Genomic DNA, 114,576 nt, shown 5'->3' on the forward strand with positions numbered 1-114,576 from the left:
TCGAAAAAAGTGACGAGAAAGACTGACAGAAAGGTAACTTTTTGCTTCATCTATTTGTAATCATCTTTACTGTAACATAGGTCTTGAAAGTAATTGCACCATTCAGGATTTGAACACTCCTCTCTGTCTTCCAGTCATTCTCTTATCACCCTAAACTACCTGACCTGACACCCAGGTTTATGTTTTCGTCATTTGCTACTTTCACTTAGTATATTGGACCTCAAAACTTCCTCAAACATATAAGATTTGCTCATTTAACCTTCTGTCTTCCGATCATAATTTTATCACTCTAAGCTATCTGACCTGACAAAAAGTTTGTTTTCATTAAAAGAGTCATAGTATAGTATGTCGAAAACAATCACAGTATAGTATGTCCCAGAAAGTGATAAAAAAAAAGTCATAGTACAGTATGTTGAAAAAAGTGATAAATAAGTCATAATATAGTATGTTGAAAATATTATAGTATGTCGAAAAAAGTGATAGTTTAGCATGTCGAAAAAAGTGATGAGAGAGACTGACAGAGGGGACACTTTTCGCTACATCTATTTGTAATCTTCATTACTGTAATGTAGGTCTTGAAAGTCATTACTCCATTCAGAATTAGAAAAGTCTTCCAAGCATTCTCTTATCACCCTAAGCTGTTGATGTTTTCATCATTTGCCTCTTTCACTTAGCATATTGGCCCTCAAAACTTAATGAAACATATAATATTCAAACACTCAACCTTCTGTCTTCCAATCTCTCTTATGACTCTAAGCGATCAGACCTGACAGAAGAGTTCATGATTTTGGCATATTCGTGTCTTTCACTTAGTATATCAGACCTCAAAACTTCCTCAAACATATAAGATTTGAACATTCAATTTTGTGGCTTCTAATCATGCTCTTATCACCTAAGCTATCTGACCTGAAAGAAAGTTTACATTTTTGTAAAAAAAGTCATAGTATAGTATGTGGAAAAAGTCATGGTATAGTATGTCAAAAAACCTGATAAATAAGTCATAACATAGTATGTCCAAAAAAGTCACAGTATAGTATGTCCCAGAAAGTGATAAAAAAGTCCAAGTATAGTTAGTCAAAAAAAGTCATAGTATAGCATGTCAAAAAAAGTGATAAAAAAAATCATAGTTTAGTATGTGGAAAAAAGTGATCAAAAGGTCATAGTATAATATGTCGAAAAAAGTAATAAAAAGTCATAACATAGAATGTCAAAGAAAGTCTGGAAGAACATGCAAACTCCACACAAAAAGGACAAGCCTTGACTGGGTAACAATCCAAAGGTCACTGTCTGCACTGTCTATTTGTTGGTGTAGTGGAAACATTTGCTAACCACTGAGCAACCATTCTTTGTCAACCAACAAAGAATGTTCAAAAAAAAAATGAAACTATCAACACTTTGATACTTTTGAATGCAGGACTTGTAGTTTTTGTACTCTGCAACTCAAGTACTACACACTCCTATCCAACTTGCCATCCCAGTCCGTCTAGTTATTCGGCTACGTCACAGCTCGGTTCACTTCAGCACGCACATACACAGACGTGCAGCCAACCAACAGGAAGCTCCTTATATGGTTGTCAGGACGTCCTGTAGCGGCAGGAAACACCTTATTTGGGCTGAAGCTGTGTTGTTCTTCCTGTAGAGAGCTGGGCGGTGACAAAGTCTGATCCCATTTGCTGTTTAACACACACACACACACACACACACACACACACAGAGGATTAACTGCTGACACAAATGACAAAGTAGTACAGAGGGAGTGTGTGTCTGCAGAATGCATCTTTAAACCTCTGACTTTGACATCCATTTTTTTTTACCAGAAAACTAAATTGTTGTTTCATTTTCCACAGCAGCATGGTTTTAAAATGAATGTTTAGCCCTCCGTTTTTTTTGTACTTTTTATGTCTGGTCTGATTCATTATTATTTGATCTGATAGTTCCTGATTTAAATCTGTATTTTATTTAGACAAAGTTTCTGTTCAGCTGCTTGTATTAAACATTTCATGGTGTATCAGTATTAAACTTGAACTGGCACTGGTAAATCAAGCCAACAGCTTTCAACTGTATCATACGGTCTTCATCAGATGGAGATGGAGTTAGCGCACATAAATGAAATAATATTGAAAGTTCTCTAAAATACCACGGCAAACAAATGAACTACATCTGCTGATGAAAACCATGTGTTACAATCGTAAACTCCACAACTCAACACTAATCAGTCTGAAATAAAAGCACCAACAGTATTTTGACATTTTATTCTTGTCACTCTTTGCTTTAAAGAGGAAACACGTTCAGTATAAAATCAAACAATGATCTGCATGTAAACATACAAACGTCCCAGAACCTACTCAGTAGGTAAATACTAGATGTAAACATTATGCACACTACAAAAGAACTCATATTTACAGTCATACATCAATAACAGTTTCTATACATTCAGGGAATTTGAAGTCTCTTAAACTCATCAGTTTTCCCTATGAAGTTTGGTCCTCAGAGTTTTTTGTAAACTCAGTTTGTATTCTCTGCTGAAGGTTTAAGTTCATGTCCAACACATAATTTTTAACTCAACATCTCACAGACACATGATGACCTTTGACCTCGTAACCACTGGACGAACGCAAAAATGAAATGCACAGTTTGATGTCTGTGGATGGCCAGATATGTCAGTTTTTCGTTAAAGGCAGAGTTTAAGTCTGAGGTCAAAGGTCACGATGGGGCAGGTGGACTCCCTGTCTGTCAGCAGATGTTGGAGCCATGGGGGGAGGGGAGCTCCGACTGAGGACTTCCCATCGGAGAGGAGCAAGAGGAGGAATAGAGGTGCGGGGACATTGAGGAGGCGCAGGCGTGTGACAGTGATGATGAGGAGGTGAAGCAGGAGGAGAAGGAGGAGGTGGAGAAGATTGAGGCAGCGGGGGAGGGGGAACTGTGAGCGGGGGAGGAGTAAGAGAAGCAGGGGGAGGAGGTGGGAGGAGGCGTGGTGATGGGGATGGGAGCAGAGGAAGAGGAATTCCTGTCAATCTTGCGTTCCCGCTGCCTCTGGTGGATCTTGGCGTGCCTCTTGCGCTCGTCGCTGCGGGCGAACTTGCGCCCGCACTCGGTGCAGGCGAAGGGCTTCTCGCCAGTGTGCGTGCGGATGTGCGTCGTCAAGTGGTCGCTGCGGCTGAAGCTGCGCATGCAGATGCGGCACTGGAACGGCCTCTGGCCCGTGTGCACACGCACGTGACGCGTCAGCTCGTCGGAGCGGGAGAAGCGGCGGTCGCAGCCGTCGGCGGGGCAGACGTACGGGCGTTCGTGTGGCGGCGTCTTGCACGGCCGGCTTGTGGGGGACTTCCTGATCCGGCTGGGTTTATTGGGCTGGGCCTGGAAGGCTGGGCATTGAGATTGTGTATGGATCTGCGAGGAGAAGGCTTTGATGGTGGAGAAGGCTTTGATGGTGGAGAGCGGCGTGAGCGGGTTCACGCTCTGCGACAGCAACGGCTTCTGGTCCTGGATCAGGTTGAGCTCGCCGTCCTGCTGCTGCGATAGGAGGTAGTCTGGGAGCATCGGCACCACGAGGGAGGACGGCTGGAAGCCAAGCCTGGAGGTAGGGTAGGCAGGAGGGGGGCCTTGCGGCTGGAAGGCAAGGGGCTGGGAGTCAGTTGGGGGGAGGAGGAGGTCAGAGCTGAGTTCAGAAGTGTACGTCGGCGTCGCAGAGAAGACTGACGTGACGTCACCGGAGCCACAGCTGATCTGGACGGAACTTAAGCTCGGCTGGGACAGCGATGACGATGACGACGATGATGATGATGATGATGATGATGATGATGATGATGATGATGAAGAGGAAGGGATGCTGCAGGCCGGGGGAGGGGCCCCAACGCTGACCAACCCCGTGAACAGACTGAGGAGAGGCTCCGCCCACAGGCTGCTACTGCTGGAGGAGGGCTCGAAGGTGAAGCGACCACTGTAGGCCAGAGGGGGGAGGCGGGGGGTGAGAGGGGGCAGACTCTGCAGGTCCAGGTCCTTCAGAGAGTCTGAGACAGAAACAGAGAAGAAAAACTGCAGGTCAGGGACAAATCACTGCAACAGGAAACAACTAATTAGCTGCTGGACAACACCTGAGAGAGGTTTGCTCTGCTCTGATTCTTACTGACACAAATATTTGAACTTGACATCTAATTAAGTCTCAACTTCAGATTTTTTTTTTTGCTCTTATAAAAGTAGGCTATGTTTATTTCCACCCCCCCACATCTGTTAGATGAAATTTACGCCCACGGTTTTAGCCTACTTTGCAGTCATTGAGGGGAGAAACTTAAATCAACCTCATTATCTTACTTAATCATGACTTCACCAGCACAATAATAGACAGTCAAGACTTCACTTTTACACTGCTCAATTCATGATTAAAAGTGATATTTTAATCATTAAAGTGACTTATTTTGGTATATTTTACTTGCACATACTTGTTTAAGGGGGTGTAGCCTACTTAAGGAGTTGTATTCCCCTTTGACGAAACTTCTCTCCTCCTCTAAACATCCTACTAAACAGCCCACCACCACCTGCACCTCCACTAGCCTACTGCCCGCTCCTCACCTCCGTACTCCCCGAGCTCCCCGCTCAGCAGCTCGGCTCCCTCCGCTGCCGAAGCGGCCAGCAGCGAGCCTCCGGCCGCGGCGTTCCGCAGCAGCATCTGCAGCTCCTCCAGATTCGAGTAGTAACCGTCCAGCGGAGAGAGGGGCGGCAGGAGGCCGGCCAGAGGGTCGGACATCTGCATAGCAGACAGGAGCAGCTCTGCTTTGGTCGCTGCCATCTCTCTGGACGAGGAAGAGTGAGAAGCAGCGTGCTGTTCCTGCGTGGGGGAGACCGAGCTTGTCTCCGCTCCTGAATCCAGCGGAGAGGCGCTCTGACCAGGCTGACGCTGCACTGCTGAGGGCGTTGGAAGCCAACGCCGGGTCGTCAGCTCCGGGGTCCCGCGTAGAAAAGATATTTTAAAAGATTATTTTCGGATCTATGTGATGAGTCATCAGGAAGCGTAAATAGCATAAGCCTAAATGTTTGTTTCGATTGGTGTTTTAATGTGCTGCTGGTGACAACTTGAACTTGAGTCTATCAGTTTCTTCAATGAGGATTCCCGGCTTTATAAAGACTCCTGCGTGACGTACATCCCTAAATATGGCACGGAGGAAGCCCATATTTGGTCAGAGCGGTGAACGTGCAGACCGGGGTGCACACGGACGCTCCGGTGAGTCTGAGCTCGTTGTGCGACGGGTTTTGGAGCGTGAAAGAGCCGGTAGAGTCCAGACTTCAATCTGGGTCGGTGGGTGTTGTCTTTAGTCGGATTGCAGCCTGTAGACGGCGCATATGGAGCACAGCCAGCCGCCATGGCCGGAAACCCGGAGACATGTTGCAGCTCGGATCAGTTTTTTAAGGCTCTACGTCACATGGAGCTCGTCCAGCGGCGTCATCATTTCCTCGAGCCTTATTTGGGTGTCTTCCTGTCCGCCTGCTTATCTGAGAGCGGTTGGAGGCCCCATGGTGGAGGCTCGTTCCGTCCTGCAGTTCAACTCCTGCAAAACACATTTAATAACATGCAGCTGCACTGCACATTTAACACACAAAAAAAAACATTTTAAGTAGGCTTAGGCTATCAAAAGTACCCTACTACAAGTAGGAAAGCAATAAAAGTATTAATACTTAGTAAGAATTTATGATATAAAAGTATAACAGTCACAGGGGACATTTGTTTGCTTTGTGTACTTTTACTTTTGATACTTTAAGTAGCCTACAATTTCCTGATTATAGCCTACTTACATCATTTTACGTATGTAAAATTTCCAATGCTTTTGTAACAAAAGTATTTTTTTTACAGCGTAGTACTTCTTTCTTTTACTTGCAACAGAGTAGGCTATAATTGACATGCAGTGAACGTGGGGCTTAAACATTACGTCCTGTCTTATTTATAGTTTTTCATTTCATTATCAAACATCTCGTCTGCAGGTTTGAACTTCTGATTTGATACCGTGTTGAAAAATACAGCAGCTTGTTGTTGCACTATTTTCTTTTTAGACACCAGTATGTGAAGGGGTATGAGAACAGGAAACAGTTTTAATCTGTGTTACATATTTTTTCTAACAACTTTGTTTCTAACAATGTATAAAAACAGGTAAGATTGCATTTAGTGCAGTAAAATTGAGCAATTTTTTTGCTTTGATTAGTGACTAGCTACACTACATTATTTCTGTTTACATTACAATTTGTTCACTTTGCATTTAGTCTACAGTACATGTCTACCACAAATTTATATGATTCTAATTTATATATGAATATGTTAATTTTATATAGGCCTATATATTAAATAGCATATGTTGTATTTTTTTCTATATTTTAACTTCTGCACTATGTTTTAGATTCTCATTTTTACTTGCATGATTTTCTTTTTATAGTCTACATATTTATGAGCATGCTTCTCTGTAATTGTTTTGCACATTTTTCTCTGCTCAAGAATGTGTCCCAGATTGTTTTCTCGTTAATGAATGAATGCCAAGTGGTATAAATGTTGATACGTTCACTGACATCCTACACTCACTCAGTCAAACTATCTGAGTCATCAGTTAAACTCACATAAAAACGTCGGGCTCAACAATGACGAGCGCTGTAATCACGGTGGTTAAAATCATTTAAAAAAATGTTTGAACAACTGCATAAAAACGGTATTTTCCAGACAAATACGGTGGTATTTCGATAAAAAGAAAACCTGGAGGATGCGGGCATCGATCCCGCTACCTCTCGCATGCTAAGCGAGCGCTCTACCATCTGAGCTAATCCCCCGATCTGGGCAGACAGGGGCATGTTTTATAATTAACGTCAATCGAAGTTATGTGACAAACTAAAGATATAAGTATTAACTAACTATTCCACTGGGAACCACGACCTGTCGCTCCGTCCTCGTAACATCTGTTTGCTGACAGTGGCAGTGGCTGAAATCCAGGGAGGGTGGGGGATGGTTGTTTTACTGGAAAAAATGGAAGTAAAAAATAGAAACGATGTCGGTGAGTCGACTTCACCGAAACAGCTCACTCACTGAGATCACTGGCACACCGAAAGGCTGACACACTACTGACGTTGTTTGTCAGGAATACTTGAAGATGATCATTTGTAGGCTATAGCTAGCAGGGGGCAGGGGCAGGTGAATGAATGAACCGCACACAGCAACATGCTCCACGCAAGTAGCGCATTGGAACCGACTGCCAAGATAACTTATGCCACAGCCGGCCAAATTGAGAAAAGGAAAGCCACTGACCTACCTTACAGGTTCCAGACAAGGCGAGTGGAGGGTCCGAGTTTTAAACTGAGTGATTAGGTGTAATGTTTTCATAACCCAATGTGTACTTCAAGCTTTGGTTGCTCAAGGCAGTAGGCCTAGGCTACACACAGCTACGGATTCGACCAAAACAAACAACCTAAGTCCTGCCTTCCACCTGTTACGTCTTTTTTATTGTGGAATTTTGAATAGAGTACCGAAACGGCAGTTTCACAGGATCTAAACAAACTTTCGAAGTGGTAGACATGTGGCATCATTTCTAGCTACATTGTGTTTTAATAACGTGTTTTACATGCTAGGTAGCAGCTTAGCCACATATATAAAAATATAGGCAAACGTCATAGAACACTTGCAAAATTATTTTAAATAGATTTTAGCTGTAGTATCTTTACTCGTTGATGCCCGGAACATGTCCGTTATTTTGGAGCATTTCGCTGAGCTCCTCCTCCATATTTTTTTTTCCTTTTGAGTCTGACTTTCTCAGCGCCACCTTTCCCTTTTCTTTTTTGGCTTTCCATCATTAGACTCACACACGTCTGTTAACGTTACCGATAGACTTCCAAACGTGAAGAGGAAAAAAAAGAGGTGTTCGATGGCTTTACCTCATAGGCCGACCAGGGCTATTGCTGCGTTCATAGAAATATATATATTTTTTATTTATTTGCAAAACTTTACAAACATGTAGTATAGTGTTGCGTTCATATACATGAAAACGTCATCATTCACGTCACTTCCTGTGGGAATTAGAGGTGGGAAACTCGGGCTAGATTTTGCTAACCGAGTTTCCCAGTTGGTGACGTGTTGTTGACAACTGACGTTTGATGTAGGCGACTTTGGTTCACAGAACATATTTCAATGACAATAAACTGTTTATTGCGGATGAAGATGGATGGATGGATGGATGGAATAAACTGTTTATTGTGGACAAACGCCTCTGCCAAGAAACATACACAGACATAACATGTTTCAAATTATTCATAAATAGGCCCTTGTATAAAAACAACAACACCTTATCCGTGTCCTTTCCCGTCCGTTGTCCTGCACACAAACAAACACCTGTCCATGTGCTGTTTGTATGCTCGCATAAGAAAACAGCAACAAATCTTTTATTATTGTGGCCTCCCATGTTTTCACACACCTGATGCTCTAGGCCATGGCCAACAGTTGGTGGCAGTCATGCAACAAGTTGTTATGCTAAACGCCAATATAACAGAAGAAGAAGAACAAGCATCCCGACCATGTGAACGCTGGCAGTCGGAAAAACAACGTAATCACGGGGGCGGTCCCTGTTATTCCCAGGTGGCATGAATGCAGCATATGCCATGTGGGGAGGGGCCGCTCACTTATCCCCCTATATTTCTGAAAATCCTAGACATGGTTGTGACTTGCACTTGCTTTCTGATTACCCTTGTCTGCTGCGGCCCGCCATACAGGTTGAGCAGAGGCTGCACAGTTTGACCAGCGGGCAGCAGCTGCACACCAGGCCGCCGGATGGTGTTGCTAAGAACTTGCAATGTATAACTATTATCAGACCGGCCCTCGCGGCCTCGAAACACTACCGGCCCACCGGGAAAAGTCCTGACTCTCCCGATTGCCACTCCGCTACTGGGATGAAGCAATTGGGGGGCCGTGTTTAAACAACAGCAAAAAATATAGCCTATATCTTGGTGATGTAGGCTACTAGTTTTATACAGTCTATGGCTACCAGCTGCCTCCTAGCCAGGCATTTAATCCCAAGCAGTCCAAGAGCGCTCAAGAGCAACTGCCCTGCGAAGCCACTGCAGCCAACTTCAACTGGCAGGTTGCAGGCCTTCCATCCATTCTGTTGTCTCTCGAAGATATGGGCCTGACATCTCTGTAGCTTACGTTCATGTGTCTTTTTCATCCTCTCTTCCCAGGGTAGGCCTACTGTAAGCTTGATAAGAACCACCTGCCTAGTCTAGAACCAGAGGACAATATGGGGTCTGAAGGTAGTGGTCAGGGCCGAGTGGGACTCATTTTCAGCCCTGGAGTTTCATGCCTCACAACTGACTATATTAAAATAATGTAATTAAAACCTTAGTAGCCTATATAAGTCTGCAATAGCGCACTCTTCTCTACAGCCTTGTACTACAGTGTATTTTTGTAAAATATCATTTACAATTCGGTGCAAATACAGTAAGTGTTGCTTCACAATGTGTTTTTGTCTTACAACTTTTATTTTTTATTGTTTATGCTGTTGTTATGTGTATTTATTATTGCATTGTCACATTTTCAAGTGAGTTGTAAGGACCTCAGGAAGAATAGCACCTGCAATGCAGAAGCTAATGAGGATCCTAAATAAACAAACAAACAAACTGCATTAAAAACCGACATCATTATGTAAAGGATATTACCACTTGGGCTCAGGAACACTTCGGAAAACTATTGTCAGTTAACACAGTTCGTAGCTGCATCTACAAATGCAAGTTAAAACTCTACCATGCAAAGCAAAAGCCTAATATTAACAACACCCAAGAGGATTGCCAAAGAGGAAAAGGACCATCCAGATTGTTATCAGCTCAAAGTTCATTCGACCCGATGCAATTTGCTTATCAACCTTTTAGAGGAGCGGAGGATGCTACAACTACTGAACTTTTCTTACAAGCATACGAGGATACGAAAACCCATGCTAGACTATTATTTGCTGACTTCACCTCAGCTTTTAATACAATCCAGCCTCCCATTTTATCCAGTAAATTATTTTCAAATTTTGATTTTGATGTTCGCATTGTGAAGTGGCTTATGGACTTTTTTAACATGCAGGCCCCAGTCAGTTAGGGCAAAAGGTGTTCATCTCAAAAGAAGCTAGCATCCACAGAATCACCACAAGGGTGTGTGTCCCCGTTATTGTATATTTTGTATACAAACGACTGTATGAGTCACCACACAAACAGGCATCTCTTGAAATTTGCAGACGACATGGTTATAGTAAGTCTGTAAGTCTGCTCCAGGATGTCGATCAACGGCCAGTAGTGACAGATTTCGTAGAGTGGTGTGACAGCCATTTCCTCAAGTTAAATGTTCAAAAACCTAAGGACATGGTTATTGACTTTAGAAAAACCCCACATCCACCTTTCCCTACCACTATCAAGGGCACAGTGGGGGAGATGGTTGAGTCCTATAGATACTTGGGAACAGTGATTGATAAAAACTTGACCCATGACCTCAATGTATCCAAAATCTGCAAAAAAGGCCTGCAGAGATTGTATTTCTTGCACAGACTAAACTCTTTTAATGTGGACAAGACTCTGATGAAGGTCATTTTAACTTTTTGTTTGATTTCATTCTATGGGAACTTTACAGTACAAAACAAAAGTCGTCTGTCCAAAATTGTTACAAAGGCCAGCAAGATAATCGGCATACAGCAGCTCTCTCTAACAAAGATCTTTGACAGACAAGTTTTGCAGAAGGCACAGCCAATCTTGTCAAGCTCTGACCACCCACTGTTGGAGGAATTCATTCCTCTTCCCTCTGGTCAGAGATATAGACTCCCTAGAGCAAAAACAAACCGGTACACATTTTATTTTGTTCCTTGTGTGATTAAAGCTGTTAACTTGCACAACTGTGCACAAAGTGATGGAATTGTTCTCAATCAATTTGTTGGTTGTGTGCTGCTAGGATGTTTGATGTTTTGTGCCGTGTTTATTGTGTTGTTGTTTTTATTGTTTGTTGTACCTCCAGCTGCAAATCAAATTTCCCCTCGAGGGACAACAAAGAACTCTGAACTCTGAACTTGCACATCTGTGAAGGCACCATTAATGCTAAAAGGTACATACAGGTTTTGGAGTAACATAGAACATCCAAGCAACATCTTTTTTTCAGGGACGTTATTTCAGCAAGACAATGCCAAGCCACATTCTGCACGTGTTACAACAGTGTGGCTTCGTAGTAAAAGAGTGCAGGTACTAGACTGGCCTGCCTGCAGTCCAGACCTGTCTCCCATTGAAAATGTGTGGCACATTATGAAGCGCAAAATACGACAACAGAGACCCCGGACTGTTGAGCAACAAGTCGTACATCAAGCAAGAATGGGAAATAATTCCACCTACAAAGCTTCAACAATTAGTGTTCTCAGGTCCCAAAACGCTTATTGTGTGTTGTTAAAAGGAAAGGTGATGTAACACAGTGGTAAACATGCCCCTGTCCCAGCTTTTTTGGAACGTGTTGCAGGCATCAAATTCAAAATGAGTGAATATTTGCAAAAAAACAATAAAAAGTTTGAACATTAAATATTTTTTAATTTGCAAATAATTGTATTCTGTTTTTATTTATGTTTTACACAATGTCCCAACTTCATTGGAATTGGGGTTTGTATATTTACTATCCTAATTTTGGTGATAAAAGGCGTAATGGGTAGTACTAGTAACATTATGGGCATAGAAAGTGATTATATTGTAACTAATCTGATTATGTTTGTGTATTCACACACTGTGGTATAACAGCTTAGATGTGCCTTCCACACACACTAAATCAAATGTTAAAAATTGTCATAATTCTCAGCACAAATCTACATTTTTTACAAAGCTTTCTGATAAAGTCAAGTCAGCTTGATTCAGTAGGGCCAAATCATCTGGTATCATTGAATATCTCAGGGCATTTTCTTATATAGAGCAGGTCTACACCATACTATTAATTACTATTAATTCTAGTTCAATTATAATATTCACTCAATGAGCAATTCATACCTGCCCACTCTGGAGTCATGAGCTCATGGCTGGTGCTTGGTAGGCTACTGACTCTTCATTGTTCATTCTTCACTGTTAGCAGCAAACTGGACTAGTGGCTGCTGCTGAGGAGCTACAAGAAAACATTTGATCCAGTGCTTGAAGTGGGAAAAAAAAGGTGCTGGTACTCTCTTACAAATCATTATGACATTTGAGATTTCTACAGTGAAAAACAAAACTTGGAGATATTGCTGGTGTGTGTGTGTGATTCTCACAGCTTTAGTCCTTTAGCTTTAGGGACTCAAGTCACATGACTTGACTCGAGTTAGACTTGAGTCGCAAATTTTAGGACTTGAGACTTGCTTGATAAACATTCATAAAAGACTCGACTTGACTTTGACTTGATATTCATGACTTGAGACTTGACTTAGACTTGAGTCAAATGACTTGAAATGACTTGACTTTCTGTTTAATAAATATATATTTTTTTCCCCTCTGATATTGAGGAGTTAACTTTACGATATTAGTGCTATTGCATGCGCGGGAACCCGTTGATATGATGACGCGGGACGCAGCGGCAGACCTGCAGTAAACGAGACTGGCTACGGCTAGTAACTTAACGTCATGGATCCCTCTGCACCGAAAATAATAAAGTTTGGCTATAAGGATTACACATCTGACCAGGCAAAGAAGAAACGAACTGTCTGCAGTACAACAATGTACAACATGTTTGAAGAATATTATTTGACTAGAAACCATTATACTTGAATTGTTTGAATGAATTTCATGATTTGATGTCATGTTTGAGGCATATTGAACAAATGTGTATGTTGATTTATTGTTGGCCTAATATCAGTTTTAGGCTGTGCTTTTATCTGTATAAATGTAAACTGTTCAGCTGTATGTGGCTTGGACGCAATGCCTTTTGAATACTGAGTAGGAAAAAATGCAAATAAAACTCCATCAGTTCATAACCACTGTCTTTAGCTTGTTTAAAAATGGAATTTTGTATGACTTGACTTGACTTGCTTGACCAAAGCTATGACTTGACTTGACTTGCTTGAGACTTGAAGGTTGCCCATGTGTGACTTACTCCCATCTCTGTTAGTCTCCTCTCTGTCTGGCTTTTGCAGCCCAGTTTATCTTTAAAAACAAGCCAGCTGTTCGTGGAGCAAAAATACCTCATTTGGTCCCTTGACCAACAGTCAGGCCATCCATGTGTTTTGTTACTCACACTATTGTTGACGTCAGCGTCATTGACTAAGGTAACGTTAAGGTTGGTAGCTGCAGACTCCTCATTAACGCTAGCTGTTCTGCTCACATCAACGTTAACGTTAGTTTGAAGCTCATGAATCGTACCTGATGTGTCTGGACTTGGACCTCAGTTGACGTGTCTGGCTCTGGCACACGCGCTCTTTTAGTACCTTTCTGAAGCCAGGCTAACATAACGACTTACAAACTCGACACACTTCTTCGTTTCTAGGTTTTCAGCAGTGAAAAATCCGTTACGGTCAGGCTGCAGGCTTTTCTGAACTGAGGTAAGTCACGTAGTGCCCTCTGGGTAGTGTAGTTTATGTAACGTTAGGGTCAATCTCTCTGACACTGACGCTTTCTCTGTCAGTGGTAGAGTACCGGCTACATGCGAGAAGTAGCGGTATGCAAGAAAAAGTGCAGGTACGCTTAAGAGTAAAATGTAGAAGTGCCGGTACTGCGTACCGGTGAGTACCGGCCCACTTCGAGCACTGGTTTGATCAAAAACATCAATGGTGGTTTGCAGGCCACGTTGTATTATGTTTTGCACAACCGCTAGCATCCTGCACTGCTCCTAACTAGCTTAGCTTACCCGTCTCATCGTCCTCTTTATTTAGCGTTTCACTCTCACTGGTTTTAATGAAAAAGTGACTCAGTTTAGCACATCTGGCCGCATCACTTTCTGGAGCTTTCCTTTTTTAATTGTCACGTTTTCAGTGCCATTTTTGCACTTTCAATAATCTGTTTTCATAGCTTATTTTTGCTCACGGTGGCATCCTCCAACAAGCACCACTGACTGGGACAAGGACGGTTTGTGTGCAGAGCCAAGAGGCAAAGTGCAGTGCAGGAACATTCTGGAATTGGTTGCGCCTTGTAAGGTCAGTGGCAATGAGGTCAAAGTTCAAATAATTTGTACTTTGAGCTCAGCGCTCTGTGGCAATACCGACCGGTGCACAACACCAAGAGTAGAGCTAGAACTAGTTGGGTGGCACCGCTCTCCCCATAGGAAAACAATGGAACGGCAAGCACAGAACAGTTTTACCGCGGATCATGTGTAGATGGCTTTCAGGTCCACCCGCATCACCCCTTTGCTCCTTACCTATGCTGCTGCTCTACTCTCCCCTGACCTGAGAAAGTGGATAAAACGAGGGCAATTACAAAATTGTTTTGTCTTCTTTCTTGACTGCTCCACACCAGCAGCCAACTATGTCAGAATCTGGTCCTGTTGCGGTTTAATGGAGTAGGCAGGACATCTTACACAGAACACAACAGAAACTTGATCCGGTGTCCTTCCATGCTCCAAATGTGCTGCCAGGTCAGTGCCCTCTCTTTCACGCTCTTCCACTTAGTCCAGCTGCCCTACTTGTTCATGGCTATATTGACATGTCTGCTTTCCACCTCTGCCTTGCAGACATCCCCCTGCACCATGCATGATGCAGGCGATCTACTGGCTGACCACTTGCAACCTGTTCTGACCTCAATATCTGCCTGGCGCACTCTTGCATCTTTGCTTTCTCTCAGCATCTTGGCCTGGCATGTTTTAGTTGCTTTGCACTCCTTGACCACCGATGTTACTGACAGTTCCAGCTTGCTGCCTTTGCTGTACAGGCCAATGGAGCAGAACCTTCTCAGGAAACCCAGCCATCTCCTCAGGTAGGTGTTCATCTTCCTCTCCAGACCCTCAACAGTGGAGACGGGTACCTCATAAATGAGCAGCGCCCAAAGCAGTCTGGTAAGCAATCCATGTTTGTATCCACAGGCCTTATTACTTTCCAGGTAGGCCACTCTTCTCCAGAGCTGTCATCCAGATTTCAGCTTGAATGAGCATCTTCTTCACACTCCTTTTGTTGTTGAGTACCACTTCCCCAAGCTCTTCACGTTTCTCTTGGTCTGTTGGGATGATATCCTCCCCTGATCTTAAAGCGAAAGCGATCCTGGACTCGCTCCCTCTTCAGTACTAGGCTTTTGGATTTCGCAGGTTTGCCCAATCAGTGAGCTCGAGCAAGTCCTCCAAAATGCATCTCCCTTCAGGTACTGCTGATACTGATCATGATGTTGTCCATGAATGCCCTGATGGGCACCTGTTGGATGCCACGTACTGCACCCTGACATAACTTCTCTGCTGACTTGACGAGAAGGTTCATCGCTGTGGAAAATATAATCACTGAGAACTTGTCAAAGTAGTACTGGAATTGCCCTGGGACATGGTAGGTCTTCAATGTTAATTCCACTAGCTTGTGGGCTATTGTTCCATAGGCATTGGTTAGATTAAGCCACTGTACTGTCAGGTCACCATGGTTCCTCTTCCCGTTCTCAATGATGTTAGAGATTACGCTCAAGAGAGCCAGGTACCCCCCCGAAATCCACCTTTCTGAACTAAAGTGTCCATGTACTCGTCCAAAATTAAAGTGTTCAGCCTTCTTGCCAGAATCCCAAAGAAGTTTTTGCCTTTCACATTAAGGAGCGAGATGGTTCACAATTGTTTGATTTTCTGTGGAGTTTTCCTCTCCTACACCAAACAACTAACCATTAGCAAGGAAGTCCTTCCTCCATGCCACCCTTAGTAACTTTCAGAGTCTTCTCCTCGCAATACCTGTACACCTTGTACTGAATGTCATTTGACTCTGGGGCTGATTTCCCTCTAGCCTTTGTAAAAAAGTTGTTGACTTCCTGCCAGCTTGGTTCTGTTTACAGCATGTAAACGTAGTCATTGATACGTTTCTAACAATCAACTAAAGTTTTAAGCTGACAATAATTAGAGAGCTACTGTGATGAAGATCTGGTAAAGTCTATAAAGATCTGGGTAAACTCAAAGAACACCATCCTGACAATAACAAATGTATTAATACAACAATTCCAAAATAACTCTTTTCTATTGAAAATATAATTTGGATTAATCAGTTTGTTACACAATCGCCTAATAATGGAAAATTGAAAAGTGTGTGTGTGTGTGTGTGTGAGTGTGTGTGTGTGTGTGTGTGTGTGTGTGTTTGTGAGTGTTCACCTGCTGTATAAAGACCATGACAGAGTCCTGCAGCAGAAATAGAACAAAGCTGAGATGTCTCGGCATTTGGCAGCAGGCTGCAAGAATACCAGCCGGGCTGCATTTAGACTGTGAGCACAAACACACGCATACACACACACACACACACACACACACACACACACACACACACACACACACACACACACACACACACACACACACACACACAGGAATGCTGCTGGAACTTTCCGGTGGGGGGTTTGTGCATATATAAACAGCAAGGGCAGCAGGACATCAGACAGACAGTCAGACAGACTCCAGCCTGAAGCTACTGATCTGAAACTTTCACCTCGTCAGGATGTTGTGTCCCAGCGTCTTCCAGCCGTCCACAGTCAACATGAGACCTTTCATGGACCTGCACTGGCCTGTCCGCAGCCTGTGGCCCGAGACCCGGCCGCTCTTCTACCACATCGAACAGGAGATGATCCGCCACATGCAGGAGATGAGGCAGAGCATGGAGTACATGGAGAGGCTGCACCAGAAGATCTTTGAGGAGATCGACCAGACCTCATCCTTGACAGGGGTCTTCCAGCCCATCGCCTTCCAGGAACTAGGGAGGGACGGCAGCAGCTTCGCCCTCAGCCTGGACACAAAGGAGTTCGCCCCGGAGGAGCTGTCAGTCAAACAGGTGGGCAGGAAGCTGAGGGTGAGCGGCAGGACGGAGAAGAAGCAGGAGGACGAGAAGGGCTCCTACTCTTACAGGTGTCAGGAGTTCAGGCAGGAGTTCGACCTGCCGGATGGCGTCGAACCTGAGACCGTCACCTGTTCTCTGGTGGGGGGGCAGCTGCAGATCCAGGCCCCCCGGGAGAAAGCAATGCATGATGGGAAGGAGAGGGTCGTCCCCATCAGCGTCACCTCTGTCCCAGCCATCACATCCTCCAGCAGCAGTGACTCCTCCTCAGAAAGCAACCCTGCTGAGAAAAAATGAACTGAAAACACACAGTGAACCATCTCATCTATCTTTGTAGTTTCAGTGTGGTTTTATTGTGTATAATATTAGAGGGAACATGGATCTGATATTCTTTACCTGCACTTTGATTTTTAGAAATTAACTGTTTATAATAAACTTGTTTCATGTTTTATTTATCTTCGTCACACTTTTTGGTTTCCTGTCCGACTCTTTTTTCTCTTAATGATGGCAAAATATGAAAAACATTCTATTTGTCTTTAATTATTGACAATGTAGTATATTTTTTCAAACATTACTATCCTCTATTATTGCTCTGAATGCTTATTTCAATAACTTAATTTTAAAAAAGTAGGGTAACATCTGTTCAGCACTACACCAATGTTTATTATATATGCACTGTCCCTGTTCAATGAAACAATAAATGTTTATCACTGATCTCATAAATATGACAAAGAAAAGTAAATTGTGACTTTTGTCATTTTGACAAACAATAATAATTAACTTTATCTTCACTTTTGTTTTTTTCTTCTTATAAAATTGCAAATGTATTCTTTTTCTACTAAGAAATTTGTCCTCATAAAAATGTCACTTCATTCTCATATTACTTATATTCTAATAAAAATAAGATTTATTTGGATTTTATTATAACCTTTTCAGATTAAATTGACACTTATAGTCTTACACTCATAGTATCATGACTTTTATTGTGAACTTTGGCTTCATAATACCTTTTTCTCATACTATAAATGTATTCTTTAAGTATCTTTTTTTATTCCAATAGCACAACTGTTCTCACTTTTAAACAGCCACAGTAAATATAAGATAACTAAAAATATACTGAGGTTGACCTGCTGTATTTACCCATTAAACAAACCTTTAACAGCTTCAGAAAAATAATAACTAATTCAGCTGTCTACTGTCACTCAATCCAGACTGACAGCAGCAGCCAATCCTGTGGTTTGAATGTTGATGGTGGGCGGGGGTCATACTGTAGCTAAACCTGTAGTTCTTGGACTAAAACATACAAAGCAGCAGTATACCCCTTTAATCTTGACCATCAGGGATGTGCCGAGATTTTTCTAACATTTTAAAAGAACTAGTTTCTGACAGACTTGATGGGGGTGATGAAAATAAACACAGGACACCATTTTTTTTTCCTTTCTTTGTAAAATAATTCTCAATAAACTTAATTTATTCACAAACTGCTTTTCAAATTTCCATGTTGTCATTGTTCTTTTTTTTTAATCACATACAATAAAAAACATTTCTAAAAGACAAGAGATGTCCGAGTCTCTCCGCTAACTTTGTACACGAGTGCTCCTCCATTTACAGCTCCTCCTCCGTCCCGAAGCTTCTTTTATTTTTTCAAAACACGGATGCATTCATCGCTGACACATTGTCACGCTCAGACATCAGATTAGAAATATTAAGAAAAAACAGCAGAAAATAATGAACAGAGGGACTAAAAATTTAACAGCTACAGTACACATTTCCTTTTCTTCTCCGTTAGTCTTTTCCTTTTTTTTCTTTTTAACGTTTTTTGATTTACAGAATAATAGAATATGTTCAGTTAAGGCTTATGTTGGGTGTTATGGAGTGATCAACAAAAAACAAAGCAGGCGGGAGTGCGGAGAGGGGTGTTATTTTGTGTCTTACGGGGACACTGTGTATATGATACAGGGACATTGTGTTTGTATATGTGTGCTAGAGGGACATTGTTTCTGGACAAATTTCAGTTTTTAAAATGTAATCTTTCATTCTCAATTGTTTTGTAAATTTTTTCTCAAGAAGTTAGTTCTAGTAGACAGCACGTGGAACTAACATGTTAGCTTATAGCAAACTTCAACCTTACCTTAAAAGAGTAGTTCAACATTTGGTAAATAGTCTTATTCTCTCCCTCGGTGAGAGATGTTCAGATGAGAATATTGATCTCATGTCTGTGTGCTCAGTACAGAACTAGAGTCAGGATGTGGTTAGCCAAGCTTATTAAGACTGGAAGCAAGAGGAAACCAAAGATACCAAAAATACACCCAGCCCTGTTTTAAGTTTACACAGGGCGAACTGAAGCCGCTATCTATGCTCTCATCAATCAAACCAGATTCCATTGACAAAAACATTGATTTTACCTCGCAAAACACAGGAGTTGCTGGTCTACTTTGTTAGTTTTGTTAGTTCCTAACCCTTCAAAACACCAAAGTCACACAATAACACAAACAAACAAACAAACTAACCTATCGAGGCAGCGGTAGACCAGCAACTTCCTTGTTCTGAGGTAAAATTGCTGTTTTTGTCAATGGAGTCTGGTGGCTTTGACAAGAGCATAGAATGTTTAGCACATAAACAGTTGACTGATATCCACCTGAACATTACACTATCAAGAAAATGTGAAAGTATTTCTCAAAATGTTGAACAGTTCCTTTAAGAGTGCAAGAGTTTGAAAATGTTTTTCAGTTCAAAAATTATTTTTTTTACCCCCTCAACAATGTGACAGATGAAATCTGACATTAGACAGAGAAACGATCACAAAACTGAAACCCTCTGAATAAAAAAAACAACTCGCTAACACAAAAACAATCTTTTACAAAGTGAATTTGCTGCTGTTGAGTTTAAACAAACTCTAAAAAAAATTTAACAGTTGCCACAATTATAAATGATGATAATCCATCACAGTCAACATACAAATACCTTTACGTTTTAGTCACTTTAAACGTAACGCTGTCCTATTTTTGGTGCATTCAGGGACATTTCAACATGATCCGAGTCGTCTGCTGCACTGAAATGACCCGACACACATTTTCTTTTTCAAACATGATGGTCTTGTTAACTTGTTGATTGTCTTCTGGGTCTGAGTCTCTAATATCGTCGCTCTTAGATGCTTTTTCTGCAGCTGCCCATCAACTCTTGGACGTGAGAGTGTCTTTGAATGCATCACCAAAGAGATTTCCAACTGTATTACCACAAAGTCAAATAAAAACACTGGCTGTGATGGATTATCTCACTACAGGTCGATCAATCTGAAACCTAACGGAGGATTTGAAGTGACCAGCAGGAATGTGAAGTATGATTCTCGGTAGAAAAGCTAAAAACATGTGAAACAGGCCGTGTGGTCCTTTATGCAGCGGTGCAGCTTAACGCTCAGTGAAACGATGTAAAAGGTTCGGAGACTTTAAACGTAGAGCTTTTGTTCTTGGTTTCAAGCAAAAGTTGGAGAAAATAGAAAACATAACCTGCAAGCATTTTTCAGATGACTTTCCTGACATTACATCCACACCTGGTGGTTCTGTGCATCTTAAGCATCAAGATTAAATCCAGATAGAGAATAAAAGCAACCGGAATTTGATTTCTGTAAATGAATTATATGGAGTATTGAAAACTGTCAAGTACTGAAGGTTAGCATTGAATGTTTGCCCAGATTCATAATCCTGTTGATTTATTATAAATGTACTTGTGTTTAGACAAAATGTAACATCTTTGACAGTTTCTGTTCAATGAAAGAAGTTGTTATTTTGTAGAAAAACATGTTTATCTATTTCTACAAGTAAATCATATCATTTATGTAAAGGGACGCTGATACAATAACTGAAGCTGAGGTATCAGCACTAAACATTCCAAACAATCCTCATGCAGAAACTGAACCGATGCAGTCCGCATTTTAACCCTGAATTGGTCATTCTATTATGGTCAACACCGAAACGCTGGAAATTCTAAATAAAGGCTGAATAATCGCAATAAAGTTTCCCTTTCTGTCTGAGTTGTAAAAGTAGTTGTGTGGCTAACAGCAGAAACAGAGATAATGAGTGAATACATTATGACTTACGTACATGAAGCATGAAGAGCTGACCACATGAGACCTGTGCGGAGCAATGGGGAGACTGTAACCTCCCTCACCATAATACATAAAAAAAAACAGAAACGTCATATTTCCATAATGATTTCCAACGTTTAAGCTTTGACTGGAGCTCTTGTAATCACCTCTTCTTCTTCTGCAGTAGTTTAATGGCACCAACTGGAGAATTAGCTCAGCCAGCTGTTTATTGTCTACATTACACGTGTTCTTTTGACCGTTTTCTGGAAATTTTGTTTAAAACGTTTGGAAACGTGAGCACAGAAGTCGTACGTGTTGGCCGCTCAGAGAGGACGATTTAAATAAAACATCTTCAGACGGCCGGGTGTCTATGCGGGAAAATTATATCAGGACATAATCTGGACACAAGTCACATAACCACCAGTGCGCACGCACGCACGCACGCGCACACACACACACACACACACACACACACACACACACACTTGAGTGAATGAGCAGGAGTGTGTAGTGACAGGTGTATGACAGGAATGTGGGAACACTCAGGTGAACAACAGCATCAGTGGCTACCTGCCCTCAGTGAAGCCTGATGAAACGACACCACGAAACAGCAGCGAATCTGAACGCATCACCACGCTGAGGTCACATAGTGTGTGTGTGTGTGTGTGTGTGTGTGTGTGTGTGTGTGTGTGTGGTTTATTTGCAGTAGTGGTTTTGATACGACACCAGCGTCTGAACTATTTACTGTTATGAAGTTGTGCCAATAAAAGATGATTGACTCTTATCATTCTTAATATCATGATGAATATAACAACGCCTCGATATTAACATGTATTCGTAATGACATTGTCACAAACTAAAATGCTTTACTCAGATAAAAATATAAATCTCTATCTGAGACGTCTATTGAGGGCTGCGATAGATTTAAACTAAGATTTGTTTTGTTACTTAGGAAATTATTTCTTGAGTTGAACTTAATTACTGCTGAAAGGGACGATGGGAAATATGTCTTTTGATTTAGGTAAACTGACCTTTTAAATCCTGACTGAAGATTAAAGCAGCTCTTTGAGGTAAGAGGTCTGGTGTTTGTGTTGGACGTGGTGATGGCGTGTCAGGTTTGGCGCTGCAGTGCGGCGACGGCCTCATCAGACTGTGGTGTGTTACGGAGACTCAGCAGCTGTGTGTTGGAAGACACCAGGATGCCGCGACGCACCTGGACAGACGGAGTCCAGTCACAGAGGTGGGAAAACATCTGCATCTGGGCTTCAGGTACCTGAACAATGGCTTGTTGGTGTGTTAGCATGACGATGCATTGTTGATCATGTTGGTAACTGAAGGACAGATGCAGGAGGGGTTTCCCTGTTGAATACTTTCCTCTCGTCACAGGCGACCAGAGTTACTCTCACTTTAAAAACCAACTTTCTAACAGCACAAATGTTAAAAAGCAGCCAGGAGGATTCCACAGCGTCGAGTCTTTACAGGTGGTAGTCACATCATTACTGTCGTCGTCAATCAGCTTTGTTTACCCCAGCTCATCCAATGAGAGAAGGTGTTGTTCCTGAGAGCCTTGCTGATTGGTGGCAAGGAGGCGCGGAGTGTTGAGACAATGGTGGTCCAGGAAGAAGGGAGGGGGTTCAGATCAATTCAAAACTAAATTAAAAAAACTGAAACAGAGAACAGCCTTCCATTTACAAATAAGTCAGTTTTCTTCTATTAAGTTCAAGTCGAGTTCTGTACAATCCCTCTCAAACACTGCCTGCTGAGCGGCCTCACGCTCCTCGGCCTCCTCCTCGCCGTCGTCATCGTCCTCGGGGCACTCCTCGTCGCTCTCGCTCAGCGGCCCGATGCTGGTCCTACCCAGGCACTCGGCCGGCGAGCAGGAGCCCCGGAAGTCACCCATGAAGGACTCCATGCCCATGCAGACATCACCACCGCAGGCCAGCCTGCCGCCGCCGCGCTCCAGACACTGTGGGTCGATGCTGCGAGTCTGCAGGAGCGACAGGAGGGAGGTCAAGAAGGGGAACACAGAAACTGATTAGACATTAAGATAAGTTGGAAATAACTCTGAAAACTAGAGCTCTATATTACCAATAAATCAGCCGAGATTTTTTTTTTACTGTTGCTATGGTTACGGTACATGCAGTTTAATATAGCTAACCATTAATTAAGGGCAGCGGTTAAACTGTTAACTGAACTGTGAAGTGTGTGTGAAATGTCCACAATATGACTTGAACAAAAACCTGACAGTCAATCAGAAACTAATGAAATGACATTAGATCATATTTCCAAGTTTTATAATATCAACAGCTGAACAGTTCCTTTAGTTAGTCAGTGGTTTAGTGTTTATCATGAGTGCAAGAAACGGGGGGGTTTTCAGAAGTCTACAGCTGCAACTAACAGAGTTAATCTGATCGATTCATCACAATCTCCCAGAATCAAAAGGTGACATCTTTTTGTTTTGTCCCAAAACCCAAAGATATAAAGTTTGTATAAACATTTGAGGAACGGCAACCAGACAAAATGTGGCATTTTTGCTTCAAACATTACTTTAAATAGAAAACAGCTTATAAAAGTTGTAGATTAATGTCCTGCAGAACCTGAGTCATCTTGGTGAAGTCGAGGACGGGTCGAGCGCAGGGTCTGTCGGGGTCGCGGCGTCTCTTCAGACCTGGTTTGAGCAGCAGCAGGTCGCAGGGCTGCGAGTGGCAGCGTGGCAGCTGCGGCGGTAGACTGCGTCGCAGAGACGAGGGTGTGCTGCAGGCTGAGGAGGGTGAGGCGGGCACGGGGCCCCCCACGGTCACTCCGGCTACGGCTGAGCAGCTCGGCGGACGTGCCGCCGCGTGACTCAGCACGGGAGGCGGAGGCAGGAAGGTGGAGGCCGTCGAGTCTCTGATGAGCACAGGGGAGAGGGAGAAACGCCTCTGAGGAGGAGGAGGCGGGTGGAGGGGGGAGGGCGAGGAGGAGCAGGAGGAGGGGGATGGGAAGAAGCAGCAGCAGGCTCCTCCCCCCGCCGCCGCCTCGCTGGGGTCCCAGGGGAAGCTCCAGGGCAGCGGGGAGTCCGGAGACAGCGCCAGGCTGAAGAAGGTGGGGCTGGATGAGGAGTGCAGTGACGAGTTCAGAGAGGAGCTGGGAGCGCGGAGAGGACAGGCTCCTCCCCCTGCTGCACCTGCCCCTATAACCCCTCCTCCTGCCCCCAAGCCTCCACCTGTGACCCCTCCCCCTGCTCCCCCATGGCACTGCTGGCGACTGACAGGGGTCCAGACCCGCGAGGCGCTGGGCCGCCAGGTGTAGCGGCAGCGTGACAGGTCTTCGGGCACCGACAGCGAACGGCAGTGCCGTTTTGGGGGCGGTGGAGGAGGTGGAGGGGGCCCGGGGCCGGGAGGGGCTGCTGGCGCTCCGGGGAGGCACAGCTCGGACGCTGAGGTGCTGGGCGCCAGGGGCCGGTGCTGCTGAGGCTGAGAGGGGGTGCCGTCCAGGGGGTCGCCACCCTCCTGCAGGTGAGCATCTGGGGGCACCAGGGGCACGGGGCCGGGGGGGAAACTAGAGCTCAGTAACCCCCCCTGCAGGCCGGACTTGGAGGGAGGGCAGAGCTGCCAGTAGCTGCTCTCTGAGAGGACACAGACACACAGAGGTCATGATGAGATTATTGATATGCATGCATCGTTCCGGTTTATTTCTTTTCCTCAGTATTGAGCTGCATCATGGGAAATGTAGGATCCCCCCCCAGTTTTTTTGGGGGGGTTTACCCAATTTCCAAGTTCCCCAATTTTCTAGAAGTGTATATACTTACTATTACTGGAGTTCTTTTTTTAAATGACTATTCATTTAGAGCAAATCACAGGTAATCCTTGAATCTGAAACACTCACCAGGCATCAAGCCATCTGGGGGCCAGCACTCTGCGAGGGTTTTCGGGTCCAGCAGGGACTGAAAGAAAAAGAGACAAAGAGTTTAAACAGACTAACAATCTTATTTTACTACTAATGATTAGTGATTAATGATAAAAATGTTAATTTATAAAATGAGACTTCAGACTGAATGCAGGTGAGACTCACCAGCGAAAAGTCCCCTGGCTGAGCAGGGTCGCCTTCCAGAGTATGGTTCCTCAGGCTCTCCACAAGCAGCGTGACCACAGCATTGTGGCAGGGGACGGGGCCGAGGGGGGAGACGGGGGCGGGCTGCGGAGAGGAGAGGGGGAGAGAACGGGGAGAGAACGGGGAGGAGAGGGGAGGAGGAAGAGGAAGAGGGAGCCACACCCGTTTGTGTGTCCGTCCGTTCGGTCGGTTTGTCGCAGGAGGAGAGGGGTGAGGGGCTGAAGTCTGAGACTCCTCCTCCTTACCACCTCAGGGCCAGGTAGCCCCGCCCACTCTCACAAGGACATTGTCAGTCAGCTGTTGCCCCTGGCAACGCACCTGGTGAGGAAGGAGAGACGCACATGAGTGTTGTAGAGTCACACATGTTAATTTAAAGAGTACAAGAGGGTGCAGACCTGAGAGCCTTTGGGAAGGGAATAAAGACTCCATACATACAAATGAAAAACAACACTAGGTATAAACTAGGGGTGAATGATATATCGACTCAAACAAATCGTTATCACAATATCACGTTGCACAATATTATATCAAAAGGGGTTGCAATATTTGGTTTATATTGTGGAGCGCTGCGTCCCGTCCACTGTGTGGCATAGTTGGGTTTGATTTAGAACCCACTTGAAACGCTATAATCATCATGTTCCATTGGCCAGTTACTGTGCCACTTGCACGTTAGTGCACGTCAGTGCACGGGTCCACTGCGTAATGAACCCTATGGAGCGTACCACGTGTGTGCATATTTCGACAGAGTGACAGTGTAAGTGAAGAAATAGATAAAGACAACAAAACGGAACGAATCAGAGTAGCGAAAGAAAAGTAGTGTCCTGTTCTCTTCATTTATATATTTTACACTGTCCAACCAGTAAAACATGTCATGTTCTGTAGACATGGTCGTTATTTATTTATTCATGTTGTACCAGTCCAATATGACTGTCAGTTGAAATGAACCTTGTGTTGTAAGAAAACTTCTTTTATTTGTTATGAATCTATTTTGATGTGTTTTCCCATAACTTTTGTAATTTTACATATGTTTAAAAATATTGAAATTAATATCTACATCGCAATATTCATAATCGATATCGCAATATCACATTTTGTAAATATCGTGCAACCCTAGTATAAACCTGTGTATGGCTGGACCTGGACCATGTATATAAATTGTTACACAGATAGTCAGCAGAAGTGGCTATAATGAGAATTCCTGCATATTAAATGTTCATCTGCAATTTGTTGCAGTGGTCCCAGTAATATTTGTTCTTAAAGTGTGCTGAAGTAGCATCACAGGACATGGTTAAGCTACAATTAAGTCAAATAATTGAGGACTGCTTTAATTTAATTAATTCAACAATATAATCAGTCTATGATTTTCAACACTGTTGTTCTGAATATTTTGGGGCTTTGGACGAAACAAGACTTGAAAAAGATTTCCCTTTGGGCTTGAGGAAACTATGGACATTACCGTCTGTATTAATTAAATTAATCCTTCGGTCTATAAAATGTCAGAATATAGTGGAAAATCCCCAAAATGACATCTTCAGATGTTTTATTTTTCTGGACCAACAGTCCACTTGTGTGAGGCATCCTTGAACTCAGCAGAGAGTTTTTCATTGGTGATGGTTTGCCCCGACCCCTATACTTTAGCCCGCCCCTTTTATAACTTATGAACCGTTTGACACAGACAATTGTGGACACAGGACAACATTTTCAATACACCATTTCCAATGCCGCACACTGCAAGGGGTCTGTCCATCGTCCATCCTATAGCGTCACTTCAAATATTGTTTGCGTTTTAAATTTTTTATGTTTATCTTTAAGGTGTCCTCGGAGCTAAATGTCAGAATTTTTATGATTCTTTGTATGTGTATTCTGAGCTTTACGAATTGCTTATCTTTTGTGTTTTACAGTAATCAAATTCTTAAAAAAATAAGTGACCCGAATGAACAAATTTAAAAAAACAATATCTCCACAAGTTTTCACTTTCTTGTAACCAAACTGACCTGAACATGACCTGAACTGAAATAGAGCTGAACACAGCAATATTTCACAGAGCCTTCCCTCTCTGCATAACAGCCTCATGCATGTGAAAAGTACGACGCTAAAACACTGAACTGAAACACTGAAAAAAGAAGCCTATGATTGTTAAAAATTGAAGAAAAAAAAATACATAATTGAGAATTGTATTAAAAGTTCCTAAAAAATAAGGAGGGGAAATAATTTCTCTGATGCAACATTCACAGGAAATAATCTGCTCTAAATTCATCTAAAATCGCTCTTTAACACAAACGTCCTGCAGTTAAAGCGTTCACTATTTGGGTTAATTGTACAGTTTATCAGATGTCCTGTGCTGTTATTATGCTTTGAATATAATATGAAATATTCATAGCATATGTCATTTAATAAGTCAGCTTACTCAATGATAGACAAGGGGTCCCTTAAAGACCTAATCGATTCATAGAGAACTGAAAAAAAATTATATATATCGTCGTTTATATTTCTGACTGAACCCCTCTTTGAAATATGATACAACATTATGTCAACACATGAACTGATGGAGTTTTGGCTCCTGGTCCAAATGAGGTCAGGGGCCACAAACAGCTAAGATCCTGATTGTACTTTCAGGGACTTGAAACTCTCCTGATGTTGGTTCCAGTGTCTGGAGTTACTAGTGTTACTGGGTTGTGATTAAATAAAGGCACAGTGTTTGGTGATGACAGGCTGTCCCTGGCAGTGGAGGCCATTGTGCAGCCTGAGCAGAGCCGCCTCTCTGATGCCGGACTGGCTGAGGCCGCTGGGCATCTCCGGCTGCTGCTAGCTTGTGGCTAACATATCCCATTGTTTTCAATGAGGGATGCTAACACACCGATATAGCGGTTTCCCCGTTTGAGTGCAGAATAAATGTGGGGATGTCATTATGATTTTTTTTGTGGAAAAAAATTAATAATTAACGTCTGATATTAATGCAGCAGGTTACATCAGCGAGCAAGCTCGCGCTGCCGTGCAGTCCACCTGAACAGTTAGCTTGCTGTAAATAATATGTCATCTCGTTATTACTTTCAAGGTCGGCACAATAAATTCAGCCATTTTGCTTGCTGAAACAAATCGGCTGACTGAGGAGTGTGCCCCCGCCACAGCCTCACTGACTCCCAGGGCTTAGTCTGGTCTGCTCCGCGGGGCTAACAGGGAGCTACACTGGCTGCCTGGCATCCAGGGGCAGCAGCTAGCTAACTGGAGCTAACTGACCTGCCCAGCGTTAGCAGCATTAGCGGCGGTGATTTCACAAACAAACCCACTAAATATCACACGGGATGTTGTCGTGTTTCGCCCCACCTCCAGCCTTTAGCTGAGAGAGGTTATTTCTGAATAAACCTGAATGCCTCACAGGCTAATTCACACCCAGAATCAGCGGCAGCTAACAATAATAATAACGGGGATGATATTAACGTCTGGCCGGCCTGTGAGTTCTCCGAGCAGCATGTGAGGAGGAAAACACGGCGGGATGCTGCGGGATGGAGCAGCCCGGAATAGCTAGCTACTAGAGAACCACCAAACAAGGGATCATTTTTCTCACTCTCAGCCGGCTGGCATGCTTACCTTATCGGGCAGCACCTCCGGTGACGGGGTGAAGCGGCTCCGGTGGATGCAGCGGGCTGGCAGACAGCGGTGGACTCGGTGTATTGACCCAGTATTATTAAAGAGCACCGCTCCGTCTGCCGCCGCCGCTGTCAGCACCAAACCGACCACAATGAATTAAAGTCTGGAGTTAACCACACACAGCGAGAACCACAGGGTCCGGGACAAACCTAAACATCGGCGGTAATCAATGTCCAATGTATTGTAATTATTACAACATAATAATAACGAATCTGCGTGCACACGCCCGTGAGCGGTAGGCATTCATAAATAACATTTACGGTGCCAGGCAAGAGGAGGAGGGGCGGTGCTACACCTCATCACCCCGCACCAGCACCTGCCACATATTTATATTATTCTTTTCTTTGATCACATCCTCACTCCAACTAACAGCGGGTTATTAAAATAGAGACACAACATAAATAAATATGATTCAGTAAGTGTCAGAAGAGAGCTGGAATGCTGAAGGATGATGGGAGTTGTAGTTTAAAGCCTGATCAGAGCAGCTTGTTTACAGCAGCAGACCTGCGGTCTGTTTTGCCTGTCAGTCATATCGCTGTTACTATTAAATCATCCAGATTGTTTAGGAGGTGAAACTGTGTGTCAGCGCTGCAGTTAAAAGGACAAACACAGAAACAAATGTTTCAGCGTCAGATCAGACTGATGCTGTCTGGCTGCAGCAGCACACCGTGTGGACCAAGACACTCCTCTGCAGAGCACTGACTAAAATAACCTCAGTCTGCTCAACTGCTTACATTAGTTAAAGGAGTTGTTCATGAAGGAGAATACATTCATGTTACATTAACACCTTTAACAAACGGTAATATTTTTACTTTTAAAAGCTTTTTTATTTTTAAAATCTAATATTGGGTATTTTTTCATTTTGTTTTTATATCACTGATTTAATTTGCTTCCTGAAATGTTTAAAGCACCATGTGAAACATGTAACGCAGCACTTTGTTTAAAAAAAAAGTATTGCATATTTGAAATGACATGTCACTTACTGTATTTTCTGTATATTTATGTCCTGATTTCTTCTTTGCTGGAAAGAAAATGTGTTGAATCAGATTTAAGAGAATAAAACAGATTTTGTAACATCTACTCTTAAAGCTCGATAAAACGTTCAAGTTCTAAAAAGGGATGCACATTTAGAAAAATGTGTTGAGACTCAGGTTCAAAGTCCTGATTGTTGGCAATAAAAAAAAGGTACATTTTATTCACTTTAATAAATTGTCAAATTAATAACTTCAAATAGTCTAATTTGAATATCAAACGGCTGCCATTTGTACCTCCAAATATCCTACAGCCATGGACAGATTATGAAACAATGGGCCCCTGGACACAAACAGCCCCCCCTTGTGTTTCTTCGGGTTGTTTAGAGTCACTCTGGGGTCGTTTTGTGTCCGTTTGTGGTAGTTTTACGTCAGCTTGAATTTGGGGTCGCTTTGCCTCAGTTTGTGGTCGTTGTGTTTTTTTTTTTTAAGATAATTTGGGGGCGTTTTGGGGGGGGGGGCCTTGCCACCCCTCTTGCCCAACCCTTGTATACTGTCCAATGGGGACCAATACATATTTAGGTCTGTAGAAGAAGAAAACAGGTCAGCCTGCGAATTTATAACACTTTATTTACATCTTTATTAATCACATCTTTCAGCTTTGCTCTCGACATTCAAGCAGCATTAAATGACAAATTGGGAAACAAAAAGTAAAAGAAAACTCACAACACAAAGTGACAGCCGTTTCCCCCTCCATTAATCAAGGTTTTAGTTTTTTAGAAAAAACATGGGGAGGTAGAGAAAGGAGCTGCTCATCCAGATAGAGCATGAAGGTGACAGTGGGACAAAGACAACAGCCTGCAGAGAGGCAATAAAGTGACACCAAATGGGAGTAATACAGTTAATGTGACTTAAAGTACCAAAAAAATAGCAGCTTTTCCATCAGTGCAGGACTCAAAACTAAAACATGATGCAGGTGGGAAGTGCTCCATCTGATGCAGTTCAACAGAAATGTATAAAGTGCAAAGTAAAGTACCATGCTCAGGTCAAAGTGTTCAGCTGAGAGAGGAGGGTGGTTCCTCTCAGTTCTCTTCAGGTTGCATCCCTCCTCGTGGAGGGGCGGATGTAACTCGGGATCAAGGATCAATCACATCCCTGCTGTCGTTATAGTAAATCTTCAACCATCTTAAAAAGACAAATGTACTGGAAACAAACTTCACTCCAACACATTCAGGATCAACAACATCCCATCGAGTTATCGATAATAAATCGAGGAGTTGAAACGTTGACAAGACAACTAAACCTTGTTTAGTGGAGATCCAGTGACTTTTCAGTACGGATTCCACAAGAGCTGGTCAGAGAAAACAGGAACCTGCTGGTCATCAGAGCCAAAATCTACCAGAAAACAAAAACGGAATAAATTCATCCAACGAGTCAGATGAAATGCAAAAAAAAAAAAATTAAGACACTTGAGATCGAAGAGAAACCACAAAAAAAAAAAAAAATCTTAGATTACTGCTCCGACCAGTTTCAAACTTTAGTGAATTTGTAAATCTTTGAGGAGATGCCTGAACAAAAACACTCTCTCTCGTTAAACTACCTCAAGTTTGTACTTGAGTATTTATATTATCTGCTACCAGCTGTAACATTAAAGTTCTCTCTCTAAATTTGGAGTGCAGGACTTAACTCACTTTCTACACTGTAGTATTACTACTTTTACCAAGTAAAATGTCTGAATACTTTCCCCTGTTACCTCACCTTGGCCGTTGTCGGCCTCCAGCAGGAGGCGGAGCCAGTCGGTCATGTTGTCATTAGTGGGCAGCCGATTGCTTAAGGAGTAGCTCAGGCCGGGAGGAGAGCGAAGAGTCCTGTGGTTCATCTCTGCCTCCTGATAGGACGAAAACTGCGATGAACAAGTTTCTTCCAGGTCTTTATAGAAGAAAAAAAAAATGTTGGAGCTGTGCAAAGCATCCAACATTTTCCCCTAAATACAACTCTATAAAAAAGGTTAACTTTGGCTTTATGACCTCAGCATTATTTAAATGCTGCCCCATACTCACTAAAGCACCAAATGTGGATTAAACTGCTGCTGAAAATAGTCCAACAAAAGCACTATTCCTCCCATTTGTTTGATTTTAAAAATACAGTGACCAGCTGTTTTAGGAAATATAAAAACTAAACATTTGTTTTTAAAGATTTAAAAAAAGATACTATATTATTAATCTGGCTGTTGAGTCGTTACCGGAGAGAGCGGAACGTTCCAGGTTCCAGGCCCATCCAGTGACATCATGGCAGATAGAGGAGACACAAAGGAGGCTTTAGAGGCTGCTGGAGTCTCCTTCTCTCTCTGCTTGTCTCCTCCATCCTCACACAGGTCAGAGGTCATCTTCGCCAGCTGGCTTTGCCTGAAATAAAACAAAGGAGCTCAATTTACTACAAAGTCATAAACTATAACTTCTAATGATTAATTCATTCAAGAAATAAATCACAATAAATAATTAGTTGCAGCTCTAGTTCAGACAGGCATTCTTTCCACCCACAGTTGCTCCACTGGGTCCTGTGTGTCAGCAGCGTCCGGCTGGTTGTCAGTCGGAGGGTCCCACAGGTGCAGTGCTCGCCTCCACAGACGCACCTGCATGTCCCAGGAGCGCCGGCTGTACTTCCTGTACTTATTAGGAGTGGACGGGTGGAGCTTAGGGTCCCTCATATGTCTAAAGGAGGAGCGGTCAGATTTTAAAGAGCAGATACGACAGTCACCGATTATACTACGTTTCTCTTTTAATAACTGAATCATGTTTCCTTCCGCTGCATTTTATCAGCTCAGTGGGAAAGTCAAAAATGCCATTGCTAATCTGATAGATGCTAACTTGCCTATACCAACATGTAGGCCCGTTTGTGAACCAAAATGACAGAAATAATGAATCAGATCCAGACTCTGTAAAAGCTCATCAAATGGTTGTAATGTCAGCTACAGGTAGGTACTGCTGTTCTTTTCACAGACATTTTAGTCTACATTTGTTTTCATTTAGTCTCATTAAAGTGTGCAACTGTCACTGGATTACTTTGATGCTAAAAAAAATAATTTAAAAACATGATTCTCAGGCAAGTTCTGCAGCCTCTTTCCCCCCCTAAGATTTCTAAGTAGATTTATGGACGTTCATTTTGGATTTTCTCACTTGGGGACTTGCTGCAGGTAGTTCTGGTAGCCGCTGGTGTTTTTGCCATACTGAATCTGTTTCTGCCGGCGCTTCATAACTGCAGCGTTGGTCTCCGTGTTGGCTGGGTCGGGGATGCGAGGGTAGCAGCGACCGAGAGGGGGCCTGCAGGGACCAGATACATAAGACCCTGTGGAGCGTTTGACCACTAGTAGCACCATGAGTAAATTTTTTTTTTTTCCTTTCGAGTGGGTTTCTTATTAGTCTGATCCATTAAGTCAATAAAGTGCCAAAAAAAAAAAAAAAAAAAAAAAGTGTCAATGATTGGCAACAACACTGACTGATTTTGATGCATTGCGTCAAACACTATTAGGTCTCCAGAGTACAGCAGCAACTAGAAGGGCCCTCAGAGAGCACAGACCTCCGCCATAGCAATGCCCTATCTCACAATGTTAATGCAGTGAGAATTTTACCAGTCAGGAACTCATTTTCAATTTGTTCCGACACCACATTAATGCAGCAAAAATGCCCTCTCACAATGTTAACGGAAGTGAAAAAGAATGTGTATACGCCCTGTGAATCTCATCTGCTCAAAATGTAATGGTTCTTCCTTGGCCCATTCTACAACCTTCCACCAAGTTTCATGAAAATCAGTAGGTTTTCAATAAGCCTGCTAACAGACTGACAAACAGATGAACAAACAAACCAAGCCACTAGTGAAACCAGGAAAATAGCATGCATTTGCCCCACATAAAGGAATGCATGATTTTATTCTGTAATGGCCGTGGGATCAAACATTTTGGTTTTAAATGGGACAGGGTCTGAGTGTCTATATTTTGGATACACGGTTTACTATAGACTAATAAAAAAAAAAAAAAAAAGAAAAACTCACCCCTTCCCAAAATGTATGCCATTGGCATTAACACAGCCAGAATGAATTAAAAAATAAAGAAAGGGAAAATGTCCCACAAGATGTACGAGGGTTAAACGTTTTCAGTTTGTTGAGCATCTGTGTTCAGAGTGTACCGACCTCTTGTCCAGATCGTCCGTCCCCACAGCCACACTGCTGGTGGATACTTTGAGGATACAACGCTCCAGTATGGACGGCCTGCAGGAAGACAGTTTAGTGTGACTGCAGACAGGGTGGACATAGTTTAGGACAATTAGTATTAGTAGCCACACGCACATTGTATAATTTATAAAAAACAAAGAATTGAACTTCATTTAGTCCATCTGTTTTCAGTCTTTATGCTAAGCATGTCGGACCTGCGAGGTTTGTTGTTGGCAGCTCTCTCTCGTCCTCGCGGGCTGCTGGCAGCAGGAGGAGACGGCGTAGGAGAGATGTTACTGTGATGAAGAGAAGGAGGAAGAAGAGGGCAAGACAGCAAGAAGTAATCAATGAGTGGGAGATTTGACCTACTGTTTTTATGTGAACTGGTTCCTTCTAATCAACTTTTTTTCACCCCCCCCCATCTCTTGATTATTCTGCAAAACATCTGCTGTATAGAAATTACATCGAAATCTGGAGATTTGTTTTTATCAGCTGGAATAATAAAAATTAAAAAAAAAATCCACTTGGCGTTTGATGTTGGATACAAAATCGTCAATATTTTACTTTGTGTCATGTTTGAAATCACAGTTTATAAAAGCTATATCGTCATGTATTGATGAACAGTGGTGGGAAGTAACCAAGTACATTTACTTAAGTACTGCACTTCAGTACAATTGAGGTATTTGTACTTCACTTGAACATTTCCATGTTATGCTATACTTTTAGTCCATTCTCAGAGGGGCAATATTGCAGCATGAAGTCCAGTATTTCTACACTGTAGTATTACTGCTTTTACTTCAGTGAAAGATCGGAGTACTTCTAAACAGACTGGTGACCCGTCAACCAGTCAATGCAGATATTCAAAAGGTCATCATCATCATCTGAAACGCTCTTCAGAACTTGTAGCTCCATTCAGAGACCTCCAGGTGTGTTTCTCACCTGACCAGGCTGTCGTAGACGGAGCTGCAGCCGGGGAGGAGCCACGGCTCGGGGGCGGAGCATCTGGAGGCAGCCAGAAGTGGGTCAGGGAGGCCGTTCCACGCGGCGGTCGACCAGCCCTTCACACAAACGCATGACCACGGACTGAAACAGAAGCTGAAGACATATATAAAAGTCATGAGGTCATGGGTCAAGGAAAGGGGAATTTTTAAGCACCTAGGAAAAGACAACCGTGATGCTCAGAGAATCCAATTGCACTTACACTCAGGCACATAACTATGCGACCGCAGATTTTATTGACGTGGGTCTGCTACAACTACAATGTTCTGAAAATTGACTACTAAAAGCATCTTTACCCTGTGAGTGTTTCATGCAGACTATATTCATGTCTTTTTTTATAAACTTAATAACCAAGGTTGGAATTGAAAAATAATAATAATAAATAATAATAATAATAATAATAATCTACTCAGATTGGACAGATAGCCTAAGTCTAGCTAGCGGTCTGGATTTACACATAAAATCGACCAGAGTTTAAAATGCCAACACAAAGAAAGTGGAAAGTGACAGACATCCGGCAGAATTTCCAGCGACACTTGAACAATCCCAGAAATGAAACGTCGTTGATAAATACACTATTCCTGGAGCTAGGTCTGGCAATGCGAGACTACTAAAAGGTCCTTCATTTAAAACAACTGTTTTATATCTATGGTATCTTCATCCTCAGAGTGAGAAGCCTTTCATGCTTTTTAAATTTATCCTGAAATTTTAGATTTGTATAAGTATTTTAAAATTATTATTATTTTTTTTTAAAAGTAGCCTACTATTTCACTGTTACATTCCTTAACTTGACTATTTTACACCAGGGTTTTTGTTTATTAAGTGAATGAAACATTGTTTCTTGCATTTATCTATTCATATAAACCTAGCAAACATCATTGTTTATTGGGAATTCCAAATGAAGGAGCAAAAAAAAAAAAAAAAAAGTAAAAATCAAATAAGCTAATCAAATGTTTTAAGCGGCCATTTCTTTTTTTTAACCTGACCCCACACCGAATGATAAAATATTATACTTACTACAAAAAGTTCCTTTATGACAAAACTGACTATAAATAACAGATTAGTATTATAGGCCATTTAACGGAGAATCGTGCAGTTTAGAGAAGTTTTTCTAAGTATAACATCCACCAATCAGAGAGGAGAGTTGCAGCCTCTGTGCAGCCTGAGATAGTTACTCACAAAGATTTACCAGCATATATAAAAATCCAATTAAAATATAAATAAAAATATGATTTTGACGTTGGGTGGAAAATGTGCCCCTTCTAAAGTGGAAGAGACTGATTTGCAAACATATTCTGTGAGTAGCTATAATCCGGGTGTTTGCCGGAACAGTTGACCTGGGGCTACGTGTGAAAAAGAAACGTGTCTAGTATGTGCAGCTCTGTGGTTTAAATAACAAAAATATGAAACGTGTTTCCGGTTGTTGTTACAGACCTGGAGGAGCGCAGCGGGCTCTGAGCTACCGTTTCCACTCCGCTGGTTGACATTTTTGCAGTTTGAGTTTGGCGCCTTCAGTTCAGACGGACAGACGCCATTGTTCCGCTTTCACAGCTCTTTAATGAGCCGCACCTGAGAGGGGCGGGGCCTGCATGCCAAAACCAACCTGGGCTGCTTCCGGTCCGGCAGATGATGGAGTGTAGCCTTAAGTAAAAGAAAGTAAAAACAAAATCACTCCGAGAATAACAGTCATCAGAACTCACATTTGGAAGAAATAAACTAGGAAAAACATGGATGCTGAAGGATAGCAGTAGTGTAAAGGTTACTTGAAAATGCTGAGAGTTTAGATTTTACCTGGAAGCAAAACATATATATATATATATATATATATATAGGCTATATTAGGTTACTGTGTAAAGGCCTCAAACTAAATTAATTAATGAATAAAATGATTGAGAAATGGTGACTGTTGATGGCCCACGACCACTTTTTATGTTTGGTGCTGAGTACAGCAAGAAAAATGCACAGGAAAAATCTTCTACTTAATTTTGTGGTAGGAGATAAATGTTTCTTTTCATGAGTTAGTTCTGTTTTTTTGTAGCGTTTGAGTGGATTTCAGACAGTTCATGGCTATGAATACTCTAAATGACTTCATGACAATGTGGTGTTATGATAATATAATCTGCTCAGTAATGGATGATACATTATGCAGTCCTGTTTTGGCATGAAATATTGTACTGTATTTTGTTACAAAGGAAAGTTCTTTCTTTCTAATGGAGAAGATAACAGCAGTGAAATCCAGTGGGTTATTCCTCTTATTAATTAAATTAATATTAATATATTAGCCTATTAATATAATTCATTCATTCAACAGAGCCTATAATGCGTCTCCGCTCCAGCAGGCGGCGGTGTTTGGCTTTTTTAAAACACTGCGACAGGCGAGGCCGTCTGTTCTGTTACTCGGTAAACAAGATGGCGTCCGGCAGTGGGGTGAGTTCCTGATCTGATCTGTTTTTTTGTGTTAAATATATAAACATGACTTGAATGTTCCGTGACTTGCACTTCGGTCCGGATATGTCTTTTTTTTTATCAATGCTGCTAATGCCTCAGGCTGACTCCGTTTAAAGCATTTAAAACCGTTAGAAGCGACGCCTCAGCTAACAACTAGAGCCCAGATAGCTAGCCTCATAACAGATAACAATGTCAACGTTTCCGGTTTCATTTCAAATTTAAAACTAATGTTTCATAAAACATTTCAAACGGATGTTACCTTAATCATTAGTTTTTAATGTGTGTTGGTGTATGACTGTTTGCTGCGCTGCTGAAGCAGACCTCTGCTAAATGTTAGTCTGTGCTCTGCTAACTGCAAACAATAATACTACTTCCGGCCAGCTTCCTTCAGAATAAAAGCGTAATCACAAACACATCAACGGATTACATCAAGACTATATAACGTTACATTATGGACCCTCATGTGGGAAAAAAAAATCTTCAGCTACCTTCGTTTAAACTATATATTTTAACCGGAAGAACGATTTTAGTCATCGGACGTCTGAATCTTAAATTATCAGAAAAACAAGCTGAGCAGCCCCTCTACCTACGAGCCGCACCGCGTCGGAAAAACACGGATTTTGAACGTGGAACTGCTCTACTCTACTCATTGTTGTAACCGGTTCCGAGTCCGTTTGTTTTGGAGAGGAGAAATCCTCGGTGGATAATTCGTCTCCCTGAAACAACCTCCTGGATGTCTTAAAAAGTATTAAGTTAGCATTAAAATATTCTTAAAGTACCAAAGGTAAAAGTAACGTTAGGTATTGTGCAGAATTGTCCATTTTAGAAAAATATATATTATATTACTAGATTATAATTACTAATGGATTTGTATGTGCATTGCTTTATGTTGCAGTATGTATGTAAGTATTAAGTAATGGAGTAAAAAGTACAATATTTACCTCTGAGATGTAGTGAAGTATAAATATCAAGAAGCACAAGTACCTCAGAAAAAGCACAGTACTTCCACCAGTGGTTTTCCACAAGGGCACAGGTTTGTCTTCTCTGGCTCTAAATACCTTTTTCTTCTTCTTCTTCTCTTGTAGTCCAGTAAGAATGACTTCCGTCGGAAGTGGGACAAAGACGAGTATGAAAACCTCGCTCAGAAACGACTGGCTGAAGAGAGAGACAAAGAGAGGAGAGATGGTGAGAAGATGCATTTAGGGGTTAGGGCTTTTATATTCCAAATGCCCATCATTCATTGTGAGACTCCTCAAACAGTTTATTCAGTCTGAATCTTCACGTCTGAGAAACTAAAATCACTTTGGAGAATTGAATTATTGATCATTGCAATTCACATTATTCACTTATTACCATTAGTGGTTTGACTGACATTTTATAGAGGAGACACATCAACCCGATAATCGGCCGTCGGAACGTCTGGCGAGGTCGGTGACTCGAGTCTGTTCGGTGTGTCCCATGCCGTCGTCCGGCGGAGGAGCCGTCGGCCTTCATTTGGGCAGACCCGACATGGGCAGTCGGGACTCGCCCGGAAATGGCGAGTGGATGAGCCACTCAAAATCTGACAAATCTTTTAAACGGACCTTTGTCGATCTGAAATGAAGACAGATTCAGAAACCGCATGGCCTATTTCTCGCTTAAAATGTTTTCAGAAACACGTTTTGGTGAACTATTTCAGTACAATATGAGATTGTATTCTGAACAAGCCGCCATGACAGTCTGTCTGTGAATTTCCGGAGAAAAAAGAACCACGTGACGCGTTCGTCCAATCAGCTGCCGGTTTTCATTTTCTGGGAAACAATCGGACTGTTAATGGAAACAATACAGAGCAGCGGCGCCTGCTGCTATAGAGACGTATTACGTTTCGCGCACGCGCAGCACTCAAGTCGGCGTCTCTTCGGTGTGTTCTGAGGCACTTTTTGGACCTCGGGGACCCGACTGATCAGTCCGACTGCCTTTTCTGCCGATGGTCGGCCGTCTTTTTGGTGTGTCAGCACCTTTTAATCGTATCCCTCTCTTTCTCTCTCTTTTAGGGAAAACGGCTCCGCCGGTCAAGCGGGACCTCCTGCGCCACAGAGACTATAAAGTGGATCTTGAGTCCAAACTGGGGAAGACCATCGTCATCACAAAGACCACTCCTCAGGCTGAGATGGGCGGGTAAGAAGAGTTTCATGATGAAGCCCAAATATGATCTTTCCCTCCCGTTCTTAAACTGACACCAGAACCAGATTTTATCTGACTTTTACTACAGATCTTAGTAGGGCTGTAGCAAATGTATTTATTTATTTTTTTAAACTTCTAATTAAAGTTTTTGATGTCTGTCATCATATTTTTATGACGTCCTCACCCTAAAAAATGAAATAAAAAGATCCTTGGAACATAATTCTTACTTTGAATACGTAAATCATCGTATTAAATGAATGGTGTCTCGGCTAGTGATGGAGGAATTTTCATGATCTGACAGAGTGAAGTAAAATTTTAATCAGAAAACTGAAAATTTTAATTATTAAGCTTTTATCACACCGGTCTGTCTGTTGGCTCACTCTGAATGGCTTTCTTCTTCTTCTCTTTTAGTTACTACTGTAACGTCTGTGACTGCGTCGTGAAAGACTCCATCAATTTCCTGGATCACATTAACGGCAAAAAACGTGAGTTTACAAAAGATGGAGAGACAATAAATCGGCTCAATGTCTGTTGATGTGTAACTGTGTGTGTGTGTGTGTGTGTGTGTGAGAGCAGACCAGAGGAACCTGGGGATGTCAATGCGAGTCGAGCGCTCGTCTTTGGATCAGGTGAAGAAACGTTTCGAGGTGAACAAGAAGAAGATGGAGGAGAAGCAGAAGGAGTACCACTTTGAGGAGCGCATAAAGGAGCTGCGTGAGGAGGTGAGGAGAAGAGCGGACAGGAAGTGGAGGCCCTGGGGGGGGGGTGTTGTGGGTTTAGGATGCATACTTGACGGTCAATGTCCTCTGTGTTTTCAGGAGGAGAAGGCGAAGGCCTACAAGAAGGAGAAGCAGAAGGAGAGGAAACGGCGGGCAGAGGAGGACGTGGACTTTGAGGAGGACGACGAAATGGCGGCTGTGATGGGTTTCTCTGGCTTTGGCTCGGTTAAGAAGACTTACTGACGCGCTGCGGCTCCACGGTTAGGACCACCACCCACTAGGACAGGGATCCCCACCCCCTCTCAGTCAGCTGGACTCTGAGACCAGAACCAGACTCTGAAAACAGCAAGTCCTGCTGCAGGCTCACTGTCCTGGCATCTTTCATCGTCCTGGTTCAGACTTTTAAACCTGAAAATATTCTTTTCTTTTTTTACCTACAATCGGGCTCTTATTTTTGGTCGTTTATCCATCACTGTCAGTTCTGACCACATTTAATTAAGCAGCTTTCTGCCGGAGGCGCACATGAAAATTAACGTGAACATGCTCTAAATGTTTGTGGTAATCTCTGTTAGAAAACCTCCGAACTGAGAGAGAAATGATGGGCAGTTGGACCAAAAATAAAACTGCAGCGGTTTCCTTTAAGTTGACGAGACGTAAGTTGGCGACCCGTTCCAAGTTCATTCAGATCAAATGTTTTGTTTTATTAGCAACACCTTCAGAAGAAGCTGTTCTCCATACCAAAATGCATTTAACAAGTTAAAATCAAAAGTTTTGATGCAAAGATTGAAATTCGGGTTATGAAAAATATTATAGTTACTTAAAAAGTGAATTTTTGTTTTTTATATCAAGAATCTGAGTATTATGTCTGCATTTGACATTAAAAAAAATACTTAAAGTGAATTATAAACGTCAACGCATTGAATTTTAACTTGTTAAATCTTAATTTTTAACGTCAGACAGTAGTTACTATATTAGTATTATTATCAACATGAGTTTGTTGGAAAAGTCAGATTTGAATAAACATTTTTTTTTTTTTTTTTTCTAGTTGGTTATTCTCCAATTTATCTTATACTTAGCTCTGTGTCAGTAAACGCACCAAAAACATGCCATAGCCTCATCTGTGTTTTTGTGTTGCCTTTAGGGTCGATCTCTCAACTTCAGCTTTAGTTTATTACAAGCTGACGGAGGAAAGATGTTTTCAGTCTGGATTTGAAAATCTCAACAAAGTCTGCATTTTAAATATGCAGTGAAATGTATTCAAATGTAGGAAAGCTCAATGGGCACAGGTGTTAAATAACCAGCATCATATAAGAGATCATATTGTATGTTATGATTTCTTTATGGACTGCAGTCATAAAAACATGTTAAAGTGAAATTCCTATCTCCAACATGGTCCCAAGATATTAAAATTCATAAAACAATGGAACTATAATAAATGAACAATAACAATAAAATCCTGAAATCCCCAAAATTGCATCACAAATAAATAAAACAAAGATTTAGTCAAACTTCTCACCCCACAGTCAAACAACTGAATGTGCTATGCCATTGTCTCTAAAACACAGTCCCTCCAGAAAAACGTGATTATGCGATCGCATAATCAGCCAAAGTCTCCATATTTATGCGGGGGCCGCATGTCATGGCCGCATTTTTTAAGAAAATGTGCCACATAATCAAGGATTTTTGCCCGCAACAATCACAAAAAAAGCATTTTTCTGGAAGGACTGAAAACAGATGCCTGTGTGCAACCGAGGAAACGCACCAAAGCACATTGTGTTGTGTTGGTTGTGACTAACAGCAATATTTAAATATCACTAATGCAACATGTATTACAAATTGATTTATTTTTCTAGAATCAGTGTGAAGCTGAACAAAAAAAAATACAAAATTTGCATTGTCACACTACAGCAGCTCTGTTACCGTCAGCTGTGACTGCTGCTTATACATGTGGGGATTTATTTTTGTATCTACACTCCCAGAATGCACCTCTCTTAAGTCAACCTGGCCTTTAAAATCCACCTGCGAGCTGGTTCTGCCTCCTCCAGACCGCCGGCTCTAAAGGTTTGTGAATAATGTGTTGAGTCCGGTCTCTTCTGAGCTGTTCTCAGACTTTTATTAGTCACATCACACTCGTCATGGTTGACAAAGAAGGAAGGACATCAGGGTTTTTCGTTTAAAAAAAAATAAATAAAAATAAACAGAACTGAAGCTATTATCTATGCTCTCGTCAAAGCCACCAGATTCCTTTGAAAAAAAACAGCAATTTTACTGCAGAGAACAGAGGAGTGGCTGGTCTACGCTTCAGTTTGTGTTATTGTGTGACTGTTGTGATAAAGGGTTAGGAACCAACAAAACAAACACACTAACCGATCAAGGCAGTGGTAGACCAGCAACTCCTGTGTTCTGCAAGGTAAAACTACTGTTTGACGGCAAGGTAGAGTGGTGAAATTTGTTTTAATATCGCGTACATGTAAACTGATAGTGATTTTTTTAGGTGGCTAAAATGCATTAGCTGCTGCCCCTGTCTACAGCAGAACATTTCTCAGCTTCCATGTCGGTACTCCTGCCTGCTTCTTCAAACTCGGGGCGTGCCGCCCACCATCTACTGTAGGTAGTTTGTATTGACGACGTTTCATTCACGGGATAGTTCCAGTTTCTCCACATGTCCCTCACCTTCGGCCGGATGTCCCTCACCTTTTGCTTTCTTTGTGTTGGCATTCTAAACTCTGGTCAAGTTTTTTTTAAAGCTATAGTGCGTAGTTTCTGTCTCCCCCATGATAAATTCTTAGTAATGACAACAACACTGCCCTCATGCAGTTGCTAGTAGCCACCATGGTAGCCACAGAGGACGTGAAGGGTTAAAAAAACATGATGGACTCTTCAGAAGAGGTCATTATCTTCACTTGAGTTTCTGCGAGTGAAAGTTGCTGGACGACGCAATCTTCTGAACATAGCCATACTGAGAAATACAGAGAGAGTTGTGTGGAGCTGATAGTCTTAATTAGCTTTGTAGCAACTCATTTGGCAATGGCCAACGGACGTTCATTAATATCAAGAAGTTACGCACTATAGCTTTAAGTAAAATTTTCATCACACACTCAACAGCCATTTTAATTCCAATCCCCTACGTGCACATTCCACCTAAACAAGTTCCTTCCCGAGGCTATTCCGCAGCAGCACCGTTGCTGCGACTGCACTTAGCACCGCCCAAATAAAAAATAAACCAGAGCATGCTTTTCTCCTATCCCGGAATGTTGTGTGGACTAATACGACCTTCCTCCACAGCGCCGTGGAGATAGGTCTGGCAATGCGAGACTAGCAGTGGGTAATACACTGACTCTGGATAAGTACCTGATACAACCCCACTTCGAAAGATCCAAACTATCTCTTTAATTTGTAAAGTAACTAAAGCTGTCAGATAAATGTAGTGGAGTAGAAGTAGAAAGTGGTATGAAACAAAAATACTCAAGTAAAGTACAAATTCCTTAAATTTGTGCTTAAGTACAGTACTTGTAAATGCACTTAGTTACTTTTCACCATCAGTCAAACTTCACCAAAGTTGTAGTTTAACATGTTAATGCACTGTGTGAATCTACAGATGAAGACAACTCCATTAATCTGATCTCAGTGTTGCTGCAGATATCAGGCTGAACTTTCAAACTGATCCAGAGTCTAACTTCGTGCTTCCTCTCTTGTTTTTTTAACTGTCGAGTTTCTTGTCAGCTACAGTGAGTGGGTGCAACTGCAGCATCTGTTCCGCTCTGTGGTCAGGTGGGGGGAGGAGGATGCCGCCTTCACTCCCCACCCTTGCACAGTCACTTCCTCTGAGACGGAAGGAGTGAGAGGGGGAGAGAGGGGAGGAAAGAGAGGCGAATAGATAGAGAGACATAGACACAGAGTGGAAGAGAGAAAGAAAGAAGGAAGCCATTTTGGTTTCTCAGTGACATTTCTGCCTGCACTTTGCTTTCTTCTCTCTGCTTTCTTCTCTTGGAGAGATAGTAAGTGGTGAGTTGATTTTGAGGAAGTAAAACTTTCTGACAACGTCTAGCAGTTACTTTATTTTCTATGAGTCTTTAAGAGAAGTTTGGTTTTGCATTTCAGCAAGGAGTGGTGACGAGCAAGGCCCTTCTGTCTGCTGTCGTGTGGACGTCCAACTGAAGAACACCTGAAGAAGAACAGCAGGACTGGGAAAATACAAATTCATCTTGAGGTGATTGTCATCTGCTCAAATGGTGGCCTCCTCTCGTTAAAGTCTTTGGTTTGACATCAGCTGCACGGACGTCGAGTCTTTGAGGACACAGGATGAGCTCTGACCGAGGGCCGTCTAGGGTGGAGGTGACAGGGTGGAGCCCACAGCAGCTGGCAGACTACCTGAAGAGGGTGAGACCTCTGTCGATACTCTCACTGTCTCACGCTTTCTTTCTTTATGTCTGGACACAGAAATCATTTAACTAAGACTTGATACTTGCTGCAGTTAGACAAAAGTTACGATCACAACAACATTCGGTGTGAGTCTTTGCATCAAATTCAACTTTGGTGAACTTTGACTCACAAATTTGCACCGTTGACCAATAATGAGCCGCACTGACAGAGCTAATCTTTAAGGGAACGGAGAGCCAAAATTGAGGAAGCTATCGCAGCTGATTAGCTGTGTCACCATCCAGTTTTAGTGAAGCTCCTCTGTCAGAGTAGCCTATAAACTGGTGTACACACAGTTAGCAGACAGGAAGACATATAACTGATAGAGCTTTATGCCGCATTTCCACTGCATGGTACGGCTTGGTTCGGCACCTGGTACTTTCTTTGGTACCAACTTGGTTGAGGTTCCAAGAGAACTGAGCCGATAGACGGTGGAGTTAAAACAGACCGCTGATTGGTCAGAGAGAATCAGCACCAGGGCAACATCCTGCACAAACCTGCCATTTTTTAAATAGCCAATCTAGTCAAGTCATTTAATTTGTATAGCACATTTAAACGAACAACAGTTGACCCAAAGTGCTTTACAGGTAGAGCATGGAAGGCAGTAACAGTATGCCTTAAATATACATAATCAAGTGTGCAAGATTCCATGAATGTAGTTAGGCAAAGGTAAAATCAAATAATGTAACATAGAATAAAGCACCAATGGAACAAAATTTGCAAATACAAAAAGATAAGAAAAAGTTGAATTTGGTTCATTGCTCTGAAAAAAAAGGAATTAAAGGGAGTTAAAAGCAAGAGAGTAAAAATGCGTCTTCAGGTTTGATTTAAAACTGACAATTGTGTTACAGGATTTGATATGGGGTGGAAGGGAATTCCAGAGTTTGGGGGCTACTACAGAAAAGGCTTGGTCCCCTCTGGTTTTTAGGCATGTCTGGGGGACGACAAGGAGTTGTTGGGTTGTGGACCTGTGTGAGTTGGCGGCAGAGTAAGTGGACAGGAGATCGGAAATATACGGAGGGGCTTGACCATGGAGTGCTTTAAAAACAAAAAGTAAAACTTTAAAATCAATTCTGAATTTCACTGGCAACCAATGAAGCTCAGCTAAAACGGGAGTTATGTGGTCGTACTTTTTGGTGCCAGTGAGGAGTCTTACAGCAGGTTTTGCTCAGGTTTTTTGTAGAGGTGGGGGATCCAAATAAAATCATCTCAGTTTTCTTGTCATTCAACTGGAGGAGGTTTGCTGCCATCCAGGATTTAATGTCCTCCAAACAGCTAAAGATTGTATTTATAGATGAAGTGCAACCAGGGGAGATGGGTAAGTACAGTTGTGTATCATCAGCATAGCAGTGGTAATTTAAGTTGTGCTTTTCAAGGATAGAACTAAGGGGCAGCATGTATAGGGAGAATAACATGGGGCCAAGAACTGATCCTTGGGGGATGCCAAGTTTAATACCCACTGGAGAGGAGGACTTAGTACCCAGTTACACAGAAAAAGTTCTTTCTGTCAAATAGGACTTAAACAAGCTTAAGACAGGGCCCTGTAGTCCAACTCCATTTTCCAGGTGATCAATAAGAATGCCATGATCAATGGTGTCGAAAGCAGTGCTGAGGTCTAGGAGGATGAGCAATGCACATGATCCAGAGTCAATGGTAAGTAAGATGTCATTATAAACTTTGAGTAGGGCGGATTCTGTGCTGTGGAGGGCTCTGAAGCCAGTATATTAAAACTATTCAGGAAAAACTTTTTTTTCCAGGACTTTAGAAATAAAAGATAATTTAGAGATGGGTCTATAATTACCTTGGTCATTGGGGTTGCACCACTGCATGCTTGAAACCACAGGGGACAACACCAGTATACAAGGAGCAGTTCACTATAGCTAACACAATCTACTGTCAATAGCGACCACAATTGTTTTATTTACTTGACCCAGATTTAAAAAAATGGCAGCCGCAAAACTACGCCATACACTACACACAGGGCTTGCCATAAGCACCCGCCAAATGCGGGTAGAATTCGGCGGTGGCGTGTAACACAGTCCCTCTAACTAGCCACTTTTGCAGGTGGCATATAGGCATATAGGCCTATATATACTGTATATAAATATATATTATTGTAACACTGGTCGCTGGAGTATTGGGCCTCTGCCTGACACAGAAGCACAGCTGTGATCCAGTGCGCATCCCGCGGCCGGCATGGTGGCCCGTCCGCCCTGGCAGTCAACAAATCACGCACACCAGACCAGCAAGCCGTGGCGGAAAGACGAGGCAAATACTTAGAAAACCTTTAATTCTCAATAAATCTGGTCTGAATGAAGGCAGTAACCCTGCTGAAGTTGAGGGTTCAACTCCTGCTACCTCCACACTAACACTGTGTGAGCTATGTCACTAATGTTTGAAATGTGTATCTGCAGATGGGTCTGTCTGGCTGTGATAAGGTGGTGATGAAGAACTCCATCAGCGGCTCCAGATTTGTGGTGAGTTAATTTACATTTAAATTTTTTTTTAACATTTTAGTGAAATACTCCTGCCAGCTGAGAGTGGGTGAAAAAGATGGAGGCAGAGAAGAAGGGGGGATTTAAGGATGTAGGGAAAATAGGAAGGAGGGAATGAAGGAGTTTGGGTTGAGAAGAAGGGGGTTATGAGAAGGTAGAAAAGGAAGGAAAGAAGTGAAGGAGGAAGAGAAGGAAAAGAGGAGGTAGGGAGGGCAGAAGGATGTAGAGGAGGAAAGGAGGTAAGGCTTTAGCTCTTGACAGGGGCATAGCACAAAATTCTGGGCCCTGTAGAAAGGCATTTTCTATGGGCCCCTCCCCGCATCCACAACTATTCTTTCTAGCATCTTTTTGGGCCCTCCTCACATGAGGGCCCTGGGTACTCAGTCCCCTTTGTCCCCCCAGTCTGACGCCCCTGGCTCTTGATTGGTCTGGTTAAGGCTCTAAAATGTCCTCACAATGATATAAACACACGTCCTGTTTAACACAACATCTTCACACAACAAGTTTTCTCTTGTTTTGTAGAATCTGAGTGATAACGACCTCCAGAAATTCCCCAAACTTCATGCTCCGTGAGTACAGACTAACTGCTGATTCATATCTCAGAGAAACTATTAATCATTATAGTCACACACCCACTGATGTTTGTCTTGAGATGTGACAGTTATCCACACATGATGAACAATTATCAAACCAGTGGAAGGCTAAAGATATATTTGGTTCGATGCTTCTCTTATTAAAAAAACACTGAAGAGTAAAGGTATCTATTAAAAGTGTTAAAGGTTTCAACATCTCATAACCCCAACTAATTTAAATTTGGAGACCCTTTTGACTTATATTACACCAAGAATCCCAAAAGTTGAAAAATTACTCACTGAACAATTAAAGAAATATTTTGGAATCTTTTAAACACAAAGCAATTTCGATTTCAATCAAAGTAACAGAAATGTCTGTATTTAGCAGAAACCATTAATAGTATATACAGTATAGTAGTTGAGATAAAGGGAGAAGTATTTTTGATACTATAAATAATAATAATAAACTTAACTTAATTTTTCTCAACAAGCCATCAGCTGGTGTACTTCACAACAGCAGTGTGTCAACATTTGGCATGTGGTTAGGGATGGAAATTGAGAACCGGGTACGAGCTTATCAATTCCTTTTATCAATGCCAGCATGTTTTTCTAACAGTTTTGCAATTACAACAATTACATCAAACTCATGCGTATTTGCTGCTGGAAACTTAGCAATAAGGAGTCATAGCGGCGAGGAAGAAAGATGACAACAGTGCTGCTTGTAATGTCTGTAAAATGATAATTTCAAGTGAGGGTAGAAAACACCAGTAATACACTGAAACATCTTTCTATGCAACATGGGCTTAAATTCCAGGAACGTATTAGACTCTCTATGCACGAGTGCCACTGCTTCCCAACCAAGCAACACGTCCGTTGCCAAAAGTAAATATCCTTTGTTTATGACATTAGTGCCATGCAGGCAGGTTGAACAGATTTCTTCTTTGACTAAGAAAACCTACATGAAAACGAATGCTGTACAAATATTCCCTCACATACTCTGTGTTCAGACTCAGATAACACCGATAATATAAAATTTGTGCTGACGCTGAAAACTTGTGTAGGCCTACTTTTTTTCCACACACAGAAAATTGATCAGGAATAATTGAAGGAATCGATAAAGACCCATAAACAGAATTGATAATGGCATTGGCATCAGTCAAACGTTCTCATTGCCTATCGATATCTAAAACACAAGATTCACACTCAGTGGTTTCTGTGACATGAGACATACTTTAAAATACTAATGCTTAAAAATAAAAAAAGATGGCCAAAATACACAGAGCTACCCATAGAGCCGTAGCCTCACCTAGTGGACAAGTCACACCACTAGTGTTAAACCTAATTGTGAGAAATCACAAGTGCAAATTGGGTGTAGCAGCTCATCACATTGTTACTGATAAAAGAACAGTTTGAACAACCTTTATGTTTCTATTTCTTCAGGATGATCTCTAAGATCAGCATTGAAATCAGCAAAAAGGAGGAGAAGAGAGGCCTGTTTGGAAAAAAGTAAGATGCTTGTTTCAACTTGTTTTTACTGATTTAAATATAAAATACAATACTGCTGTTTTCTGTAAGGTAGAGTATATATTTAATGTCATAAAGACGTGTTGACTGTCTGGTCTCTCTTAAAGAGCCCCTGGTCTTCATTCTGCCTTTCTGTTTCGCTGTAATTCAGTTTTTGTTTTTATATAATCCAGGATTAGATTATAAAACACAGTTGTTGCTTCACACTACACACACAGAACATGTTTAAACAAATATTCAAATATTTGAAATTATAAATATATATTTTGTTTGAAATTACGTAATAGAATGTAATATTTCAACATGTGTTTAGACAGATATATTATAGGAATATTATAGAGGGTTTAAAATAATATGCTGTGAAGTAGCAGGCCTACTTCTGTTAATACCCATTACTGTGTTTTTAAACAATATTACTGATTATGTAATTCAGCTGACTGTTTTAAACCTGCAAGCTGTAAAGTTCATCTTCAAAAATATTAATAATAATCTGTTTTACCCATCACAGACCAACACCCAAATATCATGAACCAGGTACCTTTCTTTTATTAATTTATCACAAACTTTCTCATGTTGGGTCAAAATGGTTAGGGTTAGTTCTTTACAATATTTATTATTTAGTATATTATTTTTAATATGTTAAATATTATAATGTTAATATGTTATACTGTCAAAGTTAATCTTAATTTCAGTATAAATATATAGATATTAATATATTCATCTGTAAACTGCTTTCTCCTTTGCAGAAATGGCTGCTGACGTTCAGGGATGGGCTGAAGACGAGTTTGTAAGTTCATCTTTTTTTATTTTTGTCTTTCTGTCTCTGTTTTCATTCAATTTTGACCGGGAAAAAACTACAGTTTTCTTCCATCTCTGACACTATTGGGATTTTACGAGTAATGTGTTGTGTTAATGTGTGGGGAAAATCACAAGTGACGAACTCTGGGAATTGAGATCCAAAAATCACACCTCTAATTACCGCTTAATCGCCAAAGTGAGAGATTGTAACTTTAAAAATGTATTCCTTTTATGGTGTTTTACAAGAAAAGAAGACATATGCTGCATATATGGTGCTGATTGCTAAGTTGTTGCCAAGTGCTTGCCAAGGTGTTCAGGGTAGTTGCTGTTGTGTTCTCTGTCATCCACCTTTCCGTCTGTCCTTCACTTCATCAGGATGATGAAGAGTTTGAAGATGACTACGAGAGTCCATTCAGCGGTGATGATGAGGGCAGCGGGGGAGACTACGAGTCCCCAAACGATGACCCCGACGGGTCCAACGATTACGAGCCCCCTCCCTCCGAACCTCCAGAGGACCTGGCTAAAAAGCTATGCCCCACCCTGCCCATCGGAGACAGTGATTATATCGGTAGATAACAGAAAGGATGCAGCCTCACTCTCACTACTGGACGCTTTTTCCATACAGATGATGTTTTAGTTGGTTTTGGACCATTTAAAGTAAAGAAATAGGACATATGTTATTTTTTGCACCATTAATTTGCTTTGGTTGGTTATGTTGTGCAGCTCCTCTATTTATCTGAGGTAATGTCCTGCAGTTACAGTTAATCAGGATACTGAGGTAGAAAATCAGATGTTTATTCCTTCAGATTTAACATATTTCTTCATACACAAAGACTTGAAAGTACGAGTATTAGGGCCACTAATAGAAAATAAATTAGGTGATAATAGCATGAAAAAAAAGTCATAATGTTTTGAAAATATAATCGTAACTTCAGTTCATCAACAGAAAAGACAGACTGCTTTCATGTGTTTATTACAACACAGTATTAAAATCTCCACTTCTTATTAAATTACGATTTTATTATCTTACCACTTATGTTCTTGAAATATTATGACTTTATTCTCATTAAATTAAAAAAAAAATTATTCTAGCAATATTACGACTTTTTTTCTATATTGCAACTTTATTCTTGTATTCCTAATATTATGTTATGACTTCATTCTCATTAAATTAAGACTTTATTCTCGTAATATTACCAATTTCTTTCTCAAAATATTACAACTTTATTCTCAAAATAAGTTGTTACCCCTCAATGTGGCCTTAACACCTCTGTGTGTGTGTGTGTGTGTGTGTGTGTGTGTGTGTGTGTGTGTGTGTGTGTGTGTGTGTGTGTGTGTAGATAGCCATTTGTCCTCCAGAGGCCCACCCCCTGCTGTGTGTCCTCGTCCCCCAGTATCCACCCTGTCTGCACCTTCACCTCGGATGGTGAGTCTCATTTCAATCCTCAAATGATTTAAACATTAGTGTTAAACTGTTAACACCAGTTCAGTTAATTAAACCTCTAATTGTGTGTTTGTGTGTGTAGCCAGGAGAGTCTTCTTTCTCTAGAAGAGACCCCTCCCCCCACTCTGGAGCAAGACAATGTAAGTTCATACGTTAACAGACACGTCTTCATAACTCAGTGAAATGTGACCATATGGACATGAAACACTTATTGATATATTTCAGTGTTACTTGCAATTCCCGAGCATATCATTATCTCTGATGTCCATCCAGAATAAATCCACTTAGAAATGATAGAAAAAAAAGACGCTGCAGAACCTGAAAATCATCATGTGTTTAAGTTTTCTTTAGTATTAAAGTAATTCATTGGTAGTTATCTGTACATTCATGGGTACATGATTCAGCACACTGTTAATGGAGACAATTCTGTTTTAATTATGTTGTGTTCAGTTCCTCCAGGGCCACCACAGATCTTTCGTGGCAACAAACCGGGCCGAGATTTGGGATCCAACGTGTCCCCGGCCAGAGGTAACACTTTTTTAAAGGACAACTATCGCTGATTGATTGATTTCTTTACTTTGCTTTCACTTCATTTCTATGAAAAATAAGCTGCAGAGTGAAAATCCATCACAGTCAACATTGACAATATATTTTTTGCCAAAGATAAAAAAAAAAAAGACTGTAACCTACACTTCTGGTGCATTCAGTGCCTCATCGCCTACAACTATAAAACAAAGAAGGAATTCGGACAGGTTGAAAACTAAATGTTCAATTCAAATGATTTATTGTTGTCATCTTTATTTTATTGCATGAAGTTTTCTTCTTCATAATTCTCCTGGCAGACACAATGATAATGTAACAAACAAACAAACAAAAGATTAAATTAAATGTGATGTATTGGTCATCTATATAAGTATCTTGTTATTTAGCTGATGTTTTTATGACAATGACATTTACTTTTCTCTTCTCCACAGGACCTCATCGCAACACAGTGGACAAGGTGAAGTATCCTTTTTAACTAAAGTTTATTTAACAACAAACAGCAGTTATCAGGTGGATCTATGTAAATATACTGAAAATGATCTGAACTGAAGGATGTTTTTTCAGTAGTTTAATTTCAGAAATTACATGCAAAGTGATCATATTAGTAACAAAGAAAACTGAAAACAAAACCAAGAACAGAACCTTGAGGAACTCTATTGTTATATCACCATGAACAGTGAAAACTTCCCTGTAACTTGTAATTATTTAATTAATTATTGTATTAATTTTATTTCTGTGTTTCTTACAGCCAGGCACACATCCTTGGAGGTAAGAACAGACACAGTGTTCATCATATTTATTAATAGGGATAAATAAGGGGGCACCACAACGGTCTGGGACTAAGGCCTCTTCTATTAACACTTTACATAAACAATATTATCACTCCAACACAGACTTATGATATCCATTTTTATTCAGAAGGCTTGTATGCATTTGGCTCCTCTTCAACTATATTATATCAAATATAGTCAGCAGTGTGACTTTTGTAAGCAAACTGAAGTGGGTCTAAGTGCCCGGCCACAGAGGAAGTTAGGTAAACTGTAGAATATTACCATAAGGTAGACAAACGCAGAAACAGACATAAGACCCTTTCACACATGCACTGCAACTCTGAACTTATCTAGATATTACTCGGATGAGCTGTTTGTGAGAACGCAAATGCCCGAATCAGTTGGACCGGACATCAAACGGTCTTTACCCTGCCAGCTCCCTAGTTAGCCTACAAAGTCTGTGTAATGTCTGATTGAGCCCATGTGTGAATAGTGCAGCTCATTGTCCGAAGAATTAACAGTGAGCAAGTGGGTCTGTTCATGATGTTTCTATCATGCGGCTTGTGCGAAACCGTAAGAAAACAAGAGAGTGAAGAAGAAGGGTTATTTACACTAAGACACCAATAAAAATGTCTAACTGGAGAGACCACGCGATTGTGGAACTTCTGTCGGTAAGGGCTGATGCCGACTCGTCAGACAAATTCAAGAAACGGCATGAGACTCGGTTGTTTACGACCAAATTACAAACCAGCTTCATGGCCGCGGTGTAATCTGTCTTTCAACCTGACCCTAACCTTAACCCTTCGGAGGTAGATGCCAACTCAAGTGTTGAGGCTTGGGCCGTATGCCAGTTTCGTTGGGTAATTAGGGTCGTAGAAATGCTGTCCTAGAAATGTGTTCCTAGAACTGCATTCCTGAACCTGCAGCTTCCTCTGTTGCAGTAACATAGCTGCTACTCTATCCAGGTGCAACCCCTTCGTCTAAACCAAACAAAGTATTTCCAGTAGGTGAGAACATGTCTGACACGGACAATCTCCTGTCGTGTGCTAAATGTAAGAAATGGAAACTTCAGACAATGTTTGGACCTGATTTGTCGGACATTGTCTGTAATTCACATAAGAAAATGGCTCTAAAAATATCTGAACCTATTCTTCAATCTTTAATGTGTACAGGCCTCAGACGGACACCCCCGATCCTCCCACCTGGACCAAACCACCTGTTCTTCCTCCGTCCTCCACCTCTGTCAGCAGGAGCAACTCCTCAGCCAGACCTCCTTCTGCCAAAAGGTCTGCACAGAAAAGTCATTCGTCAAATCATCTCAAATTAAATTGTGAAGTTTTTCAAACATACTTGACTTTTCATCCAATTAATTAATTATCTCACACACACACAACCACACACACACACACACACACACACACACACACACTTTTCCTTTCTTATGTTTTTACTTCAATTCGTACTGATAAAACCGTTCAAACAGCTTGTATACAGCGATAATAACCAGATTTTTGCATGTGGTTTGGTTTTACAGGTTTGATGGAAAGAGAGAGGTAAGTTTCTGCTCTGACAGAGTTTTATTGTGATGGTGAATTTGTCTAGAATGAGCTCTCATCCTTTTCTTCATTTATTTTCTCTCATCAGCAAATACCAGATGAAGGTGAGATTTCTTTTTCTGCTTTTTTATTGTTCATTTCATAAACAAAGTATATTCCAAAATATCAGAGTGATTCTTTAAATTCTTCTCTATCTTTCAGTTCCTAAACACAACACCTTCCCCCTCCACAATAAAGGTCACCTCCCCCGCATTGGACTCCCCGGTCCCAGGTATGCTGCACACCACACTGTAATTGCGCTTTGTGAGAACACAAACATCCTAAACTGGGGCCATATTCACAAAATATCTTAAGGCTAAAAGTAGCTCCTAACTTGCTGTATTAGGAGTAACTCTTTAAAAAAAAATGGGCATGTCAGTCCTAATTTTAGGACTCCTCTGTTTTCGGTGTTCAGTGTTTTAGCTCTAAAACCGGCCATTAAATCTGTCAAAGGTTAGAATTAGGCCTACTGTAGTCAACAGGACTCCTATACTGTAAGTCACTAAGAGCAAATCACATACAATCCTAAACTTACTTTGAATTTTCTTATAATAATTTACTTACTTTCATGCACAAGTAAGGCAAGAAATAAAAGCTGTTCTTGAGTCCAGTTTGGTTTTTGTTTGCACCTCTAACTATCAGCCAAGGTTATTGTGGTCTGATAATTATGAGGCTTCTTATGCTACCTACACTTGATCTGCGGTAAAACTGGTCTGTGCTGGCTGTGCCATTGTTTTCCTATGGTGAGGGCGGTGGATACAACTCGAAGAAAGCGCTACCCTTGGCATCGCACACCGCTTGGAATTGCCGCCGAGCGCTGCGCTTATAGTTCAAATTACTTAAACTTTGACCTCGTTGATTTGACCTTTTAAGGTGCAACCAATTCCAGAAGCAATGATGACTTTTACCTGCGCTGCACTTTGCCTCTCTGCTCTGCGCCCTACCTCCCAGTTTTACCATGGATCATGTGTAGGTGACTTTTCATGGATGCTTACAAGTTCTCTCAATTCCTTCAAAGCCTCCACAGGGTAACTTTTAGTCTATTTCTGTCATGTATGATGCATAATCTGTTACCTTTGTTTGTGTTTGAGCAGTCTGCCTCCCAGTGTTCCCTCTACAGGCTCTCTGCCTCACAAACTGCAGTCTGGTAAGAAGACAACAACACAAACACAAACATTAAAGGAAAAGTTTGACATTTTGGGAAATTGTCTGCTTATTCTCTTTCTTGCTGAGAGTAAAGCCCCTTTCAAACGGCATTAACATTGCCTTGTTCAAGAGCTGAATGAGAGGCAAAACTCTCACAACTGTATTCATAACTCAGTAAAATGTGAACACACAGACATGAAACACATATTGATATAATTCAGTGTGACTTTCACTTCCCGAGGATATCATCATCTCTGATGTCCATCTAGAATGAATGTATTGGAAATCATATGAAAAAAAGCTGCAAAACCTGCCTGAGAATAGTAATTTTTTTTACATTTTCTTCCATTTTAGAGTAACCCTGTGATAGTTGTCTGTACATCCATAGGTATGTTGCAAACAGGAGCTGCTGATAGATCATTCAGGACACTGTTAATGGACACACTTTGACTAAATGTATGTCGTCTTATTGCCTCCCAAATAGGCCTAATCATATACAGCTTCGATGCGCTGTGTGGTGTGTTTTTTTCTGTTAATGTAAAACCAAACAACATTGCTTTTTGTTGTTAATGTGATATTAAAACACCATAAAACTCCTCACCCAGTCTTGTGCCAGCCCTGTGGAAACACTAGAGGGTGCTCTGTCACCTACAGACTCTGTAGCTGCTTCATCCGGCAGCAGGAATATTACTATCAATAAGTTGTGTGTGTGTGTGTGTGTGTGTGTGTGTGCGTGTGTGCGTGTGTGCAGCGATTGCCGAACAAAGAGGCAGCTTCGTAGGACCAGACAGACAGTCATTTCATCCTTCTCCAGCCACAACAGGACACACACAGGTAACAAAACACACTCATACACACACTTACACGTTTGTCTGTCTCTACATGTGAGGACCCTCATTGGCATTCCCTAGCTCCTAATTCTAACCTTAAAATCAATTCTTAACATTCAAACGGTTTTGACATATCAGTCAATCAATCAAATTTTATATGTATAGCACCTTTCATACAGGTTAGCTTCACAGATGGCTGACAATAATAAGACTGAACAAGTGTTGACTGTAAAAACAACAAAAAAGACAAAAAGAATTTGAGACCAATGCACGCAAGATAAAAAAAAAAAAAGGATTTAACAGTAATAGTAGTAAAACAGAGTGAAATATAACTACATTAAAGAACTACATACAATAGATTAAAAAGACAAAACAACTTGTGAACAAATGATGGGAATAAAGCACAATAAGATATAAGCTAATAATAATAAAATAAAATCTAAAAAGCTAAATAAAAGCTAAACTAAAACTGGATCAAATACATTATAAAGACAAAACAAAGACAAATGAAATTGATAAGAGGGACAAATATACAATATTAATAATAATACATAAAAACATTTTACAGCATAAATACAATTAAGTATGTTAATAATATAATGTAAATAATGTCGATAAACCATTCTTAATCAGTAGTGATTACAATTGATCACAATGCAGAAATGTCCTCACTACGATGGTTTAAAACTGTTGGTCCTCACAAAGATAGCAATACAAGAAGTTTTTACTACATTTCTGAGCTTCAGGGACACCAAATCCATCAAACACACTTTTATTTCCTTACCTAACTTACTGTAATGGTCTCCTAACTGGCATAAATCAGAAAATGATTCATAGACTCCAAATGATACAGAACAATGCAGCTGAAGTACTAACAAACCAAGAAAAGAGATCAAATTACCTCTGTCTTAATATCTAAATTAGAGAGTCAATTTTAAAATTTTACTCATTACCTTAAAAGCCTGTCATAGCCCCAGACTCTGAATGACTATGTTCCTATAAACCTGCACACAGTTTGAGGTCCCTGTTAGCTGTTAATGGTGTATAGCTAAAGGTGTTTTTCAGTGTGAACAGCAGGTGGTGCTGTCATCTTTGTGTTTGTTGCTCTGTAAATATAATGTTTTTATATATATTTTGTGTAGGAGCTGGACCCTCGCTGGTATGTGGGTAAAGTGACCAGAGGTCAGGCAGAGGGATGTCTAAAACAAGTCAGAAAGGTAACAAAAAGTAAAATAAAAGTAGCCTACAGAACATTTTATGTATTCCTTTAAAAAAAATTATCTTTGAAGGTATTTTTTTAGTTACTTTGCATGCAATGTTTTGATGGAGAGAATTTGACTAAATGTAAACAAATAGGCCTATAGGCTCAAAAAATATGGGTAGTAGTTTAACATCAGTTTTTCTGTGATGTCCACCCCATGTATTATTCTGTGACTGTGTTGAGGACGGGACATACCTGGTCAGGGACAGCACCCGGCAGCTGGCCAATCAGCCCTTCACCCTGATGGTCTTCTATCAGGATAAAGTCTACAACATCCAGATCAGACAGCAGAACCAGAGGTTCCAGCTTGGAACTGGACTCAAATCCCAGGAGGTAAACATGAAGTTACTGACCAGAGGCCTTCAGAAGAAGTAAAGTTATCTAAGGGGCTAAACCTGTTTGTGTAATGTAACTGTATTGACTTTGTATTTGAAATGAAAATGTGAGCGTTGTCCCATTCACTTAAATTGACCATTCATTAAACTTACAACAAGCCCAAAGTTAGCATTTCTAACTACTTTCATTTGTGTGGTTACATAATGAAAAAAACACTTACACTATGAGGGAGTTGGTGTTGGGTGCTATCAGAGTTGAGGCTAATGTTAGCATATCTGTCCTGATCTGGATTTGGGGAAGTTTACACTCCAGCTTAGTCCTTGTCCTCAGTGTATTTTGTCTTGTAACGTTAAAGTGAAACAAACTGTCCAGCAGAGAGTCTGTCGGTATGTAAATATGCTGGGAGGAAGAGAATTTGTGGATGTAGTTATCGTTTGATACATCGATAGTTTTGACACAGCCAGAAGTGTCTTTAGCAGCCCTTAGTTGACATTAGAGAAAGTGCAGCTGAAAAAAGCTCAGGAAAACTTTAATCGTGTGTGTGTGTGTGTGTGTGTGTGTGTGTGTGTGTGTGTGTGTGTGTGTGTGTGTGCGCAGTCTTTCCCGTCAGTGAGTGGCATCATCGGCCATTACTCCCAGTCTCCTCTGCTCCTCATCGATGCAAAAAACCGCAGCTCCAGCCAGCAAAACCAGTGTCTGCTCTCTGACCCGGCTGGATACCACATGACCGGAGAGACGTGGTCCTGACCAGATAAACTGGATCACACCAGATCACAAAACTAAACCAAAGGGAATTAAGATTAATGTCCACCTAAAACGCCATTGAGGTGTGGTACTCGCCGATACCCGATCCAGCATTTTAGGCAGTATCTGTGGGATTTCCGATACTGGTATCGATATGGGAACAACTCCATAAACATGCTCAGGTTTTTATCTGTTACAATGAGTAAAAATGATTTTGCACATGTTGCTTCGTGTGTTTATTTTTGACCATTGACAAACTAGAGTTTCTAGCTTTATGTCAGCGCTCAGTTTTGAGTTTAAAGTGTTTAAACCTTTAAACTTAAAAGCTCTAAAACATTTCTAAGAGGTTTTAGATTGTTTTGTCTGTTTGATGCCACTTCCAGTACAATATATTGAATCAATGCTATATTTCTATAGCATTTAGTTAAAGTATATTTCAAATTTAAACTATGCATGTTGATTGCAAAACTTGTCCTTCTATCTTCAGCTAAGCAAAGAAAATCCCACGTTTCATGATTGTATTTTCCATTCTTTTTGTTAAACAATGCAGATGAAACCTCACAAGCCTCCTATGTTCATACTTTGTGCATTCATTTTGTGACATTTTTATTTCATTGTTAATATATCAGATGTAAATGTTTTTTTCTCTCAGGTGTTTAATTAAAACATCATGAAAACATTAGCATCTTTATTGTTTCTCTAAAGGAGAAGAATATAAATATTTAAAATTGTAAACAGCATGTGTTCTGAATGTCCCTGCCACTATGAGCAGTTTGTAGCCACATTAGCTAATCAGGTAACAAGAAACAGACCATGTTTACGCTTAGTTTCTGGGTCTTGTTCAATTGTGTTTGTCTGTTCTGTATATTTAAAAAATATAAAAAAAAAAAACAAGGAAGATCTTAAAAAGAAAAAAATGTTTCCGGGATACAAACACAAGTGGAGAACCGAGACACATCGCCGACCACACCTGTGTCTATCATGCGTCTCCAGATGACCTCTTGTGTTCAGATTTCGTTACTGCCTACGTAACTTCCACTGGAAGGTCAAAGGGCACAGTTATTATGTCCACACTCTCGCCAGAGTTTTGGGTTTGGTGCTCTTATACTTTGTCACCTTGCTTCCTCATGGGTTGTTAGGAGCTGCTCAACAAACAACCTATAAGGGTCGTTTTCTGCGTGAGGATGGTCTGGAAAGTTGCTGTGAACCAACTTGAGACTGGTGAAAATGACTCGACGAAAAACAAGCTGTCTGTTTCCTTTTCAAAGCCATTATTGAGGCTGAACACACCACGTTAATTATTACTGTTAAAACAGTGAGGGTTAGTATGATTTGTACTAGTAACAGCATCAGAGGTTTTAAGGGATTTATTCACATGTTGAGTAATTGAGGCTGTAGTAATTCAGGAATTTGTGGAGCCAACTGTTGATGCTGTATGTTGTTATTTAAAGGTCATTAATGTGAAACAAATATTTTCCCTTTGCCGATTACCTTAAATTGCACTATATTTGACAGTTAAAGGTTATCTCTTACTTTTTTTCCATGAGCCCCTGCACCCCCCTCCCTCCCTCTCTCTCTCTCTCTCTCTCTCTCTCTCTCTCTCTCTGTATAATCCCAGTCAATTATAGTTCAGACTGTGTGTGTTGTTTTGTCTGTGTCGTCTTCGAAGGCACCGCAGGGCGAAGATTACTGCTGCCACCGCCAACTGTCATCACGCACCAACACGCACACACACACAGGTGTGAATTATTAATCTCGTTGGCAGTGAACAGATAAGACGACTGTCTGCTTCAGTCCAGACACACTGAGACACTCTGCTGTCAGTGACTTGGATTTATGATGGTTTTGACTGATGATGTTGTGAGGGCAGGTGATGTAAAATAACCACCACTACAGACAGAAACCCAGGCTTCAGAAAGGTTCTGATAACTTTATAAACTAGTTAACTAGAAAATATTCCAACTATAGTGTACTCAAACTGATATATATTTTCTTTTACTGGCTAAAAGAAAAGTTGCTGCCCCGCAGTATATTACTCTATTCAAAGCCACCAGACAAAACCAGTCATTTGCTGCTTTTCCATTGCCTTGATCAGTTAGTTAGTTTGTGTTACTGTGTGACTTTCGGGTTAGATCTAACGTGGCGTCCACAACAGTACGATGCTTAATGACCCAAGTCTTAGTTACTGTAGGTAATACATTGAGCATAAGGATATAGCAATGTCATTATACAGAAGGTCACATGGGGAAAAAGTTTTTAGAAGGGCGTTGGAAAACAGCATTTTGATGCTAAAACATACATACTTCGACCAACCTGGATTTGAATACATAAGGAACCTGACAAAATAAAAAAAAATAATGATGTACTCATCCTTCCTACATCTCAGAGGGAAATATAGTACTTTTTAAAAAGCAGTAAAAGGAGGCTACTAAAATAAAAATAAAGTTTGTTTTATAATAAAACAAACTTTATTTAATATGGCACATTTCAAAACACAGTTACAAAGTGCTTTACAATAAAAAGAATACATTTAAAACAAAGTTGTTGTTTTTTTAATTAGTGACTCTAATCTATGTTTTATGGGATCTTTATAAAGATTTGTTGAAACCAAACCAGCAGATGACTTGACCTGTTAAGCTTTGTTGTGGGGATTTATTCCAAACTTCAGAACATGGAAAAATAAACATTCAAAGTTAGACTGAAATGTTTACATTAAAGTACAATGTTACCGTTTGATTAGGATTAAATTGCTCCTGTGAATGCTGACATGCTGATGGTGTGTTTGGGGTTTTAAGAACAATAGCTTGGGCGACACCTCAAACAGCAGCTGATGGTCTGTCAGTCTGCAGTTTCTTTTAAATTAGATTCAGGCACTTCTAAAGGAATCTGAACACCCTGAATCAGCAGATTTAAAATAAATAGACAATTTTATTTCGTGAAGTAAGATAGACTCTTGTTTTAGTTGAGCCATTATTGACTGCTTCAATAAGATGGGGCAAAATAAATATAAAACTAAAGGGTAAAGGACACTTTTTGGTAGATGTTCAAGAAAACCCCATACATTCTGAAGACTCCTTTAAGTGTTACCTTTAGAACTTGTGCTATATTTTTCTATAAAGCAAATATGTTGCCAAGTAAAAATATACTTTAGGAGCTTTGGACTTTCAAACACATGAAAAAGCCCTACCTCACTCTGATGACACATTCAAGTAAAAGTATGGTTAAAAATGACACCAGACAGCTTAATTGAAGGACAATTTGCATGTTTGTTCGTTTTTAAAAGGCTGAATACATTTATCAATTCAGTCATTAGTTCATTAAATGAATATAACCTCACTAACTGTGTGATATGATGGCTATAACAATATATATCAATGATGGCTAATGCTGGACTATTGTGGCTGACATGGACTCACTGCATCCTCTATAATATGTTTTAAGTGACAAAAACACAAAGGAATGTCTGTTATATGACAGAGCAGTGGCACACAATAGCATAGTAACTTTAGATGTTTTTTCCCACAACATGCTGGTTTCACTTTACCATTTCAGCTTAATTCTTTGTCTAATTTTACCTGATGCATTCAGGTAAAATGAGATAGTCACTCAAAACCCTTTCCCATAAAAAGTATATATGTATAAGTGTATAGTGATAACATTTTAATTATTATATTTGTCTTATTTGAGATTTTAATCCTAGTTATTTCTGATCAATCAAAATGATTGTGTTATGTAAAGGACATTTGTAGCAACAATGCAATAACATGTTTGCTGTTTGGCTGCCAATACTTAAAGAGGCAAGATGTAAAACCTTAACTGACTGACTATATACAAATATTTGTGTGTATATTACATTTTTTACAATAAATACTTTCTTTTAGTGGTTTGAATTTATTTTCTTGAATGCATCAGTTCCTAAATCTACAACAATAGAAACAACTTAGTCACACATCAGAGATAATGATATCCTTGGGAAGTGTAAGTCCCACTGAATGATATATGTGTTTCATGTCTCCACCTGTGATATTAACCCTGTCTGAATGGGGCTCAAGAATATATTAATCATTAGGATGTTGCTTGTATGTCAAATAAATACATGTTTGTTCTGTGCAACACTTTCATATTGTGTCTGTGATGGAGGCTGCAGCCTGTAGGAGGCTCTAACAGGAGTTTAGACTGTCACTGTTTGTTTTATCTTTAGTGTTTATTAGAATCAGTGACTTTCGCCAGACAAGACGCTGTAACGTCTAAAACTGTAAAAAGAGCCTCAATCACTCATTTGTCAAGCTCTGTGTGTGTGTGTGTGTGTGTGTGTGTGTGTGTGTGTGTGTGTGACATACCTCAGCATTAAATCCTCAGGCTCTTATCTGCCTGAGGGAAGGCATTCAACCTGTTCTTATTCAAATCAACCCCCACCACACACACACACTTATGGATGTGACTCACTTACGCATGTGAATCCGTGCGTGTGTATTAGAGATAGCACAGTAGCCAATCAGCTCGTCCGTGGGCGTTGCAGCAGAGTATAAGTTCCTCAGGTGAGCAGCAGCAGGTGGACAGGTGCAAGAGGACGACATCGGCTGTGTGTGTGGCTTCTACAAACACACATTTTTATATAATCACACATTGAGCTGAGCAGAAGAGGACGTTGCCACAGACAGATGTCTATGTAGAGAGACAGGAAAGTGAAGAAAGAAAGACAGGAAGAAAAAGACTTTCCAGAATGACGTCCTTTGTCACAGAGAAAGATCCATCTGCCCTCCTGTGTGGACGCGCTCTCCCCCACCAGGAGCTTCCTTCTCTGGGCCTCGATCCGTCTGATTTCAGTCTGTACAGCCCTCCTGCTCCTCCTGAGGCAAGCCTGTCTGCAACAACGTGGCTCCCAACTTCTAACAACCACAGCGACCCTTACCTCTGCTTCAAAGGCCCAGAGCCAGGCCCCATCTCTGGGGCCACAGGACTCCCTCCAGGCTTCTTCCCTTATCTCTACAGCCTCCAGAGGCCCCTGTTCCACAGCAGCCCCTGGTTCTCCTTGTCCACCCCGGAAGACATGCTGCGCCTGGTCCGCCCGCCTTACTCCTACTCTGCCCTCATCGCCATGGCAATACAGAGCGCACCTGAGCAGAGGCTGACACTCAGTCAAATCTACCAGTACGTCTCAGACAACTTCCCCTTCTATAGCCACAACAAGGCCGGCTGGCAGAACTCCATCCGCCACAACCTGTCACTCAATGACTGTTTCCAGAAGGTTCCCCGCAACGAGAGTGACCCAGGTGAGCTTTAAATCCCACTTTATCCTTTTTACCACAAAGCTTTTGATTTCAGTTCATTTAAAAAAAAAAAAAATCCTTTTACATTACATTAAGGTCAAGTCAAATATTGTTTTATGGTGTTTTTAACAAACAAATAAAATTATGCCAAAACAAACTCCACAAAGTTTTTCCATAAAAACAATATGTCTGACACTGGTAAAAAACCAGCTGGTTCTTTTGTTCTTTGAGGTCATAGTTAGATTTTGAATAAAAAGTGAAAAAAGCAATAGAGGAGCTCAGGGCTTTGTGAAAAGATAAATAAAACTCCAGTTATAATAGTCCTGCCTTTAAAAAAGAATATTAAAAAAATAAAGTGTTTTTTAAAGGGACAAACATAGAATCTGATGTTAAAGCCACCGCTAGGCGGTTTGTTTCTGGACATTTAAACCTCCTGAAATGTGTTTTTCTTTCATGTACTCACAGAAAAGAGAAGAGAAATACTTGCTGCTATTTTTTTAACCTCCCTCTTCCTCTTTCCTCCTCTCGTCCTCTCTGCAGGTAAAGGAAACTACTGGATTCTGGACCCAAACTGTGAGAAGATGTTCGACAATGGAAACTTTTGCCGCAAGAGGAAGAGGACGAGTAAGAAAGATAACGTGACCACTGGAAGGAAAACTTCCTCCTCCTCATCCTCGGACTCCGGCTTGTCAGAGCCCAGCCCTAAAATTCCCAGCATACACCGCAGTGGCGGCAGCACTGAGCTCCCTGCACTCTCAGACACTCCCCCCGGCCTCAGCAGCTTCCTGTGTCCCCTCCAGGATTCCCTTCTCCCTCCTCTCCCTCCTCTTCCTTCTAACGTCAGCTCCCCTGAGCTGTACATGCAGGTACCGGACCATGCTTCACCCCCTCCTCCTTCTCAGGGATATGCCTCTTCTTACTCGCCCAGCGCCGTGGAGCCGCAGTGGGATGCCTGCAGCTCCTCTCCTCCCCTCTACTCCTCCCTTCATCACTCCTTACCTCCTCCTTCTCCCCTCCCGTCTTCCCAGTTGAGTCCCCCACACTTCTCCTACCTCGCCGACCACCAGGCCGGGTCGCCTCCTCTCTACGTCGACCTGCAGACGGCGTCTTGTCTTCTGACAGACTTCCAGGAGGCCCAGCAGCTGCTGCAGCTTCAGTGTGGGCCTCTCTCCTCTGGGGGCTTCGCTGATAATCTGCCCCTCGACTCTCTTGTTCTCCAGCAGTGACACAAACTGATAGTGATACTTCCAGAAAACGTCTTGTGTTTACACTGAGAACTGATGTGAATCTGATGTTGAATTTTAAACTTTGTAAAGTATTTTTTAAAATGTGTAAAATGTCTCCAGGTGGATGTTCAAACCAGCCAGAATGCACTACGCTAGCTGTAAAAAGTTTGGGAACGTTTGTATTTATAATTTTTTTGGTGGGTGAATGTTTTTTATAGTGTGAATATCAGTTTGTGTTTGTAATAAAAACAAAACAAAAAAAAAACTACAAAAATACAACGATTTTGAATGGTCTGGATGAAAAAAGCTTAGAGTTTAGTTTATTTAGTAACAAAACGAAATATAAACCAATCACTAAGACATCATCGTCCGATATTATTTATTAAAAGTAAAAAGACAACATAAACGAGGAAGTAGTTGATTGTTTTTACAACCAATCAATGTTTTAAAATTACAAATTAAGAAGTAAAATAATAAAAAAATAAGTAGGCTAAATAAACAAAGAAACCAAAGAAACACTATGTAAAAAAATTATGTAAATACAAAAAAATTATGTAAATAGCAATAAACTAGCAATACATGAACTGTGGCACTTCCTTTTCTAACAATAAAGTATAAAATCAAACAGGCTGCTATTTTAACAGTTAATGTAACTCCTTCTGTCCCAGAATGAGACGCTAACAGGATAGGGTGACCAGATTTCCCGGAACTAAAACCGGGACACTTTGCGCATGACCGTAGTCACGCACACGCTCGTGCACGCACACGCTTTTTAACGTGAACATGAGCCAGCCCAGGTCATATTTTTCAGAGAAAATTGAGTCCTGCTTCCATATGAATTGTCTTTTCAGGAAACCGTGACCTGTAGTAAGTAGCAGTGAGTGATTGGGAAGTAGCCTACTACAGAAATCAGAATGAGAGAATTAGATTTTTATTTCATATTTTCCAGAAATAATAATAACTGAACTGTACGTATTGGGAAGTAATGCAATCATCATGAAAACGAATTATTAGTGAATATGTTTTCAAAGTGTTGCATCCCTACTGTCATTGCCGATCTACCAAAACGGTAATTTGTCGACGGTCCCCTACACAGAACCTAGCAGATTAAGTGCTATGAGGCTTTATGCTGGATACAAATCTCTAGCAATAATAATTGTAGTTGTTTAATCTTGATACTCTGTAATATTGTCAACTTTCTTTGACCCTGATCACGTCACTGACCTGAATTGCGTTGTTGATCTCGACGCAGGGGAAGTTAAAATTGAATATTAACTGAATATCAAACGTCCAGCCAACTTCACAGCGCTTAAAAAGCGGCAGATAACATGAGGCATTGCAACAATTCTTACAAATATACATTGTAACGTTGGCTGCACAGATTATGCAGACGCAGACCGCTATGATTGACTGACACACACACACACACACACACACACATTTTAAAATCATATGCTGGATGCTTTATTAGTCTTTCTACATGGGTTTAGTTAATGATCGGGCTATAATAAGACCACGTCGGCTATGTAATCACTGACAACCGGGAAAATTTCATAGCGGTTGGTGTAAACCGGGACATTTTAGCGTCCCGAGAGGCTTTTGTCGGGACTCGGGACAAGCAACTCAAAATCAGGACTGTCGCGGTCACCCTATAACAGGATCTTCTGTATAAGAAATCAGCTGTAAGCCTTTGTGGCTAACATCGCTGTTAGCTTTTCACAGATCACTGTTAGCTTCTCCAACATCACTGTTAGCTTCTTACACATCAATGTTAGCTTCTCACACATCACTGTTGGCATCTCCAACCGGCTAACATTACTGTTAGCTTCTTCAACAGGCTAACATCACTGTAAACTTCATCACTGAAAATGAGGGACATTCTGCAGATCTTCCGGCGGCACCAGAGCAATCCCCTAAATGAATTGTCGTCGATATAGTGCCCAGGTCAGACCCTCTGTGTTGTGGACACCAAGTTATGTTACTTGAAGTGAACCCTCTCTACGGAGGACCCATTGATGTTAAGGGGGGTGTAATTACTTCCCTGCTTCTTCCCAAAGTCCACTATCATCTCTTTAATCTTGCTGACATTCATGAGTAGGTTGTTGTCCTGACACCAGCAGATCCTTTACTTTAAGGTAGGCCTTTTTGTTGTCTGTGATCAGGCTCACCACAGCTGTGTAATTAGCAAACATGTTGATAGTGTTGGAATTGAAAGTGGCTACAGTCATGTGTGTACAGCGAGTACAGCAGGGGACTCAAAACACAGCCCTGGGGTGCTCCGATCTTAAGGATGAGGGTGGAAGAGGTGTGTCTGCCCACCCTCACCACATGGGGTCTGCCTGTCAGAAAAAAACAAGGTGGAGGCCGGTAAAAAAAACGCAGCCAGTACAGTAAAGAATACAGTAAAGATGGCCTACAGTAAAAAAAAGAAACTCAGTTGAGTAGCCTATGGTAAAGAAACGCAGTGGAGTACATTACAGAAATGTAGTGGAGTACGGTAAAGAATTGCAGTACAGTACAGAAGAACAGTGAAGTACAGTCCTCTATTTCCCACAAAGATCCACCGGGTGAAGGATGATGACATCAGCACCTTCAAACAAACAACAAAACTAACAAACAGACAAACAGTCCTACTGTGGTTTGAGAATCTGCTGAGTCCTGCGATCCACAAGGAGGAAATCCCGACCTGTTTTCTGTCTGTTTGACTTTGCTTCAGTGACTCAGCAGTTTTGTGTGCAGGACGAGTCGACAGCAGAGATGATGAAGTAGATAACAGCTCTGAGTGTTACAGTCAGCAATTCCCACGTAACAACTGACCGAAGAGCAGTACTTAAATTTCCCACAGACAGTGAATTTAATTTAATGTCAGAAAGAAGTGGAAAAACAACCTGAGATCTCAAGGTACAACAGATATAACAAATTAAGAATTTTTCTTCAATTAACGTTAAAGAAAATGCCACTTACTCACTTGCTTTGGAGCTTATGACCATATCACACTGTCTTCATCAGAGGATAAATGGCCCTTGAGTTGAGATTGTTATGTTGTGTTCTTCAAGTAATAAACTAAATATACTTCAAGTAAATATAGCCCTCATGCAGAATGGCCCTTTTAAGAGTGTTATATTGTAGGTTAAACTGTTCAGTTACGGAAAGTAACTAAGTACATTTACTCAAGTACTGTACTAAGTTTAAGAATGTCTCCGAAGGATAATTCACAAACTACCCAGCAGTATATAAAGTAATTAAAATGAGCTCCACCAGCTGTGACATTACAATTTTACACTAACAGTGAGAGAGAAAGGAGTCTAAAGAGATCAAAACTCCATCAACACTTGCAGTATAATATAATAGATTTTCTCGATCGATAAGGCTTAGCTGGTAACCACTTGATCTTCATCCTCACCCTCTCAGCACAGCAGAGGTGTTAACCCATTTTTTATTGGTTTCACACATTTTTCACACCTTTTTTCAAAAGAAGTTTACACAGCTCTCATAGAAAGACCCAAAACTCTATTGGAGTAACTGTGTTAAACAAAAGAAACATCTATTCACAGCTGATAAAAATGACTTGCATAGTTATGAATCTCCAATGCACCTGTGTGAAACTCCTGTGCACAGCTCAGCTCAGCAATCAGTCCTAGATTTGATTTGTATATGCGACAGGAAGACGTTTGTTAAATAAGTAAGTTTGTGGTGTCTTGTAATCCCATGTGGGATGGGCCAAAATGTTTGGCATGACACAGAAGTAAAATATAACTAACTAACCTAGACTAGGTCAAGAAAAATGACATGGAAAAATCTGATGCAGTACAATACATATTTTTTGTTTATGAGTATTTATGAGTTTGGGTGAAATTCTTTGTTGATTCTTTGGTAAGGAAAGAAAGCTGTACAAAAGCTGTACCATAATGAATGTCTAAATGTATCTAGTCGATGTGCTTACTGCATCTTGCCAACAACAGTTCATGGCCACGGAAAGACCTGCACACAAGAATAAAATTATTGAAGAAAACTTTCTCCCTTGTCTCCCTTTTTATTTATTTATTTTTTGTACAGTATTTCAACAGGGCATAAAGGATGTCTGCACACCGCTTGGCTCCAGTTACGATTTAAAGGCCTTGTTTCAATCTGCAAGATCTTCCTCAGGCAAAAATAATAGACAAAACAGGGATTTCTTGTAAAGGCAGTAGACCTAATCAACTCAAATCACTATCACAGGCTAGTCAGCAAACAGCAAGGAAAAACAGACACCACAAGAAAGAAACTTCAACAGGGAATCTAAAAAAGTGTAAAAAAAGGTGCAGAGTGCAGCGTTTGTTATCTCTAGTAAAATCATCTTTGGAGGAAATACTACAATTCATGCTGTGATATGCTTGCCTGCATGTTTTGGGGACATACTATATAACTAAAGTATCAATAAATGGCACAGGCATATAGCACAGATTAAGGTTGAAACGGTTAATATTGATAGCTGTATTTTGTTGTCCATTGTTTAATGATTGATTGAAAGAAATATTAATTTAATATTAATTTAATAATTAAGCGTCTGTCTGCATGTTACAACAGGCTTGTGGGCAACATATGGAGCGCGGACATATGAGCCCTACAACCCAGACCAGTGTTGGTACTGCAAGGACTTTGGACATTGGGTACATAACTGCTCGAAGAAAAAGCAAAAAAAAAACCACCTCAGACGGAGAACAACACGTCCCTCTGATTGAGTCCACTGATGCGGTAGGCTACTGCAACCACACACACACTCGCTTCATGCAATGAAGAAATGCTTTGCACTGATACACTTTTTTTTTTGCTATTAGGGACAACTGATAGGTTAGAAAGTTCTGAAAAAGAATCTAAAAAGTTAAACCAACTTATAGTATGTTATCTTCTGAAGGCCATACAAGAAAATGCCTACCATTGAGTGTAAAGTTAACTCACTTATTTAGTTGACTCTTGTGCTACAAACTTGATTATTAGAGCTAAAGATTTGACACCGAAGCTTAGTGGTCATTCTATTTGGTCAATTGGGGCTACAGGTCAAGCAGTAAAAGAACATTTCTCTGTTCCTTTCTCATGTACATGGGAAACTGAAGACAGTTCAGTCTTTTTTGGTGTGTGATTTATGTCCACTTATTTTGCTTGGTCGTGATTTAATGTGCACTTTTAACATTGTTTTAACCTCAACACCTGACGGATTGAGAATTTCTTGTAATGATGCATCTGATATACCCACATTTGTTAATTACAGTATGGCTAAAATGTCCTCACTGAGGCGGCGTCTGTAATCAGCCCTGCCTCTGACTGAAACCTGACAACTTGCATTGCACAGCTCATGTTACTACAGGGCCTGATGAAGAATGCTCAAAACGGTTCTTCAGCGACATAAATGACAGTTTGACAACCTCACATGTGATTTGGACTGATACTGACTGTGTTGTAGCTGCATGCTTGACTGACAACCAATATCGTTTTTTTAGTGCCAAACTCCTTGTGTGTTTTTTCTACATCTCTCAAGGTTTGAGCACCTGCTCTTTTCTCCTTCGGGAGAATTCTTTTTTAAATTAACAGAATAGCAGCTTTTTCAGTTTAATGTTAACGATTAGGATTTTTACTTGAGCCTGTCACCTAAAATGTCTGTGCACGTTCCTGATGTCACTGTAAAACCTTTTTGCCACAGAAGGCTATGAAAAACTCCAGTTGGTTCAACAGGAAGGTTTTTTTTTTCTGGGTCATGTGATCACAGTTGATGGTAAATCCATCTCACCCAAACATATAAGTAACTAAGTGGAACTTTCCCAAAAATATAATTTAGAAAAATGATTGTCCTACTGGGAATATGCGCCTATTACATATGTTTATTTCTATTTATGCAATTATGGAAGCTCCATTGAGCTCCCTGATCCATGGTAAGGGTCTCAGTTTACATCAAACCAAACAAAACTCTTGGATGCCTGAAGCTGATGAAGCGTTCGTGAATATGAAAGTGGCTTTGCAGTCTACCCCGACACTGGGACTGCCAGATCCCTAAAAAACAGTTTATGCAGACCGTTGACAAGCACAAGAGCTGCGTGACCTCTGTGTTGCTACAACACCACGGCGACAAACTCCGTCCGGTTGCAAATTTCTCTGCTATACTCGATTCATTATCCTCGCTGAGGAAGCATTACATACGTCCTGTTCCACATCCTGTGTCACATCCTGTTCCAAATCCTGAGATGCACTGTTCTTAAGCCTGATTTCATTTTGTGACATTTCTTCTCCCAGAGACTCTAGCACTGGCCTGAACCGTGTGGGCTTCTCTGTTGTACCTGATTCTGATGCTATCTGATTTGGAGCTCTGCCATCTCATCTCTCAGCACAAGCAGTAGAGCTCATGTGTAAAAAAGGGGGTGCGAATAGACACTGAAAAACAATTGAGGGAAAAACAGTTGCTTCATAATAATGATAAAATGATTTTTTATTTTTGATAGAGAATACTGTCAGGCATGTGTCATGTCAAAACAGACAGCTAGTGTAGTAGCCAAAGCCCTACTCACTGAAATAATTCCAAAATGGAGAATTCCAACCAAAATCTCAAGTATAGTGGTTTGCATTCAAAATGCAACATGCCTACCCTTGACAAAAGCTCTGCCTATTGTACTGAGGGTTATGAAAATGCGCACGCGCAAGCCACTTAACCTGTCACCCTTTGAGATTTTGTTTACAGCACCTCCACACATTGGACTTGGGTGAGGAGGACACCCACCGAACACACCATTGTGTGAGGACCAACTGGTAATGTATCTCACTGCAAAAAAGGCACCAATTCCTGATGACATCTAACAACCACAACGAGAGCAGCAGAGACACTCAGTGAGGTGAATGGTAACCCCTCACTGTAGACTAGGCTTACAGAGGAGCAAGGCCATAGTGACACACACACACACACACACACACACACACACACACACACACACACACACCCAGAGATAAGAGAAAAACACGAGTTGTGCATGTGGAATTTAGGTTCAGCATTGATTTTGAGGTACAGTCTTTGACATAAATGATATAGAACTTCCAGACAGCAATTAGTATTACTTTGTGTTGCAAACCAAACCCAAAAATATAATAAACAACATATTTTTGTTTAATTTGTCTTAGTTTATTGGTTATATTGAAACCAATACAGGTTGATATGAGATTTCATCCTAAAAGCAGTTCATTTAATATTGTACTCTAGTGAGTTTTTTAGTAAAGCTGCACTAAAGACGTTGTTTGTATTTTCAGTTGCTATATCACAAATTGTTTAAAACTAAATTATTAATTGATATTGATGTTGAAAACATTTTATTTTGGTGATTTCTTTTTCTTTAAAAAAAAAATGATTTATTGAACTTTTTGCAACTTTTTGTTGCTTTTACACAGGTTTTGCTGTGTAACACAGGACAGTGTTAATGGCTAAACCGACTAAACATTATTTATATATGCTGCTTATTGAGTCATGAGTTTTGTCATGCCTCAAATAGGTGTTTAATAAATAAAGTGTTCACATCATTTTGATTTTAAAACTACTCTAAAGAAATTTTGTTTTAATTTTGTTTTGTTTTGATTGACTTGCACTATTTGCAAAAACACAACCCTTAAAACAATCTGAAGCCTAAAAGAGAACAGTTTCCAAAAACCAGTGTTTCCTTTTCAACACATTTGTATGGATTTTATAGTTAAACCTGAAGGAAAGAAATGCTGTTTTATAATTATTGATGTTCACTAAAATGAGTAGAAATTTTTCCAAGTGATAAATATTGGTAAAAAGAACAAATAATGCTTTTTGGAGTTCTGTTTTGTGCCACACAGTGCCTCGTATGTGTCGGTCGGGTCTATCTCACTCCCCCTACCAGCTGCAGGACCGGTGACAAACAACCCAGAAGAACAACAACCAACATCACAGCACCTCAGACCACAGCACAGCTAGACACGATAAAGGTTTGTAGTCTGGCTACAGTTCTGGGCCCAGAGGGAAAGGGATGGGGGACTGGTGCTAGCCGTATGGTTGTGACTTCAGCATCTGGAGATGTACTGTGCAAACCAAAGAGCCAGCAGCAAACCACATGCCCTACCCAAAGCCTTGATGAACATTCTGTGATGAACTGATGACGCCTATCTGGAGGTATGGGACAACGGCCAGCAGGACGGACCGTCCTGATCTGACACATCTGACGCATTGAGAAGTTAAGTAGCACACAGACTCACATTCTGAAAATACACACACTATTAGGAGAAGATAATTAGAAGTACTTATTTTTACTTTTAAGATAAGTATTCAGTTGGTGTGTCTGGATGTTTAAAGTACATTTCACTGTTCGAATTTTAATTGGATTGATGAAAAGTTGATAAAAAATAACTTTGGCTTAGGTAAAGCCTGACATAAACATCAGTAAACTATTTTTGGGTAAATACAGGCATAAATGTTCCATTCAAAGACTTCCTAGAAACCTGGTTTGAAAAGGGGAATACCTTAATTTGTATTTTTCTAGTCTTTTTCAGTTGCTGCATCTTTCCTGGTGACCTGTGGAAGCTGTTTGAGGTTTAGTGCTGAAATGGTTTGAAACCATTATGATTAAAACCATGTATCAATAACTTTAACACGGAGATTATGATTAAAACTAACATCTAAATGAAAATGTTTAATGTTGATGTGAATGCTTAAATGATGTATATTATGAGTAATGTACTGAGACAATGGTATACACATATTCATTTAATATTTACTCATATTTATATGTTTACATGAAAAGTAAGATATAATATAAGTTAAAGATAAATCTTATAAGCAGTAAAAGATAATACTTTTATACTATAAAGATAATAATATATAATATACTAATTTACTTGTGCATATAAAAGGGATAACAATTCAGTCAGGAAAAGCTTAGAGGAAACAAGAGCTTTAGAGAGATAGAGAAGTACACTGGATGACAGTCTAAGAGAGACTGGCTCAGGTTACAAGCAGGCGTTTCCAGCAGGGAGGAGTCTGCCACAAGACCTTCTGTCTCTGAGCTTTCAGCACACAAACATAAAAAACTTTAGGAGAAAGTTTAGAAAAAACAAGAGGTTGCCTTACAAGCCAGTTCATGCTGGTACCAGAGAGCTAAATGTACTTTTGAATTAGGATAATGGGTTTCCTATTGATGGATTGCATATGAGTTACATTTAACAGTTACTTTCACTCAGAAGTTAATTATATTTGTCTTACTTCTTGCCTTTATCTGAGGGATATTTAAATGATAGTTTTTCTATTAATGGAGAAAATATGCTTTTTTCCAAAATGCCAAAAGCTGATGAAAATTGTGAACATACAAAAGAGAAGTGCAAAAAATCGAAAATGCTGTTGATTAGAAGTTGTAAAATAAAGCTGACAAAGACTAAATATATTTTTGTGATTGAAATTTTGAGCTACTGTAACTAGGGAATTTCCCCAGTGTGGGCTAAATAAAATATTTCTTATATCATAAAGGTGATAAACAAACAGTTGATTTTTTGATTTCAAAGACAAATTATGTCATTTGTAGGAATGACTAATTTCTTCAAAAGACAAAAGAGTCAGTAGCAGAGTTTAGTCAAATGCTTACAGATGCTATTGTAATCTGACATATTTGGGTTAAAAAGAATTGAAAAGAATTTTTGTACATAAAACATATGTTTATGACATATAATGTTTTATTGTCATCAAACAAATATATAGGCCTACAAGTCCAGCTGAAATGATTAGTTGCTTAAATCAATTAGTTGATTGACAGAAAACTGCTTTGATCGTTTCCAGTTTTCAAAAAATGTGAGGACTTTTCTATATTGCTTTTTAATACCTTAAGTACATATTTTTATGATACCTTTCTTACTTAGGTAATATCCTTAATGAAATATTGCTGGTAACAGAAAATGTTTACAGTTTGGAATCAGTACTTACTTTGTCCACTAGAACTATCTGTATGAACCTTGTTGAATTGACTAACCCTAATGTAACAACATTTTTGAATCAATGATGACATAGATCAGACTTAGGAAAGCAGTATGTTTAAATGCTCCTTTCTTACAGAGGCTCAGAACAGCCGAGAAAGGGACTACACACACACACACACACACACACACACACACACACACACACACACACACACACACACACACACACGAAACAGTGCTGAAGACTTGTTTCCTACGGTTTGTCAAGTGCTAGAGGACGAATCTCTGACAACAGAAGAACATGGAAGAAGCTATAAGATATATATATTCTGAATCGTAACAGTAATTTTGTTTATTGTGATTATGGTGTAATCAAAAGAGTGGAATGTAATGGCAAAAATTACATTTAAGCATGATTCTCTATATTATTCGTATTATTTCTTTTTGTGTTTCTCTCACAATGCTGGAAGGGAGTTTATATCATTCCCACATGTAGATTGCGTACACAAAATCTGGAGACGAATGCGTACAGGCCTTGTTTGAACCAATAAAGGTACAAGGTCACAGTAAACTATCTTTCTGTGAAGATCCAGTGCTCCCTTCTAGTTGGAGATGTACGGGGTATGTGACCCCCAGGGTGATAGTGGGGCAAGAGGGAAGAGACGCAGAGGCTCCAGGGTGTCTCTTATGATTTAGATCGTATCCTGTGTTCAGATATGCCTGTAAGAAATGCCAAGTCATGTTTAGACCAGAACATGTGTGGTTATCACTCCCATTTCCTTGTCGTGTATATAAGCTCAGTGTTTCTGTTCACTCATTGAAGACACTTTTCCACACGGGGCTGTTGTGCCCTTTTGTGAAATTGTGTTCCTCCTATATTTGCAAATATACTTAATAAAATACAAAAACCTAACTTGGTTTAGTCTTAGACTGTCCTTATTCTGTTTCAACTTCCTATTTTAAAACATCTACACCTGCTGCATCGAAAAACTTCCACTACACCACAAGTGTGTGAGCATTTTGCAAACAAAATGTGCCATTTTTGCCGGCGACTTTCAGTTTCGGCCTGTGTGTGAAATGTTTTGAAAATGTAACTTCTGAATGGACAAATGCGTTCAATTTCAAATGTAGCGTAAACACTATATGTTCTTCTTCTCTTGACATTGGAGGTGGTGGTTAAATGTGAGCAACCTTTTGCCATTCAAGTTTAATTGAAGGTTACTATAAGGTGTTTATAATCATTTTCTCCAGCTTTTAATAAAGCCTGAGTTTAAACCAGGTTAATTTACATGTGGTGTGTGTGTGTGTGTGTGTGTGTGTGTGTGTGTGTGTGTGTGTGTGTGTGTCCACGCTGTATGTTTAGTCATGCCGTTGTCCATTGATGTGCACGTGACAGTAAACAGACGACACTCTCTGAGTGACTGATACCACATCAATAGATCAATACTGCTGAAAGACTGCAGAGTCCAGCTGTTTACACACAACATGAGGAGAGAGAGAGAGAGAGAGAGAGAGAGTGTGTGTGTGTGTGTGTGTGTGTGTGTGTGTGTGTGAATAATGAATGAGGTCGATAGCAGTGTAAGTGTGCCGTTTGTTTAGGTCCTCAGACATCTCTGCCTTCAGGACACACACACACACACACACACACACACACACACACGTGCTTGTCATCATCACAGAAACGTATGATCCTTATTGTCACAATAAACAAAGAAATGTGTGTGTGTGTGTGTGTGTGTGTGTGTGTGTGTGTGTGTGTGTATCTGGTATTTTCACTTGTTTTGAAATTACTTTTGACAATTAATAAATCATCTAAATTCATTTTTGATCAACTGATTGTTTCCGATCTAATAGCCTTTTTTCATGTTATAAATCCTAATTTTTGTCCGACCAACAAGTTTTAAACTGAATTTCTTCCGTTTTGTTTTCACTTTCCAGAATCCTGAACAAATTACGAACCGGCTACGTGACCGCGGTGTAATCTGCGCCATGTCATGTCCTGCCTCCTGCACGCTATACCCCTTTAAACCAAACGGAGTATTTCCAGTAGGCGAGAACGCATCTGGCACGAACAAGCTCCTGTTGTGTGCTACATGTGTGAAAGGGAAACTTCATGAATGCATATGAGAAAATGGCTTGAGTCAATAAATGATGAAGTAGGATACACAAAGCATTAAGAGCTGAAAATATGAGATCTGTGTAGAGCGATGAGAAGACTGTCTGTTTTAGTATGTGAGGAAGCTTAAGCTTCCTCACATACTAAAACAAACAGAAATGTTAATGACACATCAACATTTCAGAACTGAGGTTAATGTACTGAACCGAATGCAACATTTTTAATGCATGTTTTGTTTTCGGATGATAGAGCTCGTCAACACATCGACTTTGAAATTAAAGATAAAAACAATGTAATCATTATCAACGATTTTAAAGATAGGCCTATTAGCAGAAAAACAAAGCCAGCAGCACAACACACACACACACACACACACACACACACACACACACACACACACACACACACACACACACACACATCAGTCGTCAAAGATCTGATAGATTTTATCAAACTGTTTATGACACAACATGAGGAGGAGGGCTGAAAGTGTGCCGTCTGTTTACTGCCACATGCCACACATGATTTGAATTTCAGACTCGGGGGTAAGGCAACAATTAAAGGCAAAATGATCAGAGGCCTGTAGGCTACTACGAAGCAAGATTTGACGTGAACTAGGTAACTTCAGGTTCAACCCAGGGTTTTCTGTACCACGACGGTGGATCACTTGTTACAAGGTTCAATCGCCGTGGTAACTTATGCTGAACACCTAACCTGGTCGGGAGCAGGTTAAATTGGAGATTAGAGATCAACTGTGTAAAAGCAACGCCTACTGACCAATCAATACTCGATAGATAACGGCATCACCGTTCTTTGAAGATCAGGCGGAGCTCGGTGCGCGGAGAGAGAGAGAGAGAGAGAGAGAGAGAGAGAGAGAGAGAGAGAGGGGGAGGGGAGAGGGATGAGTATTTTTTATGAAATATATAGATTTTAATGGGAGGGAATTACATATAGGCTACCGGCATCTTGAGCCGTGTGTTGCCAATGCGTACATTGGTTTGAATTATGTTTATATATATATATAAAATAAATAAATATATATATATATTTTATATATATATATATATATTTATTTATTTTATATATATATATATATAAAAAATAAATAAATAAATATATATATATATATTTATTTTATATATATATATATAAAATAAATAAATAAATATATATTTATATATATATATATTTTATTTATTTTATTTTATTTATTTATTTATTTTTTATTTGCTCTCACGATCGCTTTCACTGCCAGGGTTGCAACTGAAATAATAGGCCAACGGCAGTTTATGGAAAGCACACGTGTAATTATGGTCAGATCTAGTGCCTGACTGATGGGGAAGATATTGATAAGCGTTGTGCTGTGGTTTGGGTTTTTGTTTCCAGTTTTCAAGTTCTTTTTTTTGTGTCTCTGTTGGTCCTGCCTCTCCCTGTGTCTCCTGTGTTTTCCCTCCTCCTGCCTGCTACTGCCAGCTGACCACGCACACCTGTTCCTCATTCCACCATCACCTTCCCTCGCCGCTCACACCTGCCTTCCATCTGCAATCAAGCTCAGTACTTCAACCCCAGCTCCACTCACCATCCTTGCTGGATCGTTGTCTCCGCCATACTGGTGACAAGCGCTACAAGCGCGCCCTTCTAATAGTTGTAGACGTAACTGTTGTTACTTTGTGCCTGTCCTTACCTCTCCGTGTTTCTTCCCGCAGTCATCAGCTCCACACTCCGCTTCCAGTAAGCTGGCTTCACCCTTCGGTCCCCCTCCTCGCGGCTCTCCACTTCACCCTGCCTCCGCTCCTGCTCCCAGCCTTCCCCTCTTGGACTCTCCCTGTTCCCCGGACTCCAGTGCTTCCTCCTCGGCCCCGGTGGGATGTCATCCTATCCCAGTAAGAGCCCTCGCCATCCTACCGATCCCCTGTCTTCCCTCACCATCCTAGCTTCTGCCCCTGAGTCCCTCGCCCTATCGCCTGTCCTCCCTCACCATCCTACCTGCCTTCGCCATCCTACCCTTGCTCCCAATTCCCTCATCCTATTCCTGCCCTCGTCACCCTTCCCCAGCCCTCGTGTCTTCGCTCCTGTTTTTGGCATCCACTTTTAGGCAAAGTACCTACATTTGTCTGCTACAAATGGCAACGATTTAAATTAGTTTAACTATATCAGACTTTGTGAGAGATGACAAATACAAGGTGGTCCTTTATTACAACCTACCCACTACTTGTGTGTAAACTACAGTTTGACCTGATATAACTCATACATTATCTACAACGGTAGAAGTACTAAACAAAATCTTTTTTTACTTTCTTACCTCAGAATTGGATTTTCTTCTGTAGCTTCAGGAGAGATAGCTACACAGACTGGAAAACCTCCATGTGGGATCATAAAGGAAGCCTGAGGAAACTGTCACATGACTCCTTTCTTATCCCTGATTCATGGAATTGGTAGCGTTACAACTGTACCCGGTCTCCCCTACAGATGCTTTATTGCATCTTTAAGACCTGAAATTATCAGTGTTCTAGTTAAGTTAATTTTAACAGCATGTTGGAAGCCACAAATGACTCAAACACTTTCATTTTTGTAATTATAATTAGGCTATATGACACAAAATCTAACAGTTTTATTGGAGTAATGAATATATCCACAAACTGTTAAGGTGTAACAGGGTGCTACCACAAGACAGTTTTATTATGCAACGATTACCACCATAACTGCCATAACGTCCTGATTACATCTGTGTGTGTTGCAGTGTTCCTGTCTCAGCATGTCTCCTACCAGTCGGGCTGCCCGTATAAGAACTTATCCACGTTAATTCAGTTTTTTTTCGTTTTACTGCATTTTATCAGCTCAGTGTGAAATTTCCATTTTATTTCTAAAATGGAGGAAGTCAAACATGCTAACACTAACATATAGGCCTGTTTCGGAACCAATATGACAGCAGAAAGAGAGCAAGACCCCATCGAGGCTCATAAAATGTTATATTGATCAATTAAAGGGCTGTACAAATGCAAAAACGTTTCTAAGTGCAAGATAAAGCATGCATGATGAGTCATATGGGTTACTCTATAGGTGCACCTATCGGCTCTGGATTGATTGAACACACGAAGCCAATTACCAGCAGGGCTGAGTCATTGCAGACACACAAGAACAATACAATTCTGTGGCATTGAAACATTCTTATAGCCTACATATATTAATACTGATATATATGCATACAAATATCTTATACATTGTGTTTTAATAGACAACAGATAATCATTAACAGATATTAAATGATAGTGTGCAGAGCAACCCCTCAGCAGCTCTTCTTCATGCCTCCATGATGTGAATGTAATCCTCTGTGAATAAGACCTGTCAGGTTCCTCTGAGGCATCGGCACGTAGCCAGAGGACTGACAGAGCTGCTGGCAAAGCGCTGCGTTGTGTGCGGTCGGCCCGCTAACCGCCAGGCTGACGGCTGCCTGCCTCACTTTTTACTATTTATATAGCACTTTTTCACAGATAAAAATCACAGTGCTTTACAATAAATTGGAATATGATGAATAGAAGACATAAGAATACAAGGAAAACATAGGTACATCAAATCAGATTAAAAGCCTGTTTGAATAGCCAAGTCTTCAACTGCTTTTTTTTAAAGAATCGACAGCATTTAAACAGTGTAAAGAGAGCGGCAGTGCATTCCACCGCCTGGGTGCCACTGCCTAAAAAGATCGATCCCCTGTGGTTTTAAAATGAGTGCGGGGGACCGCTAACATCTGACCTGATGACCTCAGACACACCGGGAAGAAGTGTGACGCTGTATCAGGTCAGACATATAAGGAGGAGCAAGGCTCTAAAAGTAAGGACCAGAATTTTAAAATGAACTGGTAACCAGTGAAGTGATGCCGTAACAGGTGTGATGTGCGCTCTTTTGCTTGTGTGAGTTAAAAGCCTCGCAGCAGAGTTCTGAACAACCTGCAGACGATAAAGCCGTTTCTTGTTCAAACATGTAAAAAGACTGTTACAATAATCTAAACGAGACGAGATAAAAGCATGGATGATCATTTGCATATAAACAGCAAACAGGAGATCATTTCACCTGCATCCAATATAAATCGGCTCGTTTCAACAATTGTCGAGACTTTTTCTGCTGAGTGAAACCAATAACTTCTTGAAAATGTCTTTTAAACAAGAGAAATTAAACGAGAGTGATGTGTTATGGTATCTTGACAGCTTTAATGAAGATGACCCGTATGTTTCCTTTCGCGTCCATTGAAGTGAAACCACATCTGATCAAGTTTAACCCCAAACAACCACAGTCCCCTCTGCTGAGACGTCTCTGTTTTTTCCCGTTATAGGTGAGACCATCAGGACAGCTCACCTGGAGTTATTCTTCTAATGAGGTGAGATGCAGAGAAACTCCCCTGCTAATATGGTTTTGGTCAATTAAAAAGATTGTGCTGTGTGAATTTATCCTGCAGAACCTTCATACAGGACACGCATTAGGACACACAGACCTCTTAAACCACCTATGTCACCTAGAACCTCTTTAACGATGCACACAGCCATTTCAAAGAACTCAATGATATCTGCCCAAGGACATTTGAAAATCCCTAATATAGTATATGGTATATTTGGTGTCCCTGGAATTCCCTGAAACTCCTTCTAGTAACACTGAAACTGCCTCAATACTGGAACCATCCAAGAACTATGCTCCACATATCTGGAACAAACTCCCAGAAAACTGCAGGTCCGCCGCAACTCTCAGTTCTTTTAAATCAAGGCTGAAGACCTTTCTTTTTGATGTTGCCTTTCTTTTAAATACTGAAGATGCATTGTTGAAACTGTATGACATTCTATATAAGCATATAAAGAGAATTAAAAAGTAAGACCGGTGGGACCGGCCCGTTTTGGGAACGGCAAGGATTGCCGGTGGATTACGTGTATAGAGCAACGGCTTATACGTTGTCCTATACTAGCAGCCTAAAATCTCGTATTTTTACGAGATTTTGTGTTGCAATAACTAGACATGTTTTAAAAAGACCTAAAACCACTGAACATTACAACCTCTTAATAAATGACCATTGGAATATCTTTAATGACCCCTGCCGCCATAATTTAAGAAAAAAAAGTCTCACCCAAGAAACTCTAATACCTTCCTAAGAGTTGCTAAAATCCTTCAAGGACCCTGAAAGTATATGAACTCAAGGAACACTGACAAAGTAGTACCCTGAGCACCCTTAGAACCCCTTAGAAGTATTCCCAATCCCCTCAAACCTCCTCCTTGACTTTTATTCTTGGATCTTTTTGCTGCACTTGTTACCGTCTCCCTGTCGGTCTGTGTTATTGTGTCAGGTGTGGAAGGCTTCTGTTGCCTCGGGCTCAGTGAGGACAGGTGACAGGAGTTTATGAAAATAACAGCAGGGAGAGATTATGACGATGAGTCTGGACAGGTTTACAGGACAGACTGAGGAGGGGAAGGGGAGGAAGAAAAGCTACCATCGGTAGAAACCTGTTCGAAACCCTTCTTTTTCTTTCTCTTTTATGTCCTCGGGATGAAGGATTTCTGCTCAACATTTTACTACACCTGCTCTGACAGTTCATCTGTTCATTCGTTTGTCATGTTGCAGACTCACATAGATCACGTAGATTAAGTATCAAGACCACACACACACACACACACACACACACACACACACACACACACACACACAAACACAAACTTCTTCACTGACACCTGAAACCTCAAAAACCACTCAAACTATGGATAAAAAAAACACAATCCACAATGGTGTGCCCAGCTTCTCATAGGGGCCAGGGGCCAGACAGAGAAGGGGGACCCCTCTTCCACCCACAGAGTAAGGACACAAGGACTCCTCATACAAATTGAATTCTCTTTAAGAAGTCGTGACTCTCAACAGGCTTTGGTATCCACTTAAGGACTTCTTGAAGCACCTTAAGAAGACCCCCACAGAACTCTATAACCCCTTTAAGAACCCTGGAACCCCCTTCTACCCTCCAAGAGCCTTAGACCTGCTTTAAAGATCTCTGATCTTTAACGCTGTGCCACTTAGGTGCCCCCTGGAACCTCAGAGTCCTGGATCCACCTCCTCCTAAAAGACCCCCATGGTCCTCGGTAACCATAACCTGCCTAACTGATGCATTCATGTGAAAGCATTATTTTGGTGATGTGGTTTATCAATCTGGAGCTAACTTTAACTTCTTTATAAACTGTTTTAATCTATGACAATTCATTATAATTCAGAAACTTTATATGTGAAATCTTTATCTGCAGCAACTTCAGCTGTCAGCTAAAAAGTATACATTTCCCTCTGAAATGTAGTAGAGGTACAAATTACTTATTGGGAATACAAGACAGGGGGTAGGGGTTATATTATATAACTAGCACAAACAGAAGTGAAACAAGTCCCATTTTCAAAATAACCTTTTGGGGAGTAAGAGTCAAGTATTTTTGTTCTTTGTATTTTGTCCTGCTTGTGCTGCCACCGTATGGTCACAGGCGTAAATTCAGGACGTAATATTTCTATGATACAACGCTCCCACCGTGTGGAACCAACACCAAAGAATAATTATATTACAACATAATATGAAGATAGAAATAAAGCGTTTTCCACTCCTAGTTAGTTCAACCAGTTGTTTAAGAATACCTTGAAAGAACTGCTCCATTTAAAGTTTGCATGCACGTAAATAGCCTATTCATGATCTTTTATTGAGAACTACATTCTTCTTTTATTCTACTGAATTTGTCTTTGGCTGAAAAAAAAAGGTCAGATTTTTAATGTTCAGCTGACCTAAAGTCTCAAGGCTACAACAGCTTAGCATTTGGAACTAATTGAAAGTATACCAACTAATCACTCTGTTCTCCCTATAATTAGTGCCAAACTACACACTTCCTTCCAGCAAATTATGAATTTTCAGATCTGTAAAATTAATCATTTCCACAATATAAACAGTTTGTCCTTCACATTTCCAGTTTTCCTGCTCACATCACTGGTATAAATTGAAGATAAACTTTGTGGTTCATTAAGTCAACTAACCGTTAATGTTAGCGGTTTCTGAGCTGCAACAAGTAGGCCTACATTGACTTTACTCCTTCAGTTTGTTTAGTAAAGTGTCAGGATTGTGCGACTGCACTGAAACATTATCCAGCTTATCATAACTCAAAGAAAAAAATACACATTTGTCAAGTTAGAGCATTATAAACAAGAGTATTATCTCTCCTTTACAGTGAGGACTAACAGCCTGAAGGATGTTGAGAATCAGTCGGATCATTTCAGGTTAAAGAGTTAAAAAAACACTTCAGACACTAGAGTAGGTTGAAATTTCTTTTAAAAGTCTAATGTGTAGGAATTTCTCCCATCTAGCGTTGAGATCATATATCGCAAACAACTCTCTTGCGCCATGCAGTTCAAAGTACGTATTACAGCTACGGTAGCCTTCACGCTTCAAAAAGCCGGTCTCTTGCTCTTTTCAATATCCTTTTTCTTTTTTCTGGGCGAAGAAGAAGACTCCAGTTCCTGAAATTTGGATTTTGAATACGTGTGGTCCTCCACGTTTCCTTCTTCCAACTTGCTGGGGCCGGGAAGCTACTATACCCATTAGCAGCACCTGTGAGTTTATCATGTGACAACGAAAATGTGAAATGCAGAGCAGTATGTCCTGTGTGTCCCTTACCGGCTAACGTATTTCAAGATGGCGCATGAATATGGAACCCAGTTCATGCGAATACAAATGTAAAATTTCAAGCCAAAAGGAATAATTGGAATTGATGGTGGTGGTAAATATTCATGAAAAAGGACAAATTTGTGAACGGGCAACACAGATTTTGATAATGAACAACTAAACACGTTACACACTGGACCTTTAATTAAAAAAACAAGAGTCAATTAAAACAAAACTTTTTTTTACAGCAGAAACACCTAAATCCTTCAGAGCTCAAAGACAAAAACATTGATTCAGGATTTGTTAAACAGTGGTAGAAAATAAACGTTTTCTGCAAAATTATCAGTTTTTTTTTTTTTTTTTTTTATATACTCTTGACAACTTAAAACCAGGAAATATATAAACGGAGAATTTACAGTTTGCCATCTGTCTCATTCTGTCCTGCTGCCGTCGTCCACTGAGCAGCAAAAACAATCATCTGGCTTGCTGGGCTGTTCACCTGCACAACAAAACCAACAGAACATGATGCAACTCCACTGTTTATTTTACTGAACGAACGTCTGTAGTTTGTTGCAAAAATAGATTGAAAATGAAAATGTTATCGTCCTGCAGAAATGGCAATCTGGTCAGATGGAATCGAAACATCCTGCATGTTGTTGAGATGCATAAACACAACAGATTGTTTATTTACACACTTTGTTTTTGAACATTAATGGATAAACAAAAACAGTGACATTTATTAAAACCTCCTTGTTCTACGTCTTCTCCAGAGTCACATGGCCCAGGACAGGATTAGCCTAGCTTAGCACAAAGACTGGAAACAGGGGGAGGGGGAAACTCCTAGCCTAGCTTCAACCTCTTGTATGTCGTTTATTGATCAGACGTAGAAACAGAAACGTAGGAAGGAGACGTGGTTTTTTTGGAGCTACTGATGAGAAACAAGAGGATTTCCTTAAATGCCGGACTGCTCCTTTAAAGTATGGGTTCATTTGAATGAAGGCAGTGATCTCAGGACTGCTCACTGATTGGCCGATGCCTCAGAGAGGTTTGGGCAGGCCGGACACCTCCTCCACACACTCGTCATAGGCGTCCTGGTAGTCCTGATGAGGTTTGATCAGGATCACACAAGTCGGTCTCTTGGAGCCCGCAGACGAACCCAGATCCTAAAACCACAAACCAAAATTAAAAACACGCTCCACCTTCTTTGAGTCACAACTTAGTCAAAAAACATCATACACACGTCTATCACAAATAAACGTTAATAAATCCGCTCAAAAATCTGAAAACAAAAAGGCTCATAACTTAGTCTTATAAGTCCATTATAGATTTATAACTGCAGAACTAGCCTTAAAAATTTATTTTTTGTTTTCGTCATTTTATTTTTTTGTTTTCGTCATTATCCAAGTAATCCAGTGGTAGTTGTCTGTACATCCGTCACTACAAGGAGATAATCCAGCATACTATTAAGGGAGACAGCTTGACTAAATGTAGAACATTATTAAAATACATCTCATCAACATGGAGCACTGACACTCTCTCTCTGAGAGAGAGAGAGAGAGACAGACAGAGTTTCTGGTGGAGCCTCTAGCAGCACAGAAATCACAGCTGCACTATTCTTTATTTATCAATACATGCCAGCTTTCATTCTGTGCTGCGTTTGTTAGCTGCAGTAAACTAACGTGTTTGTATTTGTGTATGTGCGATGGAGTTATGGGGGTTTTGTGTCATGGTGGCAGCAGACTCACCCCTTTAGAAGGGATGTAGGCGTACGGCAGGTTTCTGTCCTCACACATGACAGGCAGGTGACAGTAGACGTCGATGGGCAGCGTGTCGCCGGCCAACACCACAATGCTGCATAGAAACACATGAATAAATAAATACACAAAACATCGCTGACAACTAGTTATTGATGTTTTGGATCATGCCAGTAGTTTGTTTACATTAGCAGTAAAACGGGCAGATGGTCTAAAACAACTGATTCCCCAATTTTGGAACTGGACTGTGTATACAGACTCACCCTTTCTCTCCTTTGTTGATAAACTTTTGAACTTCTTTCACTCCTCTGCGGATGTTCTTTACTTTGGCAGCTGGAATGACAGAAAAGAAGAAGACCATGAAGATACTGTTCCAGACTCCAAACCAAAAATCTGTCATTCATCCTGAATTCAGAAACATATTTCAGTATGAGCAGAAATCACACAACTTCTTGTTTCTAAAGCTTTAACAATGAATGAAAAGACATGTTGACATGAAAGGCTTCCCTTAAGAAAATAGTTAAACAACCTCACAAAACATATTTTAATAACATGTATGCCGAATTAATCATAAGAGTCAACCGATTTGTAAAATATCTAATTTCACGGTCTACGACGTCTGTAATATCGGCTAACGCACAATAACGGGTTCAAGCCTTTAGTTATTTAAACCAGTTGGCTTTACTAAAAACACTCGAAACTAAAGAAAACCGGCACATATCAGCAGCAAATTGGATTTAATCTTAACAAGCACATGTGATGTGATACAGGATAGTTATCCTCAGCACGAGGCAGGAAGCTAAACAATAATGTTACATTCAAACGTTTCCTGAAACCTGACGTGAGACAAGATGCTGCTTCCACTAAGAAAACGGCCAATACAAATCCTCGCTGTGGACATTTTAAGGCCCTGTTATATAACGAAATAATCTGAATACTACAAGATATAGTTTTCTTGTCCTACTACGACTGTAAAGCCTTCTGACACAAGCGTTGTAAAATCTTTACATTGTTAGTGAAGTGTGGCATTATCTGCATAAAAAACATCAAACACAAGATAAAGTTAACGGACATCGGAGCTGGTTATCAGCTCAGAGATTATCACAGCTGTTTATTATTTATATTTTTACCCTTTTTGACACATTTGTAGAGTTTCTTGCTGAGTTTTTTGGAGGCCAGCGGCTGGGCGATGGGGTTCACGTTAGCGATGAGCTCATGGTAAGACTTCTCGTTCCCGTCGGCGGCTGCGGCCTCTTCTCCGTCCGCAGAAACCTTCTCCTTCTTCGTCTTCGTCATTTCTGATCGAACGAGAAAAAAAAATCGATAATCGTTGAGTTGTTTTTGATCCGATTTCTTATATTCGGACACTGCACACACCACACTGTAGAAGGAAACCACACGTGTTTGCGTTTCTTATTCTAGTTTTTCCTGAACAGAGAACGCTATATCGCCCCATGAATGTTATGTATCGCCCCAAGCGGACCGGAGGGTAACAACAACCTGACCTTACAAAATACAGGACCGGTCTGCCACTTTACTGCAATCTATACAATACAATCTTAGGGACACACGTGTGCCCCTAAGATTGTATCGTAAAATAAAAAACCGTTCTCAGAACCAAAGTCTTCTTTTTTGATATAGAGGGGGTCTCTCTCTCTCTCTCTCTCTTTTACTGAGTAGCCTATAAAGATGAATCCTCAAAAGGGAGACACTACAGGTGAATAGGGCAAACATTTTAACTAATATATATCACCATGGAACTTGCCCAGTTGATTACTTACATTAAGACAATCATTTTTGTATTACAAGGTTTCTGAAATTGTATATTTAAACATGCAAAACATTAGGCATTATCTAATGCTAACTTTTAGAGACTTTAAGGAGAAATCTACAGACGCAAATAGACAAAGTGTAATAAAACATAGTTGTTTTTTTCATTAGTCTGGAAGAGGACATGTTTTTGAAGCAAAATAGCCCAAAATCTCAAAATTGACCAGTGCATAGAAAACTACAAAATATATGCATAATATATCAAACTAAATTAATGAAAAAGTATTTTAAAAAAAACATGTTTGATAAATGTTAAAGAAAAATACAACAATGTGCAAAGCATACATACAAGTAAAGTGTCAAGGAACATTTGGTAAACATGTAAACAATACAGGGTTGAGTCACAGTGATGATGTCACAGCAATAATGTAACAGCGATGACATCATCAGCGGTGGATGATGTCACCCAGCGTGGTGGGGAGTTGCCTCTCCTTCATCTCTCTGGCCATCTGACACCAGACGCAGGGCACACAGAAGGTGGAGCACAAACAGTCGCTGCACAAACTGCCCTGAACACACAAGAGACAAGTACTCACAACTACTGCAGTAAAAGTACCAATAGGTTACTACAATGCTGTACAAAGACTACATTACACCTAAAAGTCCTGCATTATCACTCCTACTCAAGTTAAAGTACAACAGCATGTATAAAATGTAAATCAGAAGTATTCTCAGCTTCACGCAGTAAAAGTACAGACGTATTCTCAGCTTCATGTAGTAAAAGAAATATGTTTTTTCGGTTTCTAGTAAAAGTCTCAGTCAGTGTTTCCCAACCTAAGGGCCGGGCCCCTTCAAAGAGTCACCAGACAAACCTGAAGGGTCGTGACCGGATGGACGGGAGAAAAAAAGAAGAAGAAACTAAGTTCTGCACCGCGATAATTAAAGAGTTGCGTCCTTACTTTGATGCCGTAGTGTTGACGTACGGAGACTCTCATGGACATGGTGATTGGACGGATGCACCCAAAGACATCCAGCAGGGGAAGACAGAGACACTGACCGAACTGTTTAGTGGTTTTACAGGCAAAACAGGGACAGCACCAGAAGGCAAAGCAGCCTTCAACACAAGAGGAAACACACACACACACACACTATAACACAACGTACCAAGCTTGTCGCTTTGCTAATGTCAAGACAGGACAAAAACATATAGTAATCTCATCAGTTTTTGAATTCAAAGATCAAGTAGCCTAGCTATCAAGTTTATAATAATTTTCTCTTTTTATAAATGACACTTGATGAATAAAGATTTTAAATCACATTTCACTAAAATAACACAATCAACTTCAAATTATGCAACATGCTGATAATGACAAAATTAGTAAATAACGTCAGTTAGCTTAGCATTAGATACAGTCAGGTCCATAAATATTGGGACATCGACACAATTCTAATCTTTTTGGCTTTATACACCACCACAATGGAGTTGAAATGAAACGAACAAGATGTGCTTTAACTGCAGACTTTCAGCTTTAATTTGAGGGTATTTACATCCAAATCAGGTGAACGGTGTAGGAATTACAACAGTTTGTATATGTGCCTCCCACTTTCTAAGGGACCAAAAGTAATGGGACAATTGGCTGCTCAGCTGTTCCATGGCCAGGTGTGTGTTATTCCCTCATTATCCCATTTACAAGGAGCAGATAAAAGGTCCAGAGTTCATTTCAAGTGTGCTAGTTGCATTTGGAATCTGTTGCTGTCAACTCTCAATATGAGATTCAAAGAGCTGTCACTATCAGTGACGCAAGCCATCATTAGGCTGAAAAATCCTGCTTGTTCTTGGGGCATTTTCCCTTCAGTTTTGTCTTCAGCAAGTGAAATGCATGCTCAATCGGATTCAGGTCAGGTGATTGACTTGGCCATTGCATAACATTCCACTTCTTTCCTTAAAAAACTCTTTGGTTGCTTTCGCAGTATGCTTCGGGTCATTGTCCATCTGCACTGTGAAGCGCCGTCCAATGAGTTCTGAAGCATTTGGCTGAATATGAGCAGATAATATTGCCCGAAACACTTCAGAATTCATCCTGCTGCTTTTGTCAGCAGTCACATCATCAATAAATACAAGAGAACCAGTTCCATTGGCAGCCATACATGCCCACGCCATGACACTACCACCACCATACTTCACTGATGAGGTGGTATGCTTTGGATCATGAGCAGTTCCTTTCCTTCTCCATACTCTTCTCTTCCCATCACTCAGGTACAAGTTGATCTTTGTCTCATCTGTCCATAGGATGTTGTTCCAGAAATGTGAAGGCTTTTTTTAGATGTTTGGCAAACTCTAATCTGGCCTTCCTGTTTTTGAGGCTCACCAATGGTTTACATCTTGTAGTGAACCCTCTGTATTCACTCTGGTGAAGTCTTCTCTTGATTGTTGACTTTGACACACATACCTCCTGGAGAGTGTTCTTGATCTGGCCAACTGTTGTGAAGGGTGTTTTCTTCACCAGGAAAGTATTCTTCGGTCATCCACCACAGTTGTTTTCCGTGGTCTTCCGGGTCTTTTGGTGTTGCTGAGCTCACCGGTGCGTTCTTTCTTTTTAAGAATGTTCCAAACAGTTGATTTGGCCACACCTAATGTTTTTGCTATCTCTCTGATGGGTTTGTTTAGATTTTTCAGCCTAATGATGGCTTGCGTCACTGATAGTGACAGCTCTTTGGCTCTCATATTGAGAGTTGACAGCAACAGATTCCAAATGCAAATAGCACACTTGAAATGAACTCTGGACCTTTTATCTGCTCCTTGCAAATGGGATAATGAGGGAATAACACACACCTGGCCATGGAACAGCTGAGCAGCCAATTGTCCCATTACTTTTGGTCCCTTAGAAAGTGGGAGGCACATATACAAACTGTTGTAATTCCTACACCGTTCACCTGATTTGGATGTAAATACCCTCAAATTAAAGCTGGAGGTCTGCAGTTAAAGCACATCTTGTTTGTTTCATTTCAACTCCATTGTGGTGGTGTATAGAGCCAAAAAGATTAGAATTGTGTCGATGTCCCAATATTTATGGACCTGACTGTATTTCCCTCTCATTATAAACTGTCCATGTATACAGACAGAAATAATATCACGCTTACTAAAGATTTACCTTTTGAGCCTCAAAAACTGTCAGTTGGTTAGACTGTGTCAAAAAATTTTTTGGAAGTGATGCTAGCTAGTGATTCTAAAGAGACTTCCTGTTTAGTTCATTGCTCTTGATAGAGCAATGAACAGTGCCTTGACAGTGCCATCAATGGGACAGCGCTACAGATGTTTCCAAGCAATAGATTTACCTGTTACCTAAAGTCTTTACCAGCGGAGACATTTCTTAAGTTTTACATTAACTAGAAAAAGTAGTTTGAACTAAGGAAGGACTTTATGAAGAGCTGCTGCAGATATATCCTTGACTTAAAGAAGAATTTACGATGCAAGGAAACATCGTAAAGATGAACATCGTAAAGATGAACAATCAATTTTTATTCGTCACATAAAATCTTATGAGGTACAATTCCAGTGAAATGTTATCCCATCAGCTCCTTAAACGTGTGCATGAATCATCATAAAGCAGAATGTGGCCATCAGAGATGGCCGCAGAGATGGTCTTGCTAGCTTGAGCTCATCTTCTCCACCTTTACCTCTGTGTTTACTCTGATGATTACATTTGAAAACTTGACTGGCCAGCTGGCTAGCTAACCCAGGCTAGCAGTCGGCGGGAGACTGGCAAGTCGATTTCCCGATCCTGATGAGGGACTCATAGCCACATAAAGCACAACTAAAGCACGACTAATATGTATTTATATAATAATTTAGTTATATTCTCTCTGAGTGAAATAATAATTAGTGTTACTGTACAATCTGTCATGTCGTCGCAGCAGTCACAGACCCCAGAAGCCCATTCAGCTGCATCAGAGGAAACAATCAGAGCCTGAGGCTGCCTCTGCACCGGCCGACTCATCTTAAACCTGTAAAACACAGTCAACCAGCTCACATCTGCGTCACAACTACATATACAACCAGGTATATATTTATCAGCATTATTACTTAGATCCGTTACTTAAGCATATGTGTGGGTACATACAAACTGATTAAAACCAAAGAAGATGAGAGAAAAACAGGACCTTACCTGTGAGTGTGTGTGAGAGACTGAATCAGCCACGCTGACGAGGATGTCTCTCATTGGATCAAAGGTTTCGGACGAACCTGCCTAGGCTGTCTGACTGGATTTGATTTCTCTTTAGGTACTCGCTCGTCATCTCTAAACTATGGAGTAAATACTAATGTCAGACTCACGTAATGTTCTACTCTGTGAATACTTATGTTTTCAGTCATCTGTAGGAAGCAGTATATAACGTCTGTGTGCAGTTAAAAGACTCAGTCACTAGATAGAGGCAAACAGAAAGCAGTGAACTCTGGATTCAACAGCTGCTTTAAATTTAAGCTTAATTTAATTCTCATGATTTGAAATGACTCATCACATGAAGACATAAGTTTCACAGGAGAACAGACATCTGCATACTCACCATCAGACTTAGATTATTCAAAAAGGTACAGAGTTTTATTAAATTAAATACACAAAGGACTGTTACATAATTTCTGTAAAGGCTGGAGGAGTTGTAAAGTTGTAATAAAATGAAACAGAGCAGTAAAATGGAAGGAAAAGAGTTAATCTGAAGGATTCTCTCTGAACACAAAACAACAGGAGTCTCTCGGAGCTATCGATTCTACCTTACAGAGTTATGTAATCTGTTTTTTCCCCTTCAATTTGTTAAAAGTCACAAAATACTGCAGTTTCCATGAGCCTCAGAGGCCATCCATTCAGCGCTGTAACATCAAAAATATACCAGAAATATTCTCTGGGACCTGTAGTTTCTGCTAAAGTTGGACACAGTCTGTTTTTTCTTGGAAATTTTTGTCAGTGAAGCAGAACATTTTCAGTTCAGTGGCTGATTGTTTGTTCTCATGATTCAACCAGGACAGTTCTCCCTGGTGTGGGGGATGGCAGGAGCCTTGAATGCCTCCTAAATTGAAGTGATATGTTTATGTGTTTTGTCCAGAACTTGTCGACTTTCTGTCAGCAGGTCATTGGGTGGAGCTTCAGGGCTCAGGGGCAGTACTCATACTCCCCTCCATCACCACCTCCATCTATCTGGTAGATGTTTTCTACCGCCGAACCTCGACTCTGGAGGTGCAGAGTGGGCGAAGTCGAGTTGAACAGGACCAAACTGTTGACCTGCTGCAGCTGCTGAGGCCTGAAAGACAGAGAAAGAGTTAATACGTTTTCATTCATCTTTTTTTATTCATTAGTTTCTTTAGGAACACAATTTCCCTGCAATTTCATAATGATTTTCTAGAATGATTCCTGGAAAGCTACTCTATAATGTGGCACTAATTGTAGTCTGGGAACATTAGGAGAATATGTACACATAGTTAGTACAAACTTATAAGACCTTGTGGATTTCCTTTCTTCATAGAGATTTTCATTTAAGCTAAGGTTAATATAAATGTACATTTCTGCATCTTTAGCTGACCTGATGGTGTTTCCTTACACAGTAATTAGTACTAAATTGCATTGTCCTTTCCAAGAACCCTCTATGAAGTTGCTTATACATATCATAAATTCTTGAATTGTATCCTTTTCTTCTTAAAATCAAAATATTTACTTTAAAAAAAATGTTCCCCCCATTATGCTCGCTGGTTAGAACTTCATTGTGGTTTAGGTTAACCCAGTTATTTATTTTTTTTTTTTTTGGGGGGGGGCATTTTAGGCCTTTAATTCCACAGGACAGATGAAGACATGAAAGGGGAGAGAGAAGGGGAATGACATGCAGCAAAGGGCCACAGGTCAGAGTCGAACCAGCGGCCTCTGCGTCAAGGAGTAAACCTCTATATACGTGCGCCTGCACTACCAACTGAGCTAACCCGGCCACAAGGCAAACCTAGTTATTTAAGATTCATTTCATCCTTTTGGTCGCGTGCTCCTCCAGTTCACATTTTGACGTTTACGCTGTGACATTTCATCTTCAGCGAGCTCAGTGAATGTCACATCAGTCAAAAAGGAAACCACAGAGGTTCTAGTAAAAGAAAACCTGCTGCAGATTGGAGAACGTCTAGCCTTAACATATCAGACTTTTCAGAAAAATTCAGGTTTTAATCATGTATTAAAACACTGGAGGGGTTTAGTCAGATTTAGGTCCCATTCTTAGGTCCCATTCAGATTTAGGCCCCATTCTTGAGTCAAATAAGAACATGGATATGGTTTGTACAGGATGTAAAAACATAAGTCCAGGACTGGCCAATCAATTTTGTAGCTTGTTTACAACACAGTGAGGTTTAGGAATCACATTTTATTATAAAATTTCTGTCTGACACAAGAAAACTAAACTAAATTCAGGACGCTCTGCAGGATGACAGTAAGAGTACAGAGTTTTCTGTTCTGACTCTGCATGGTTCTCCTTCTGTTGGGCAATAATCTAACGCGTTAGTGGTTTTAGGTGTTTTTCTCACATTGCTGAGTTTCGGTTTGAACACACCACAGCATCACAGAGCCATGCGGACATGATGCCGTGATGAAGATGATGATAACCAGTGATGATTGCGGGGTAAGACATCACAAGAGATGCCCCTGTGGTAAAACTGCCAAATTATGAAGGCTCGGCTGAGTCATGATTTGTCATCAGAGAGCTGCAGTTTGTTCCGACAGTTTTTTATGAACTGCAAACTGCTAAATTTTAATGATGGTCTCTAAACTGCTTCAAAAGCTGCCAGACATGAATTTATTTGGAAAACGTCCATCAACAAAACAAGAGAAGAAGAAGTTTCCCAATCTGAATCAGTCACATTACAAAACTTACATTTTGTTGAGTCGCCTCCTGCTTGCTGCAGAGACAAAAAAAAGCATCAGAAATAACGTTAATGAGGAGATAAGTTCACTTGACTTCTCAGTAAATACAAATGTACTGGAATAACTAAGATCAAATTACATTTCATCTTTGATTCCAGACACCCATTTCACACTTTGAATGTTCTGTTTTAGTAAAAGATTTAAAGGATCATGATTGATGTAAAACTAGGATATTAAGAGACTGGCATTAGAATGCTAATTATGACTTAGCATCTCATAATAACAAGATCCGTTTCTCAGAATTATGAGAAAAACTTTTTGAAGAATTAAGAGGTCTTTTGAGCATTTTTATATCTTTGTTACCGAGTTGACAGTAAAAAGAGGAAGTTACTTCTAGAAAAAGAACTTCTGGGTTCTCACAAGTGGCTATATCTCGCAATGTTAACAAAAGTGCCCCTGTGATTCTGCAAAATGTAATGGGTTTTTCCTTGGCCAATGCTGCACCCTTCATGAAAATCAGGCCAGCAGTTCGAAAAACAAACCAAGCCAAAAACACAGCCTCTGGTAATAACGTTGGGACAGTGAAGAGTCTGTGGTTAGTTCAGTCAAATTGATCAGAATCTGCAGGCAACAGCCAGGACATGATTTTGGTATCGGAAGCATTCGAGTTTCCGTTTGTAGTCCGAGTAGTATTGACCAATCACGTTTGAGTGGGCTTTGGTTGCATACTGGTAAACAGTCCATATAAGAGTAAAAGAGGTGGAACGCATTGGCCGAAATGCAATCTCTGAACTCACCAGCTATCATTTGACGACAACTTTGGTTTTTAAAAGCTTTTGTATTTATTTATCATTATTCATATGCAGATATCTGATTAGCCAAAATGTCTTGACGTGGTCTGTACATTGACCAGGGCACAGAAGAGGCTTGGCCCGGATATCCGTTGGCTACACCGGAACCCTCAAATATCAGCTGTTGTTAAAGGACAAATTCGGCGCAAAATGAACCTAGGGGTTAATAACACATGTGTACCGAGTCAACCGTTCTCTGGGATATGTTTTCATGCTAATCAAATGTGACCAGTTTTAGCGCAAACCGCTAATTAGCTTATGACGCTAGTAGTCGGGGCAAGGGTAAATGTCCCAGAGAACGGTCGACTCGGTACACGTGTTATTAACCCCTAGGTTCATCTTGCGCCGGATTTGTCCTTTAAATCAACATCAAACCAATGGTTGATGGGTTCTGATGGTAGGCTACTTTTAACATGAACTCTTCCATCGTGGCCGACTGACCACTGGTTCCTCTCTGGATTGAAGCAACATGTTCGGCTACAGTCAGCTAAACACACACAGTGGATGTTAAACTTCCCTCTTTGTTGTTGTGAGTGTGAGGATGATCATGAAAACACTGACTTTTGTACTTACTGAAAATGACGAATGCTACGCCTGCTGTAACCAAGGCTACCAACCCAAACAGAATACACAGCAGAACCACGTTCACACCACTGCTCTCCTGTAAAAACACACACAAACACTTTACATCAAAAACAATCTTAAAGGGAAAATATAACAACAGTAAGACAGTGCTGTCTGGAAAACATCTTCCTGTGTTTCTTACAAAGGTTGATACACTGTGTTTTTTCCCCCTTCCTTTTGTTAGCTATAAACGTTAGAAGTTCAAGCTACCTGTCCCTTCACCATATTCAATATTTGGAATGAGCCACTGAGCTGAAAGTAAAAGCTAGTTAACATTAGCACTAAATGTTGCAAAGTGTGAAAGAGTGTTTTTCCCTATTCATTTATTTTTCTTTAAATCCTATCCTCAATGTTATTGAACACAAACTCGAGACACTCCCAGATTATGTCATAATGTTTATATTATGACCACGAGTTTTAAATTATTTAAACATTGTTTCTGAAAAAGTCACGTTGTGTCTGTCAGTTTGGCGGGTCACACGGGTTGTAATGCCTGCTGCTGCCATGGAGAATCACCTTGAAGTCGTGCTAACAACAACAATCACTTCCGGGGAAGACATTTGAATTGCGGAGTTATTCGTAATCGACAAAGTTGTTAAGTTGTCGTAACTGTAACGTTCAAAGGCATGTTGTTATCTGCTGTATTTGTTGCCTTGTTCGCTTCTTTGATAAACCAAATCAACCAAAAAAACTAGCAGTCGGATCATTTTCTTTAGTTTGTGGCCAAACATGTAAATTAGGTCTCCAACCTAACATGAGCGATCCAGATGTTAAAAGTAAGTTGATTTCAACTGCAGATTGTGTTTTCTGTTTTCACCTTTGAACTTCTTCTGAAATTAACAACATTCAAATTTTCACACAGAAAGTCTCTCTCTCACACTCTCTCTTTCTCTCACCTCGGCCTTGGTGCTGCTGGGAGAGGAAGTTAGGAGAAGCTCTGTCGAGCTCATCTGACCTGCAGGAGGAGGAAATGAAAGCAGATGTTTTTAGTGCAGCTGTGTCAGCAGCATGATGTCATGCTGAAGGTTTAGAAATAGATATAACTGGAGTTTGTTTAAGAAGTTATGAGTCTGAGACTGAGTTTAAAGGTCAATGTGAACAGATTGATCTCCACTGACAACACTTTGACTGTGAATGAATCCTCCTGCTCGACCATCGTTCACTCTCTTTGGGTTTGTGTTGTACCTTCTGTATAACTGGCTGCTGTCTGCTCTGTAGACGTCTCGTTTAATGTTGTTGATGTGGTCGTCTGTGGAGCTGAAACAGAAACCAGTGTGACATTTACATGTACACCAATAAAGATCACTGTGTGACATCAGTTATCACAATATGCTGATGACAGCTGTTGGCTACAGAGGAAATTGGAGAAGTTGATTTAATGCATCTTTGGATTCCTGGAGCTCTGAGACTCTTCTCTCTGGTCCTGTCCAGCTGTGACTCTTTATAGTCTGATGGAACACATTAACATTAAAAGAGCTACATAAAAACTGTAGAATAATGTATAAGATAATATAATCTTGTTGGCATTAACGCCATAGTCAGAATAAAACTGTATGTGTTCTGTGATCAGCTGATTTTAAAATTAAAGTGAAAAGACGAACCAAACATAAATAAACTGGCATCACCTCTCCTCCCGCCCAACAGTTCACAGCTGCGACATTGTTTGGATATGCCCTCCTGCACAAACATTATGTTTAAATCATTTCTCACCTCTCTCAACACTCAAAATGAAGTGATGTTTGTCATCATTGAACCATCCGGGTATATCCACTCTGCACCCATAGAGTCCAGCATCCGTCTCTGAGACGTTCAGTATCGTCAGAGAAACATCTCCATCACCCAGTCGTCCCAGTAACTCATACCTGCTGGAAACTCTGGTTTCTTTTTTCACTTTATATCCGTCTGTGGAGATGAGCTGGTTGCTGCAGCCTGAGGCTGGTATTTGTCCTCGACCCCAACAAACTGACAGTGCTTTGTAGTGTGTGATGTCATATTTACAGGACAGAGTGATGTTTTCACCTGTTCGACCAACAACTGTGCTGCCGTCACATTCACTGACTGTGGAGACACAAACGGGCACTGTAGATTTAAGGTCACACTTTGTGTTGAAGCTGAAAATCTAAATTCTGCCTGTTTATTGGAAAGATCTCAACCTGTTCTTATCTGCTTTTATCTGTTTTATTGTTATACACTCTAAGTTACATTTCTGCTTTCTGTTTTTGTTGGGCTAAGAGTCAAATTTCTCATTTGATTTCATCTCAGACAATAACCACTGAACTGATCTGACAGATATAAAAGTCTGTACAACAAACAACATGTTGGGTTTGTGCCCTTTATCAGATGGTATCTTATGCTGTTGAGCTGCAGCTTTGGTTTGTTTATTGAAAAGGAAACTATGTCACAGCTGAATGTGACACTCTTATAGACTTTGACAAATGACTTTCCGAAATACATTAAGTAATTATAACTGATATTAATAATGAGTCTCTGTCAAAAGAAACAGTACAAAAATGGCAAGAAGAAAATTGTTTGGAGGACAAAAAAGAAACATTATTCTCAGTAATGGATAAACAAAAAAGAGTGAAGATAATAATAAATACATGACAAATGCACACGGTCACAAAATGCACATGAATACAAAACACACCTACAGAGTGTAAGTTAAAGATGTATAGTCGAGTTGAAAACCTCGACAGAAGGAGTTTAAACTTTTTTGTTTACTTGTTTGATCACTTTTAAATGAAATCAGCACTAATGTCAAGTGAATATAAGTTACCTGTGAGGAGAGCGAGGAGCAGAACGAGATTCATCATGAACACACTGACAAACTGTCACCACACTCACACATTTCAACACATATCTGCTGAAACACGGTGAGTCACCAGAGCTGCACAGCGTTACTGCACACTGTAAAAAATCGTCCACTGCCACTTTAAATAGAAGAAAAAACATGATTGTTTGAGAAATGATGCAAAGAAGAAAGACTTTTCTAAAAACTTTAAAAGAAAGTTTAAAGACATTTTTAAATCAGGTAATATTTATGTAAATTAGGTACAAACTAATATGTGAGACTAATATGTGAGCTCACCTGGTAGAGCGCACGGGTTTGAGCCTACATTATGATTTAAATGTACAATATGTAATTTGCACGCCATTTCACACCATTTCGAGGAAACATGTTGTTCAACCCATGGATGTATTAGTCTATGAGAACCAGGAAACCAAACGGTGCACACCATTTTGAGACTGAACGTGCCCCAGGTGAACTGCATTTTGAAACTGAAGCAGCGCAGAATCAAATGTTGGGTATAGGATATTAATAACTTATAACAGTAAGCCCAAGTGATGCATCAATACATTCTATCAAGCAAGACCTATAAAGTCATGAATATTGTGTTCTAAGATTTTGAATGTTTAGCCTATATAGGCTACAGTCTTTTTTCATTAGTAGCCTAGTTTTCTTTTCCTTTTAATATTTAGGGGAGAGTGGGGGCAGTTGCAACACTTTTTACATTTCCTTCAGTTTCTCAGCAACCGTTTGTATTAGAAAGACAAAACAATATATATTTTAAACCCATATATGTCACCTACCTGCCCATACTGCTGCAACATGTGTACATATGATAATATGGAAGTAATTTGAACTTAAATGGACCCTGAAAGCAAAACAGTACTGAGGGGCAGTTGCAACAGTCATTTAGATGTAATAAAACTCATACTTTGGCATAATTATTCAAATATTTTTTTAGTTTATTTGAGACCAGAGTTATTAAACCACTGAATTGCCTTTTATGTCAATTTTATCTAATTGTCATTATTGTTGTCATGAGGGACAGTTGCAACACCATCTTAAAACTAGTGATGCTAGCCAAACACATTAGCTTTAACACATGGTACTGAAGTCTGTTAAGAGCTAAGAAACTGCACATTCAAACTATATAATGATAAAGATCAATACTTAAACAGTTTAGACAGTATGACAAAGTATCACATTTTAGGAATAAATGAGGGAACTGTCTGAGTGGACAATCATCATCTATTACACCTTCACCAGAATGATTACTTCAGATTTGTGTGTCATGGTAAACATGTGGTGCAGATGATCTTTAGATCGCGGGTGGCACCTGACTTCCTGTTGGCTACTTCCTCTTTCTGAACATCAGACTTTCACTTCATCAAAGCTGAAAGAGGACAGTAGCTCCACTCTGCAAAAAATACCTGCAGCTCAGACTTCTTATATATATATATATATATATATATATTTCTTTTTTCTTTTTCACAACAATTCACAACAAGTGTTACATGTAGGCCTATAACATATTTCAAACATTAAATAAAAGTACATTATTTTAAGTTAGTCTTACATTACATTACAGTCTTTATTACAGTCACAATCTGAAAGTGTTGGACAGAATTGATGAGTTTGCTAATCTTCATTAGACAGTAAATAAAAAGATCAAATATGTTAAAGTACATGATCATACCTATGTATGATGTTTTTTTTTTTTTACATGCCTCTTCTGTTAAACAACTGTACCTTTTTGTTTCAGTTGCACCGTTGTGACGAAAAGAGAGCTGAGCCAGAAGGCAAAGCTCTCAATCTACCGGTCAGTTTTTGTTCCTACCCTCACCTATGGTCATGAAGGCTGGGTCATGACCGAAAGAACAAGATCCAGGGTACAAGCGGCCGAAATGGGTTTCCTCAGGAAGGTAGCTGGCGTCTCCCTTAGAGATAGGGTGAGAAGCTCAGTTATCCGTGAGGAGCTCGTAGTCGAGCCGGCGCTCCTTTGCGTCGAAAGGAGCCAGTTGAGGTGGTTTGGGCATCTGGTAAGGATGCCCCCTGGGCGCCTCCCTAGGGAGGTGTTCCAGGCACGTCCAGCTGGGAGGAGGCCTCGGGGGAGACCCAGGACTAGGTGGATGGATTATATCTCCAACCTGGCCTGGGAACGCCTCGGGATCCCCCAGTCGGAGCTGGTTAATGTGGCCCGGGAAAGGGAAGTTTGGGGTCCCCTGCTGGAGCTGCTACCCCCGCGACCCGACCCCGGATAAGCGGATGAAGATGGATGGATGGACCTTTTTGTTTCAGTGTGTCTGAGTGCCTCCTCGAGCTGGTGACAAATAAGAGGAAAAATGGAGAGGCCTTCATGGTGAAATTCAATGTAAAGAAATACATGACATTTCCTGTATTAACCTAGAAGCTCAATGTCATCATACAGAACCAAGCCCTCTGACTGAACCCTGTAATGTTTCTCTGTGCTTTAATGTGCTTAAAAAAAGGGTTTTAAGAGTTTTAATCACAACATTGTAGGCTGCTTCCACACTTGTACCAGTCAACGTGAGGCAGTCCAGGTGACCAGAACCCGTAGAACAGATACAGTATTTATTATCGTCATTTTGAAAAGTAATTTTATGATTTTGTATTGAAATGAAATGTATAGCCCACATTAAAAAAAACAATCTGACATAACACATGTCAATAAACAACAGAAAATGTTCCTTTCTCTCTGTTTTCAGTCATTTTCAGTTACTCATACAACTCTAAAATTCAAAGACTTTTCCGCTCAGGTCCTGTCATTTCAGTATCAATATTCTGCAAAATCTTCATTGGCACCAAACTTTAGAATGTGATTTTTTTTTAAAAAGATACTATGCCAGTGGTAATCTGTCCACCCATTCATATTGCCATCCTGTTGATTTGTGTTTGTTCTCTGTCCGTAGACAGATCCAGGAAATGTAAACCAAATTGTATTTAAATATTAAACATTTAAAAAAAAACAACACATATCTCCTTAAAAGCTAAACACTATATATCTCATTATTATACATAAACTCAGCAAAAAAAGAAATGCCCCTTTTTCAGGACACTGTATTTTAAAGATACTTTTGTAAAAATCTAAATAACTTTAGAGATCTTCATTGTAAAGGGTTTAAACAATGTTTTTCATGCTTTTTCAATGACCCATGAACAATTAATGAACATGCACCTGTTGAACGGTCAAAAAGACAATAACAGCTTAAGGGCGGTAGGCAATTAAGGTCACAGTTATAAGAAAATTAGGAAAGTAAAGAGACCTTTCTACTGACTCTGAAAAAAACCAAAAGAAAGACGCCCAGTGTCCCTGCTAATCTGCGTCAACGTGCCTTAGGCATGGTGCAAGGAGGCATGAGGACAGCAGACGTGGCCAGGGCAATACATTGTAATGTCCCTACTGTGAGACGCCTAAGACAGCACTACAGGGAGACAGGAAGCACAGCTGATCATCCTCCAAGTGGCAGACCACGTGTAACAACAGCTGCATAGGATCGGTACATCCGAATATCACACCTGTGGGACAGGTACAGGATGGCAACAACAACCGCAAGAACTGGCCAGTCTGGTGCAGTACATGAGGAGGAGATGCACTGCAGTACTTAATGCAGCTGGTGACCACACCAGATACTGAGGGCTACTTTTGATTTTGACCCCCCCCTTTTGTTCAGGGACACATTATTCCATTTCTGTTAGTCACTTGTCTGTGAAAATTGTTCAGTTAATGTCTCAGTTGTTAAATCTTTTAATGTTCATGCAAATATTTGCATATGTTAAGTTTGCTTAAAATATAAAAGCAGTTGAAAGTGACCGGACGTTTCTTTTTTTGCTGAGTATATTATAATCCTATAACTACCTGTGATCTGTACTGTTTTGTAACTGTGCTCTATTGTTGAAAGTGGTGGGGAGTATGTACATTTACTCAAGTACTTATGTACAGCTTTGAGGTACTTGTACTTTACTTATGTAAACAATTTTTGTATTACAATTTTATGCTATGCCATTTTATACTTACTTACTTATACATACTCCATTATATTTCAGATATGTATTTTTTACTCTACTTTAGTTACAGCTATAGTTACTAGATACTTTCATATGTGACCAGTTTATGATGCATTATTGTAGATTGAACTGCCCAGGAGTATATGAAGTATTTAAAATTAGCACCACGTCGACCAGCTACTACATTAAAGTACCGTTTACGTATTAATACATCAAAAACGTATTATCCAATAAGACTGTTACAAATACATTGTAAATACAATACAAATACACACAAGTACATTTTGTTGCCAATACTTTTATACTTTTACACAAGTAACATTTTGAATGCAGGACTTTTATTTGTAATGATTTTTACAATGTGGTATTAAACCTAAATATATAAACCAATAATGCATTTATTATCGATATACTAGAATTACATGATATCATGAATTAGAAATGAGCAGGAATTACACATAGTGCTAAGTGAAAAAAAGAAGAAAAAGTTGTAGGGTCATTTGGATGAACTGAGCCTTTACAATGGACACATTTATCAGTTAAATAGTGACTCCCAATGGTCAATACATAAAAATGACATTCTGGATTTTAAAGCAGGTCACAGAAATCTTACAAATACCCAAATTGAACTCAGACATGTGTTGATCCAGTGGTCTGTTGAACACTGAAATGTTTAAGGACACACTTGTGCACAGGTATTGCAGTTAGCAAAATCAATTATTATAAGTCAGCATTATTAAAACTGTTTCACTGTTATTACCTGTATACATACATATATTGTTTTCAATGCATTTTTAAGGCAACCTTGGGCCCTAGAATAAAATGGATATACTAAACTATTAGCAAATTGAATGAAAGAAAAGCTTACAGCTTTTAGACCTCCCATGTACAGTACATTGTATTGACTACTTTTAAGATATTTTCGCTGCATATTCCTTGTATGCTGTACACAAAGGCACTTGAGGCATATAGTTTTTATTTTGCACATTGAAGCACTGAGAAACATGGTTTGTAATTGCAGAGAGCTACGAGGAGAATTAAGGAAAAGTCACGTATTTCTTTCCTTGCGGGAACATCAGGAAGGCCTCCCCATTCTTTGTCTCATCTGTCACCAGCTCCAGGAGGGACTCTGCTACCTCAGACACACTGAAATCAAAAGGTACAGTGACTTCAATGAATATGTAATACACAGTATCTCTCATGGTCACAATAATGAACTTTAACGTGTATTATATGATGTCATCGAGGGGTCTAAAAATGATGGAATTAGTTTTATAGTGAATGGAAGTCTAAGTTGCAGCACCTCAGGTTAACCAGCTGCAGAACAAACTGTGTAATGGATTTAATGGAGCGTGTAAAGACTCACGTTAATAGCCCAAACTTTTCTACTAATTTTTGAGTTGCTTCAGCCAGGTGGGAGAATTGTCCCAGTCTGGATGAGATTGTGGTGAAAAGGTCAGTTTGGACGAAACCTGGGCAAAGGGCGTTGAACCGCACACCGTAACCTGATGCGGTAGAGGCAGCCTAGTAAAAGACACACACATACACACAATTAAGCTTCAAATGTCAGAGGCACTAAAGGAAAAAGCTGCCTCACTCAACCTGTAATATACAAAACCAGATAGTGCATAATGACTCAGCTTTTCATAAGAAAGTAGCACACGTTACCTATAGCTTTTGACCCAAAATATGTCAGGACATAAAAGCATATAGAGTATGTAAAGTATCAATTGCAATGATTCCCACACCTATGTGTGTCCAACACTTTGTAAAAAAAACAAAGTAATGAATGAATGAATGAATGAATGACTTCTTGTAGCTACACGTTTTCTTAATCTTCCTGGAATTTCTTTTGTAAAACCATTCTTACCGCCATGGCTCGAGTGAAGCCGATCACTCCGTGCTTAGTGGCCGTATAGACAGGACAGCTTAGTAGAGGACCGAGACCTGCAGGATGTGGGTTATATCAAGTCAATATCTGGCTTCATGATTAAATAACCTGAGGGATGCACACTATTCTACGTTGTCTCTTATGTTCATGCAACAATGTTGAGACCTGGGCCAAGATATTGCTCAAAAGGCAAACACAGTAATTATGAGCAATACATTAAATTAGGAATGCTTTATGAACAAACAAGAGCATAAATTCATAAATTAATCAGAACTACAACTGTCTGTATAACCTTCCAAATAATTCAATTTCAATTCAATTTTATTTATAGTGTCAAATCATAACAGGAATTATCTCAGGACACTTTACAGATAGAGTAGGTCTAGACCACACTCTATAATTTACAAGGACCCAACAATTCCAGTGATTCCCCAAGAGCACGCATGAATGCGTAAGTGCGACAGTGGCGACTGAAAAAACTCCCTTTTAGGAAGAAAACCTTGGACAGACCCAGGCTCTTGGTAGGCGGTGTCTGACGGTGCCGGTTGGGGTATGATGAACAATGGCAAATAATGTCATCATAAATACCTTTCCCATAGTAAAGAAACTATCAACTCTCTGTACTATTTTTATTTTTTCGAAGTGCAAAGAATGCAGCTTTCTTTTGTCGGACAAACAAACACATTATGCAGTACATTGTGGGCCTTACCTGCCATGGATGCAGTGTTGACGATGACCCCTCCCCGACCTCCACTCAACTTGCTCATGTGCTCCAAAGCCAGGTAAGTCCCCCTGATAACACCCACCTACAACATACAATACTTGTTTTGATACTTGATTTTGGTGTTGACATCAGAAATCCCTTTTTTTTCTGTCCATGAATACTTTAGTGTTTCCTTTGTGTACCAAAATTTGTGAAATGAAACAGATGAAGCTGAATGTAAAAGCTGCTAAATTCAACTGTCAATGTCTTCCCTTCTATTAACTGTTAGTCAGCCCTTTGTCGGTTACAGTTAGTCCAGAACGAAGCAGCTCGAATTTTGACCGGGACCAAAAAGTGTGACCACCAGTTTTGGCCACGCTTCCCTGGCTTCCTGTCAGTTTCAGGATTGATTTAAAAAAAATTGTATTGCTTGTTTTTAAGATTTTAAATGGCTTGTCGCCTTCTTATTTATCGGAGCTTTTACATGTCCACACACCTGTCAAAGCACGGAGGTCTTCCAATCAGAGGCTCCTCGATGTGCCCAGATCCAGGTTAAAAAATAAAAGGTGACCGAGCCTTTGCAGTGGCTGCTCCAACCCTCTGGAATACTTTACCTATTAATATAAGAACATCTCGGACTGTTGAAACATTCAAGTCCTTGCTTAGGACCCACTACTATTCGTTGGTTTTCAATTCAAGTTCAGCTTTGACACCTTGTCCTTTTTTTTTTTTTTCTACTGTTGGTTATTTTGTATTGTGTATTGTTGGTGTTTTTTTTAAAGCTTGTTAAGTACTTTGGTCAACTATGGTTGTTTTTAAATGTGCTCTCTATAAATTGCAGGAACGTGTCTGTCTGTGTGTGTGTGTGTGTCTGTTACGCGCATCTCTCTCGAACCGTTAGTCCGATGGATTTCAAACTTGAGGTGTCTTGCTACGGGCACGAGTAAGTGCGTTTGACATTGCTTGGATTAGAAATGCAAAAGATACAGTTATAGGTAAAAGAAGCACACATTGTCTTTTGCTGCTCTAACCGCTGGCCACTCCCCCTCTCACACTGCACACTGAGTGAGCACTTTGGCAGCTAAAATGTGACATACACCTCAGACCCACAAAAATGTACAAAGTAGCACTACTTTGGACTGTCTTTGACTTTGAATAAACAAATGACAATTCCCGAATTTAAGGACGTTTCAGAATCCAACACATGCAAAGCACAACCAGCTACAGACAACAAGTGGCAGACAGAGCGTGATGCCACCTATAGGCACGCTACCAGACACTGTTTTTGAGTCACATCATTGTCCGTGTCTGGGGGCGTGTTTGGTGGGAAAGTAACCTGCATGCCACATGCAGAACGCTTTACAACCTTAACACTCACACACACTCTTTTGTCATGGAGTGGTGTGTTGTGTTTTTAGTCCTCACATAGAAAACAAGCCAGTCAGACCAGTGGTTCTCTCTCTCTCTCTCTCTCTCTCTCTCTCTATACTTGGCTAACCAGTTTATTTTTGCCCGGCAGTTGAAATGCTAGACCCAGGAACTTTACTTGGCTCTTGAGGAGCTGCAGTATTCATGAGTCCATGATGCTAATGTCTGATTACTCCACATTGTGATATTTTGTGAAACGTTCTCTGTCAGGTAAATCAGTAAGTTAGTAGTAGGGTATACAGGGGAGTTGCATATGAAGCAGCAATACCACAGGCCAAGCAATCGGCCCGTTTCCTAAACAGGCACATTTTCAACAGGCACTGCACTAGTATAAATAAAATTGAACTGAACTGCTGAAAAAAAAAAACATGTAAATGTTTCCGTTTGCGGTGGTGCAAACAGTGACTCATGAAACACTGCAATTATTGTGTTATGGTGTCATTTCCCGTGTGTGAGTGGTGCAACCAGGTACAAAGTAACTGGGGTAATCGCAACCAGATGCAGTCTGTTACTCTCTCTTCTTCTTACGAGGTTTATGGAGACCGTTTTCTCCCATGTGGTCTCATTCAAGATGCCAGCATTGTTGCACAGGATGTCTATTCCTCCAAAGTTGTCTGCAGTTTTCTGAAAGGCAGCTTAAGAGCAGAAAAAGGAACAATTAACTTTTTTATTTCATGACCAGGTTGAGCTCCTTCCCTTATTTGGCCTACTATGTAGCATCCTTCACTGTAGAGCTGCATCAATTAGCCAGCTTATCGATTAGTCGATTGCCAGAGATTGCTAGGCTTATTTTTCGCAATATTGTCAAGTAAATGTTATAAAATTTTATTTTTTCCACACCTTCCCACACAAAGTAGAACTGAGCCTTCTGAATCTGAGCGTACAAAACAACACACCCTGAACCTCCCCTTCATTATTAATACGTTACAGCCAGTGGGTTTTTCTTTTCCCTATTGTTGACGTGACCATATAAAGTCTTAGGAATTTATTTGCTCACGCTCTTAACTATATTTAATGTAACTGTATGACTCAAACTAATCTGGGATTAAATTCCATCTGGTTTAATTGAAGACAAAATGTCCCTGAGTTTGTGGGCTTTCTGGTATCTGACAAACAAGGTCCTGGTGGGATTTATTAGTTTAATGTGTTTCTAGGCATGTTTATTTAAATATATCAGACCGCAGCTGTTTTCCTCTCTTCAATACCTCCCCCACTTCCATACTGTGTTTAAGTGTCTGTCTGTCTGTCTGTCTGTCTGTTTGTCTGTTTGTCTGTCTGTCTGTGTCTGTTACCTTTGAGCTGCTCCTCTGATTCAACATTACAGTTCAGGAACAAAGTCCTCTCCTGTCCATACTGTTTGTCCAGAGCTTCCTTCAAACTCTTCCCTGCCGTTTCATTCACGTCCAGGAGAGCTACCTGTGCAGGTGAAGGACTATCAGATACAGAGACTCAGGTTTATTTGGTACACCTAGCTAAAACTAATACAGTCTAATACAACAGTCGGGGAATAAATCCTACCTACATGAAGGTTAAAATTAGAGCTGCAAAGATTAACTGATTAGTTGTCAACTTTTAAATGAATCGCCAACTATTTTGATAATTGATTAATTGGTTTGCCTCATTTTTATGAAATAAAGTAAGAATTCTCTGATTCCAGCTTCCTAAATGTGAATATTTTCTAGTTTCTTCACTCTTCTATGACAGTAAACTAAATACATTTTAGTTGTGGAAAAAACAAGACATTTGACGACGTGTTGGGCTTTGGAAAACACTGATTGACTTTTTCTTTTAAAACCATTTTCTGACTTTTTAAAAACCAAAACAACTAATCGATTATCGATAAAATACTCAACAGATTATTCGACAATGGAAATGATCATTGTTTACAGCCCTAGTTAAACTGTTCCGTTTTTTTGTTCAAACTGCTGTGTCTTGATTCAACTTCATGATCATTTTGGTGGCTGTAGTTTGTGGTGCTGTTGTAATTTTGAAGTTAATTGCACATGTAATTCTATTCTTATTTTATTTACTTCTAATGATCTATTTTTTTTTTTTTTTACTTTTCTCCATTTATCTGTAGTTATTTCTGGCTTTCTGGCTGCTACAACACCTGAATTTAGCCTCTGGGGATCTATAAAAGACTTATCTTCACATATACACCTCAAATACATATCTAGACCTTTACTGATATGAATATGGTGGACATCTCACCTTTAATAAATGCTATCCACCTGCTGAAAAGGAAGATCTGAGAGCACATTTAAAACAATGGACAACAAAGCAGTTTCACATTCCCTCTGCATCCTAAATGCCCAACCCTTCCAAACCTCACTCCTCCAGTTTGTAAAGCAGGCTTTCTGTTCAAATTTTATGGGGAGCAAATGGTAAAAACAGATTGATTACAGCTGGTACTCTATATAGACAACACAGTAGGCCTACACTGGTGTATTGTCTATATAAAGTAGCCTACCAAGCACCGGACATTCGCAGCATGAAGCTCATCTTAAATGGATAGATGCATTTTCGAGTTGAAGCCGTGTTGTACGTAAGCATATTACATTAACCATAGAAAAAAAAAAATCTTATCTCGTAATTATGAGATAAATGCATTTTCAAAACAACAGAAAACAGCTCTTTTGTGTGAAGGTTTCAGGGTAGCTGATGCCATGGAAGCAAGTAGGCCTGCGCCATGTGTTGTTTGTGTCTTAAAAGATGAAACATGTTTTTTAATCCACAATGAGCTTGTGCTCAAACTTTAATGTACGAACCAGGTGTTTAAAATTCTCATAATTACGAGATCTTTTCTTAATAACGAGATTTTTTTCTCAAAATTATGAGTTATTTTCTCGTAATTACGAGATCTTTTCTCAAAATTATACGAGATAAGGTGTCTAAATGTTTTTTCCTATTGTGAATATTAATACGCTTCCGTAGTGTTGGGCTACTGCCCAACACTACGGAAGCGTATTAACAATCTACAATCTGTAAAAACATTTCTGGCAAAATTTGATTAATTGATGTTTTGAGCAAATAAACATATTAAAAAGACTTAATTCCAGACCAAAATGACTCCATAAGAAGTTTTCTTTCACTGAACAATGCATCACGGTTCAAAAGCTGGAAGATAGCCTAATATAGACAATATGCAAAACGGTCCGTGTAGGCTACTGAAGTGACCCGTCTACCCACAATATCACACAAACAAACGTTACCTTGGCACCATTTTTCAGGAGTATCTCTGTTATGGCTTTTCCTATCCCCAGCGCTGCTCCAGTCACTACTGCGATTTTACCATTTAATTCCATTTCAGATGTTCAGTCGAGTCAAGATAGGAGGCTCTCAGCTGTAGGATCCCTGCAGGAAATATAACCGTGATGAATCCAGAGAAGAGTGTTTCTAAACTAGCACCGCCCATCATAACATTAAAAAAAAAAAAGAAGAAAAAAAATTTAAATAAATAAATAAATAAAAAAGACACTATCATCAGGAGAATCCACCAAACGTGTCGAAACATGAAGCCAAATAACATCAGTGTATAGGTTAAAACCATAAACCAATTACAAAAGAATTGAATTGAATGTTCAATCGATGAGAGCTTGTTGGTGGATTTTATGTGTGCCGAATTTACGAGTGTCTCCTTGAATATCTGAAAAAGAACTTAATTACAATTTGGATATCTGTATCTCTGTTTATACGTAAGACGGCATAAAACTGCCACATCTTTAAAGAAGTTTGGAATGAATGTGCCAACAAAAACGTTTCGTAAGCTTACACATTTGTAATTGTGACCACCAGATGGAGGTATAGTGTTGTGTGACTTGATAAAATGGACTTTATTAATCCCACACTGGGGAAATTCCTGTGTTACAGCAGCTCAAAAGAAAAAAGAAAAACTATGTACACACATCAGAATAACACAAATACACATTAAGTAGACATAGGCGAAAGAAAAAAATATACATAAAGTATATGAACAAGAAAATAGAATCAGTTATAATAATAATAATAGTAATACAAAAACAGACATATTTACACACTAAACACCCTTATATAAACAGACAATACATATACACAGATATACAGATGAGTAAGGTGCTGGTGAATAGATATGACATATTGCACAGTTGGAGGTAACAAAGAGCGATATACAAATAAATATGCATAGTTCAGAATATTGTCCAGAGATGGCTCAGAAACAGTTAGCAGTGCTACATTATGATGTTGTATTAAAGAGTCTGACTGCTGCTGGAATGAAGGTGTGACCTGTGGTAGCGCTCCTTCTTGCACTGCACTGAGGGTGCAGCAGTCTGCTGCTGAAGGAGCTGCTCAGGGAATTCACAGACTCATGTAAGGGGTGAGAGGTGTTGCCCATGATTGATGTCAGTCTGGCTAACATCCTCCTTTCCCCCACCTCCTCTATGGTGTCCAGAGGACAGACCACAACAGAGCTAGCCCTCTTCACCAGTCTGTTTAGTCTTTTCCGGTCCCTCTCTGAGCTCCCAGCTCCCCAGCAGGCTACTGCATAAAAGATAGCGGACGCAACCACAGAGTCATAAAAAGTCTTTAACAGAGTCCTGCACATACACATATGCACATACCTGCAGGTATAGGCTATTGTAGGCTAATCAGTATTAATAGGACAATTAATACTGAGAATTTCACTTTCTCTGGATTTTGCTGTTAGTTATTTTTTTCCAAGCCACAACTAATTTGTGTGCGTGTAGGCTACATCCAGGCTGTGTGTGTGTGTGTGTGTGTGTGTGTGTGTGTGTGTGTGTGTGTGTGTGTGTGTGTGTGTGTATATATACACACTATACATTTATCTGGTTAATACAAAGCAGTTACTATTTTCTGGGAAATTAATGTAACCAGCAGCACTATCAGCTGGTCTCAGGTTTGGCACACCCCATCCTGATAGCTGACAATATACTGGTGTGTTTCATACTGCTTTTACTCAGATAATGTTGGGAGTTGAGTTTTAGTGAAGTGAGTTGAGGAAGCTATAAGTCAAAGCCTAAAGATGAGTTATTTATAGTTTGTAGTTTAACACTTTATATGGTCTTAGTTTCAGAGATCATTGTATTTTTTATTTTATTTTACTTAGGCTACTAAGAAATTGCACTATAGAATAATGTGCGTGGGGGAAGATGCCCTCAAGGCATTTTGTCCCAGACCACTTATGTCCTACTAGCCTACAGATGTGAATTTTTCACATTTTTATAATTCTCTTATTTTAAATTTTCTTATTTAAAAAAATAAGCATGATTGATTTAGTGTTAATCAGGGGCAGCAGGATCAGCTGTGTTCCCTTAATCCTAATAAAATAAAAGAGTACATAATCACTATGTATTAAAGATTACCAGGTACATTACCTCCCTTTTTCAGGTACAGTAGCACCACCCGTGTGTGTGTGTGTGTGTGTGTGTGTGTGTGTGTGTGTGTGTGTGTGTGTGTGTGTGTGTGTGTGTGTGTGTGTGTGTGGTAAGAGGGCTGCAACAACTTGGGATGGCCAAAAAGAAGGCTGAACAACTTGCAAAGTACTGTGCCATATCTGCTATTATTGGCAGCCGCCACATATGGCGGAGACGCTGTTACTTATACCCTTAAGAACTGAGTATTGTGCTACTTATACCCTTAAGAACTGAGTATTGTGCTACTTATACCCTTAAGCAGTGAGTATTATGCTTGTTAAGTGATATTGTGAAGATCTGCTGCGTGCCACTGGTCCATGAGTTTGTGTATGTATTGTATTATTTGTGTCCCTGTACTATTTTTCTTCATGTGGACATAAATAAATGATTAAAATGTGTGTGTGTGTGTGTGTGTGTGTGTGTGTGTGTGTGTGTGTGTGTGTGTGTGGGTGTATTAGGACTGCTTGTTTTTTTATCGTCATTGTGTTAGTTGAAAGACAATATCAGCAGAAAACTGCACTTTAACACATAACTGTCATTCTTTATTTAGTGGTTCCTTTTATATTTAATTCAATGTTCAATTTGTTCAGTAAAATTGTTAGCAATGATTTCCTTTTATTTGTTTTAAATTCAACCTGCAATTTGTTGAGTACAGAACTGAGTACATTTAAATATTTCTTTATTTATTGCGTGTAATATCGTTATCGCAATATTCAACAACATGATTGCATATCACATATTTTCTTCATATTGTGCAGCCCTAGTTTGTGTGTGTGTGTGTGTGTGTGTGTGTGTGTGTGTGTGTGTGTGTTTGTTAAGGACGCCTATTGCTTAAATGGTGTTGATGAGCATACTTGGCAAGACTGTGCATGCTGCTGCAACAGTAGAGGTCACTGAAGAAATTACTGTGTGAGAGTGTGTCACAACCACACGAAATGTGTCAAAAACTGTTATACAGAATAGCAGACCCTTTTTTAGTTCAGGCTGTGATGCAGTTCTGTAAATTAATATGACTTTTGTGTGATGTAACAAGAACCAGAACTGCCTGTGTTGCAGCCAACAGGGACACCCCGAAAAATAGATACATACATTTTGTGGAACTTGTGGCTGTGGCCTGGAACTTAAAAACACACAAACGACCTGGTAATTATAGCTATGAAGACCTCCACACGTCATGAATATGAGATGATTTGCCTGAATAGTGGCTCACTGGAAGGATCTTTACCTGGGACATCTTGCATGGGCATCCTTTGTTTACCCATTAGCTTCCACAAAGTGGGCGTTGGTCTTCAATTAAAAAAACAACATAAAAACAAACAACAATTTAAATCACTCATCATCAAAAAAACAAGAAACGGTAAAACACGCCTAAAATAAAGAATCTGAAAATAACTGAAAGGGTAGACAATAGAAACTTTCAATGAAAATAGAAACAAGAATAAATAATGACAAAAAATCTACAATCAAAATCAAAAGGTTCCAGCAATACAAATAATTAAAAGTAATAATTAAAAGTACAAGATCTTTGT

The 114,576-nt window shown here is 40.3% G+C and overlaps 11 protein-coding genes and 1 non-coding gene across 17 annotated transcripts; 4 read left to right on the forward strand and 8 right to left on the reverse strand.

The window, feature by feature from the left end:
• Positions 1 to 2,237: 2,237 nt before the first annotated feature.
• On the reverse strand, positions 2,238 to 5,137 carry LOC144528318 (early growth response protein 1-like). The gene is made up of 2 exons (XM_078266857.1): positions 4,570 to 5,137; positions 2,238 to 4,010 (listed from the first exon to the last, which is right to left on the reverse strand). Exons 1-2 carry the CDS (start codon positions 4,784 to 4,786, stop codon positions 2,734 to 2,736), a joined length of 1,494 nt encoding a protein of 497 aa, XP_078122983.1. The 5' UTR covers positions 4,787 to 5,137; the 3' UTR covers positions 2,238 to 2,733.
• Positions 5,138 to 6,731: 1,594 nt separating this feature from the next.
• On the reverse strand, positions 6,732 to 6,804 carry trnaa-agc (transfer RNA alanine (anticodon AGC)). Its single transcript has one exon. It is a non-coding gene; the product is annotated as a tRNA-Ala (tRNA).
• A 9,254-nt stretch (positions 6,805 to 16,058) lies between these two features.
• fam53c (family with sequence similarity 53 member C) lies at positions 16,059 to 29,051 on the reverse strand. 2 transcript variants are annotated; one of them, XR_013502884.1, is made up of 6 exons: positions 28,675 to 29,051; positions 25,048 to 25,404; positions 24,862 to 24,919; positions 23,592 to 24,601; positions 22,026 to 22,981; positions 16,059 to 17,190 (listed from the first exon to the last, which is right to left on the reverse strand). XR_013502884.1 is itself a non-coding variant. In XM_078266858.1 (5 exons), exons 3-5 carry the CDS (start codon positions 24,866 to 24,868, stop codon positions 22,694 to 22,696), a joined length of 1,305 nt encoding a protein of 434 aa, XP_078122984.1. In that variant the 5' UTR covers positions 24,869 to 24,919; positions 25,048 to 25,404; positions 28,675 to 29,051; the 3' UTR covers positions 18,344 to 22,693. The 2 variants fall into 2 exon arrangements, 1 of the variants encoding a protein (XP_078122984.1); XM_078266858.1 differs by lacking the exon at positions 16,059 to 17,190 and having other exon boundaries at positions 18,344 to 22,981.
• hspb9l (heat shock protein, alpha-crystallin-related, b9-like) lies at positions 16,578 to 17,359 on the forward strand. Its single transcript, XM_078266859.1, has one exon. It carries the CDS (start codon positions 16,578 to 16,580, stop codon positions 17,205 to 17,207), a length of 630 nt encoding a protein of 209 aa, XP_078122985.1. The 3' UTR covers positions 17,208 to 17,359.
• Positions 29,052 to 30,412: 1,361 nt separating the features above from the next.
• Positions 30,413 to 36,538, reverse strand: slbp2 (stem-loop binding protein 2). 2 transcript variants are annotated; one of them, XM_078265857.1, is made up of 9 exons: positions 36,345 to 36,536; positions 34,851 to 35,006; positions 34,127 to 34,207; positions 33,891 to 33,968; positions 32,882 to 33,025; positions 32,246 to 32,416; positions 31,948 to 32,110; positions 31,464 to 31,593; positions 30,413 to 31,100 (listed from the first exon to the last, which is right to left on the reverse strand). In XM_078265857.1, exons 1-9 carry the CDS (start codon positions 36,395 to 36,397, stop codon positions 31,036 to 31,038), a joined length of 1,041 nt encoding a protein of 346 aa, XP_078121983.1. In that variant the 5' UTR covers positions 36,398 to 36,536; the 3' UTR covers positions 30,413 to 31,035. The 2 variants fall into 2 exon arrangements, with proteins under 2 accessions (XP_078121983.1, XP_078121982.1); XM_078265856.1 differs by lacking the exon at positions 30,413 to 31,100 and having other exon boundaries at positions 31,293 to 31,593; positions 36,345 to 36,538.
• Positions 36,539 to 37,269: 731 nt separating this feature from the next.
• zmat2 (zinc finger, matrin-type 2) lies at positions 37,270 to 41,347 on the forward strand. The gene is made up of 6 exons (XM_078265309.1): positions 37,270 to 37,337; positions 38,444 to 38,543; positions 39,392 to 39,515; positions 39,933 to 40,006; positions 40,098 to 40,243; positions 40,340 to 41,347. The coding sequence occupies exons 1-6, from the start codon at positions 37,320 to 37,322 to the stop codon at positions 40,481 to 40,483; spliced, it is 606 nt and encodes a 201-aa protein (XP_078121435.1). The 5' UTR covers positions 37,270 to 37,319; the 3' UTR covers positions 40,484 to 41,347.
• Positions 41,348 to 44,064: 2,717 nt separating this feature from the next.
• On the forward strand, positions 44,065 to 59,399 carry lcp2a (lymphocyte cytosolic protein 2a). Of its 4 annotated transcripts, none has more exons than XM_078265307.1 (22): positions 44,065 to 44,245; positions 44,324 to 44,620; positions 47,074 to 47,136; positions 47,677 to 47,723; positions 49,167 to 49,232; positions 49,759 to 49,784; positions 49,997 to 50,037; positions 50,424 to 50,616; positions 51,389 to 51,474; positions 51,575 to 51,632; positions 51,943 to 52,020; positions 52,467 to 52,492; positions 52,784 to 52,803; positions 53,978 to 54,091; positions 54,340 to 54,358; positions 54,450 to 54,465; positions 54,563 to 54,632; positions 55,495 to 55,547; positions 56,298 to 56,380; positions 57,519 to 57,593; positions 57,797 to 57,970; positions 58,571 to 59,399. In XM_078265307.1, the coding sequence occupies exons 2-22, from the start codon at positions 44,543 to 44,545 to the stop codon at positions 58,718 to 58,720; spliced, it is 1,536 nt and encodes a 511-aa protein (XP_078121433.1). In that variant the 5' UTR covers positions 44,065 to 44,245; positions 44,324 to 44,542; the 3' UTR covers positions 58,721 to 59,399. The 4 variants fall into 4 exon arrangements, with proteins under 4 accessions (XP_078121433.1, XP_078121430.1, XP_078121432.1 ...); XM_078265304.1 differs by having other exon boundaries at positions 44,342 to 44,620; XM_078265306.1 differs by having other exon boundaries at positions 44,065 to 44,238; positions 44,342 to 44,620.
• A 3,878-nt stretch (positions 59,400 to 63,277) lies between these two features.
• On the forward strand, positions 63,278 to 65,684 carry LOC144527540 (forkhead box protein I3-A-like). Its single transcript, XM_078265661.1, has 2 exons — positions 63,278 to 63,990; positions 64,528 to 65,684. The coding sequence occupies exons 1-2, from the start codon at positions 63,441 to 63,443 to the stop codon at positions 65,211 to 65,213; spliced, it is 1,236 nt and encodes a 411-aa protein (XP_078121787.1). The 5' UTR covers positions 63,278 to 63,440; the 3' UTR covers positions 65,214 to 65,684.
• Positions 65,685 to 85,099: 19,415 nt separating this feature from the next.
• Positions 85,100 to 88,125, reverse strand: nhp2 (NHP2 ribonucleoprotein homolog (yeast)). Its single transcript, XM_078265667.1, has 4 exons — positions 87,802 to 88,125; positions 86,935 to 87,004; positions 86,663 to 86,768; positions 85,100 to 86,080 (listed from the first exon to the last, which is right to left on the reverse strand). Exons 1-4 carry the CDS (start codon positions 87,965 to 87,967, stop codon positions 85,955 to 85,957), a joined length of 468 nt encoding a protein of 155 aa, XP_078121793.1. The 5' UTR covers positions 87,968 to 88,125; the 3' UTR covers positions 85,100 to 85,954.
• Positions 88,126 to 88,586: 461 nt separating this feature from the next.
• LOC144527544 (cornifelin homolog B-like) lies at positions 88,587 to 92,694 on the reverse strand. Its single transcript, XM_078265668.1, has 4 exons — positions 92,608 to 92,694; positions 92,337 to 92,446; positions 89,401 to 89,555; positions 88,587 to 89,010 (listed from the first exon to the last, which is right to left on the reverse strand). Exons 2-4 carry the CDS (start codon positions 92,437 to 92,439, stop codon positions 88,888 to 88,890), a joined length of 381 nt encoding a protein of 126 aa, XP_078121794.1. The 5' UTR covers positions 92,440 to 92,446; positions 92,608 to 92,694; the 3' UTR covers positions 88,587 to 88,887.
• A 744-nt stretch (positions 92,695 to 93,438) lies between these two features.
• Positions 93,439 to 99,715, reverse strand: LOC144527542 (hepatitis A virus cellular receptor 1 homolog). Its single transcript, XM_078265665.1, has 7 exons — positions 99,577 to 99,715; positions 98,511 to 98,858; positions 97,986 to 98,057; positions 97,697 to 97,755; positions 96,750 to 96,837; positions 95,336 to 95,360; positions 93,439 to 93,733 (listed from the first exon to the last, which is right to left on the reverse strand). Exons 1-7 carry the CDS (start codon positions 99,611 to 99,613, stop codon positions 93,586 to 93,588), a joined length of 777 nt encoding a protein of 258 aa, XP_078121791.1. The 5' UTR covers positions 99,614 to 99,715; the 3' UTR covers positions 93,439 to 93,585.
• Positions 99,716 to 103,896: 4,181 nt separating this feature from the next.
• On the reverse strand, positions 103,897 to 111,026 carry LOC144527708 (15-hydroxyprostaglandin dehydrogenase [NAD(+)]). The gene is made up of 7 exons (XM_078265927.1): positions 110,849 to 111,026; positions 108,929 to 109,052; positions 108,165 to 108,271; positions 106,215 to 106,311; positions 105,485 to 105,561; positions 104,981 to 105,138; positions 103,897 to 104,760 (listed from the first exon to the last, which is right to left on the reverse strand). Exons 1-7 carry the CDS (start codon positions 110,939 to 110,941, stop codon positions 104,652 to 104,654), a joined length of 765 nt encoding a protein of 254 aa, XP_078122053.1. The 5' UTR covers positions 110,942 to 111,026; the 3' UTR covers positions 103,897 to 104,651.
• Between the last annotated feature and the right edge of the window lie 3,550 nt (positions 111,027 to 114,576).

Source organism: Sander vitreus, chromosome 13 (genome assembly GCF_031162955.1).
Source record: "Sander vitreus isolate 19-12246 chromosome 13, sanVit1, whole genome shotgun sequence".
Classification (NCBI taxonomy): Eukaryota; Metazoa; Chordata; class Actinopteri; order Perciformes; family Percidae; genus Sander; species Sander vitreus.

Coding starts and splice junctions, on each gene's coding strand:
- LOC144528318 (XM_078266857.1), bottom strand. CDS start 4,786: ATGGCAGCGACCAAAGCAGAGCTGCTCCTGTCTGCTATGCAGATGTCC. Junction 4,011..4,569: donor GGAGCTCGGGGAGTACGGAG/GTGAGGAGCGGG, acceptor TTTCTGTCTCAG/ACTCTCTGAAGGACCTGGAC.
- hspb9l (XM_078266859.1), top strand. CDS start 16,578: ATGTTGTGTCCCAGCGTCTTCCAGCCGTCCACAGTCAACATGAGACCT.
- fam53c (XM_078266858.1), bottom strand. Junction 22,982..23,591: donor ACTTCACCAAGATGACTCAG/GTTCTGCAGGAC, acceptor TCGCTCCTGCAG/ACTCGCAGCATCGACCCACA.
- slbp2 (XM_078265856.1), bottom strand. CDS start 36,397: ATGTCAACCAGCGGAGTGGAAACGGTAGCTCAGAGCCCGCTGCGCTCC. Junction 34,208..34,850: donor GTCTACGACAGCCTGGTCAG/GTGAGAAACACA, acceptor TCTTCATCACAG/TAACATCTCTCCTACGCCGT. Junction 33,969..34,126: donor GCCAACAACAAACCTCGCAG/GTCCGACATGCT, acceptor GTCTTCCTGCAG/GCCGTCCATACTGGAGCGTT.
- zmat2 (XM_078265309.1), top strand. Junction 39,516..39,932: donor CCTCAGGCTGAGATGGGCGG/GTAAGAAGAGTT, acceptor CTTCTCTTTTAG/TTACTACTGTAACGTCTGTG. Junction 40,007..40,097: donor TCACATTAACGGCAAAAAAC/GTGAGTTTACAA, acceptor GTGTGAGAGCAG/ACCAGAGGAACCTGGGGATG.
- lcp2a (XM_078265307.1), top strand. CDS start 44,543: ATGAGCTCTGACCGAGGGCCGTCTAGGGTGGAGGTGACAGGGTGGAGC. Junction 52,493..52,783: donor ATCGCAACACAGTGGACAAG/GTGAAGTATCCT, acceptor TGTTTCTTACAG/CCAGGCACACATCCTTGGAG. Junction 56,381..57,518: donor CCACAACAGGACACACACAG/GTAACAAAACAC, acceptor TATTTTGTGTAG/GAGCTGGACCCTCGCTGGTA.
- LOC144527540 (XM_078265661.1), top strand. CDS start 63,441: ATGACGTCCTTTGTCACAGAGAAAGATCCATCTGCCCTCCTGTGTGGA. Junction 63,991..64,527: donor CCGCAACGAGAGTGACCCAG/GTGAGCTTTAAA, acceptor TCCTCTCTGCAG/GTAAAGGAAACTACTGGATT.
- nhp2 (XM_078265667.1), bottom strand. CDS start 87,967: ATGACGAAGACGAAGAAGGAGAAGGTTTCTGCGGACGGAGAAGAGGCC. Junction 87,005..87,801: donor CTACAAATGTGTCAAAAAGG/GTAAAAATATAA, acceptor CTGTCATTCCAG/CTGCCAAAGTAAAGAACATC. Junction 86,769..86,934: donor ATCAACAAAGGAGAGAAAGG/GTGAGTCTGTAT, acceptor GTTTCTATGCAG/CATTGTGGTGTTGGCCGGCG.
- LOC144527544 (XM_078265668.1), bottom strand. CDS start 92,439: ATGAGTCGGCCGGTGCAGAGGCAGCCTCAGGCTCTGATTGTTTCCTCT. Junction 89,556..92,336: donor CTGCGACGACATGACAGATT/GTACAGTAACAC, acceptor CTTGTGTTGAAG/GCTGCTTTGCCTTCTGGTGC. Junction 89,011..89,400: donor GTCAACACTACGGCATCAAA/GTAAGGACGCAA, acceptor TTGTGTGTTCAG/GGCAGTTTGTGCAGCGACTG.
- LOC144527542 (XM_078265665.1), bottom strand. CDS start 99,613: ATGATGAATCTCGTTCTGCTCCTCGCTCTCCTCACAG. Junction 97,756..97,985: donor AGCAGCCAGTTATACAGAAG/GTACAACACAAA, acceptor CTCCTCCTGCAG/GTCAGATGAGCTCGACAGAG. Junction 96,838..97,696: donor CCAGCAGCACCAAGGCCGAG/GTGAGAGAAAGA, acceptor GTGTTTTTACAG/GAGAGCAGTGGTGTGAACGT.
- LOC144527708 (XM_078265927.1), bottom strand. CDS start 110,941: ATGGAATTAAATGGTAAAATCGCAGTAGTGACTGGAGCAGCGCTGGGG. Junction 105,562..106,214: donor CAACACTGCATCCATGGCAG/GTAAGGCCCACA, acceptor CACATCCTGCAG/GTCTCGGTCCTCTACTAAGC. Junction 105,139..105,484: donor GCTTCACTCGAGCCATGGCG/GTAAGAATGGTT, acceptor GTCTTTTACTAG/GCTGCCTCTACCGCATCAGG.